Below are 144179 nucleotides of genomic sequence, written 5' to 3' on the forward strand. Positions count from 1 at the left end.
AGCGGAGAGGCGAACCTGGTTCCCCAGATTACAAGTCTACCGCTCTTAACCACTATACCACACTGGCTGGGGTTGATGGGAGTTGTAACCCATTTTCCATTTAAGGGGAGGTTGCTATGGTTCTTCCTGGAGGATTAACACCAGCCAGCACTGCAGGAACAGTTGGCTATGCTCAATCCCCTCTTAGCCAGCAGATAATGGGGAAAGGGTCCCTCTTCCTGAGAGTCCTGCACTTTAGACACACATTTTCTTATTCACTGCCTACTGGACCTGCTGGGTCACATTTTTTTTGCACCATAGATAAATGCTTGCAAGCTTGCAACACCCTGGTTTCAACAGAATTACTTTAATTTACCTCTTCTAATCACCAAAGTAGGTTGCGAGTTTTCTGCCCGCAAAGCAGCCTGGCCTCTTCGTATTTAACAGATGGGTGGTGGTGATATTATTATTATTATTATTATTATTATTATTATTAAAGAAAAAAATAGTTTACACAACAGGATTGTTAAGAACTGAAGCTACAACTCTGCGGAGTCGAGTTAAAGTTCTGTTCTACGACAAGAGCATATTGGGTTGCTGCAACTAACTTTTACTCATAGTGTTCCTGTTGATATTAACGGCCCTAAGATAATTGTGGCTGTTAACTTCAATTAGTCTGCTCTGACAAAAAGTTAAGGGCAACCTTCAGGCTTCAGAGAGAGCACAGAACAAGTTGTTCAGTTCCAGGGAGTTTCCTAAATTTCAAACTTGCTGAGCTCCTCTTGCAGATAAAAAGATTATGCAAGGATCTTTCGAAAACCTTTCTCTTCTTTTTTTAAAGATTGGAGTCTCAAGACCACCATTTGGGGATTTTTCTTTTTAAAACAACAGGGAATATGCCCTCAAGACAGAGAAAAACTAGAACCCTGGCAACAAAAGAGAGCACGAACAAACTGTTCCTGCTTTTGACATTTTACAGGTGTTTAGTAATAAGCATCTGCCCCGCAGGGCACATTACAACCAAGAACTAAACACAGGTTGTGTTCTTAGGAGCAGTGATATTTTTCCAGAAGGTGCCAGAGCTCACCGGGAACTTCTCCTTCATTCTCTTAGAATGGGAATGGTGCCCACCTGAGAGGGTCAGCTCCAGCTAAAGGAAGAGCTGTCCAGAAGTGAACAAAACGTTGCATATCACCTCAGTCTCCCAAGTGGTGCAAGATTCTAGGGCAGTGGTGGCGAACCTTTTTGAGATCGAATGCCCAAACTGCAACCCAAAACCCACTTATTTATCATAGCGTTGTTGAGCGTTTTTTGGGAGGATTGACCAAAGTTGTTGACCTTTTTGAGGAGCAACGCACAAACGAAACACCTGATTGGCGGGCCCGCATCTCAACCAAACACCACTGCGGGCAGAGCACAATCAAGGAAGCGATACCAACTCAAAGCTGCGTCGGAGACTCTATATAATAATAATAATAATAATTTATTATTTATACCCCGCCCATCTGGCTGGGTTTCCCCAGCCACTCTGGGTGGCTTCCAACAGAATATTAAAATACAATAGTCTATTAAACATTAAAACTTTCCTAAGCGGGGCTGCCTTCAGATCTCTTCTAAAAGTCTGGTAGTTGTTTTTCTCTTTGACATCTGGTGGGAGGGCATTCCACAGGGCGGGTGCCACTACCGAGAAGGCCCTCTGCCTGGTTCCCTGTAACTTGGCTTCTCACAGCGAGGGAACCGCCAGAAGGCCCTCAGCACTGGACCTCAGTGTCCGGGCAGAACTCTAGGGGGCGTTTGACCAATGGTGTGTGTGCCAACAGAGAGGGCTCTGAGTGCCCACTCTGACACGCTTGCCATAGCTTCACCACCAGTGTTCTAGAGGTTCCAGGTGCCCAGCTGGAGTCCTTGTTACCTTTTGGAAATGAGGCACAGCAGAGACAGTAGGATCTTTATGACATAAGGTAAAGGTAACAGACCCCGGAAGCTCTCCCCAGCCACTCTGGGCAGCTCCCAACATATTAAAAACATGATAAAAGATCAAACATTAAAAACTTCCCTGAACAGGGCTGCTTTCAGATGTCTTCTAAAAGTCAAATAGTTGTTGTAGTAGTTATGCTTCTCTCTCCCGCCCCCCCCCCCTATCTTGCAGAGGAACTCATCTGACTAGTTCCACCAGCAAAATTCTCCATTAGATTTTAACCCCTACCGCATTGGAAAGGGACTCAGGGTGCTGTAGCTCTGGAGTAGGGAAGGATTTTCAACCCCATTCATAGCTGTCAACCATCCCTTATTTGGCGGGAAACTCCCTTATCCCAGCGCCGTGTCCCACTGCTGTCCCTTACTGATGATGTCCCTTAAATTTCCCGGGTTTCATGCTCGCCCGGCTCAGGAGGGAAGCAGCGGATTGGGGTCCTCCGCCGCGAGAGAGAGTGTCCGCACGAGCTGCCTCATCTCCGTCTCTCCCTTTCCCCCCTCAGGTGAGGAGATGGGTGGCGGCGGGCAGGCAGGCAGCCCCTCTCTTGCGAGACTTGCACGCAGAAGGGCGTTGCTTCAGCGGCCGCTGCCGCGCCGCAACAACCTCATGCTGGGCAGGGCAGCCCCGACTGCTGCTTAGCATCCCCTCCAACCAGTGCAGCATCTTAATGTAGTGATTTCCCCCTCTGCATCCCTTTCATAACTCTATTTTTATAAATCATTTGTCCATCCATAGTTCAAATTTTTACTACAAGTTTTCTGTCAATCCTACCAATGTATGTAACTCTTTACAATAGCTTTTCAAATAAATTATAAACTTTCCCCATTCTTTATTAAAGAGGTCCTCTTCCTGGTTTCTAATTCTGCCTGTAAGCTTTGCCATCTCGACGTCGTTCATCAGTTTTGTCTGCCCCTCTTCTTTGGTCGGAGTTGTAGACCCTTAGGATCATGTAGTCCAGCCCCCTGCAAAACACAGTCAGTCGCAGCAAAAGCAGAATGGCTCCATCAGTGCCGGATTTATGTATAAGTCAAGCAAAATCCCTTATTTTGGCTGCTGATCCCTTATTTTCAGGGCTGCTGATCCCTTATTTTCAATTCTGTATGTTGACAACTATGACCCCGTTCCTTCCTGAGCAACTTTCCGAGGGCGGCATGCCAGCGGCAGTTGGCATCAGAGGCCAAGCCAGATGGAACAGTAAGCCCAGCTTTTTAGCTTTGCGCAGGTGGTTGGTTGCTACACATGTTCAACTTCAAACACCCCTCCCTGTTCTTTGCATAGGTGAGCAGGAGGACAGTGCCAGCCACACCCGCCTGTGGTGTGGGGCAGAGCAAGTGTGTGGCACAGCTTGCACAGCAAACTTTTGGGTAGCGAAAGAGAAGCACAAGCAAATTTTGGAAGACTTCCTGATGATGCACGATTTGGCAGATCCCATTTATTGATTTATTTCATTAAGAATCTAACCGCGAGCTAAAGGAAAAAAATGCATAAAGGCATTTTAAAAGGTAGAGGAAAACAACAAGAACAATATGATCTGTTCAATAACAACAACAACAATAATAATATATTAATTATACCCCACCCATCTGGCTGGTACTGAAGTCTCATTTCGAATATAACTGACCTGCAGAAAGGACTTTATGATATGAAAGTAGAGGCGATGTATGTACTTCCGTAACTCAAGAAAATATTTAATAAAAACAATTGGGAAAAACAACAATATGATCTGTCATTGATGCTTTAGATGAGATTCCTGCATCGCAGAGGGATGGACCAGACTGGGGTCCCTTCCAGCTTTACCATTCTATGTTTCTATGATTCTATATGACACCAAAATATAATTAAGATTACAGAACTATGTAACATATATGTAGATGGATGAACTTATTGTTTCCCTCGAATAGATATTGATGCATGACTCACGATGGTTTCAATAAATACGTTCATTAAATTTGTCCATGCGTAATCTTCCTCCAAAAGCAATCCGTTCATCGGTTGCAAGAATTCCCATGTCATCTATCCATCAATCAAAAGAGATCATCTTTTTGTCCTTCCAATGTATCAGTATCAATCGTTTTGCAGATGTACAGGGTGTGTAGACTGCTTATAAACCACAAAACTCTCTTAAGCGGTCTGTGTCATCCATTCTTGGCTTTGCAAAGTCCTAGGTAGATCTCGTTGCAACAGAAGAATCTCCTCCCTGCTCTGCCTAGGCTGAACAGGACATCTTGAGCTCTCTCGCACACACAAACCCAACCACCCACATTCTTCTTTTAAGAACAAAGTTCGACAAACCCAAGCCCTTGGTTTTTTTTCCAGGTAGCTCAAGCCTTCAGCATTTCCTTGCATTCTGATACAATCACAAAATCCCAATTCTTCAAACCATTCGACCTTTCCCTGGGCAACAAGTTCTGCTCCATACATCACGAGGTCTTCCTTCTTCTGTTACACTGGGGTTAGTTGGCCCACAGTCCATAGACATTGGGCGGCCCTTAGGAATTTGGTGGCTATATATATATATATATATATATATATATGGATTTCTAACCATGTTTCTTCCTCCTCCCCACTTTTTATCTATTTTGGGGTATTTGTGAGTGAGAGAGCGAGGTGCAAATGTGCATTATTATTATTGTCATACCTCGGTTACAGATGCTTCAGGTTGCGTGTTTTGGGTTGCACACTGCGCCAAACCCAAAAGTACCGGAGTGGGTTACTTCCGGGTTTCGGCGCTCGCGCAGGACCACTAAATTGCGCTTTGTTCATGCGCAGAAGCGCCGAATCACACCCTGCGCGTTTGCAGATGCGGCGCTGCAGGTTGCGGACGCTGTGGGTTGTGAACATGCATCCCACACGGATCAAGTTCGCAACCTGAGCGTCCACTATATTATTATTTATTAAATCTGTAGCCCCCCCCCCCGCCAAACCCGCAGGTCTCAGGGCGGCTCACGGGATAAAATCGCAATATACAAATGCCAAATGCACAATCCAAATAAAAACAAGAACCACCCAATTATTCCCCCATCCCCGACACATTTTAAAAGGGCATTGAATGTCAGTCAACCAAAGGCCTGGTTAAAGAGGAACCTCTCCCCCCCCCCCCCCGCCCCGGCGCTTAAAGGTGTATAATGAAGGCGCCAGGCAAGCTTCCTTGCGGAGAGCATCCCACAAATGGTTAGCCACATATAAGTGCATTGCAGGGGGTTGGATGATCCTTGGTGTCCCTTCCAACTCTACAATTCTCTGTTTCTACAATTTTGTTCTGTGAGACCAGCATGCCCACCCACACGAAATGTCTCCCTTCTCCTAGGGTTTCGTTTGGTCTGCTGATTGAGGATGAGGAATAAGGTTGTCTCTGCACTGTGAACTCACATCAGGGCATATTATTATTATCATTATCATTATCATTATCATTATTATAAAAAAATAATAATATGTCAAGGAGATAATTGCACAACTTTTAGAAGGCATCTGAAGTGTTGGGTGTAGTGAAGGGTTAACCTTCTGTGTCTCGAGGCTGAGGGGAGGGGCTTACAAGGGAAGTATGCCAGGACGTGAGGAAAGCAGCTTGGAATGCTGTGAGCTGAGTGAAAAGTGAAAGCAGTGTTTGTTGCGCAGCTGCAAACAGAGGGAGAAGATGCAGCTTGATTCTGATGGAAGTTATTGTTTGTAAATATGCTACTTTTGAGCAAATAAAGAGATATTAGGACAGAAGAAACGTGTGGGACTTGATTACTGCTCTTTCAAACACACGACCACTGTGCAACTTTGCTATCTGCTAATTGCTTTACGACCGCCTGAAAGCCACACTGCGTAAACAGAAGCTACAGAGGCTCGCAGGGGAAGCGTGGCTGGGTGCCGAACAATAAAGCAATAAATCTACCTAACAAAGAGATGTGTGATCTGGAACAAGTGCTTTTCAGATAGTATGAAGGCAGCCCTGTATCAGGAGGTTTTCAATGCCAGCCAGAGTGGTGGGGAATAAATAATAAATAATAATAATAATAATAATAATAATAATAAATGCCACTTGAAAGGCGATAGCTTCCCCTCAAACGAGCCTGAGAATAGCAGTCTGCTCACTTGCAATGAAACACTTCTAAGAGCCTTAGTCTCTGACCCCCTGACCCTTGGAAGAAACACACAGGAGAAACATTTCTGTCAAGTAACAAATAAAACTTTAATACAGAAACCAGGAACTTCTCAACATCTATATGGGGCTCTCATTCTCCAAAAAGGCAGAATGCTAAACTTCTGCTGTCTATTGCAACAGCCTTGGCTGCTATGCTAACTGAAAAATCTGTCTTTCAGACTGAGAAACTCAAAGTTCAACAGCTGTCTCCGTTTTTGTTAGTCCAACATCTTTCATTTAACTGTGATCCGGCTCACGCTTAACGCGGCCCAAGGCCACATTTCAAACAACAACAACACCCCACCATCACCCAAGCGAGGACTGGGGACATGAATGCCACAATACGATGAGGACTAGCCGCTTGGTAAGTACTCGTCAGTATTAAAACCAGGTTGGAAATGGTTATGGTTTGGGTGGCTTCTCCATAGCAATCGTGGGCATGTGCCCGCCCACCCTGCACTGCTCTCTCTTCAAATTTTAGCATCCTAGCACAATCCAACCGGGGGCAGAGAGGCTTAACCCTTCAACTGCCGCGAGTAGAAAGGTCCTCATCCTCTTCCTGACCAACTTGAGGCTGGCACTGGGGACACCACCAGGTAAGTCTTCTCAGTCCATCTGGGGGACCAAAGGCTTCTTTCCTCACCTGGTGCCCTTCAGGGCATCTCTCTTTCTGGTAGATCTGCCAATGTTGCCTCCCTCTCTGCTGCTTGTTGATGAACCACTCCGAGGCGAAGCGAACAGCATGGTCAAGTAGGGACCTGAGTTCCGGGAGTGGCAGGAGGGATCCGAGGGAGAGTGGATGGATCTTCGCTAGGTACAGGGCCTCGTTCTTAATGATATTCCCTGGGATGAAATGTTTAAAACAGGGCATTTAATAACATCAAAACTTGCTAAAATGCATAGGACAAGATCTAGTGAGTGTTGGAAATGTAAAGAAAAGGAAGGTATCTTTTACCATATGTGGTGGACTTGTAAAGAGGTAAAGGTTTTCTGGGAAATGATATATAGTGGTACCTCGGGTTACAGACGCTTCAGGTTACAGACTCTGCTAACCCAGAAATAGTACCTCGGGTTAAGAACAGAAATCGTGCGGTGGCAGCAGCGGGAGGCCTCATTAGCTAAAGTGGTACTTCAGGTTAAGAACAGTTTCAGGTTAAGAACGGACCTCCAGAATGAATTAAGTTCTTAACCCGAGGTACCACTGTATAATGAGTCAAAGAAAATGTTCAAAAATACTTTTGTTAAAAAAACCCAGAAGCCTTTTTACTGGGTATAGTAGGCGAAGAGATACAAAAAAAAAGAAGAAGACAAAATGATAATGATAATGATAATATATTATTTATCTGGCTTGGTTTCCCCAGGCACTCTGGGCAGCTTCCAGCAGAATATTAAAATACAATGATTCATCCAATATTAGAAGCTTCCCTAAACAGGGCTGCCTTCAGATGTCTCCTAAAAGTCTGATAGTTGTTTATTTCTTTGACATCTGATGAGAGGGCGTTCCACAGGGTGGGCGCCACTACCGAGAAGGCCTCTGCCTGGTTCCCTGTAACCTCACTTCTTGCAGGGAGGGGACCGTCAGAAGACCCTTGGAGCTGGACCTCAGTGTCCAGGCTGAATGATGGGGGTGGAGACGCTCCTTCAGGTATACTGAGATGAGGCCGTTTAGGGCTTTAAAGGTCAGCACCAACACTTTGAATTGCGCTCGGAAAAGTACTGGGAGCCAATGGAGGTCTTTCAGGACCGGTGTTATATTGTCTCAGCGGCCACTCCCAGTCACCAGTCTAGCTGCCGCATTCTGGATTAGTTGTAGTTTACAGGTCACCTTCAAAGGTAGCCCCACATAAAGCACATTGCAGTAGTCCAAGCGGGAGATAACTAGAGCATGCACCACCCTGGTGAGACAGTCTGCGGGCAGGTAGGGTCTCAGCCTGTGTATCAGATGGAGCTGGTAGACAGCTGCCCTGGACACAGAATTGACCTGTGCTTCCATGGACAGCTGCGAGTCCAAAATGACTCCCAGGCTGCACACTTGGTCCTTCAGGGGCACAGTTACCCCATTCAGGACCAGGGAGTCTTCCACAACCGCCCGCCTCCTTTTCCCTCAAAACAGTACTTCTGTCTTGTCAGGATTCAACCTCAATCTGTTAGCCGCCATCCATCCTCCACCCGCCTCCAGACACTCACACAGGGCCTTCACCACCGTTCTTAACCTGAAACTGTTCTTAACCTGAGGTACCACTTTAGCTAATGGGGCCTCCCGCTGCTGCCGTGCTGCCACTCTGTGATTTCTGTTCTCATCCTGAAGCAAAGTTCTTAACCCAAGGTACTATTTCTGGGTTAGAGTAGTTTGTAACCTGAAGCATCTGTAGCCTGAAGTGTCTGTAACCCGAGGTACCACTGTACATTTTTTATTGCTTTCCTTTTGTGGATCAGTGGTGTCCTTAGATAATAAAATTCATGTTAAATTGCTGTTTTATGGATTGTTTTTAAAAATCTGGAATGGATTAATCCATTTTGCATTACTTTCTATGGGAAAGCGCGCCTTGGTTTCAGAACGCTTTGGTTTTGGAACGGACTTCCAGAACAGATTACGTTTGAGAACCAAGGTACCACTGTACTGGGAAGAAAACTAAAGAGATACTGTACAACCCGATACATACCAAGCCCTGAGAAATATCTTTGGTCCAGGAGGGTGTGGCACACAGGTATAGCTTTGCACAGGGCCCCCAAAGCGCGTTCCTGATCAAACTCCAAGCTCAGGATATCAGTAGCTGGCTCAGCAGTAGGAGAACAGCAGCTATGGATCCGGCAGTTATAAAAGACGAGAAAGCCCCCTCCATCAAAATGCAGAACCAGCCTGAAAGTCGAACGAAGAATATCTTATTGTCTTAGAATAGGGGTGGGGAAACATTTTGGTCTCTATGATCCAGAGTCTTATTGTGATCTGGCCAAATCTGAGAAGCAGGGACCACCTGTATGTCAATCAAATGGTGTCAAGTGATTGACAGGTGGGTGGCTCCACTCATCTTTCCAAATCCCACGTGCAGCGTCTCCAATCATCAGGCAGACATTGGGCTGTTGGTAGCCTGCTACAGCTTCAAAGTCCTTCTACTGTTTGCAAGGGGATTTTAAGACAATTCCCCCTGCTCTGCTGTCTGCGTCAAAGGAGACCTGTCTGAAACCCCTTTGCAAAAGCACTCTTTGAAGCAGTGTACCCTTCCTTTTAACATTGCTCAGTGATGTTTAGAAAAGGGCTTTGCAAAATTGCAGACTGGTGCATTCCTCCCCTCAACTCCACCCCGCCCAGCCAATGTTTGAAAGAGGCAGGAAGGCTGCTTCAAATAGCCTGCACAGGTTCAAAACAGAGCTCCACAAAAGTGCTCTTTGAAGCAGCTGCACACTTCTCCTTCAAGCGAGCAACAGGAGAGAGGACACGCTGCACAGAATCCTCTGTCCTCTGGCCCACCTGCTTGCTTAAATTAGAAGTCCAAGCCAGACGGGGCGGATTTTGGTAATATGGCACCCTGAGCAAGGAGGAAATTTAGTGCCCCCATCCCTAAATATTTCCTATTAGCACAATAATTCTTTTTGGTAAAGTTACATTTTTGTAGATCTTCTCAGTAGGTACTCATATAAAGGTTGTTGTTGTTGTTCTTGGCCCTCTTAGGTTGATGCCTGGTACAGGGAACCGCCTGCACAACTCTAAATCTGGCCCTGACCCAGCCAATCAGCTGATGGATGGCTGGACGTGTTTTTGCAAAAAGATTAGCCTGTGAGCCGAAGGTTCTGCACCTCTGGTTTAGAAAAAGTGTAAGCTGCTGCCTTGGTCTATTTGCCAGTGCTTGAAATCCATGTCACTGTAGGCTAACACTTGCATTAGGACTTATGACAGTTTTTGCTCACAACTCTGTGCAAACAGGAAGCTACCTGGGCCTATTTTTTTGTGGCATCTGCACAGCGTAAAGGTAAAGGTAAAGGGACCCCTGACATTAGGTCCAGTCATGGCCGATTCTGGGGTTGCGACGCTCATCTCGCTTTATTGGCCAAGGGAGCTGGCATACAGCTTCCGGGTCATGTGGCCAGCATGACTAAGCCGCTTCTGGCGAACCAGAGCAGTGCACGGAAACGCCATTTACCTTCCCGCCAGAGCGGTACCTATTTATCTACTTGCACTTTGACGTGCTTTCGAACTGCTAGGTTGGCAGGAGCAGGGACCGAACAACGGGAGCTCACCCCGTTGCGGGGATTCGACCCGCCGACCTTCTGATCGGCAAGTCCTAGGCTCTGTGGTTTAACCCACAGTGCCACCCACGTCCCTTTACCTCTCATTTACAAAGCCCTAAACACCTTGGGACTTAGGCCCATAGCAGGCTGATGCTTCCAGATGCAGGTTTATCTCATTCTTGCTTAAGACACTTCAATCTTACGCAGCCGTGCAAATCTGGGGATTATAACTCACGGGCAGTTTGGTGCTCCTGTTCACTTCCTTGCGTTTCATGAGAAAAGCTGGCTGCTCAAAATGCGCAACGCCTCCCTTCACAGGGATTCGAACTGCCGACCTTCTGCTCAGCAAGTCCTAGGCTCTGTGCTTTAACCCACAGCACCACCCGCGTCCCTCTGCACAGCGTAGCAATTATCAAATTCGTACCTGGGAACCGGATCTTTCCAGTCCCCTCTTTTATTAGCCTTGTTGGCCCTTGCAAACTCATTGGCACGGACGCTCCCATAGAGCCAAAAGTGGAATCGTAGCCATTTCCAAGGGGGTCCGGCAGTGTCGTCCATAAATGATGGCAAATCAGCTTCATGCTCCTCCTGCAGGGGGCCCCCCGGACCCCCAGAGTCGGCCTTGCTTCCTTCCCAGCTCTGGAGAATGGGACTGCCTCTGTCAAGGCCCATCCCCTGGCTGCTTGACCCGGGTTCGGAAGGTTCTGTAGACGAGCCCTCGTGGCTTGTCGCTGCTTCCTGAACTCCACCAAAAGCCAGGAATAAATTCTTCCCATGGACCTGAAAAAAATTGGGGATATCAGAAGGCATCATTTTCTGTTCTACACTGTATTCATCATACAGATGTACAATTTCCAGAGTTCATAGAATAAAGAAATCATAGAGTTGGAAGGAACCCCAAGAGCCATCTAGAGTTGTGAACAGTGGTACCTCTGGCTGTGAAGGGGATCTGTTCCGGAGACCCGTTCGCAACATGAAAAGAGCGCAACCTGCAGTGGGTTGCGATTCGCTGCTTCTGCACATGTGCATGACGTCATTTTGCACTTCTGCGCATGTGCGAGCGGCGAAACCCAGAAATAAACCTTTCCGGTACTTCCGGGTCGCTGCGGGACGTAACCTGAAAGAATGTAACATGAAGCAAACGTAACATGAGGTATGACTGTACAGCTATGGGTAAAGGTAAAGGACCCCTGGACGGTTAAGTCCAGTCGAAGGCGAGTATGGGGTTGCAGTACTCATCTCGCTTTCAGGCTGAGGGAGCCGGCGTTTGTCCACAGACAGTTTTCCGGATTATGTGGCCAGCATGACTAAACTGCTTCTTGCACAATGGAACACCCTGATGGAAACCAGGGCACACGGAAACGCCGTTTACCTTCTCACTGCAGTGGTACCTATTTATCTACTTGCACTGGCGTGCTTTCAAACTGCTAGGTTGGCAGGAGCAGGGACAGAGCAACGGGAGCTCACTCCGTTGTGGGGATTCGAACCGCCAACCTTCTGATCAGGAAGCCCAAGAGGCTCAGTGGTTTAGACCACAGCACCACCAACTGGCCCCTTCATGGATCACTGCCTTGCCGTGGCGAAGGGGCTTGAATAACTCAGAGAAGCTATGAGCTATGCCGTGCAGGGCCACCCAAGATGGACAGGTCATAGTGGAGAGTTTTGACCAAACGTGATCCACCTGGAGCAGGAACCGGCAAGCCACTCCAGTATCCCTGCCAAGAAAACTCCATGGACAAAGACAGAAGGCATATAAAAGTTATGACGCTGGAAGATGAGCCCCTCAGGTCGGAAGGCGTCCAACATGCTACTGAGGAAGAGCGGAGGACACGTACAAGTAGATCCAGAGCTGATGAAGCGGCTGGGCCAAAGCCGAAAGGACGCTCAGTTGCGGATATGCCTGGAAGCGAAAGGAAAGTCCAATGCTGTAAAGAAAAATATTGCATAGGAACCTGGAATGTAAGAACCATGAACCTTGGTAAGTTGGATGTGGTCAAAAATGAGATGGCAAGAATAAATATTGACATCCTGGGCATCAGTGAACTAAAATGGACGGGAATGGGCGAATTCAGTTCGGATGACCATCATATCTACTACTATGGGCAAGAATCCCGTAAAAGAAATGGAGTGGCACTCATAGTCAACAAAAGAGTGGCAAAAGCTGTACTGGGATGCAATCTCAAAAATGATAGAATGATCTCGATACGAATCCAAGGCAGACCTTTTAACATCACAGTAATCCAAGTTTATGCACCAACCACTGGTGCTGAAGAAACTGAAATTGACCAATTCTATGAAGACTTACAACACCTTATAGAAATGACACCAAAGAAGGATGTTCTTCTCATTATAGGGGATTGGAATGCTAAAGTAGGGAGTCAAGAGATAAAAGGAACAACTGGCAAGTTTGGCCTTGGAGTTCAAAACGAAGCAGGGCAAAGGCTAATAAGAGTTCTGCCAAGAGAACAAGCTGGTCATCACAAACACTCTTTTCCAACAACACAACAGACGACTCTACACATGGACATCACCAGATGGGCATCATCGAAATCAGATTGATTATATTCTCTGCAGCCAAAGATGGAGAAGCTCTATACAGTCAGCAAAAACAAGACCTGGAGCAGACTGTGGCTCAGATCATCAGCTTCTTATAGCAAAATTCAAGCTTAAACTGAAGAAAGTAGGAAAAACCACTGCTCCAGTAAGATACAATCTAAGTCAAATCCCTTATGAATACACAGTGGAAGTGAGGAACAGGTTTAAGGATTTAGATTTGGTGGACAGAGTGCCTGAAGAACTATGGATGGAGGCTCGTAACATTATACAGGAGGCAGCAACTAAAACCATCCCAATGAAAAGGAAATGCAAGAAAGCAAAGTGGCTGTCCAACGAGGCCTTACAAATAATGGGAGAGAGAAGGCAAGCAAAATGCGAGGGAGATAGTAAAAGATACAGGAAATTGAATGCAGATTTTCAAAGAATAGCAAGGCGAGACAAGAAGGCCTTCTTAAACGAGCAATGCAAAGAAATAGAGGAAAACAATAGAATGGGAAAAACCAGAGATCTGTTGAAGAAAATTGGAGATATGAAAGGAACATTTCGTACAAAGATTACCATAATAAAGGACAAAAGTGGAAAGGACCTAACAGAAGCAGAAGACATCAAGAAGAGGTGGCAAGAATACACAGAGGAATTATACCAGAAAGAAATGGATGTCTCGTACACTCCAGGTAGTGTGGTTGCTGACCTTGAGCCAGACATCCTGGAGAGTGAAGTCAAATGGGCCTTAGAAAGCACTGCTAATAACAAGGCCAGTGGAAGTGATGATATTCCAGCTGAACTATTTAAAATTTTAAACGATGATGCTGTCAAGGTGCTACACTCAATATGCCAGCAAATTTGGAAAACTCAGCAGTGGCCAGAGGATTGGAGAAGATCAGTCTACATTCCAATCTCAAAGAAGGGCAGTGCCAAAGAATGCGCCAACTACCGCACAATTGCACTCATTTCACATGCCAGCAAGGTTATGCTTAAAATTCTACAAGGCAGATTTAAGCAGTATCTGGACCGAGAATTCCCAGAAGTGCAAGCTGGATTTCGAAGGGGCAGAGGAACCAGAGACCAAATTGCAAACATGCGCTGGATTATGGAGAAAGCTAGAGAGTTCCAGAAAGACATCTACTTCTGCTTCATTGACTATGCAAAAGCCTTTGACTGTGTCGACCACAGCAAACTATGGCAAGTTCTTAAAGAAATGGGAGTGCCTGATCACCTCATCTGTCTCCTGAGAAATCTCTATGTGGGACAAGAAGCTACAGTTAGAACTGGATATGGAACAACTGATTGGTTCAAAATTGGAAAAGGAGTACGGCAAGGCTGTATATTGTCTCCCTGGTTATTTAACTTATATGCAGAATTCATCATGCGAAAAGCTGGACTGGATGAATCCCAAGCCAGAATTAAGATTGCCGGAAGAAATATCAACAACCTCAAATATGCAGATGACACAACCTTGATGGCAGAAAGCGAGGAGGAATTAAAGAACCTTTTAATGAGGGTGAAAGAGGAGAGCACAAAATATGGTCTGAAGCTCAACATCAAAAAAACGAAGATCATGGCCACTGGGCCCATCACCTCCTGGCAAATAGAAGGGGAAGAAATGGAGGCAGTGAGAGATTTTACTTTTTTGGGCTCCATGATCACTACAGATGGTGACAGCAGTCACGAAATTAAAAGACCCCTGCTCCTTGGGAGAAAGGCGATGGCAAACCTAGACAGCATCTTAAAAAGCAGAGACATCACCTTGCCAACAAAGGTCCGTATAGTTAAAGCTATGGTTTTCCCAGTAGTGATGTATGGAAGTGAGAGCTGGACCATGAAGAAGGCTGATCGCCGAATAATTGATGCTTTTGAATTCTGGTGCTGGAGGAGACTCTTGAGAGTCCCATGGACTGCAAGAAGATCAAACCTCTCCATTCTGAAGGAAATCAGCCCTGAGTGCTCACTGGAAGGACAGATCCTGAAGCTGAGGCTCCAATACTTTGGCCACCTCATGAGAAGAGAAGACTCCCTGGAAAAGACCCTGATGTTGGGAAAGATGGAGGGCACAAGGAGAAGGGGACGACAGAGGACGAGATGGTTGGACAGTGTTCTCGAAGCTACACACATGAGCCTGACCAAACTGCGGGAGGCGGTGGAAGACAGGAGTGCCTGGCATGCTCTGGTCCATGGGGTCACGAAGAGTCGGACATGACTAAACGACTAAACAACAACAACCACCAACTGGAAAACAACAAAGCTGGTGGACCTGATGGGATACTTGCCGAAGTCTTCAGAATGAACTCACATAACAACTTCACAAGCTCATCAGGAAAAATCTGGGAGGCACACAGCAACACCATCGCTCTCTGACTCTCTCTCCCCAACCCGCTGCTTGCTAACTCCGTTCCATAACTCCAAACTGTCATTCCTAAAACACTAGCATTGGCTTCTCAGTTGAGGGAGAAATCGTTTGCAAAGGAGATTGGCATTTGAGCCTTTGTTGTGCTAGCAGATCATTACCAAACAGGCTATCATAGAGCCATAGAATTGTAAGAGCTGGAAGGGACCCCGAGGGTCATCTAGTCCAACCCCCTGCAATGCAGGAATCTTTTGCCCAATGTGGCGTTTGAACCCATGACTCTAACAGTGATGGCCAAAACTGGCCCTCTAGCTGTTTTGGGACTACAATTCCCATCACCCCTGACCATCGGTCCTGTTAGCTAGGGATGATGGGAGTTGTTGTCCCAAAACAGCTGGAGAGGAAAGTTTGGCCATCACTGATAAAGACATGCTCTACCAGCTAAGCTGCCAGTAGCTCCCTACAAGGAAACTGGTCTGTTAATTAGCTGTTAATACATCACTCAAAAGGGGACTCGGGTGGCGCTGTGGGTTAAACCACAGAGCATAGGACTTGCCGATTAGAAGGTCGGCGGTTCGAATCCCTGCGACGGGGTGAGCTCCCGTTGCTCGGTCCCTGCTCCTGCCAACCTAGCAGTTCAAAAGCACGTCAAAGTGCAAGTAGATAAATAGGTACTGCTCCGGCGGGAATGTAAAGGCGTTTCCGTGCGTTGCTCTGGTTCGCCAGAAGCGGCTTAGTCATGCTGGCTATATGACCCGGAAGCTGTACGCCGGCTCCCTCGGCCAGTAAAGCGAGATGAGCACCGCAACCCCAGAGTCGGCTGCGACTGGACCTAATGGTCAGGCGTCCCTTTACCTTTACATCACTCAAAGCATCATCTTGGGCTTGGCCTAATTAAAACTTAATACTGCACATGCTAATTTCAGAGGATTTAGAAACATCCAATACAGATGTCAAAGCAGCTTATCTTTAGTAGCTGTTGACACGTCCAACAGCTTAAAAACACATTGGGTGTGACTACCTAGTTTTAATACTCCAAGCATTAATTAAATTCTAGCACCCACTTGATTCCAGAAATTTAGGTCAAGTCTAGATCCCACCAACTTACAGCAATATTATTCTTTTTTTCCCTTTCTTTTTTTTTTGAAAATAATTTTTATTAAGAATTTCAACATAACAAATTATCAAAACATATCCTCTTCATTATTTCCTCCCTCTTTTTTCCCTCCCCCTCCACAAAAAGCCCTCCGCCTCCCCCCCCCGTGACTTCCCTCAGCTCCACTCTGATTTCTCAACGCATATTATTCTCTGCATATTGTAAAATTTTATAAATCCTTAAATTATCTATCTGTTATGCGAAACTGACATACAAATTGCGAGAGAAAGACAACTGTGACTTCAAAGAAGAATGGGAACTTTTTACAAACTACTTAAAGAGACAACAAAATGAACTGGAATCCTTGGCAGGTTTTGAATAAACATACAGCAGTATTACCGTATTTTTTGTTCTATAGGGCGCACCGGCCCATAGGACGCATCTCGTTTTTTGGGGGGGGAAATGAATAAAAAAAATTATTGCCGCGGCTGCCGCCCCAAGCCTTGTGCACACCTGCAAGAAGCACGGGGCACCCTCCGGAGGGCTCCGCGTGCTTCGGGCGACAAGCTGCCGCCCCAAGCCTCGCGCGCTCGGCGGGACCTCCTGCCGGGCGCGCAAGGCTTGCGGACACTCGCCGGGGCTGCAGGCTGCTGCCTGCAAGCCTTGTGAGCGCGCAGGAATTCCCACCGGGCTTGCAAGGCTTGCGGATAGCTTCCTGAAGCCTGGAGAGCGAGAGGGGTCGGTGCGCACCGATGCCTCTCGCTCTCCAGGCTTCAGCGAAAGCCTGCATTCGCCCCATAGGACGCACACACATTTCCCCTTCATTTTTGGAGGGGAAAAAGTGCATCCTATGGAGCGAAAAATACGGTATTCTGAATGCTGTAAAAATTCAAATGAATTGCAGCAGAGACGAGGGAAAAATACACAAAGTATTTGGGGGAGCCAAATGGGTGCGAGACTCACCTGAGTGTCTTGCAGCATCAGCCCCTTCAGATCATCCGGGTTCATCTGCTTTGTGCTTCCCCCTACTTTGGTCACACCCTGCCCCACAAATGAGGAGCAGTGAAGCTGGAACCTCTTCACAGTCGGGCCCTCGGGCATCGCTGCAGGAGAGGGAGAAATTTGGGGAGGCTGAAAGGGGCCAAGTTAAGCACTCAAACACACAGCTCTCCCCCCCCCCCCCAATTTTTTAATTAATTTTCCAGGTTTATAACAAATATAACATACAAAAAAGAAAAAAGAAAGAAAAGAAAAAGAAAAATGATAAAAAGGACATACAAATAAATGTCAGCATCGCCCTTGAGCCAGTGCCACCAACTGGACTCATCCACTTCAGCCCAACTGGGCTAGGCGAGCTGGGTAGCACTTCCAGAGACCACCTTCTGCACAGGAACAGGTCAAAGTGCTGTGGACTCACAGCTTAGAGCTGTGAGCACTGGATTCACTTCTACAAGAAGACAGTCGTCGCACAGCAGAGTCTAGCAGAGTCTAGCAGAGTATATAAACAACTCTGAGAGCAGCTCTGTAGAATATCTTCTTTATTCTATCTACAACTATACAAACTATATACAGAGCTAAATAGGTCTAAGCATAAATGAATGCTGCACTGCACTGAGTGTCTGCAGCTGCTCTTAGCAGCAACCTTATCTCTACACACGATCTCTAACACTCAGTCTCTCTCCCCCCCCCCCCCCCGACACTGACTGACTTGGTGCTGGAGCAGAATAAGTAGAGAGCAGAACACGCCTCCTCCTCTCTGGAGAATCAGCAGACTCCTCAGGAGATTCTTGGATATGGGAGGGGTGAAATCTCCTCAATAAACCCAATCCTTCTAAAATCCAATTTGCTTTTGATTGTTAATTGACTTCCTCAAATCCCCCCTAACTGAGTTCCATTGTTTCCCCTTGTAGCAGTTTTCCAATCTCTTCTTTCTGACAAAATTTACTTTTTCAAATTACTTTCTTAGCTTCTTTTCATAATTTCTCCCATAATGTTTTACACTTTAATCATATTCTATTCCTAAACCAAACTGATAAATTCAAGTAGCTTCTAGTTGTCTTATATTACAATATTTAATTAAATAGTCTTTAAACTTCTTCCATTGTTCTTGGTGTTCCTCTTCTTTCTGATTGGGGATTCTTCCAGTCAGGTCGGCCAGCTCCAAAAAGTCCAACATCTTCATCTGCCATTCTTCTATTGTTGGTATTTCTTGCGATTTCCAATTTTTGGCTAATAAAATTATTGCTGCAGTGGTGGCATACAAAAACAATCTAATATCCTTTTTGGGCAGTTCCAATCCTATTATTCCCAGTAGAAAGGCTTCTGGTTTCTTAATAAATGTATATTTCAACATTTTTAAAAATTCATTATAAATCTTTCCCCAGAAGTCTTTCACCTTAGGACACGTCCACCACACATGGTAAAAGGTACCTTCTTTATCTTTACATTTCAATTGGAAGGGGACCAAGGGTCATCTAGTCCAACCCCCGCAATGTAGGAATCTCAGCTAAAGCGTCCATGACAGATGGCCATCCAACCACTGCTTTAAAACTTGCAAGGAAGGAGAGTCCACAACCTCCCAAGGGAGACCGTTCCACTTCCCCTCAGAAAGTTCTTCCTGAAGTTTAGTCGGAATATCTCTTCTTGTTACTTGAATCCATTGGTTCGGGTCCTACCCTCCAGAGCAGGAGAAAGGAAACTTGATCCATCCTCCATGTGAAAGCCGTTTAGATCAGGCGTATGCAACCTAAGGCCCAGGGGCCAAATGCGGCCCAATCACCTTCTCAATCCGGCCCACGGAGGGTCTGGGAATCAGCATGTTTTTACATGAGTAGAATGTGTGCTTTTATTTAAAATCATCTCTGGTTTATTTGTGGGGCACAGGAATTTGTTAATTTCCCCCCAAAAAATATAGTCCGGTCCACCACATGGTCTGAGGGCCGGTGGACCGGCCCACGGCTGAAAAAGGTTGCTGACCCCTGGTTTACACATTTGAAGATAGCTATTATATGCAAGTGAGAGCTGGACCATAAAGAAGACTGATTGCCGAAGAATTGATGCTTTTGAATTCTGGTGCTGGAGGAGACTCTTGAGAGTCCCATGGACTGCAAGAAGATCAAACCTATCCATTCTGAAGGAAATCAGCCCTGAGTGCTCACTGGAAGGACAGATCCTGAAACTGAGACTCCAATACTTTGGCCACCTCATGAGAAGAGAAGACTCCCTGGGAAAGACCCTGATGTTGGGAAAGATGGAGGGCACAAGGAGAAGGGGATGACAGAGGATGAGATGGCTGGACAGTGTTCTCGAAGTTACTAACATGAGTTTGACCAAACTGCGGGAGACAGTGGAAGACAGGAGTGCCTGGCGTGCTCTGGTCCATGGGGCCATGAAGAGTCGGACACGACTAAACGACTAAAAAAAACAAAAATCATATCTCCTCTCAGTCTCCTCTTTTCCAGGCTAAATATACCCAGCTCCCTCAACCATTCCTCATAAGTCTTGGCTTCTAGACCCTTGATCATCTTGGTTGCCCTCCTCTGCACACATTCCAGCTTGTCAACACCCTTCTTAAATTGTGGTGCCCAGAACTGGACACAGTATTCCAGGTGTGGTCTGACCAAGGCAGAATAGAGCGGTACGATTACTACACTTCTATGCTTAGTTATAGGCAGTTATGAAAGCTGTATCACATCACACACTCTCCTCAGGACGGAGCAAGGACCCTAGCAAGGTGGTAGATGGTTGCCTCTTCAGAGGCTTAGTGTGGGCAGCTGGTGAGGCAGAAATGGCAACACTGCAGATGTGCTTGGCCTTCTGTCTGCTGCCCAACACATTAAAGTACGTTCTGTAAGGCTGCTCATTCTGGCCTGGGTCCTGCTTTCTAAGCATTTTCAGCTGCAGGAACTGACCCTCTGACAGGTGCAACCTGTTTCACATTTGCAAGAAATCTACCTTTTGGTGCAGCAGTGCCTACACTTTGGAACTCCTTGCTGATTGATAACAGGCAGGTGGCTTCACTGTACTCTGTTCAGCACTTGTTAAAACCATTTTGGTTTCCAGAAGACGACCCAGGCATCTGGAATGTTGATGTGGTGTCTCAATCTGCTTTAAGTTTATCACTTTTTAAAAGTTGATTTTAACCGTTTCATTCCTTTTGCAACTGACACTCTGACAGGTGCAACCTGTTCCACATTTGCAAGAAATCTACCTTTTGGCGCCTACACTTTTGTTGTTGTGTTTTTTAAAAAAACAATTAAGCAGTGAAGCTCGTGCGGCTGACATATTCCTGTATTGCAGGAGGCTGGACTATAAATGATCCTCAATGTCCCTTCTAACACTGCAATTCTATGATCCTATCATCTCCGATTTCGTAATCAAGCTCTGGCATGGATAGTACGTCCGTAAAGCTTCCACGTCCAACACGTGTACGTGTTCACACCCCTCCACGACTGCAGACGTCAGTAAGCAACCCCCACCCCCCGCGAACACAATGCTTTGCTGAAGCAAGCCGTGCACACGGGCACCCCGCGTGTCAGAGTCGCCACCTGCATAAGCGGGAAGCAAATGAACGTGTGAACGCTCCGCGTGCTTAGCCAACCTGGTTTCTCTCTGGCTCTCTCTCTTTTTTTAGGCTTCTGCGCTCTGACCATGGCATTTTTGTGGGGAGGAATCCGGACTCGATACCTTTCCAGGGATGCGAAACTCCTCTCGCACTTTCTCAAAGCAGCTGCTCCGGCAGACCCACTCAGCAGAGCACCGAACTGCGCGTCTCGGAAGCAATCCATGTCAGAGCGCCCTGCCGTCCCGCCCCACCTCTTTTAAACTCTGCTGTTTCCTTGTAGCTGTCTCTGAGCAGATGATTTCTCCCAAAATGCCACTTAGAGGTCAGGACAAGTTCCTTCAGGGTTGTTGTCCTCTTGGTTTTTTTAGAAAAACCACTTTAGCACTTACCTTGCCGACAAAGGTCCGTATCGTTAAAGCTATGGTTTTCCCAGTGGTGATGTATGGAAGTGAGAGCTGGACCATAAAAAAGGCTGATCGCCAAATAATTGATGCTTTTGAATTATGGTGCTGGAGGAGACTCCTGAGAGTCCCATGGACTGCAAGAAGATCAAACCTCTCCATTCTGAAGGAAATCAGCCCTGAGTGCTCCCTGGAAGGACAGATCCTGAAGCTGAGGCTCCAATACTTTGGCCACCTCAGGAGAAGAGAAGACTCCCTGGAAAAGACCCTGATGTTGGGAAAGATGGAGGGCACAAGGAGAAGGGGACGACAGAGGATGAGATGGTGGGACAGTGTTCTCGAAGCTACCAGCATGAGTCTGACCAAACTGCGGGAGGCAGTGGAAGACAGGAGTGCCTGGCGTGCTCTGGTCCATGGGGTCACGAAGAGGTGGACACGACTAAATGACTAAACAACAACACTTTTGCACTTTGGGCTTTGTGCCTCTGAGCACGCACAGAGCGTTCCCCCCGCCCCGCGTGGGAGAAAGGTGCTTTTAAAAATACCCAAGGGATTCTGAGCATGTGCAAATTGCTTTTTTTAAAAAGGAAAAGAACTTTTAAGGGAATGTGATGAGAGAGGGTTTTCTGAACATGTGCAGAGTGCAAAACAACCAAAACTGCCCACCCCTATCGCCTGCCTTCCTCTCCTTTACATCCTCCTGCTCTGGAAGCTTTGCCCAGACCATAAAACTTTGTCCCTTGGAGAGTCTTCGATTCATGTCCCCTCCGGCTCACCTGATCTCCACAAGCTCACCTTCTGCATTCCTGGTTCATTTCTAAAACAGGAATGGGGGAACCTCAGACCTGGTGGCCAAATGTGGCCCCTGTCTCCCTCCTATCTGGCCCTCAGGATGCTCCCCTAGCTATACACCCTTCCCATGCCACAGCCCTCATTGGGCTTGGCCATTCCCTCCTCAAATTCTGTTGTGACCAGCTGGAATGTAGCCTATTGCGCAAAGTCAAGTTGAAGATGTTGCCCCGCCCACTTTTGCATCTAGGCCCCGCCCACCACTGTCCTACGGCCCCTGGTTAGTTTCCAGGAGGGAATTCGGCCCCTGAGCTAATCCCACCACTTTTCATGAATGAGATTGTTTCCTGCTTGGCAGGGGGTTGGACTCAATGGCCCTTGTGGTGTCTTCCAACTCTGTGATTCTATGAGATCGTGCAAAATAGCCAGAATGAATTGTATGATGGGAGTGAACGTGGCATAGTAGTTAAGACCTGGGAGATACAGGTTCAAATCCTCACTCAGCCATGGAAGCTCACTGGGTGATCTTAGGCCATTCGCTGTTGCTCAGCCTAACCTCACTGGGTTGTTAGGAGGATAAAATGGGGGGTGGAAAACCATACAGATGTCAAAGAGAAGAACAACTACCAGACTTTTAGAAGACATCTGAAGGCAGCCCTGTTTAGGGAAGCTTTTAATGTTTGATGCATTACTGTATTTAAATATTTTGTTGGAAGCCGCCCAGAGTGGCTGGGAAAGACCAGCCAGATGGGCGGGGTATAAATAAATTATTATTATTATTATTATTATTATTATTATTATTATTATTACATAGTATGCTACCTTGAGCTCATTGACTGAGAGGTGGGTTGTAAATGCAAGAAATTAAATAAGGGGTGTGTGTGTGTGTGAGAGGGGAGAGACTCCATCAGGCAAGGCCTTCTTCCACCTGCCTTTCTCCACTCTCTGCTTCTCAATATGTATTGTACTGTTTTATGTACTGTGGTTTGCCGTTGTTTTACTGATTATAGTTTAGATATTATTGTAACTGTTGAGTGGATTTCTGTTTAACTTTTGTATGTTGATATTATTTTATACTATTCTAATGATTGTTGGATGTTCCTTTTTTGATGGAGGTTGCCCGTTTTAAAGTTATGTTTTATTATCACATTTTTGTATTGCATTAGATTGTTATAAGATGTACATTTTTTGTTTCTTCAGCTTGTAAACCGCCTTGAGTATTGTAAGATAGAAAGGCGGTATACAAATTAAAAATGATGATGATGATGATATGAATCATGCAAAACAACATAAATGATGTACCTATGCTGAACTTCTGAGTTCAGTTTCTCTTGGTGCAAAACTTGAGTTTTCAACCTGCAAAATGTTTGAAACCATATCAGATCCTGCTTAGCATTGCAAATGTGCTCGCAGTTGCAGTACGTACTATGGAGTTTTGTTGCTTTCTAATGTTGCTTTCTAGTGTGCGTGTGCATGCGCAGAACTCCGGATTTTTGGCATCCTCACCTCATCGCTGCAGCGAAGAGATTTTGAGAAGCGAAAGGACAAAGAAGAAAGACGTTCTCGATTTGGAAATGAATGCCTGTCCATTTATTTCCGTTCATTCTAACAGGTGAAGTCAGTATGCAGATCGGTAGTCATATTGCATCATAATACAGAGAGAGATATTCACACATATATATTATAACTTTAAATAATCTTAAACTTGTTCGGGCTCCTGCCTCGCCATCGACCATTCAAGCAAGCATCTTCTTGGAACAGCACCTTTCCACAGACTCTTATCACGCTAAAAATACATGGGATTGTTTTTATTATTATTATTAAAGAAATAGTATGAACGTCACTTAAGGTTACAAACCAGTTTAAAGGCCCAAAGATGCTGGTCATTTGCCCTAGCCTAACCATCCAGGGCTGCCAACTAGGGCGAACTACGTTCAAAGAAGTTCAACTTGTAGTTCAAAGTAGTTCGACTTGGAGGTGGTCAACCTGTTTCTGGACTCCAGCACTTCCACCTGCAGGTGGGGCTCACATATTCAAATGCTTCAAACTCCCTGCACGTAGAAAACTGGCAAGTCAGGGAGAAACATTCCCCTCCAGCCCTCTCCCTGATAAGCTAGTTTTCTAACTGCAGGGGGTGTCTGTTAACTTATTTATTTACAGCATGGTGGAAGTCTTGCGTAATATGACCTCCCTCCTGCAGCCTGGCATGGGAAAGGCACAGGTTTGAATCCTCTGCAAAGCTCCAGCATGGGTCACCTAGAACACATTGAAATTTGGCTGTCACTTTCTTTTGTAAAACAAAATACATGGAAATTCAACAGGTGTAGCATTTCTTGGCAGAGAGTGATGAAAACAACGGGGAGGGTCATTTCCCCTTTCAACATTTCTCCAGCGTTCTGCAGCCTACCTGGTTACCTGAGCTTCCGGATTTATTTATCTTTAAGAAAAGCCCCATGGGAAAAGTCACAGATTCATAGAATTGTAGAGTTGGAAGGGACCCGAAGGGTCATCTAGACCAACCCCCTGCAATGCCTTACTTATGACATCTAACCCTGGGCATTAATTGAAGCATCGAAAACTGGGGAAGCCAGCTATCAAGTTGCTGGAGATCAGGGTGCCTGCTGATTTTGTTTTTGAGGGAAGTCTTCCCCTTTATCCTTTTTTTTAAAAAAAAAGATCCACATGGATTTGTTTAAAAGTTAATAAAATTTCATGCAACCCCCCCCTCCAAAAAAAGAGCAGTTGCAGAATAGAGAGTACCCGACCTTCTCGTGCAACTGGGAAAGCCAAGTTGAGAATGTCGTGAGGTTTGGGGAAACACAGGTAAACAGCAAAGCTGAAGAGTGCAACACATTCTTTTGCAGAAGGAAAGAAACTGCCCACAAACCCCCCAGTCACCCTGAGAGTAAGGTAAAAAAGGTAAAGGGACCCCTGACCATTAGGTCCAGTCGTGGCCGACTCTGGGGTTGCTGCGCTCATCTCGCTTTATTGGCTGAGGGAGCCAGCGTACAGCTTCCGGGTCATGTGACCAGCATGACAAAGCCGCTTCTGGCGAACCAGAGCAGCGCACAGAAACGCTGTTTCCCTTACCTCTGGAGTGGTACCTATTTATCTACTTGCACTTTGACGTGCTTTCGAACTGCTAGGTTGGCAGGAGCAGGGACCGAGCAACGGGAGCTCATCCAGTCGCAGGGATTCGAACCGCTGACCTTCTGATCGGCAAGTCCTAGGCTCTGTGGTTTAACCCACAGCGCCACCCGCGTCCCAAGAGTAAGGTACGCACAGCAAAAAGCCACGAGAATTTCACCCAAGATTTTCTACCCCTTTCACAATTTCAGAAAGCAATTTCTTTCCCCCTGAAAACTGATGGATGGCACCTCCCTCTGGCGATGGATCAGGTCCCTGCCTGTCTTTTGCCTCCTCTCCAGGAGGAGGAGCCACCCCTCTCCCCAGACCAGCTGTCAGAGCAAGGGCAATTCCTGCACCCCATAATAAGCCCCCGGAAATGGCTGGAGCTGGAACACGGGATATATTTTCAGCGCAGCTGAATTTTAGGGCACACGTTTTGAGTAATGTTCTATATTAAAAAGAAAAGGGAAAAAACTGCCCTGTGGGATGAAATGCACGTGCGAGTTCCGTCTCTGCAGATCTCGGCGTGCTCCACATATGTACAAACGGAGGCTCCCTTAGAGAAACATCTGAATGATGCAAAAGATGATTTTTCAAAATGAAAATGCAGCCAAACCCTGGCACTGTCCCCTGGGTTTTGTAACCAATGCGCTCAACTCGAATTAATGCATGGAAGGATTAAGACCATAGTGTATGCTGTCCTGCAAGGTTTGACAAGGTCACCTCTGCTCACATTCAAAGGGAGGGCTATCAAACTCTTGGTTCTCCCACTTTCCACCACACTTGTATCATGTGAGCCCTTCCGGCAAGGAGACCACGTCGCTTAAGCAAGCCATCTTTGTGTTTCTATACAACTAATTTTGGATCTTTCACCACTTTGGAACTAATCTTAAGTTTGACTGCCCGTGTTTTCTGACTGCTGCATGGAAAAGCACATGAATTTGACCTTTGAAGAGTTTGTAAGTAACCATTTTTTGACTTGCCAAATGTATGGTCTCTTTCTATGCTAAGGGAATTGGGGGACTTTGGAAGCAACTTAGAAGCGGATATTTTAAAGCCTCTGTTTCCATGCTTAACTTTGCTGCATACTTTTGTGATTTTAAATTTCTGCTGGGGCTCTCTCACCAAAGAGTACTTGCCCCAAACCTGGAGCTAGGCATCCAGGGAATGCTCCTTTCAGTTTACTGTATCTATCTTTTATTCTTTTCTTTTAACTGAAAGACAACATACCGACAGGTTTATAAGTCTTAATTCCATTCCAAAAATGACAGCCAATGTTCTGCTGGACATCTGGGTTGAGGTGTAGAGGTTTGAAGGTTGGTCTTCCCATTTTTGTTACAAGGTGCTTGCACATGTAAATAATTTGCAGCCTCCCCAGCTGCTACAGTTCCTGGAATGTTTAGCGGGGAAGAAGTTACACCATGAGTTCTTCCTTGCAAGTGTGACAGCCACAGAGGCTGTCCCGTTAGAGGGAAGGACCAACAGCCCTCAGCAACAGCCCTCACAAATGTCTACCAGCCACACAAACATGGCTGAAAAACTACTGTTTCTTTCAGGGAATAATAATAATAATAATTTATTATTTGTACCCCGCCCATCTGGCTGGGTTTCCCCAGCCACTCTGGGCGGCTTCCATAGAAACCAAAAAACACTAAAATATCATACATTAAAAACTTCCCTGAACAGGGCTGCCTTAAGATGTCTTCTGAATGTCAGGTAGTTGTTTATCGCTTTGACATCTGCTGGAAGGGCGTTCCACAGGGTGGGCACCACTACCGAGAAGGCACCACTAATGAGAAGGGAAGGGGAATGAGCTGCGTGAAACTGGCACGCAGGGTTTGGCAGAGATTTTACAAAAGCTGCAATGTGTTTTAATTAATGTTCATTTGGTGGCAGAAGGAGATCAGGCCTTGGGACTCCCTAGCACCTGAAATATTGGAGAAAATGTAAGTGGGCCCTTTATTAAATGCTTGGACCTTAGGCAAAAAGGATAGGTCTGCCTTCTAAAAACGTTCCTGCAGGAAAGTCCTTTGCCACCATCTTGTTGTTACAGCGCTGGGCACAAACAGATCCAACTTGTGCCTGGCTAACCAAACGCTGCCTTCAGATTGACAGGAGTGCCACTGAGGAAGAACACCCGCCAGGGTTCGGCTGGGCAAGTCGCACAAGGTTTGTGGCCTCAGTTACAACGTCCAAACTGTGGAGCCAGACAAAAGTTCTCTTCGAGGCAGAACTGAAGACTATAACTGGAAAGGTGTTTGTGTCCACCTAGATTAGTTTTGTCTGATGGGCAGCAGCTCTCTAGGGCAGCGTTTGCCAAGGTGGTGCGCTCCAGTGGCTGATGGGAGTTGTAGTCCAAAGACGTTGATCCAGGGACTCTCAAATCTTCTCTATCCCTTGCCATCTGATTCAGTTAACTAGCCATGCTGGGGATTAAATCTGGCTTCTTCTGTATGCAAAATGTGCCCTCTATGACTGAACCACTTTAATCTAAAGACTGAGCTGAACCATCTTCTCCATCAATTGACTATAGTCTGGAGCCTGTAAGATTTGCAAAGTAGGGCCAAATCGAACGAGGTCAAGTGTAAAATGCACCGAAAAGCTTTGAGGATTAAGCTTAATAAAGCCATTCTGTTTGCTTTCAGATAGGCAAGGCTGGGCTTGCTTTTGTTTAAATCGGCTCAAGCGCTTTATAGCTCCTTGATGTTTGCAGGAGTGGGAATGCCAGCCTTAAACAGCAGCTTTGCAGTATTGTTTTTAAACATGCCAGGATTAGCGTAGGTTAAATGATGGTAATCGTCGTGTCCAAACAAAGCTGATCACCGATCAAGCGAGCTGCTGTTTAAGGACTGCGCCACCTGTGACCTACGTTTCACCTCTTTCTTTCAAAAAAGCAAGAGCGTTTTGTGTGAGAATGAAAGAGAATTTAATTTGGGGAGGCCATAGCGCAAGGAGAGAGCATTTGCCTTGCATGCAGAAGGGCCAAGGTTCAATCAAGGTTCAAAGTCTAGTGTCCAGATCAAGGGAAGTCATAGTACCACTCTATTCTGCCTTGGTCAGACCACATCTGGAATACTTCATCCAATTCTGGGCTCCGCAATTTAAGAAGGATGTTGACAAGCTGGAACGTGTGCAGAGGAGAGCGACCAAGATGATCAAGGGTCTGGAAACTATGCCTTATGAGGAACGGTCGAAGGAGCTGGGTATGTTTAGCCTGGAGAAGAGGAGACTGAGATATGAGAGCCACCTTCAAATATTTAAAGAGCTGTCACACGGAAGAGGGAACAAGCTTGTTTTCTCCTGCTCTGGAGGGTAGGACTCAAGCCAATGGCTTCAAGTTAGAAGAAAGGAGATTCCGACTAAACATTCGGAAAAACCTTTCTGGCAGTCAGAGCTGTTTGGGAGTGGAACAGACTCCCACCAGAGGTGGTGGGCTCTCCTTCCTTGGAGATTTTTAAGCAGAGGTCGGATGGCCATCTGTCATGGATGCTTTAGCTGTGATTCCTGCATTGCAGGGGGTTGGACTAGATTAACCTTGGGTCCCTTCCAACTCTTAAGATTCTATGATTCTATGAATCCCCAGCAACTCCAGATAGGGCTGGTCGAGACCCCAGTCTGCAGATCCTGGAGAGCTGCTGCCAGTCCGTGTCAACAGTACTGAGAAAGATGGAGCGGCGGTCTGACTCAGGTCCTGTGTTCCTAAGGGCGATAGGAAATCCCTCTTTCGGATCCATTCCTGGTGGGAACAGCTGCTTTGAAAATAATAATAATAATAAAGATTTATTGATAGCAATGGGTGGGGAGAGGAGGAAGAGGAGGAGGCATAATCAAGATGTCAGAAAAGCAATTAAATTAACACTGGCACAGTGCAGGCAGTTGCAAAACTGCTGGATGCACAAGATTCCTCTTGCGACAGTCACTAGCCGTGGTATCCAGAACCCGACAATTCTGTCCCAGGTCTCGTGTCTTTTTCCAGACCCTGAAGTCTCCCACTTAGTGTTTTTCTGTGGCATTTGCTGTACAATGCATCTCCTTTTCCATCCTGGCTTATTATGGGATTGCAGTCCTACATTCAGGGAAGGAGAAAACCCAAAATAAATCTTAAGTATTCATTCGGCGTTGCAGTCGACGGCGACGGTAACTCAAGAGTCCTGCCCAGCAACAAGTGCTCTTTTGCGTTGTGGGTGGGGACATTTTGACAATCAAACGGGGGACATGAAGGGATAACGCCCCAACTAGTGCCCCGTGAGTCTGCTCACCCCTCGTTTCAAAGAATCGACGGCTTGCAACCGAGTAGGCAAATATCACCACTGAGAGGAGCCAGATTTGTGCATGGGGGCCGCCAGCCGCTGACCGTCCCCCCCCCATCACTCGTAAGTATTGGGGTATTGTTTGGTCCACATGTTCTCTCTTCTCCTCCCGCCTTTGCACAATTCATGTCCATTGCTTTGCTTTTTCAGGATTCGATTCATTAAGCTGGTTGCCTTTCCAGAGACATTGGGCAAGGTGAAAGATCCGTTGGAGGGGATAGATCTGTTGACAGCTCAGACACATAATCTTGCAGGTATCTGACCTTGGGTATTTCAATGAGGATCAGATGTCTGGAAAACACATTCACACAGCCAATGCCTGCCCCAGGAAGATCTTGGAAATGATCATCATTCCTGCATTGCAAGGGGTTGGACTAGATAAAGCTCTGGGGTCTCAACTCTAAAATTCTCTGGTTCTACGGAATGCCAGTGCAAGAGAATCTTCTCTCCTCCTGCCGGGCCAGAGCGGGGAATTTAATAGATAGCAAAAGCCAACAAGGGTGCTGTCAAAGACTGAAAGGCCAGATTTGTCCATGTGTATACATACTTTTAATTGGAGTTTCTGTCAGCTTTTCTGAAGGCAGTTGTCATTCGAGGCTCTGAAGCGACTGAAGACCTCGTTCGTTCCAAGCGTGGAAGTCTTTTTCAAAGCAAGAACCCCAAACAAAACCTTTCGACGGCATGATCTGGAACGGTTGTGTACACTTCAATCGCCTCCGAAGCATATTCGTTCTCCTCAAAGAATTCTGGGCATGGTAGTTTGCCAAAGGTTGCTGGGAATCCAGACTCTGTGAGGGGTGAGCCACAGTACCCAGAATCCTTTGCGAGAAAGAATGCGCCTCGGAGAGGCTTTCAAGGAACGGCGTGCACCCAGCCCTCGGATCGGGATCTACAGCCCTCAGGAAAGTGGTCAGAGAAAGCAAGCAAAAGGAAATGAAGAAAGCACCCCGGTGTTGTCTGATGGTGGAAAGACGCCTTTGTATCCCGAGCCTGAAGCTGCGGCGCAGATACAGTTATGCCGTGATAATGTCTCCGTGGCTTTCACCCAGGACCAGACTGTTCCAGGAGTCTTGCTTGGAGCTGGGCTGCGGAGACTGGCTCATAGATACCGGGTAGCTCTGTGGAGAAAGTTTGAGGCTTGGCATGGGAGAGTGAAGAGCAGGTCCATGTCCAGACATGGCAGCGACTGAGAATGCCTGATTTTGGGGGTGTGTGGAGGTGGAATGGAGAAAGAAAGAGAAAAACAGATTATCAACAGAAGCGCAGGGGAAGGAAGTAATTAACAGCAGCAACTCGCAATTAAACACAATAATATGCTTAATAGAGATGAATTATACCCTAGTGCAAGGGACGCGAGTGGCGCTGTGGTCTAAACCACAGAGCCTAGAGCTTGCCGATCGGAAGGTCGGTGGTTCGAATCCCCACGACGGGGTGAGCTCCCATTGCTTGGTCCCAGCTGCTAACCTAGCAGTTTGAAAGCACGTCAAAGTGCAAGTAGATAAATAGGTACCGCTCTGGCGGGAAGGTAAATGGTGTTTCCGTGCGCTGCTCTGGTTCGCCAGAAGCGGCTTAGTCATGCTGGCCACATGACCCGGAAGCTGTACGCCGGCTCCCTCGGCCAATAAAGCGAGATGAGCACCGCAAACCCAGAGTCGGTCACAACTGGACCTAATGGTCAGGGGTCCCTTTACCTTTACCTACATTCTGCATGTGCAAATGGCTTGAGATACCTATTAGGTCCATAAATTACCACATAGCACATATTCAACACAAAAATTGGCTGCAATTTGTTCTTGACAAAGGACAGCTGGACATATAAAGGGCCCCATTACCTTCAGTAGCTGAGGGCCACATCAAAGCTGAATCTGGCCCTGTGGGTAGCCATCCGCCAGGGACTCTTTTAGGTGCGCTTCCTGCATTGCAGGAATGACCTGCAGGGTCCCCTCTAATTCTACAGTTCTATGATTCTATAATCGCCGCACGAGTTGGGCCCACAATCTTTCCATTTTGCCCCGCTCCTCCTGCGGCGGTTCCTTCCTTCCTCACCTGTGGAATAGGCACCGGGTGCCCGTAATGAGAGGAGATCCCTGGTTCCATTTTGATGGGGTGCATTTTTTCCATGGCAGTTGTGGTTGTTGTCGTGGTGGTGCAGGGGGCAGAGCTGACGGACGAGGGGAGGCTGTCGCTGCTGGCAGACCCTGGGCATGGCAGAAGAGAAGGGAGAAGACAACAATGCGTTAAACTAGGTCTGTCTTGAGACTGTGCCAGATTCTGTTGTGGTCAATTTTTTCATCCGGGGGGGGTGGGGAGCCTTCCATTTTTTTTGCAAAGATAACAAACTGGGCATCTGGTGGCTCTCCCTTGGGCTTTTAGCACTGCTGCTCAAGTCCTCTGGAATCAGCTGAAATTACATAAATTGCAATGTTGTGGTGTTTGTTTATGGATTAATAATGGAAAATCAATTGTGTGGCGCAATGGGTTTTGCTGTTAACCAGAAAGTTGGTGGTTTGAATTTTTTGTTTTACAATTTAGAATACTCATTCGAACAACCTTAAAATATCAATGACTTCCCTTCTTGTCTTTCCATGGTTCATTTTGCATGCCATAGATCCCTGTGTATTTTACATAAACTAAACCATTCAGTATTCCATGATTACATCCATCAAAACTTATTTACACAGTTGAATTTTTCTAAATGCTGCCAACCTTTTTCAAGGGTACACAATTTCCCCACATATTCAATAAACATTTTCCAGTCTTTTCTAAATGTATGTTCTTCTTGTTGACGTTTAGAAGACATCTGAAGGCAGCCCTGTTTAGGGAAGTTTTTAATGACTGATGTTTTAATGTATTTTTAATCTTTTGTTGGAAGTCGCCCAGAGTGGCTTTGTTAATTTCATTGTGCACAGGTTGTACATTGACAATAAAGGTATTCTTCTTCTTCTTCTTCTTCTTCTTATCATCATCATCATCATCAGATGGGTGGGGTAGAAATAATAAACTATTATTATTAGTATATTATTATATGTTGAGTCGGCAAGTTGCGCATATTCCATCAGCTTAAATTGCCATTCTTCTTTAGTTGGGACTAAAATTCTATGGTTCGGTGATCTGTACAAATTGTTTCATTGTTTCTGACTTGGGCTGTGAAGTGGTATATACATTTTGCAAAGCAAGCAACCCTGCAGTCACCTGATGGCGCCTTGGATTTGTTTAAATTCTTCGGTTTCCGCTTCCTGGTCTGGATTCCTTCCTTCCGCATTGCTAAAGGCCTCGGGACCTAAGGAGACACCAGCCTTTTAGAACATGCACAAAACCCCAGGAACATCAACCCCTCCCAATATTACACGGTCCATGGCTAACGGGAGCTGGGCTGCAAAGCCAGGAACTGAGGCAGAACTGTTTCGTAGCAGGTTTTCATCTCACCGCAAGGAAGACAAGCTAAGAACATCTGAATGTAAAAAGTGCTTGCAGGATCCGACCAAGGGCTCATCTAGTCCAGCATCCTTTTCCCACAGGGGCCAACTGGATGCCCATGGGAAACCCACCAGAAGGATTCAGACACAAGAGTCTTTTCTCCTCCTGTGGTTTCCAGGCAACTGGTTCCGAAGCATTGATGCTTCAAACTGTGAATTGCAGACCATGGTCACCGTGTCTAGTAGCCATCAACAGCCCTCTCCTCTGTGAATTTTGTCTAATCCTCTTTCAAAGCCATCCAGCTTGGTGACCATCCTGTGGCAGGGAGTTCCACAGTTAAAACTATGCACTAATTGAATAAGTGTTTTCTTTTCATTTTATGGCCGGACAAAATCAAATAGTTCCACAATGCATGTCACACCACAGAGAAAAGCCAAGCACGGGCAGTAGTTCCATGGTGCCATGTACACTACATATTCCACGTTCCAGAGAGACTGCAAGACGTATGTTCTTCTTTGGTGTGTCACTCTTACCTCGTGGAGGAGGGGTGAGAATAATAAATAAATAAATATTTTTTTATTTGTACCCCGCCCTTCCCGGTTCTGAAAACCGGGCTCAGGGCGGCTAACAACAAATTTAAAGCACTTCATTGATGCAACAAAAAACAGCATAAAAAGCAGTATAAAACGTGAATAACAATAAATTCAGAATTCAAAAATCAATTTAGGGGGAAAATCCATCCAATAAACATTAGATGATCACCAGGGCTAGCTGGCTAAATTAGTCCTATTTGGGCCAGCGAGGAGACAGGGGGGAATTAGCTGTGGGATCCCAGAGCGGGTAATCTTCATAAAAAGGGGAGGGGGAGGGAAGGAAGGGGAATAAAAGATAGGCTAAGTTCAAATTGAAAGCCAGGCGGAATAGCTCTGTCTTACAGCCCCTGCGGAAGGAAGTTAATTCCTCCAGGGCCCTGGTCTCATGGGACAGAGCATTCCACCAGGTTGGAGCCATTACTGAGAAGGCCCTGGCCCTGGTGGAGGATAATCTGACTTCCTTAGGGCCCGGGACCTCTAAACTATGATTATTCATGGACCTTAAGGTCCTCTGCGGGGCATACCAGGAGAGGCGGTCCCGTAAATACAAGGGCCCTAAGTCAAAACAAATGGAAGGACTGAACAAAATAAAATAGTTCCCCAATGCGCAGGAAAAGCCAAGCAGGGAGAGCATTTTCGTACACTACATATCCCATGCTCCAGAGAGACTGCAAAATGAATGCTCTGCTTTGGCACGTTGCTCTTACCCCATGGAGCTTCATGTATAAACCGCAGGCGTTACAGACTGGCTCGCCTTCTGCATTCCGGCGCCACAGCGTGGTCGTAGTGGTATGGCAATTGGCACATGAGAGCCCGATCCGACGGGAAGCAGACTGCGGGAACAAGGGTCGGAAGCAAGAACAAATGGCTGTTAACTCACCAGTGGCCTTGGGCAAACCATTCTTATTTAAGAAAACCTAAAGTCTGCAGAGGTCGGGTTCCTGGCTGTGGTCACCTCTAGATCTCACACAACCCCTGTTCTAAAACAGCTGCATCAGCTACCGGTTTGTTTCTGGGCCCAGTTAAAGGTGCTCACAGTTTGGGTTCAAAGCATGAAATGACTCGGGCCCTAAGCATCTGAGAGACCGGCTCCTTCCCTACAGATCCCCTCAGATATTAAGATCAGCAGAGGGGGCCTCCTTGATCGTTCCTTTTTCCTCAGAAGCTCAGCCGGAGTGGCCTAGGACAGGGCCTTCTCTGCAGCGGCCCCTAAGTTGTGGAATTCCCTCCCCACAGAGGTGCCTCTGGCTTCTTCGCTACACAGCTTTTGCGAATGCTGAAGATGCAACCTGGATAGCTCAGTTGGTTAGAGCATGGTGCGGATAACGCCAAGGTTGCAGGTTTGATCCGCTTACGGGACAGCTGCCTATTCCTGCACTGCAGGGGGTTGGACTGGATGATCCTCAGGGTCCCTTCTACCCTGACCTTGGAGATCTGAGACATGTGTTTTCAGGGCCCACCCTATTCCTGTCCCTGCAACCCCTTACAAAAGGCGTTATTCAGAATGTAAGTTTGCACGACCCACTAACAAGGCAATAAAACAACGCAGTAACCGTCAATTGCATGTTCCTCCAAAATCCAGTGAAAACTAGTTTAATTAATTCAACAAAACTGATGAACTTGATCCAGGGATGTTCAGAGTCTGATAGTCATTTACATCTACAGCAATCGCCTACTGTCTTTTTTACTTTACTTTTTACTGTCTTCAAGTATCTTAGAGCCTCCTAGGTAATCCCACCGCCACTAGGGGGCGCTACTGTCCATGTTGGGAACCTTTGTATTAAATCGGGTCCTCCCTTAATGAGGGCACGTATTGTGGTGAGACCTGGACAACCGACTCCCTGTGTTGTGGGTGAGTACGATTGGTCAGCCACAACACCCGATTGGTAGGTCCCTCGTAGCTGGGTGCAATCTGGCCAATGGGACGCAGTCCACATGGTTCAAGGGACCTATTTATGCCCATGCACGTGACCCAGAGCTTCCTCTTTCGGCACGTGCATCGGAACACCCGCCCACCTCTCCCTACTTTTAGGGCTTTGCGCTTGACCTTGCTATGCCGTCATGTGTCGTCTGTCGTTGGGACAGGGGCACGGCAGGATTTTTCCCCACTTGGCTGATAGGCCGTTGCCATTTGGGTTTCGCCTGCCGCGTAGCAAATTGTCACAACTTGTAAGGTTGTGGGTAGGCTCTGGTTCAGGTGATAGGGATGGGAGAACGCTCTCGCCATCCCTATGTGAAGGGTATTCCATTAAAAGAATCCAGGGACTCGATGGTTTGGTCATCCCCTGAGAGGGGGTTGTGCCCGTGCCTGAGTCCAGGGGGACATTTGGGTGGTGGAGATAGCCCGTTCCCGGCTTTCCGCTTATCCAGGTGTTCACCCTTGGCTGACCTATGCTGGAACCCTGGGTCAGCACTACCTGCCATGGTGCAGGGGGCTAGTTGAACCAGAGCCTATGCAACCAGTCACTTTCTGTAATCAATAAAGTTGTGGCCTAAATTCTGCCAAAAACCAAAATTTGAGTCAAGTGTGAATTTATTTAGGGGGGGGGGGGAGGTTTCTGGTCTGAACATGCAAAAATATAACAAGCAATGATGCAATATCATAAACTAGGGAATGGGAATTTCTAATTGGCCGCCAGAAACTGAGATCGCGCTTCTGGGCTGAGTTCAGAGTCAGCATCCTAGGTTGGCGCAGGCGTTTCCTTACCAGCCTCCTCTGGGGTTTGATCAGCGGTCGGTTAATGCCGTTTATCTTGTGGTAGAGACCGCAAGCGTTGCACAGGTAATGGCCAGTCCCGTCTCTCCGCCACAGCGGGGTGGACATCGCTCCACAGTTGACGCATTCCCGGCCTTCGGAGTAATCGTCATAAAAATCTGCAGAAGCAAGAGGGAAAGGGGGAGAGAAAGAGGAAACAAAAGTTGGTCTCGCAGAATCATAGAGTTGTGGCATTGCAAGGAACCCCCTGCGATGCAGGAATACAGCGAAAGTATCCATGACAGATCCAACCTCTGCTTAAAAACCTTCAAGGAGTTCACCACCTCCTTAGGGAGACCGTTCCACTTTCACACAGCTCTTACTGTCAGAAAGCTTTTTCTGATGTTAAATTGGAATCTCCTTTCTTGTACAGTGGTATCTTGGTTTTCAAACTTAATCCGTTCCGGAAGTCCGTTCCAAAACCAAAGCATTCCAAAACCAAGGCACGCTTTCCCATAGGAGGTAATGCAAAATGCATTAATCCGTTCCTGGCTTTTAAAAACAACCCCTAAAACAGCAATTTAACATGAATTTTACTATCTAATGAGACCATTGATCCATAAAAAATGTACAGAGGGACCTCAGGTTACAGACACTTCAGGCTACAGACTCCGCTAACCCAGAAATAGTACCTTGGGTTAAGAACTTTGCTTCAGGATGAGAACAGAAATCGTGTGGCGGCAGTGGGAGGCCCCATTAGCTAAAGTGGTACCTCAGGTTAAGAACAGTTTCAGGTTAAGAATGGACCTCCAGAACAAATTAAGTTCTTAACCCAAGGTACCACTGTACTGCAGTCACTCAATCAATCAATCAATCAATCAATCCATCAGTCAGTAGCTGAACTGGGTTCCACACAGTCACAAAACCAAAACCAAAAGAGTGACAAAAACGCAAAATAAATAGCAAAAACAGGCAGACCTCAGCATAACACTCAAAACGGAAGTGTAACACTCAAAACAAAGCACATTCGGCTTCTGAAAAAAGTTTGCAAACCAAAACACTTACTTCCAGGTTTGCAGTGTTTGGCTTCCGAGTTGTTTGAGTACCAAGGTGTTTGAGAACCAAGGTAATTGTAATTTGAAGCCATTGGTTTGAGTCCTACCCTCCAGAGATGGAGAAAACAAGCTTGTTCCCTCTTCCATGGGACAGCCCCTGAGATATTTGAAGATGGCTATCCAATCTCCTCTCAGTCTCCTCTTCTCCAGGCTAAACATACCCAACTCCCTCAACTGTTCCTCATAAGGGTTGGTCTGGAAATGCATTTCCAATTCAGGTGATATGCAGAATCTTGGGCAGCATCTTAAAAAGCAGAGACATCACCTTGCCAACAAGGGTCCGTATAGTTAAAGCTATGGTTTTCCCAGTAGTGATGTATGGAAGTGAGAGCTGGACCATAAAGAAGGCTGATCGCTGAAGAATTGATGCTTTTGAATTATGGTGCTGGAGGAGACTCTTGAGAGTCCCATGGACTGCAAGAAGATCAAACCTCCCCATTCTGAAGGAAATCAGCCCTGAGTGCTCACTGGAAGGACAGATCGTGAAGCTGAGGCTCCAAGACTTTGGCCACCTCCTGAGAAGAGAAGACTCCCTGGAAAAGACTCTGATGTTGGGAAAGATGGAGGGCACAAGGAGAAGGGGACGACAGAGTACAAGATGGTGGGACAGTGTTCTCGAAGCTACCAGCATGAGCCTGACCAAACTGCGGGAGGCAGTGGAAGACAGGAGTGCCTGGCGTGCTCTGGTCCAGGGGGTCATGAAGAGTCGGACACGACTGAACGACTAAACAACAACACCCAATCTCCTCTCAGTCTCCTCTTCTCCAGGCTAAACATACCCAACTCCCTCAACTGTTCCTCATAAGGCTTGGTCTGGAAATACATTTCCAATTCAGGTGATATGCAGAATCATAGGCAAATCTGAACCGATTGACTCTCCTGCCCTGAGGCCAATCAAGGTTAAGTGCATATAGCTCCAGGAAGGAAGATTCAAAGGGATTATAGTTCTTGATTTCACTTTTCGATTTAAAAATCTATAAGCCACCTTTCTGGTACCCAAGACAGTGACCAAAATATAGGCACGGAGGGGGACAGGATGGCACAGAATTACGATACATATATATTATAAAATACAACTATAATAAAACTGTATTAATATATTTCAGGAAGGTATTCTAAAAGCTGAGTGCCACACAAGACCTGTTCCTACATTGTATGTAACGGATCTCCTGATAAGATGATAGATGCAGGAGTGCAGGAAGATACAACATAAGGAGATAAATTCCCAAAAAGTGAAAATCCGTTGAGCTTTTTTTGAGCTTTTCTTGGGGGGTGGGGAGGGCAAAATTGTTGCAATTTTTATTTTTTATTTTTTTGCAGAATCTCCCCCCAGAATGAAGTTTCCACCAATTTATTTAGGAAAATCAACACTTCCAATATGGACTGCCACATGCCTAGGTTTTCTCAGGCATTTTAGTCAGTTTCCAAAAATTCCGCCTGAATGCCATTTTCCACAGAGCAAATCCCGGCTACGTACAGGAAACTCTGAATGTATGGCAGCCTTATCTTAGGTATCCTGGTCCCAAAGCTGTACAGTGGTACCTCGGGTTAAGAACTTAATTCGTTCTGGAGGTCCGTTCTTAACCAGAAACTGTTCTTAACCTGAGGTACCACTTTAGCTAATGGGGCCTCCCGCTGTCACCGCACGCTTTCTGCTCTCATCCTGAAGCAAAGTTCTTAACCCGAGGTACTATTTCTGGGTTAGCGGAGTCTGTAACCTGAAGCGTATGTAACCCGAGGTGCCACTGTATAGAATCACCAGCACAAATTAACTTTGCCTGCTTGCTACTGGTGCAGCCACTAGGGGGAAGCATCATCCCAATCTAGGCCAGAAGAATGGACAGGGCAAGTTTCATAGAGAATCATAGAATTGTCAGGTTGGCAGGGAACCCGAGGGTCACCTAGCCAAGTGGTGGCAAACATATGGCACGTGTGCATCCGAAACCTGCAGCCCTAGTGCCCTAGCGGGCAGGCAAGGGATGTCGCCCCTGCCCCCGCCTCCCAGCCAGCTCCACTTCTGAGAGATCCCCGCCTCCACTCCTGCTTGCAGGCAAGGCTCCAAGCCGTTCGAGCTCTAAGCTGTTCGAAAACTGAGGTACCAGCGCGAAAAATAAGTTTGTGAGAGACTGGTGGAGGTTTACTGCTTAAGCAAATGTTTCAGACAGCAGAAGAAAAGTCTCAAGGGTGTTACTCCCAGGTGCAGATGTGTAAAAAGTCCCCAACCCACTTTTTTTGTTGTCTTTCTGCATTTATTAGAATGTTTTCTGCACATAGAAGCTCCTGGTGGTTTTGTGCATATTTTTTAGGACCCAGCTTATTTCTGCAGTTATAAGTTGCTTTGAAAAAGCTTTTAATACTGAAACTGTGAAAAGGGAGACTGCTCTTGTGCGCATGTCCTGCTTTCCGCTGGTATTTGGGTTAGTTAACCCCATGTATTGCAGGAATTGCTAAAACCTCTACTTAAAAGCCTCTGTCTGTTCTATCTATTATAAGCAACCCTGTTTTCCAGTGACAGCCCCAGATTTACAGAAGCCGTCCCGATTTCTGATTTGATCGCAGAATGTCCCGCTTTTCCTTAAAGGTAAAGGGACCCCTGACCATTAGGTCCAGTCATGACCGACTCTGGGGTTGCGGCGCTCATCTCACTTTATTGTCCGAGGGAGCCGGCTTACAGCTTCCAGGTCATGTGGCCAGCAGGACTAAGCCACTTCTGGCGAGCTAGAGCAGCACACGGAAATGCCGTTTACCTTCCCGCCGGAGTGGTACCTATTTATCTACATGCACTTTTACATGCTTTCGAACTGCTAGGTTGGCAGGAGCAGGGACCGAGCAACGGGAGCTCACCCCGTCGTGGGGATTCGAACCGCCGACCTTCTGATCGGCAAGTCCTAGGCTCTGTGGTTTAACCCACAGCACCACCCGTGTCCCGCCACCCGTCTCCCACTTTTCCTTAGGACGTCCCTATTTTCATTGGAGAAATGTAGAGAGGGTAGGGAGTTATGCGACCCCTGAGCCATGGAGATCTTTAGAAGACATCTGAAGGCAGCCCAGTAAAAGGAAGGGGCTTTTTTAAACAAAATGCTTAATGTTTTATTATGTTTTTCTATATGTGGGAAGCTGCCCAGAGTGGCTGGGCTAACCCTGTTAGATGGGTGCAGTGCCATATTTATGTATAAGCTAAACAAGTTTATAGCTTAGGGCCAAAAAATTGAAGAAAAAACACACACCTGGATGTACGTTTCCAAAATATAAGATAAAAAAATACAAATAAAATAAAACCTACATACAGCAAAGTGTTTTGTGCTGTGTAGGCTCCCATGATGTAAATAATGGGCCCCACCTGCTCCCTAAAATATCACTGCTTTGCTCCTTTCTATATATAGGGAGCCTACATTCTGAATGGACTGGTTGCATGGCCACATGTGCAAATGGCTTGAGATACCTTTTAGGTCCATAAATTACCATATGGCATATATTCAACACAAAAAACAGCAGCAATTTGTTGTTGACAAAGGAGAGCTGGACATATAACGGGCCCCATTACCTTCAGTAATCAAACCTAAATCCGGCCCTGGATGGGTGGGGTATAAATAGTACAATAACGATAATGATAAGGATAGAATAGGATGTCCCTATTTTCATCAGAGAAATGTTGGAGGGTATGCTCTTCTTATGTTATTAGGAAAATAATCCTAAGCGATGCCCCTGCCATCTGATATGCTCTGGATTTATATGCGGCCCAGGATTTATAACCATGCGGTAACAGAGGGCTGTTTGTGCTGCAATTCTTAGGCAGAGCACACATAACGTCCAGGCCCAAGCTGATAAGAAACGCATTTCTTCTTTTTTTTGGAAGAAATTCAGCCTCAGTCCTGTGCCAGACAGAAGCTGGAATCACTTGCAAAGCGGGGGTGAAACTTGCTGTGGAGCGGAACGGTTTAAAAAGAACAGCTGCAGGCCTTGGAGGCCGCAACGCATCAAATTCCGCCCTGCTAATTGTGCTGTTGGAATGGACTCGCTCTCCTTTCCAAGATGGTGCAAAGCAAAAGTTGAGGTCCACCAAACCAAACATTCGCCCAGCCCCATGCAAGAGCCAGCCAGTCCCATCTTGCCCAGCATCCTGCTTTCACTTCAACCAGCCAGATGTCTTTGGGAAGAAGGACCTGAGCACAAGAGCACTCTCCTAGGGCTGCCATATGTCCAGACATAAACAGAAGACATATAATATTTGCATGGAGTCACAAACGAACAAGAAACAAATAAATGTTCCCTGAACAGGAATGGTAAGTCACTGCCAAAGATCACTGAAATGGAGGCAGAATGTCTTTCCACACTCAATATCCTACACAGGTGAGATGATGGATGCTCCAAACATCGCAATAGAATGCTCAAAGCACAGCAGCAGACAGTACAGTTCTTCTAGGATAACCAACTGTTTCAATGATAAACCTTCATCAGCAAATTAATAGTCACCAAAGGCACATCAAATGGCCATGGATCAGCTATCACTAAAAAGCACTTTTTAGTGATAGCTGACCCATGGCCATGTACTGTCTGCTGTTCAGAGTGTTCTGTTTTGCAACACGGGGTTTTCTTTGGTGTATATGTCCAGACATAGCTGGGATTTGCCTGTCAAAAATAGCGTCCGGGCATCAATCGCATAAATTGGTAAAACATCCAGGAAAACCTGGGTGTATGGCAACCCATGTCGGAATTGTTCCTTTTTATCCCCCCCCCCCCGCCCAAATAGCTCAAAAACTCAATTTCTTTTTGGAGAACAACTTATATGTCCTGTTTTCCACTTTATGAAATATGGCATTGCTGCTTCCAATTGTTCAGGTAGAACATAGTAAACATAAAGGGGACCCCTGACCATTAGGTCCAGTTGTGGCCGACTCTGGGGTTGCGGCGCTCATCTCGCTTTATTGGCTGAGGTACAGCTTCTGGGTCATGTGGCTAGCATGACTAAGCCGCTTCTGGTGAACCAGAGCAGCGCACGGAAACGCCATTTACCTTCCCGCCAGAGCAGTACCTATTTATCTACTTGCACTTTTACGTGCTTTCGAACAGCTAGGTTGGCAGGAGCAGGGACCAAGCAACGGGAGCTCATTCCGTCGCGGAGATTCGAACTGCCGACCTTCTGATTGGCAAGTCCTAGGCTCTGTGGTTTAACCCACAGCACCACCTGCGTCCCGCCAAGGTAGCATACTATGTAGTAGTAGTAGTAGTAGTAGTAGTAGTAATAATAATAATAATAATAATAATAATAATAATATATTTATACCCCGCCCATTTGGCTGGGCTTCCCCAGCTACTCTGGGCGGCTTCCAACAAAATATTAAAATACAGCAATGCATCAAACATTAAAAGCTTCCCTAAACAGGACTGCCTTCAGATGTCTTCTAAAAGTCTGGTAGTTGTTCTTCTCTTTGACATCTGCATGGTTTCCCACCCCCCATTTTATCCTCATAACAACCGAGTGAGGTTAGGCTGAGCAACAGCGAGTGGCCTAAGATCACCCAGTGAGCTTCCATGGCTGAGTGAGGATTTGAACCTGTATCTCCCAGGTCTTAACTACTACGCCACGTTCGCTCCCATCATACAATTCATTCTGGCTATTTTGCACAAACTCGTGGCTATTTTGCACAAACACCCACTGTTGCCATTGCAATTAGTAGATTGTCTAATCTTTAGGGAGGCTCTTTTGATGCCTTGGCCAGCTTCTTCTCCCTTTTGCAAAGCCTGGCTGGGTAAAACTTGGGTAAAACTTTGGCGGGTCCAGGTAAGCTCTGCCCCACAGAACCCATCACATGACATGGTGCACGCGCACTATTTGAATGGCAATGGCGTTCAAATTTGGGGGCCCCTGCAGGGACCTCGGTCCCTAGGAGTTGACTCCTACGGCAGCAGGTAAGGATTCTTTCCATGACAAAGGACTCAGGTACATGGGTCAATTAGAACGTTAAAAAATGCATTATAAAAATGTGGTGCCAGAGGGCGCCGAAGAGCAGCAGTCCATCGCCAACGATAAACTGCGTTTTTATAGCGTTTTTTCTATAGCGTTTTTCATATCAGCGCAGATCCAGCCACAGTGCCAAACCCCTCACCTGCTTCTTGTAATTTTAAAAGAGGAGGAGCTGCAGAGGCCATTGGACTCAGAAGCCTGGTTCTCTGTGCGAAGAGCAGCAGGCAAAGGCGTCTCAATTTATGGCTTTCGGCTTCTGGCACCAGCTCTAAATCCTGTCATTATGAGGCCTCTTGACACCGATTCTTTCCCGTGGGTGTCCCAACAACTTGGAAAGGAAATGCTTATTCAAGGCAGCAAAGGGTCTGGAGAGCTCCTGCCCAGCAACAGAACAATAGCTGCAGCAGGCAAGCACATTCCATTCAGAAAAGATTTATGTTGCTCTTGGAGCTTTTTAAAAAACAACCTCTTTCTGTCACAGGGAATATTTGCTCTCCCGCCAAACAGGAGAGAGTTAAATTTTGTCTCTGAAAATTTTTACACACATCACTTGGGGAGACAGGCAAACTAATGACTGTGGACTGGAAGAAGCAAAGATCACCAGCGTTGAAGCAATGACTCTTCGACATCAACCTCATTAGACTGGTCATCTTGTTCGGATGCCTGATTATTGTCTTCCAAAGCAACAACTCTACAGTGGTACCTCGGGTTAAGAACTTAATTCATTCCGGAGGTCCGTTCTTAACCTGAAACTGTTCTTATCCTGAAGCACCACTTTAGCTAATGGGGCCTCCTGCTGCTGCTGCGCCACCGGAGCACGATTTCTGTTCTCATCCTGAAGCAAAGTTCTTAACCCGAGGTACTATTTCTGGGTTAGTGGAGTGTGTAACCTGAAGCGTATGTAACCCGAGGTACCACTGTATTCTGAACTGAAAACTGGAAAGCATAATGCTGGTGGTCAGCAAAAGAGGTTTAAAGACTCTCTCATGGCAAATCTTTAAAAATGTAGCATAAACACTGACAACTGGCAAACACTGGCCTGCGAGTGCTCTAACTGGAGAACAGCCTTTACCAAAGGTGTCACAGACGTTGAAGACACTCGAACTCAGGACGAAAGGGAGAAACGTGCTAAGAGGAAGGCACGCTTGGCAAACCTTCACCGTGATCAACTCCCACCCGGAAACCGATGTCCCCATTGTGGAAGGAATGTGTGGATCCAGAATTGGCCACCACAGTCACTTACGGACTCACTGTTAAGACTGTGGAAGACAATCTTAGCTACGAGTGATTGCCAAAGAAGAAACTGTGGAACTCTCTTCCACAGGAGGCAGTGATAGTCACAAACATGGATGGCTTTCAAAGAGGACTTGACTGATCCATTGATGGCTAGTAGCCAGAAGGGCTGTTCAAAGCAGACACCGGAAAGAGCACAGTGGAGGCACCTGCTAAAAAAATATTGCTTAGACAAGCCTACCCAGATGTTTAGAAAGTTGATGCAATCTTCTAACTGTATATTATACCCAAAATCTTTGGAATAAATATGTGAATTATTTGAAAAGCAATTGTAATCAACAGATTACGTTAGTAGGATTACAAGACGTTTTGTAAGGATGAATATATCTAATATTGCAAGGAAGGTTATGAAGAGAGTTATTGGGTAAGATAATTAAAAGTAATAGTGAAATTAAGAAATGTAAATTAAGTGAAAAAGATTGGAAAATTTTCAGATGTGATTGATGGAAGTAAAAAAAAATTGTATCAGATATGAAATTGTGTTAAAAGATTGTGGGAAATGATATGTTAAAAACTAATATATATGTGTGGGTGTGTAGAAAGTTGATGCAGGTTTAACAACAACAACAATAATAATATTTATACCCTGCCCATATCACTGGGTGTCCCTAGCCACTCTGAGCAGCTTACGGCAGATATAAAACAATATAATTTGGTTTTAGCCTTTTTTGTTTTTTAAAAAAGCTTTAAAAAAGTTGTCAAAATTATTGTCGTTAATTTTTCTTACGGATGATTTTTATCGTTTTATCTTTTTTTTATATAAACTGCTTTGAGGTTTTTTTCGTTTGGTTGTTGTTGTTTTTACGATCCAGCAGGGTACAAATGTTATGACATTTGTTAAATAATACAGACTGAATAAATAATAAAATGGAGAAAACGAGAAAAAGAAAAAGAAATAGCAGCACTCTGTGCGGCAACCATTTTTATTTGAGGCCCTAATTGCTATTATTTTCCAATTTCTTCTTAGCCACCCAAGAACCAAAGAGAGAGAGAAAGTACCATATTTTTTGCTCTATAAGACGCACCAGACCACAAGATGCACCTAGTTTTTGGAGGAGGAAAACAAGAAAAAAAATATTCTGAATCTCAGAAGCCAGAACAGCAAGAGGGATCGCTGTGCAATGAAAGCAGCAATCCCTCTTGCTGTTCTGGCTTCTGGGATAGCTGCGCAGCCTGCATTCGCTCCATAAGACGCACACACATTTCCCCTTACTTTTTAGGAGGGAAAAAGTGAGTCTTATAGAGCAAAAAATATGGTAAATTTTGCACAAAAAATGGAATCCACAGTCCAGCCACAAGGGGGGGTTGGTGAGCTGCCTCCCAGGTACCCAGTTCAGGCACTGATGGGTGGAATCTGCCTGTTCCCCCATCAGTTATCTGGACTCCCTTTCATCATCCCAGCTGCTTTCATCTCCATCCTCCTCCCCAATGCCAACGGGCCTTCCTTCATCCTCCCCCTGGCGCTCTGTTTACAGACAGAGGGAAATTTAATATCAACACACCCAGATGGGCAAATCGCCTCGGCAGAGGAGGGATTTGTGCTCTCCTTAAGAGGCTCCGTCTAAACAGATCTCGAGAGGAGCACTTCCACAGAGTCCTCAAAACACCAAAAAGCTGCTCTTCCTTCGACAAATTGCTACGATAAGGGGGTGACTTTGGTGCAGTGGTGCCCAGCCCTGCAAAATCCTGCAAAGATGAATGTCAAGCAAGGGGTGGGGGAAAGGGAGAGGAATGTCAAGGTCTTCCTGAAACGTGGAAAATCCCCAGCTGCAGAGCATCCAATCTGTGCACACCTATTCTCTGGCTGTTTTGGGTAACCTCCTCAACCCCAGTTCCTTAGCTATCAAGCCTGGCATGCAATTAACGAACTCGGTGCTTAAATTATGCTGAATGTGCATTGCAAAGTGTTGGTTTAAATGAAAAGGACTAGCGTATCAAGTAGGGCCACAGTAGCAGTGCCGGATTTACGTATAAGCTAAACAAGCTATAGCTTAGGGCCCCACTCTCTTGGGAGCCCCCCCAAAAAAAATTAAAGGAAAAAAACACCATGGATGTACATTTCCAAAATATAAGATAAAAAACAAATAAAATAAAACCTACATACAGCAACAGTGTTTTGTGTTGTGTAGGCTCCTATTTGTTATGTGCAAATGGCTTTAGATGCTTCTTAGGTCCATAAATTACCATATAGCATATATTCAACACACAAAACAGCGACAATTTGTTGTTGACAAAGGACAGCTGGAGATCTAAAGGCCCCATTACCTTCAGTAGCTGAGGGCCTCATCAAACCTAAATCCGGCCCTGTACATAAGGAAGAAGAGGATGAGAGCTGAATCGAGGCCTTCTACTGCAGCAGAGTTGGAAAGGACCATCGAGTCCAACCCATGCAATACAGGAATACTGCAAATAATATAAAGGTAAAGGTAAAAGGACCCCTGACCATTAGGTCCAGTTGTGGCCGACTCTGGGGTTGCGGCGCTCATCTCGCTTTGCTGGCCGAGGGAGCCGGCGTACGGCTTCCGGGTCATGTGGCCAGCATGACTAAGCCGCTTCTGGCAAACCAGAGCAGCGCACGGAAATGCCCTTTACCTTCCCGCCGGAGTGGTTCCTATTTATCTACTTGCACTTTGACGTGCATTCAAACTGCTAGGTTGGCAGGAGCAGGGACTGAGCAACAAGAGCTCACCCCGTTGTGGGGATTCGAAACGCCGACCTTCTGATCGGCAAGTCCTAGGCTCTGTGGTTTAACCCACAGCGACACCTGCGTCCCTGCAAATAATATAGGAATAATCTAAATAATCCATGACACCCAACTTCTGTTTAAAAACCTCCAATGAAGGGGAATCCGCCACCTTCTGAAGGAGGAGCCCATTCCACTGTCAACGGACTCTTATTGTCAGAAAGTACTTTCTGATGTTTAGTCGGAATCTCCTTCCTTGTGGTTTGAATCCACTGGTTTTAGGTCCTTCCCTCCAGAGCAGCCCCCAATAGCTCGCAGGCAGAGTAGATAATGGTTTCTCCTTGCTTGACATTCCTGGGTAAAAGTCAAAAGTGGGGTGCTCTACCTACAAAATAAGAATGGCTGATAAAGATGATAGACTATGCCGAATTGGCGAAGATGACTGGGAAAATCAGCAACCAAGAGGGCAATAAATTTAATAAAGAATGGGGATTTTTTTTAAGTGACTTGAAAGAACACTGTAGACAATTGAAAACATTGGCAAGATTTTAAAAACACTTGCAGTGAAGCAAGAATTACGATTAAAATTGAGTTTGAAGAAAATGTGGAGAATATGATACAATGCAATTTGAAAAGAATATCTGGGGAAACTGTGGAGGGGTGGAAGGAAGTTCAGGGATTCTGAGAATCCCATTTGTATAATGATTTTGATTTATGTATGATATCAAATGGTAAAAGTGAAAATGAATAAAAGAAAAAGAAAAGCGGGGTTCCGCAGGGCTCTGTCCTGGGCTTGTTGTTGTTCAACATCTTTATAAATAACTTGGATGAAGGAGTTGAGGGGATGCTCATCAAATTTGCAGATGACACCCAACGAGGAAGGGTAGCTAATGCCGCAGAAGGCAAAATCAGCATTCAAAATGACCTTAACAAATTGGAGAAGGTAAAAGGTAAAGGTGAAGGGTAAAGGACGCCTGTATGGTTAAGTCCAGTCAAAGACGACTATGAGGTTGTGACGCTCATATCGCTTTCAGGCCGAGGGAGCCGGCGTTTGCCCACTGACAGCTTTCCAGGTCATGTGCCAGCAGGACTAAACCCCTTCTGGCGCAACAGGACACCGTGACGGAAACCAGAGTGCACTGAAACACCATTTACCTTCCCACCACAGTGGTACCTATTTATCTACTTGCACTGGCGTGCTTTCGAACTGCTAGGTTGGCAGGAGCTGGGACTGAGCAACAGGAGCTCAGCCCGTCGCAGGGATTTGAACCGCTGACTTTCTGATTGGGAAGCCCAAGAGGCTCAGCGGTTTAGACCACAGTGCCTGTGAGGGCAAGCTAACAAAATGGAATTTCAACAGGGACAAAAGCACCCAAGGAGGATGTGATGGGTGGGGCTTGGGGGAGAGTCCTGAGGGCCTGAGAAAAAGGTATGGAGGGCCGGATCCAGCTGAAGTGCCCCATCCCCATTATCTACTCTGCCTGTGAGGGTTTTTTTTTGGGGGGGGGACTGGCTGGTCACCACTGACAACTTAATATTGGTCCTGGTGGCCCTCAGTTAAACCTGAAAACGGAGCCCTACTCTCAGGATGGGCTCAGATGCTCAGCCTCCTTCCGTATGGCTGGGAATGATAATAATAAAAATCCACCTTTCGAATTCTGCAGAATTAAGTGCAAACACCTGCCCTGGAAAACCCTGTGCCCTCCTTTTCTTCCTTCAACACTTTTGTGTTTGGAAACATGTCCAGAAAAAAATACCCCCCACGCCTGATTGATTTGGTCTGCTGGAGAAATGGAGAAGGAGGAGACTGCCTACAGGTTTCCTTTTCAAACTATCCAGGCTGTGAGCTGGTTTTGACATTAAAAAATAAAATAAAGCTCATATGGTTCTGTTTTGTTTTTTTAAAAATGATGGCTTAAGGCACTGTATTGCAGGTATTAGTAAAGCCAGCCTAGACCGACTCAGTGCTCTCCAGATGTTCCGGGCTACCATTTATTGATTATTTGTTTCAAATAGATCATACACAGTCATACCTCGGGTAAGATGCTTCAAGTTGCGCGTTTTCAGGTTGCACACCGCACTGAACCCAGAAGTACCGGAACGGCACTAAATCGCACTTTGCACATGAGTAGAAGCGCTGAATCGTGACCCACGCTTGCGCAGATGCGGTGCTGCAGGTAGCGAACGCTGCGGGTTGTGAACGTGCCTCCCGCACGGATCACGTTGCCAACCAGAGCTTCCACTGTACAGTGGTACCTCAGGTTACATATGCTTCAGGATGCATACGCTTCAGGTTACAGACTCTGCTAACCCAGAAATAGTGCTTCAGGTTAAGAACTTCGCTTCAGGATGAGAACAGAAATCGTGCTCCGGCGGCGCAGCGGCAGCAGGAGGCCCCATTAGCTAAAGTGGTGCTTCAGGTTAAGAACAGTTTCAGGTTAAGAACGGACCTCTGGAACAAATTAAGTACTTAACCTGAGGTAGCACTGTATATTTGATTGTTAGGAGAATGCCCCCCCCCCACTAAACCTCAAAAGCGATTACAAGAAGAATAAAACAATGAACTAAAGAATTCTAGACCCTGAAAGATCACAATAATTAAAATCAAGGATAAGCTAAAAACCAGATTAAAAAACACGTCTACGTAAGGACATAAGAAGGTGGCTGTTGGGTGCGGCCAATGGCACATCTCATCCAGCCTCCTGTTCAAAATACTGGAATAAATCATAGAATAGAATCAAAGAATTGAAGAGTTGGGAGGGACCCCAAGGGTCATCTAGTCCAACCCCCCTGTGACGTAGGAATTTGTAGCTGTCCCATACAGGGATCGAACTTCAAACCTTGGCGTTTACATGCTCCATGCTCTAACCAACTAAGCTATCCATGGTGGAGAAAAAGAAGTAACCACTTTGAGGTTTGTTTGTCTACAATCCAGCGGTATAACCAAATTTATGAAATGAAATGCAAACAAATGATGCAAGCAGTAAAGCTCTGAAATCACAAGAAATCAGTGCCAATGACTTGCAGTCATTCTTCGGGTCCAGAATCAAGAGTTTTGCCATGGCGACCTCAGCCCTGTAATCTTCCACCCATGTAAGGCTGAATCCCACCTGTTCTGTGACTTAATTCTCATCATCGAAGGCTCACAATTCAGCGCTTCATCCTTCAGACGGCAGTACTGCACGCAAAGGCGATGTTCTGCGCACACTGCAACCTGGGCGTTGAAAAAATCCCGAGCCTAGCTTTAGAATCATGAGATTTCCACCCACCCGGCTTTTTTGTTTGAAAGAATGCTTTTAAGTCTCAAAGTCAATAGGTTTCACTTAAGCCGGCCTTATTTAGAGCTTTGTTCGCACAGCCTGGAAAAGAAAATACATGAAAGCTGACAATCGCTCACATAATCATAGGACTTAATGGGCCGGGTTGACCGGGAGGTTGAAGCAGGAGACCAAAGTCTGAAAAAGTTGCATGGCAGCATTTTGAATCAGGAGCCCTTGATCCAAATCAATTGCCTATAGGATTTCTGCAAAGCTCCTACGCCAGATGTCTGCACAGCTACAGGGTGGGGCTGGGATGGGCAGTCTGGAGGTTTGAGCGGTTAAAATTTAACTAAGAGCACTCAGCGAGGAGACAACCCCAGCAAGAAGGAGACTTCCTCATTCTGTCCCAGGACTAGCAGTGAGTGAACATGTAGGACATCAGACCAGAGCTTTCCTTTGATACCAGCCCAGTCTTGAAGAATCTGGAGCCTTTGTACGTTAAAACAAACAGGATTACTTTTGTGTCCAACCTGCCTTTGATGGCCTTATCAGAAATAGTTCACATATTTAGGCCTGTCTGTCACAAGACACCCTGGCCACCAATTGTGCATTTCGGGGGCTCCTACAGAATGTAAGCGCAGGAAGACAACTTGAAGATCTTCCCACAAGTCCACTATACCCCCCATGAACCCCCAAATTTGGGATCCTCTCCAAATCCGTGCCAAAGTTTTGCAGTTAAAACACTGCCACCGCCAAGAAAAACCTCTGCAAAACTTTAGCATGGGTTTGGAGAGGATTCCAAATTTTGCTTCCACAATCTGCAGACACAGTCTGCACAGACCCCATAGCCCTTCGATTCGGGGCACGTCTTAAAAAGAGTTCTGATGAATGTAGAAATAAAATAAATAATGTTTTGCACCGCTAAGATTAGATCAACACTTCCCAGAAGCTTACAACTGAGCGAAAATTCAGCCGTCACCCAATTATGGAAAACATAACTGATCGTATGAGCAGATGTTTTTCTTAAAACAACAACAATAAATTGGTCTGATGCCAAATGCACAGAGTTTTATTTTTAAGAACACAAGAAAGGTAAAGGACCCCTGGGCGGTTAAGTCCAGTCAAAGGCAACTATGGGGTGTGGCGCTCATCTCGCTTTCAGGCCGAGGGAGTCGGCGTTTGTCCACAGACAGCATTCCGAGTCATGTGGCCAGCATGACTAAACCGTTTCTGGTCCAATGGGACACCGTGACAGAAGCCAGAGCACACAGAAATGCCGTTTAACTTCCCACCACATTGGTGCCTATTTATCTACTTGCACTGGTGTGCTTTCGAACTGCTAGGTTGGCAGGAGCTGGGACAGAGCAACGGGAGCTCACTCCGTCACGGGGATTTGAACTGCCGACCTTCCGATCGGCAGGCACATCCCTAGAAAATAAGAAGAGCCTACTGGACCAGTCCAATGGTCCATCTAGTCCAGCATCCTTTTCCCACAAGGGCCAACCAGCCTGTGGGAAACCCACAAGCAGGATTCGAACACAAGAGCCCTTTCTCCTCCTGTGGTTTCCAGGCAACTGGCATTCAGAAGCATTGCTGCCTCCAACTGTGAAGGCAGCATGCTGCCATCATGGCCAGGAGCCAACAATAACAATAACCCTCACCTCCATGATTTTTGTCTAATCCTCTTTCAAAGCCATCCAGGTTGATGGCCATTCCTCCCTCCTGTGGGAGGAAGTTCCACAGTTCAACTATGCGTGAAGAAATACCTCCTTCTATGTCCTGAGTCTTCCAGCCTTCAGAATCCCCACGCCGATCCACGGACAGTCCAGGGGCCGGATCCTGAAGGCAACTGGGCCTGATTTGGCTTGCGGGCCTTAGTTTGCCGACCCCTGCCCTAGAACATCCCCCAGAATCCTTTGCAGAATCCACAAAGGGGTTGCATGGTAGACATGCAGGGGTCCATAGGGAGTTGAATCTACATAGAAGATCGATCCCTGAAAGTAGACTAATTGGGAGCAGCTACAGCTGTGGGACATGGGTGGCGCTCTGGGTTAAACCACAGAGCCTAGGGCTTGCCGATCAGAAGGTCGGCGGTTCGAATCCCCGCGATGGGGTGAGCTCCTGTTGCTCGGTCCCTACTCCTGCCAACCTAGCAGTTCGAAAGAACATCAAAGTGCAAGTAGGTACCGCTCCGGCGGGAAGGTAAAGGGCGTTTCCGTGCCCTGCTCTGGTTCGCCAGAAGTGGCTTAGTCATGCTGGCCACATGACCCAGAAGCTGAACGCCGGCTCCCTCGGCCAATAATGCGAGATGAGAGCCGCAACCCCAGAGTCAGCCTTGACTGGACCTAATGGTCAAGGGTCCCTTTACCTTTACTATACTACTTTATTCCCAGAAGACACAGGGCAGCAGTCCTGCTTCAGAGAAGTATCTCAGGCTCAGCTTCTTCATCTGCAAAATGGGGGGCCATTGTGGGGCAGCTAAAGCTGTTCATCTGCTTCACACCCTATAGACCAGGGGTCGGCAACCTAAGACCCATGGGCCACAAGAGGCCCATGGGGGTCATTTAACCAGCCAATGGATCCCTGCCGCCCGCTCGGTCAGCTCCCGTGCGCCACACTAAATCGGCACAGAGCAGAGCAGGGACCGCCTTCCGCAACGAGGGCCTGCAGCCAATGGGAAGCTATGCACACCTCCGCCACACTGGAAGGAGCACCGGAAATAGCGCTTGTGCATGTGTGCGTGCACACTCCAGCCCACCGCGGTGTCTGTAGAACCGTGAACCGGCCCAAGCCACAAAAACTTTGCCGATCCCTGCTATAGACCATCGCAAAGCGGAAGGATCAGCTAAAAGGATGATCTGGCGCTTTCAATCACGTGGAGTTACTCTTTCAAGACAGCACATATTCTAAGAGCCAGCCCTTTTAAGGATCAAGGCAAAAAGATCACATCCTGTTGACTTCCTGGGACGGGAGGGAAAAAACATTTCCAAGAAAACCATCCCTCCTCCTCTCGCACGGCAGCCCTTGAACTTTGGCCGCAGCATTGCTGGAGTGTTTCCTGTGCAGGAAACATGGAAGGAAGAGCAAAATAAGGGGCGTCGTCTTGCCAGAGAGCCTGGGTGGGGCTTGCTGAAAAAGTGGGTGGGGCTGAGAAACGGAGGCGTTGCGCATTTTGAGCAGCCAGCTTTTCTCACGAAATGCAAGGAAGTGAACAGGAGCTCCAAACTGCCCTTGAGTTATAATCCCCAGATTTGCACGGCAGTGTAAGATTAAAGTGTCTTAAGCAAGAATGAGAGAAACCTGTGTCCGGAAGCATCAGCCTGCTAAGGGCCTAAGTCCCAAGGTGTTTAGGGCTTTGTAAATGAGAGGTAAAGGGACGCGGGTGGCACTGTGGGTTAAACCACAGAGCCTAGGACTTGCCGATCAGAAGGTCGGCAGTTCGAATCCCCACGACGGGGTGAGCTCTGGTTGCTTGGTCCCTGCCAACCTAGCAGTTCGAAAGCACGTCAAAGTGCAAGTAGATAAATAGGAACCGCTCTGGTGGGAAGCTAAACGGCGTTTCTGTGCACTGCTCTGGTTCGCCAGAAGCGGCTTAGTCATGCTGGCCACATGACCTGGAAGCTGTACGCCGGCTCCCTCGGCCAATAAAGCGAGATGAGCGTCGCAACCCCAGAGTCGGCCACGACTGGACCTAATGGTCAGGGGTCCCTTTACCTTTAAATGAGAGGTATTTAAGCATATGTTCAACTGTCCCACTAAGGCATGGGTAGGCAAACTAAGGCCCGGGGGCCGGATTAGGCCCAATAGCCTTCTAAATCTGCCCTGCAGATGGTCCAGGAATCAGTGTGTTTTTACATGAGTAGAATGTGTCCTTTTATTTAAAATGCATTTCTGGGTTATTTGTGGGGGAGAGGAATTCGTTCAGTTCTTTTTTTCAAAATATAGTACAGCCCCCCACAAGGTCTGAGGGACAGTGGACCGGCCACCTGCTGAAAAAGTTTGCCCTGCACTAAGGTCTATGGGATGCTGGACTAGATGGGTCAATCCAGCCTCGCCTCCTTGTGTTAGTCCACAAAAGAAGAAATGAATAAATGCATGATTCATGCAGTGCATCTGGTTCACAACTGGTGCAAGGCTGCACCTATATTAACATTATTAATAACAACAACAGCAACGTGCATTTTTTTTGCAACAGCTGACAAGTATCTGCAGGGGTCTGTTCCAAACTCTGCAAATACACTGACCTCCCCATTAAAATAGCCCGGCCCGGAGTTATCAGAAGGAAATAAAACTTTCGGGCTCAATTGATTGGGCTTTTTATCTAAAATAACAGACATTATAAGATAGGGGGAAAGGTTTTCGATAAGGAAGAGAATCAAAGCAGTCTTGAACCCAGGGCAGGAGAGAGAGAGAGAGAGAGAGAGAGGAGTGCAAGGCAAGTTCAAACTCCTCCACCCAATCGATGAAATCCTCGTGGCTCGGGTCATTTGGTTATGTGTGTTGCCAGGGGGTTGGGGGGTGAGAATCCGAACTGCTGCTAAAGTTGGGTGAACTTTGAAACACCAGCATTTATTCTGCGATTATCATTAACTTGGTAAGCTGGTCCCTATCGATCAAGTCTCAGAATGGAGGTGCCAAAGTTTGAATGAGTTGTTTGGAGGAGAGGTGCCAGAGAGAGGAGAGAAAGCAAGAGGGGAGGAAGGGATGGAGAAAGATGGCAGAGGATGAGAGCGAGGGGGAGGAGAGATGGACCTTCCTAAAGGTAAAGGTAAAGGGACCCCTGACCATTAGGTCCAGTCTTGGCCGACTCTGGGGTTGCGGCACTCTTCTCGCTTTATTGGCTGAGGGAGCCGGCGTACAGCTTCCGGGTCATGTGGCCAGCATGACTGAGCCAATTCTGGCGAACCAGAGCAGCGCATGGAATTGCCGTTTACCTTCCCGCTGGAGTAGTACCTATTTATCTACTTGCACTTTGACGTGCTTTCGAACGGCTAGGTTGGCAGCAGCAGGGACCGAGCAACGGCAGCTCACCCCTGGAACTTCCCAAATGGAACATTCCATGGAGAAAGACGGCCCTGATTGGCTGATGTCACAGAGAAGTGGGGCAGACAGATGGCTGCCATTGGCTGAGCTGCTGATATTGCAGAAGGAAGAAAAACAGGCAAAAGGGAATAGGAAAGGAGGGGGGGGAGATGCAGAAGACTTAAAAGGCAGTAGAGTGGTCCAAAAGATGGCATAGACCATTCTGTAGGTGGGAGATGATGCTGGAGAGCACAGATCCAGGACTCTTTTGAAGAGCAGCAGCAAATGATGCCATAGAGGAAGTGAAAGGAAAATAATCAAGCAGAGGCTGGGTACTTCTTTCCTTTTCTTAAAGGGGGTTCCATCTTCACACTAACGGTTTATAAAGGCTAACCATTCTTTGCAGGATTGTTTGCATTTCTGATAAAAGCTAATGGGTAACATTGCAGCTTAAACTAAGTGGCTCCAGCCTGCTTTCCAAGGTGAACCTATGCAGTCAGAAATAAGCATGACTGTATCAAAGAAAATTAATGCTGGGACTTGGGAGAAATGACAGAGAAGAGGTCAGAAGAATAGTTTGGGTGGAGAGGGAAAACTGGGAAGGAGGAGAGCTGAATGTAGCCAGCAATTGGGGAGGTGAAATGTAGAATTTGTTTGTAGACAAATGTTTGGGGATATAGATCTTCCCCTCTCAATAGCTCCAGGAAACTAGATTTCTATTATACCCATTTGACAGATTAGCAAACTGGGTTCATACAATTTTAGATGGCCTAAAGCTACAGGACCGAGGGCCTTCTGGCGAACTGCGAGAAGTGAGGAACCAGGCAGAGGGCCTTCTCGGTGGTAGCACCCACCCTGTGGAATGCCCTCCCACCAGATGTCAAAGAGAACAACTGCCAGACTTTTAGAAGACATCTGAAGGCAGCCCTGTTTAGGGAAGCTTTTGATGTTTGATGTTTTATCGTGTTTTTAATATTATGTTGGGAGCAGTCCAGAGTGGCTGGGGAAACTCAGCCAGATGGGCGGGGTATAAATATTATTATTATTTTACAATGAGCTTTTGTGTTTGCGTGGGAGTGCCTCTTTTTTCTTCTTTATTTTCTCTCTCCCCTTTTCTTTCATTCTCTTTAGATCTTAGCTTTGTTTGGTTTTTATTGTATTATATGTGTATGTGTGTGTGTGTGTGTGTACACACACACACACACACACACACACCCCTATCTATCTATCTATCTATCTATCTATCTATCTATCTGTAAAGGTACCCCGACCATTAGTCCAGTCGCGGACGACTCTGGAGTTGCGGCGCTCATCTTGCTTTATAGGCCAAGGGAGCCAGCGTTTGTCCGCAGACAGTTTCTGGGTCATGTGGCCAGCATGACTAAGCCGCTTTTGGCAAACCAGAGTGGCGCATGGAAATGCCGTATACCTTCCCACCGGACTCATACCTATTTATCTACTTGCACTTTGACGTGCTTTCGAACTGCTAGGTTGGCAGGAGCAGGGACTGAGCAACGGGAGCTCACCCCATCGCAGGGATTCGAACTGCCGACCTTCTGATAGGCAAGCCCTAGGCTCTGTGGTTTAGGCCACAGATATATATATATGATTTACTTAGTTTTTATTGTATTATATGTTGAAAACCTTTATTAAAACTGAGTTTTAAAAACCTGATGAACTTGATCCAGTGATAACTAGCTTCTCAATGTCCTACAGTGCTAGACAACACTCTATAGCTGTTGCAAACCCAAACCCTGGGTATCCTCAGAAGCTGTTCAGGAATTCCAAAATGAGAAGATTGGTTCTCAAGCTACCCCCCACTCCCTTGCGTTTAAACTGCACTGAACCTGGGACCTTCTTGCGATCAGAGCACTGAGCAGAGATCATTCACCGCCCCACCTCACCTCTTGCAAACACCCGGTAAATTCCAGCGGTTGGCATTCAGCTATGTTTTACTCAGCGTAGACCCACTGAAATTAATGAACATGATGTGGGCTAGATCTATTAATATCAGCATTAATACTTAGTTGCATGCCAGCCCTGGAGTCAATGAGTTTGCACTGCAGGATTTCCAGTGATAAGGCATAATTCTATGAAAGATGCACACACAATTCTTTCTTTTCCTCCGCCTTCTATTTAATCGACCCATCTTTGCTTTGCTGGCATAATCTAAACAGATAACAGGACTTAGCTGTTTTTCAAACGCAGAATGCAAGTTCCTCCATCTCTGCTGTACTCGAACTTCTGCCACTGTTTTAATACATCACTTCCTGCCTCTCATTGTTCCTCCCTTCTCGCTCCCTTGCCATGCTGTTGTGCAGGGGTCAGCAACCCAAGGCCCATGGGCCGGAAGCAGCCCACGGAGGTTGTTTCACCGGCCCCCGAGCCGCCCCTGAACAGAGATGCCCACTCGTACTCTGTGCTAAACTGGCACAGCATGGGGACTCACGTTTGCGGCGCTGAAAACCGCATCTGCGCAGATGCCGAAAATCGCAAGCGCACGCACTCACACACACGCACGATCCAGCCCACAGAGGGATCTGCCCAGGACCGATCCGGCCTAGGCAAGATAAACCTTGCTGACCCCTGCTGTTGTACAACCTGCCTTCTTTTTTGCTCCCTTGCTCCACCCTGACCTCAGCCAAATCCAGGATTGTGACACGACACTACAAAAACCCTCCAATGGAGATTGTGTGACAACAGCCTTACATTTTTATGCATGGGTAAGAAAGGCCGTATTGCAGATAGCAGGCATTTCCATGCAGCTATTAGCAATGTGTATACCGTATAGGCCTCTCTGATGTATCATATATCGTGTATATAACACTGTATTTCAACAGAAGCATAGTGTCCAGATCGAGGGAAGTCATTGTTGTTGTTGTTTAGTCGTTTAGTCGTGTCCAACTCTTCGTGACCCCATGGACCAGAGCATGCCAGGCACTCCTGTCTTCCACTGCCTCCTGCAGTTTGGTCAAACTCGTGTTGGTAGCTTCGAGAACACTGTCCATAGTACCACTCTATTCTGCCTTGGTCAGATCACACTTGGAATACTGTGTTCAATTCTGGGCACTGTAATTTAATAAGGATGTTGACAGGCCAGAACATGTGCAGACAGGGGCGACCAAGATGATCAAGGGTCTGGAAACCAAGCCTTATGAGGAATGGTCGAAGGAGCTGGGTATGTTTAGCCTGGAAAAGAGGAGACTGAGAGGAGATGTGATAACCATCTTCAAATATCTCAAGGGCTGTCACATGGAAGAGGGAACAAGCTTGTTTTCTCCTGCTCTGGAAGGTAGGACTCGAACCAATGGCTTCAAGTTGCAAGAAAGGAGATTCCGAATAAACATTCGGAAAAACTTTCTGACAGTAAGAGGTGTTCGGCAGTGGAACAGTCTCCCACGAGAGGTGGTGGAATCTCCTTCCTTGGAGGTTTTTAAGCAGAGGTTGGATGGCCATCTGTCATGGATGCTTTAGCTGAGATTCCTGCATTGCAGGGGGTTGGAATAGATGACCCTAGGGTCCCTTCCAACTCTTAAGATTTGACGAGTCTGGAGCATTTTCGGTCCACACAGGGATACAGAAGGCAGTGCCTGCAGCATAAGATCCAGTAAGTGAGCCAGTGTTGTATAGTGGTTAGTGTCTCAGACTAGGACCTGGGAGACCAGGGTTGAAGTCTCCATGAATTCACTAGGTGACACTGGGACTGTCACTGCTCTCAGCCTAACCTACCTCACAGGATAAAAAAATTCCTTCCAGTAGCACCTTAGAGACCAACTAAGTTTGTTTTTTGGTATGAGCTTTCGTGTTCATGCACACTTCTTCAGATACACTGAAACAGAAGTCACCAGACCTTTACATATAGTGAGAAGGTGGGGAATGGTATTACTCAGAAGGGTGGTGGGAGATGGGTGATTGGCTGATAGGTGTGGCAAACCAGTTGACTGCAATTGGTCCTATGGGGAAAAGCAAGGGATGAGATGGCCAAAAATAGCTTTACCATGTATAATGAAATAAGAATCCAATGTCTCTATTCAGACCAGGTCTCTCCATGGTTTTAAGTTTGGTAATAAGTTGCAATTCAGCAACTTCTCTTTCCAGTCTATTTCTGAAATTCTTTTGTAATATTACAGCTACTTTGAGATCTTGTATAGGGTTAGGGTTAACAGTTGTCAACAGGTTTACCACACCTGTTGACCCAATCCAGGGTCCTGTTCTCAGAGTAGCCAACCAGATACCCACAAACAGGACCAGAGTGCAAGAGCATCACATACATTACTTCTGATATCACAGGCAATCCTTCAAATCATGGTTCTCCCCCTCACGACAACCCTGCGAGGTAGGTGAGTGGGTAAAGGTCATCCACTGACCCTTCAAGGCTGAGTGAGGCCACCCACGCTTTTGAGACAGGGTCCTGCTTTCAATGCCACAGCTCAGCCACAGAAACTGAGAAGTAGGTGAAAATACAGCTTGAATTGCACCCGAACATGGCAGCTGTCTACCAACTCCATCTGGTATGCAGGCTGAGACCCTACCTGCCAGCGGACTGTCTCACCAGAGCGGTGCATGCTCTGGTTATCTCCCGCTTGGACTACTGCAATGCGCTCTACGTGGGGCTACCTTTGAAGGTGACCTGAAAACTACAACTAATCCAGAATGCGGCAGCAAGACTAGTGACTGGGAGTGGCCGCCGAGTCCGTATAACACCAGTCCTGAAAGACCTACACTGGCTCCCAGCACGTTTCCAAGCACAATTCAAAGTGTTGGTGCTGACCTTTAAAGCCCTAAACAGCCTCGGCCGTGTATACCTGAAGGAGTGTCTCCACCCCCATTGTTCAGCCCGGACACTGAGGTCCAGTGCTGAGGGTCTTCTGGCGGTTTCCTCCCTGTGATAAGTGAGGTTACCGGGAACCAGGCAGAGAGCCTTCTTGGCAGTGGCGCCCACCCTGTGGAACGCCCTCCCATCAGATGTCAAGGAAATAAACAACTATCTGACAATTAGAAGACATCTGAAGGCAGCCCTGTACAGTCATACCTTGGATTGAAGTAGCTTCGGGTTAAGCATTTTTGGGTTGTGCTCTGCAGTGACCCGGAAGTAACGGAGCACATTATTTCCGGGTTTCGCCGCTTGTGCATGCGCAGACGCTCAAAATGACGTCACGCGCATGTGCGGAAGCGGCGAATCATGACCCGTGGACGCAGGTTGCATTCGCTTCAGGATGTGAATGGGGCTCCAGAACGGATCCCGTTCACATCCAGAGGTACCACTGTATAGGGAATTTTTTTTAATGTTTAATGTTTTACCATGTTTTAAATATTCTATTAGAAGCCGCCCAGAGTGGCTGGGGAAACCCAGCCAGATGGGTGGAGTATTAATATTTTAAAAAGAAAAACAGAAAAGTTTTCCCCATCCCCAGTGAGCAACCTGGATGCTTTAGCTGAGATTAAACTAGGTGACCCTTCCAACTCTAAGATTCTAACCTTTAGCTACTCAGGCACAACAACCAGGAAGAACCACCAGCCCCAGATTCCAGCTGCTCCTCCTCTCCTTGAGAATTAAGGCCTGCTGTGTACCCATTAGCAGTTTACATTTAGGATTCCCACCTCCAGGGAAGCTAAACTCAGAAGACTTGGCGCCTGCCTCTTAAATTAGACTGGCACCTTGATCCCAAACATTCACACTGGCTCAGCAAACCTCCAGGTCAGGTTTGGTCATCAACACTTGGAGATTGACTGTCCTTATTAGCAAAACCCCTTTCCATCTCCTGCTGGCTGAAGGCAAAGGGCCATTTAAATGTCAAGAAATGCAGGAGAGAGAGAGAGTAATTACTGCTCCTTGGTTTCAGAGAAGGACTCTGCGTAACGAGCACAGATATCCTGCAAAATGATGAGATCAATCCCGTTTCCCAAGGAACTCTAGGAACTGTTGTGCTCTGTCTCCTAACAATGCTTGGTGCCTTTTAAAAACTACAGTTCCCGGAATTCTTTTTGGGGAAACCGTGACTTGTTAAAAGTGGTGTGTGATACAATGTAAACCAGGGAGTGTAGAACTTGCTTTTTAGCAGAACTCTTTGCCATGCAACAAACCAGATCCTGGTGCAAAAGAGAGCACTTTGAGTGAAAGAACACTGGTTTAACTATTAACCCCTTTTCCCAGGGAGCTCTGGGAATTGTAGTTCTTTGGATCCCTCAAATTGGGAGACTGAGGGAAGGGGACGAGGCGATGCTCCCAGGTGAGAGCTGGGCAAGTTCACGCTTCTGTATGTGGAATAAAGATGTGAAGAGCTTGATATTATTATACTCTTTTCTCTCTCTTTTTTTTCTCTTTCTTTCTTTCTTTCTTTCTTTCCTTTTTTTTCTTTTTCTCTTTCTTTTTCTCTTTTCCACTTTCTTTCCTATCTTTCTTTTTTTAGATTAGTTTGGCTGTTATTGCATACCAAGTGAAAAACTTTCAATTCAAAAACGATTTTAAAAATAGATAAATAAAAAGGAATTGTAGCTCTCTGATAGGAACAGTGGCTCTCTCATGGCACCCTTAACAAACTACATTTCCCATGATCCTCTGAGGGAAGCCATGGCTGTTTAAAGCGATGCGGTGCTGCTTTATAAACTCAGATAGGGTCTCTCGGTTTACAGTCTGAGAGATGGGATTTGGAAGAAGAAAACGAACCATTTTTATAGTTCCATTTCTGCCATATCCATGGAAGGAGCGTAGTGTTTACTGACTTCTGTGAGCATGCTCCCTCCTTCCATGGGCAGAGGTTCATTCATTCATAAAATCGTAGAGTTGGAAGGGACCCTGTGGGTCATCTAGTCCAACCCCCTATGATGCAGGAATCTCCACTAAAACACCCATGTTGTTGTTTAGTCGTGTCCAACTCTTCGTGACCCCATGGACCAGAGCACGCCAGGCACTCCTGTTTTCCACTGCCTCCTGCAGTTTGGTCAAACTCATGCTGGTAGCTTCAAGAACACTGCCCCACCAACTCGTCCTCTGTCGTCCCCTTCTCCTTGTGCCCTCCATCTTTCCCAGCATCAGGGTCTTTTCCAGGGAGTCTTCTCTTCTCATGAGGTGGCCAAAGTATTGGAGCCTCAGCTTCAGGATCTGTCCTTCCAGTGAGCACTCAGGGCTGATTTCCTTAAGAATGGATGCGTTTGATCTTCTTGCAGTCCATGGGACTCTCAAGAGTCTCCTCCAGCACCATAATTCAAAAGTATCAATTCTTCAGCGACCAGCCTTCTTTATGGTCCAGCTTTCACTTCCATACATCACTACTGGGAAAACCATAGCTTTAACTATACGGACCTTTGTTGGCAAGGTGATGTCTCTGCTTTTTAGGATGCTGTCTAGGTTTGTCATTGCTTTTCTCCCAAGAAGCAGGCGTCTTTTAATTTTGTGACTGCTGTCCCCATCTGCAGTGATCATGGAGCCCAAGAAAGTAAAATCTCTCACTGCCTCCATTTCTTCCCCTTCTATTTGCCAGGAGGTGATGGGCCCAGTGGCCATGATCTTCGTTTTTTTGATGTTGAGCTTCAGACCATATTTTGCGCTCTCCTCTTTCACCCTCATTAAAAGGTTCTTTAATTCCTCCTCACTTTCCGCCATCAAGGTTGTGTCATCTGCATATCTGAGGTTGTTGATATTTCTTCCGGCAATCTTAATTCAGGTTTGGGGTTAAAAACCTGCTAGGGACGAGAAAGGTCCATCCCACCTGGTGGAGCTGGAATGGACCCCTTGATAGATGATATCTCCTATGTCAGGCATTGAAAATCCAGCTATGAGGTTCCACCTATTAGCATGCAAGAAATTTTAGGAATATAGGGTTAGATCAAAGGCCTGTGACTCACAGTGTTCAAGCAGATGTCTTGTGCTGCGGTTATTTGACTTTTTAAATCGGAAGTTAGGCAGGGGTGCTGTAGAGATTGCCACAGCAAAAGGCATTCCTCTTGTTCAGTTGCCTTAGGAGGATTTTTTAAAAAGCACACAAGCAGGGTAAATGGAAAAAATGTTTCTCTCCATATGTTCGCTGTCATTTGATTCCCTAAAATCACTCCAGGGTTCTTTTTGCACCTTTCCTTCCTCACAGCTGCTCAATTTCCCCCCTTAATGACCACCGTTAGCTGTTCCTTCCAACTTTTTGGCGTTCCAACACCTTGAGAGTCAGCCTTGGGGCTGAGAATTGCAGCGATGCTTGTAAGCACCTCCAACGGCATGGTTTGTTGTTTTCCTGGAGTAGCAATCATAGAATCACAGAACTGTAGAGTTGCAAAAGGTCGCGAGGGTCATCTAGTCCAACCCCAGGTAATGCAGGAATCTTTTGCTCAATGTGGGATTCGAACCCTTGACTCTTGAGATTAAAAGTCTTGCGTTCTACTGACTGAGCCACTCAGAACACATATGTACACTCTGAACATACAATGCCCATTTGCAGCTGAAATATCCTGGTTGAATAATGATGACGATGATGATAATTTATAATCACACATTTCCACCAGACCAAGACTCAAAGTAACTTACAACACAGATAAAATACAGAAAGCTAAAAACGTATAAAAGAGAATTGGTTCGCAAGTAATTAAAAATACTTTTAAAATCTATTAAAACACACATGATAAAAACAGCGCAGCACTCTTTGTGCCAGTTGGTGACACATTACTCAGTGAAGCCTTCTGGGTCTAGGAGATTAGTTTTGAGTCTTCATTTGGAAGGGAAGTCCTGATGAGCCAGTGTGGTGTAGTAGTTAAGAGCAGTGGACTTGTAATCTGGTGAACCGGGTTTGATTCCCGGCTCCTCCACATGCAGCTGCTGGGTGACCTTGGGCCAGTCACACTTCTCTGAAGTCTCTCAGCCTCACTCACTTCACAGAGTGTTTGTTGTGGGGGAGGAAGGGAAAGGAGAATGTTAGCTGCTTTGAGACTCCTTAGGGTAGTGATAAAGCGGGATATCAAATCCAAACTCTTCTTCTTCTTTTAAAAGAACAGATTCTCCAACACTTGCAGGGGGCAGTATGGTACAGTGGTTAACAACAAGAAAGCATGATGACTTTATTGAATCGTATTGGATGCCTTGATGATGATTATTTTTTGTTGCTGTTTCCTTTATTTATGTGCCACTGTATTTGATATTATCATGATTCCTACATTTGTTGTTTTTAATGCTACTGTGATTTTCATGAGCTGCTTTGAGCTCAAGCAGGATTCAAACATTAAAATCAAATCCAAATAAAATATTTTATTGTATTTTAAATATTTTGTTGGAAGCCGCCCAGAGTGGCTGCGTAAACCCAGCCAGATGGGTGGGTTATAAATAATAAAGTATTATTATTAATTATTATTATTATTAAGAAAGAAAGAAAGCCCAATTTCACTGTTGGGCAGAGCGTGTTGCCCCTGCTCAAGAATGTACAATTGGAGCAATTCCATTGTGCTTATCCCTGCCTCCCCTTCCTCAGTCATCTCCATTTTGTCAATTTTGGATTGTAGGTTCCTTGGGGCAGAGACCTGACTTCCCTCCTATTCTCAGCAAAATGATACGCATGCTGATGCTGTATTGACAACAAGGACCAGCTTAAAAAAAGCAGCTCTAATGCATGGATGTGTGTAATAATGAGCTTTTAAGAAGGGACCCCCCCCCAAGCAAAATCAGGACAAAATAGGAGCAGTGAAATGGATTAGAAGCTATTTGAAATCGTCTCGGACCACCATAGAAATTTGGATTGAAAGGGAGATTCACAAGTGTCCTTGAAAATATAAGACCTTGAAAAGGTTTATGGACTCACATCTTAGGAGCTTTAAAAGCCCAAAACATTATATATATTTTTGCAATCTGCCAAGAGTGGTCTCCTTTCATTCTCACCCCGTTTGGCTTGTGTATTTCAAACATATCTCTGGCAGCGGCATATTAAAAAGTGCTGGCAATTGCAACATGAACAGGACTTCATTGTTGTTATCTGCAGAGCTGAACCCTCGCCTAGAATAAACTTTTTCCAGCCAAGGAAAGCTCAGAGGTTTCCTCGATTGAAAACAACACTCGGGCTGACTCCCTGAGCACCCCCCCCCCCAAAGCACAGAGAAACATGGAGAGCACAAGTAAAGTATAAAAAACAATGAGGGCTAGCTGCTTGTCAAGGATGAGTGTGGGACTGCGTGTGTTGCAGCGAGCTTCACATTTCTTTCAGAGCTACAATGTCACGCTCCCTGCTTGTTTGTTTATTAATTCATTTGCAAAATTTGCTGGTAGCTTTACCTTTAACTCAAAGCAACTTACAACCAAACAGCTCCCTAAATGTGATTATCAAGAATTCACTGGGGTACATCTCTCTTTCCCTTCCCCACAATTAAAAGTGGAGGCATATATTCATAAAACTGCTCTGTGGTTGCTTATAATTCACATGTGAGCTCCGAAGTTCAGTGGACTTTAGGTAGCCACAGAGGTGTACGAGGTAAAGGTAAAGGTAAAGGGACCCCTGACCATTAGGTCCAGTCGTGGCCGACTCTGGGGTTGCGGCGCTCATCTCGCTTTATTGGCCGAGGGAGCCAGCGTACAGCTTCCGGGTCGTGTGGCCAGCATGACTAAGCCGCTTCTGGCGAACCAGAGCAGCACACGGAAACGCCGTTTACCTTCCCGCCAGAGCGGTACCTATTTATCTACTTTGACATGCTTTCGAACTGCTATGTTGGCAGGAGCAGGGACCGAGCAACAGGAGCTCATCCCATCGTGGCGATTCGAACTGCCAAAACCTTCTGATCAGCAAGTCCTAGGCTCTGTGGTTTAGACCACAGCACCACCCACGTTCCTTGCACTAGGGTATAATTCATCTCTATAAAGCATATTATTGTGTATAATTGCGAGTTGCTGCTCTTAATTACTTCCTTCCCCTGCGCTTCCATTGATAATCTGTTTTTCTCTCTCCTTCTCCATTCCACCTCCACGCCCCTCCAAAATCAGGCATTCTCAGTTGCTGCCATGTCTGGACATGGACCTGCTATTCACTCTCCCATGCCAAGCCGGGTCCCACTCCCACAGTGCCACCCGGGTCCTTGTGTATGAGGTACAAGAATGAAATAGTATTTACAGCAGTGCACAGGTGCCTTAACTTGAAATATCTGGACTTATTCTGCCCCCCAGTCCCCCAATATTTTAAGAAGGCTCATTTTTAAAAATGAAACATTGGCTGGTGAGCTGATCGCGGCAGCTGCAGAATTTTGAGGGATACACAACTAGAAGCAAGCAAGAACTAGCTCTCCCTCTACCCCATTAGTCGTGATGAGCATGTCCCACTTATTTCGGTAAAATGGGGAAGGGGAGCCTATGCCTCACCCCCCCCCAGATGTTGTGGGACTCCAACTCCCATCAGCCACAACCAGTTTTACCAATGGGGTCCAGTCAAAAAAGACACAAACCACTGCTTTAAAAAAAACACACACAAAAAATATTCTAGTTTACGCTGAAAGTATCAGGAAGCACGAATTACCGACGAAAGAAGAATGGCAAATGAAATTATTGGACTATGCAGAATTAGACAAATTGACAGGAAGGATTCGAAACTTGCGGGACCAACGATTCTTAGAGGACTGGAGTAAATATTTGAACTATCTGAAAAGCAATTGTAATAAACAGATTACGCTAGTAGGACTGCAAGAAGTTTTGTAAGGAGGATTATGCAAAATATTGCAAGGAATATTAAGAAGAGAATATTAGTTAGGGATAATTAAAATAATTATAAGTAATAATTATAAGTAATAGAGAAATTAAGAAATGCAGATTAAGTGATAAAGAATGGAAAATCTTCAGAGGTAGTTGAGGGAAGTCTAAAAAAATTGTATAAGATAAAAATGTATGTTAAATGACTGTTGGAAAGGATATGTTAAAAAATTAATAAAAATGTGTGTATATATAAAAAAGAAAGTATCAGGAAGCACACTACCCCTAAGCAAACCACATTTTAAAAATGATTTATGTCTTTATTTTAACCGTAACGGCAGCAATTTAATTATCACTGAACATCACATATAGAAACCTTCCCAACACATATCTGAAAATGACTCTTTTCAGTTGAAATCTGCTCTTAGAACAGCAGTCTTCAACCTTTTGTGATCCAGACCTGCATCTAGGGACCCGTTTCTCGATTTTTCATCATATATCTGCAACATGGTAGCGTCACTGTTGCAGCTCACTTGAGATCCGGTCACCGTAATGCAGAAGCCGGTCCACACTGAGGACTAGTGCCTTAGATTCAATTTGAGGTCCGTGTTGGAACACCACGAACAGAAGAAGCAACAATAATGTTGTCAGTGCACCTCTTGAATTTAGGAATTTGCTCTCTGGCCAAAGAGTGTTGACTTCAAATCCTGGCACCTTTCTTTTTTATTTTTTATTTTTAAAAAAATCACCATGGTCTTCCTTATTTTCACATGAACCAAGCTGGACATGAAGGCAGCTGTAGCAAAAGTTGTGGGTTGAATCTGCCACAATCAAGGGAACTGTTTTCAGTTTATGGCCTACTGTCAACCGAATCCTAGAATTCTGCTTGTAGAGAAATGCGATAGGAACCGAAACCAGAGGCTGGTTATTTGAAAAACGTTCAGGGCCAAGGCAAACAACAACAACACGCTGAGTTGAATCAGCACTGCTGGCTTCCATTGGACTTACTGCAGTACAGAAGAGGAGATCCCAAACAAATGACACTCATCTGCCTTTAAGAATTATGTATATCGCAAAGCCCTCTACTAGCATGCTGTGGATATTTAGGACGACCACTTCTAAACCACCTAAATCATGAGCCAGCCTGATGATCTAATGGTCTTCAGTGGGGATGCATACAGTGGTACCTTGTTTCTCAAATGCCTTGGTTCCCAAACGCCAAAAACCTGGAAGTAAGTGTTCCGGTTTTCAAACGTTTTTTGGAAGCCAAACATCTGATGTGGCTGTCGGCTATTGTTTCTGGGGCACCAGCACCAATCAGAAGCTGCACGTTGGTTTTCAAACATTTCAGAAGTCAGACAAATTATTATTATAAATTATTATTACTATTCAGGCAGCCATCTCACCTCACCAAAATGGCCTTGTATGGGGTGTTTTGAAATGGCAGCAAATGGTTAGTTATTTAATCTCCAACTCCTTAAAAGATTCGATCAAAGGTGTCTCCAAAAAAATTTACATATCACTTAGGAAGACAGGCGAACTAATGTCAGTGTACTGAAAGAAGCAAAGATCCCCAGTGCCAAAGCAATGATTCTTCAACATCAACTTCACTGGACTGGTCATGTTGTGCAGATGCCTGATGATCGTCTTCCAAAGCAACTACTCTATTCCGAACTTTAAAATGGAAAGCGTAATGCTGGTGGTCAACAAAAAAGGTTTAAAAACTGTTTCAAGGCAAATCTAAAAAAATGTAGTATAAACACCGACAACTGGGAAACACTGGCCTGCGAGCGCTCCAGTTGGAGAACAGCCTCTACCAAAGGTGTCATGGGCTTTGAAGACACTCGAACTCAGAACACAAGGGAGAAACATGCTAGGAGGAAGGCACACTTGGCAAATCCACACTGTGATCAACTCCCATCCGGAAACCAATGTCCCCACTGTGGAAGGATGTGTGGATCCAGAATTGGCCTCCACAGTCACTTACAGACTCACTTTTAAAACCATGTTTATTGAATACAATCTTCCTTGGCTACAAGGGATCGCCAAAGAAGAAGAAGCAGCTAGACAGACAAACACAGAGATGCAAAGACAGGATCTTTTCCAGTTGGCTTGGATGTGCAATTCTGCCTTCAGAGAGTGGGAGGGAGCAAAATGGTCAAGGTGCATCCAATATGGGTTTTCAAATTCTGATTGACACAGGAATCTGTTTTTACCATTGGCCCATCTAGGCCGGACACTCGTTCTACCTGGAGACACCCAGGGATGGAACCTGAAATTCTCTTCTGGCAACCCTCTACCACCAAGCTACCTTGCCCACAGCTCCCAACAAGTGAGAACCTATAAGAAGTGCAAATTGATAGCAACTGCAGGCTTATAGACTCTTTAAGTTCAAAGCTTAAGTATCTCTGGATCCTCCCTTTTAAAAAGGGAGAAAAACCCAACTCCTGTCTTCCTTAAATCCCTACTAAGGAGAGCAGCCAAATCCAATTGCAAGCAACACCTCCTGCCTACCAGTCAGAGGTTCCTGGAGTTGCTATTTGAATGATGTATAATTACAGAAGGAAGGGAGCCAGGTTTCTAAGGGTCCTATTCTCCTTCTCAGCCGGCCCAAGCAAACATTTGCATGTTCCTTTTACAACTCTGCCAGCTCTTTTTCCAACACAAGCCAATAAATTGTCCTTGTCACATCAACAAAAGGCCATGATTGAACGCAGTGTGTTTGTCTTGCATATTTGGGTGTGCTTGGAAGGGCTGACCTATCAGGCCTTGCAGCAAAGTACAAAGTCACAGGCATTACCTGCGCATTGAAGGCCAGAACCAGGAACAAACAGCTGCATCCCAGCAGAAAATCGACAGGGAGCCTGAAAATTAGGAGGCAGTGATGTCCTAAAGCCAAAATCGCATATAGTCAAAACACATTGGGTGCAACGGTGGGTGGGACTGCCAAAGTCTTTCCTCCGCCCCAGACAACAGCTCCTTTTTATTTTTATAGTTTGCCCAGTGTGTAAAGCTAAATGCACACAAGTTAAATGCATGCAAGTTGCAGGTTGAATGTATACAGTGGAACCTTGATTCTCGAACGGATTAGTTGATGAACTAATCAGCTTCCGGACACCAAAAACCCATAAGTAAGTGTTCCGGTTTGCGAACGTTTTTCAGAAGCCGAACGTCCGACGCGGCTTCCGTTTCAGTGCAGGAAGCTCCTGCAGCCAATTGGAAGCCACACCTTGGTTTTAGAACGTTTCGGGAGTCAAACGGACCTCCGGGACGGATTAAGTTTGAGAACCAAGGTACCACTGTATACACGTGCATCTGTAACAGCAAAACTGGATGACTTTGTCTGCTCCAGGTGCAACATGAGCATGCCTCTCCCGTATCAGTCTCTACAGTCGCAGCAAGTGCTGTAACTCTCCAGTTACTGACTACTGTAATTTGCTCTACGCGGGGCTGCCCTTGAAGCTGTCCCAGAAATTCCAGTGGGTGCAGAATGCTGCAGCGAGGCTCCTCACGGGGTCTTTGCCATGGGAGCTTATTCACCCAGTGCTTTTCCAGCTGCACTGGCTCCCGGAGGAGTACAGAGTCAGATTTAAGGCACTGGTTTTGACCTTTAAAGCCTTTCACGGCCTAGGACCCTCGTACCTATGGGACCGCCCCTCCCAGTATGCCCCACAGAGAGCCTCAAGGTCCATAAATAGCAACACCCTAGTGGTCCCGGGCCCTAAGGAAGTTAGATTGGCTTCAACCAGAGCCAGGGCCTTTTCAACACTGGCTCCGGCCTGGTGGAACGCTCCGCCTCATGAGACCAGGGCCCTGCAGGATCTGATTTCTTTCCGCAAGGCCTATAAGACAGAGTTGTTCCACCTGGCCTTTGGCTTGGAGCCAATTTGATTCCCTCCCCCTCTTTCTTTTTTCCTTTCCTTCTCCTGCGATGAGGCATTTTAATATTTTAATGTTTCAATATTTAATGTTGTATTTTAATCTTGTTTTTAAGTTGCATTCATTCAACTTGTTTTTATTATTGCTTGTTAGCCGCCCTGAGCCTGACCTTGGCTGGGAAGGGCGGGGTACAAATAAAAATTATTATTATTATTATTATTATTATTATTATTAGTTTGACTTCACCCCCAAAGGCACACACCTGCAGTCAGACAGATGCCAACCACATAGGAAGCTATCTTATAGCAAGCCAGTCCATTGGTCCATCGAGTCCAGTAGCATTGAGAGCCAGTGTGGTGTAATAATAATAATAATAATAATAAATTTTATTTATATCCCGCCCTCCCCAGCCGAAGCCGGGCTCAGGGCGGCTAACAACAATAAAACAATACAAAAGTACAGCATAAACAACACTCTAAAATCATTCATTATAAAATTAATTAAGAGAGCCTGACTCAACTACCCCTGCTCCCAAACCACAATGAAAACTATAACAGGTTCTTTTTTAAAAATAATAAAATATTTGTACTATGGCAAGATGGTATATGGGTTAAAGGAAAGAAGTCAGTAATCACAAGGCTTTCTCAATAATGCCTTAAGTTACTTCTATGAAATTCTGCCAAACATTAATGGAACAAACCTTTCCTAAGCACTACTTCTAGGCAAACAATATTGTGCTTTTCTCATTGCTCCATGGGTGAGCCCATGGACTTAAGTCTATTCACTTTTCTACCACCACTTATGTGGTGATGGAGAATTCCCCTCTGCTATTTCTCCGGGTAACTATCTACCCAGCTGATGTTTCATTTTAGAAGGTAATTCATGCAATACTGACACTGTACGCAACATTAACTTCTGTTAACAAACAGGCAACAATAAGCATAGTATTCTAAGCCTTTATGAGAAAAGAAATATGAAAGAAAACAAAAAAAACAACAACAGTGAGAACCCTCAAGGTTATAGCATTTATAGTTCTTTGTAGTGGTTAAAAGCGGTAGTCTCGTAATCTGGGGAACCAGGTTCGCGTCTCCGCTCCGCCACATGCAGCTGCTGGGTGACCTTGGGCCAGTCACACTTCTCTGAAGTCTCTCAGCCCCACTCACCTCACAGAGTGTTTGTTGTGGGGCAGGAAGGGAAAGGAGAATGTTAGCCGCTTTGAGACTCCTTAAAGGGAGTGAAAGGCGGGATATCAAATCCAAACTCTTCTTCTTCTTCTTCTACACTGATTGGCATCAACCTTCAAGCATTTCAGGCAATGCCGTCTATTCCAGTTCTACCTGGAGATGCCAGCAGGATTGAACCTGCATGCATAGCAGATGCTTATTCACTAAACCGTGGCCCTTCCTTATATCAATTGCATTTATATCACACCTCTCCCCTTAGGAGCTCAATGGGACGTACATGTTGCTCCCCCTCCCCATTTTATTTTCACAACAACCCAGCAAAGTGGGTGAGGCGGAAAGTTCATGATAGGTCCATGGTCACCCCAAATATCCAAGTGGATATTTGAACCTTGGTTTTCTGTGTCTTACTCCAACACTCTAAACAGCAGAGATGTCTGAGGGTATCCTGGGAAGTCCAACCCACTCTGAATACAAACAGATTTACATATAAGCTATAAACAAGCTGTAGCTTAGGGCCCCACTCTCTTGGGGGCCCCAAAAAAATTTAAAGGAAAAACAACTGGATGTACATTTCCAAAATATAAGATAAAAAACAAATAAAATAAAACCTACATACAGCAACAGTGTTTTGTGTTGTGTAGGCTCTTATGATGCAAGTAATGGGCTCCTCCTGCTCGCCTGCTCCCTAAAATATCACTGGTTTGCTCCTTTCTATATATAGGGTGCCTACATTCTTCATGGACTAGTCACACGGCAACATGTGCAAATGGCTTGAGATACCTATCAGGTCCATAAATTACCATGTAGCATATATTCAACACCAAAAACAGCGACAATTTGCTGTTGACAAAGGACAGCTGGACATATAAAGGGCCCGATTACCTTCAGTAGCTGAGGGCCTCATCAGACCTAAATCTGGCCCTGACCCCATCAGAACTGGAACAGAACCTAAATCCTATTGAAATGTTTCTGAGCATTTGCTGTGGGATCATAGAATTGTAGTGGAGTTGGAAGAGACCGTGAGGGTCATCTAGTCCAACCCGCTGCAATGCAGGAATCTTTCGCCCAGTGTGGGGTTGAAACCCACGACCTTGAGGTCTCATGCTCTCCCAACTGCCCTAAACACAGCTATTGGCCCAGACACTAAGCAGTCTCGAGTGTTTTCATACGCACCTAAAGAAAACCCCATCAGATCATGCCACAGGCTCAAATTCTCCAGCATCTTGTGTAGGTAACCACATGCCTGCAGAATCCCACAAGCAATAGTGTTCTCCCCACTGGGGATTTCCATCAAATGGCCTCAGGGTCATCGTGCTTCCGACATGGGACTGGGAACATAGCCATTGTGGCCAGCATCCATGGACAGCCTTGTCCTCAAAGATAAAGGACTGACCACACTCAACTACTGCACCAGCCTGTCTATAAATGATTAGGAACATAATAAGAGCCTTCTGGATTCGAACACAAGAGTCCTCTCTCCTCCTGGGGTTTACAGCAACTAGTATTTGGAAGTATCTCTTCGAGGCAGAGCAGAGCAGTCATTAAAACCTCTCCTCCGTGAATGTGCCTAATCCTCTTTTAAAGGCCCCCAAATTGGTGGCCATCCCTGTCTCAAGTGGGAGAGAGTTCCACAGTTGAACTATACCACTGTGCAAAGAAGTGCTTTCTTTTTTTATTATTTTTTCAAAAAATAGAAATTAAAGAACAATACATAACACCATAAGAACACTTTCCAAAATGAAAACTAATAAAAAGAAAAGGAAAGGAAAGGAAAAATAAAAAATATATAAAGACAAAAGACAAAGGAATAGGAAAAATACTTTTCATAACCTGGAAAATTACCAAATTCTTGCTTCAAATACTGCAACATATAAATCTTAGTTAAAATATTATAAATGACTTCCACTGCGTTTACCTCACGTCTCTTAGTTGTCTTACTCGCATTTACATCTGTTCTTGAATCATTTCCCTTCCTTAGATTCTTTCATAATCAATCAAATCTTTATGTTCTCTGTATTCTTCACAAGGTTAGTCTAGACACAACCAAACTTTCGTATTTGAGCTCTGCTTAATCATTTAAACATGTTAATCCATTGTTTCTGAATTAAAATTTTTGACTTATGCCTTATTAAATCCGTCAATTTTGCTAATTCCAGGTACAGTGGTACCTCAGGTTACAGATGCTTCAGGTTACATATGCTTCAGGTTACAGACTCTGCTAACCCAGAAATAGTGCTTCAGGTTAAGAACTTTGCTTCAGGATGAGAACGGAAATCATGCTCCAGCGGCATGGCAGCAGCAGGAGGCCCCATTAGCTAAAATGGTGCTTCAGGTTAAGAACAGTTTCAGGTTAAGAACAGACCTCCAGAATGAATTAAGTACTTAACCCGAGGTACCACTGTACTCACAAAGTTTACTTAACCATTCCCCCTTTGTTAAGAAGTGCTTTCTTTTGCCTATCCAGCTTCATTGTATGGCCTCTGGTCCTAGTGTTATGAGAGAGGGACAAATACCGTACTTTCTTCTGTCCCCTTCCTTCGTGCCATGCATGACTCAGAAACTTCTATCATCGTGCCACTTCTGAATCGCCTTTTCTCCAAACGCAAATGTCCCATTCGGCATCAAGGCTCTCCACCAGATCCCCTCCGTTCTCTGAAATCTTAAATCTGGAGATATGTCTCCTAGTTCCTTGGATGTTTTAAAGCAAAAGTTGGATGGCCATCTGTCATGGATGCTTTAGCTGAGATTCCTACATTGCAGAGGGGGTCCCTTCCAACTTTGCAGTTCTATGATATCATCTGAGAGATGGACCTCCTTCATGGATCACTGGCCACAGTGATCCATGCAACGGTCACATCCACAATCAAGGGAACTGATTGTAATTCGCTCTATGCGGGGCTGCCCTTGAAGCTGACCCAGAAACTCCAGCGGGTGCAGAATGCCACAGCGAGACTCCTTACGGGGTCCTCACCGCGGGATCACATTCATCCAGTGCTTTACCAACTGCACGGGCTCCCAGTGGAGTACAGGGTCAGGTTTAAGGTGCTGGTTTTGACCTTTAAAGCCCTATGCGGCCTAGGACCCTCGTACCGATGGGACCGCCTCTCCTGGTATGCCCCGCGGAGGACCTTAAGGTCCACAAATGACAACATTTTGGAGGTCCCAAGTCACAAGGTGGTTAGACTGGTCTCAACTAGGGCCAGAGCCTTTTCAGTACTGGCCCCGACTTGGTGGAACGCTCTGTCACAAGAGACTATGGCCCTGCGGGACTTGACATCTTTCCGCAGGGCCTGCAAGACAGAGCTGTTCCACCTGGCCTTTGGCTTGGACTCAGTCTGACCCTTATGTTTCCCTCCCCTTATGGTTTTGATCTATGGGCTACTTTTAAAATGAGGCTGCATTTTAAATTGCATTTAAACCTGTAATTTAAATTGTGCCCCCCCCCCCCCCAATTATGTTTTTACTGAAATTTTATTGGTGTTAGCCGACCTGAGCCCGGCTCTGGCTGGGGAGGGTGGGGTATAAATAAAATTTATTATTATTATTATTATTATTATTATTATTATTATTATTATGGCACCCCACTAATTCAGTGTCACCTCCCTACCCCTCACCCAGGGGATTTGGCTAGCACCAACTACAGTGTTGTCCTACCATACAGGGAAGAGATATATTTGCAACATGCCAAGTCTTAAGGTGCTGCAAGTTTGTTGCTTCTGCCTGTTTGAAAACATGATTTCCTATTCACGTTTTAATTTCGTTACATGTACCTCTCACATTTTCCCCAAGCTGCTCAAGGTCTCCCGCTCCCCATTTTACCTTCACAACAACCCTGATAGGTAGGTTAGGACTGGCTTGAGGTCCTCCAGAATAGCGATTGTGGAATCCAACCTTTCTCTCCCAGTTTCAGACACGTCAGAACCGCATCAAAATGCTTAGTCGCCCTAGTTGATTTCACTCCCAATTTCTTCCTTTGCAACTGGATGTTGTGGTGTGTTTGTGTACGGGCTGGATTTCTTGAGCAATCTGGTAACCTTCTTATTGCTAACAAAGTCTCCTGGGATTAGAACCCTACCTGTCAAATAGTTTTAAGTCATTTCAACAAAAGCTCTAAAGTCAAAGGAGAGAGGAAAAAATATGGCATCTTTAGCAGCAGATTAAACATCACCCTATGGCCTCAATGAAATGTTTAGTTGCTTCCATCCTTACAGGGAAAGAAACTCATCACTTTCCCTTTGTGTCCTAAATCAAGCAGGAAGCTTGCTTTTTCCCCAGCCTGGAGCTACCGGATCAGGGCCCCACACACAGACTGCTGGGTCTTTAGCAGCCTTAAGGCAAGGCATGTTCAAGTTCAGTCCCTCTGCATTTAAAAGAACTAACATATGCATATAAAAATACCTTTGAAACCTCATAGCACTCAATCAGATTTCCCCCAAAACCAACACCTGAATAGTATTATTTGTAAGTGGTAAAATGTGAAGATTTTTATGGTTAAAGTAAGCGTGATTTAAAAAAAAAATGGTTAGAAATTATGATATATGTAAAGTACTAAAGATGAGGTAAAATGAAAATCAGATAGAGGGGACTTGGGGAAGCCCACCTAACAATGTTTAGAAAAAATAAGGATAAGACAAGAATTTGTTTGTATTGTTTGTTTTTCCATTTGTGTTGTCTATTTGTGTTATAAAATGAATAATAATTTTGAAAAAAAAACAAAACAAAACCAACAATGGAGGAAAGGCATTCTCTCTGAAATCAGCATCATTCGGATTTTTGTTTTTACTTAGCAATACAGATGGATCCAGAACTTTAAAAAAGAAAGAATTAGCTCTGTTTATATTTTCCTAAAGTGGAATGTACGATGTTCCCAATTCTTTTCCTAGAGTAGCCTTTTAATTACTATTCATGGTTAAGTTAACTGACACTCATGGAAAAGAAAGATATTTTTTTAATGTCCTCATTTTCAGAGATAACATCCTTCAAATAACCAAGTAGTAGAATATTCAGAGTTCACCTAAATGTATGAGCAGGAAACAGCAGTCAGCAGTAAGGATTACGATAGCTAAGAACTGAGGAACGGAGAGTACATTCAATGCTTTGATAAAAGTTTGGTCTATAGTAAAAATGACTAACTTATTATAAAAGTACACACATAAATCAACCCAACAAGTTCATAGAAAGATGGGCATTCATCGTAATGCTTTGGAACAAGTTTAGCAGCAAAGCACAACTTTATGCAGCCTTCCATTTCAAAGAATCAAAGAATCTCAGAGTTGGGAGGGATCCATGAGGGTCATCTAGTCCAACCCCAGCAATGCAGGAATAAGAAGTTGTCCCTTATGCGGATCAAGCCTGCAACCTTGGTGTTATCAGCACCACACTCTAACCAACACAAACTCCGTTATCGTTTGTGAACAGATGCTTTCATTTGCTTCCTTGCACCTTATTTGTTCGCATCTACAATTTTGCAGTTAAGCATAAAAATATTATTTCAAAACGCCCTCTTCTCCAGATAATTTTTTCAGTTCGTTAATTGGTTAGATGCCGGTCAGTTCAAAATCAGCATACCCGGAACCTGCTTAGCAATGTCGCTTTTTTCTTTCCTTCTAGAAAGACCCTAGAAAGAATCTGAGAATCCTTCGGAAAGACAATCTCTCAAAGGACCTGTTGATGGCATTTTACCATTGTACTCTTGAGAGTGTATTAACTTATGGTCTCTGTGTGTGGTTTGGGAGCTGCGCGGTCAGGGGAAAAACAATGCTGTCCAGGGTTGTAAAGACTGCGGAGAGAATAATTGGGTGCACTCTTCCCACCTTGGATCAAATCTATGCTTCCAGGTGCCATAAGACATAGCGCAGGATAGTGCGCACCCCGGAAATGATCTCTTTCAGCTTCTGCCTTCTGGAAGAAGGTACAGGGTTATAAAGACTAGGACTAGCCACCTGAGAAAGAGTTTCTACCCAAATGCGATTTTGGTTTTAAACGCAGTGTAAGGTAGTCTTTATGTGGGTATATTGTATTCAATTATGGGGTATCAGAGTTTTTAGGGGCTAACCAGGCTGGGATAGCTGGGATAGCAGGCTTGCGGGTTTCTGAATATCTGCTGTAGATTTTTTCAATTTTGTTCTTCTCTATGGGACAATGACAATAAAGATTATTGCATCGTATTGTAAAGGTAACAGAGAGAGCGGATCTTACCTAGGTTGGGGTGTCTAGTCCCTCCTGGGGTCCCCCGGTTCTGGAGGTTATGGAGCATGGGGTTGTCGAAGGGTGAGGAAGTCCAAGTGGCCCCCAGCTCCGGGGTCATGTAGCTGGCTGGGTAGGGGCTGGAGTAAGATCCACTGAAACTGCGGGCGTATTGTTCCCTGCTGTTGGCCGTGATGCTGAGGGGGTTGCTGTACGTGGCCCCCTCTCTGGAGGTGGTGGTCGGGATGGGGGAGCCGGCGGCGAAGGAGAACCTGGGCGAGACGGACGGGTGCGTCGAGCCGGGGTTATACGAGGCGCTCTCGGCTCCGGGCTGAGTCCAGATGGAGTGGCCAGAGGGGCTGCCTTGCTGCGATGAGGCAGACCCCTGGAGATAAGGAAGGCTGGGAATCATGGTGCCGACTCTCGTGGTCGGGATGTAGACAGGAGATGTGGCAGCCGCACCGTGCATGAAGCCACTCGCCCCTTCGTAGGCCTGAGGGCAATGGTTGGTAGCCATGGCTAAGCTCTGGTACATCTCTGGAGGAGCAGGCGAGATCCAAGTGGGTTAGAGGGAGAGAGAGTCTACCTCCAAAATCAAGACAGGAGGCGTTCCCAATCAGGTCCAGGATAAGAGGATAGGGTGGGGAAGCAGTTTTCCGGGTCCTAACAGGTCCTAACCTTCAAGGTGGTTTCAGGCATCAGGGCCAGCAGTGGCTTCCGTGGTCTGGCATCCTTCTCTCCCTACTGGGCCTGGTTCACACCTATAAAGGAAGGGGAAACAGAATGAGACATGCAGGTAAAGTGTGGGTAGGGGGGCAGAGAAAGAGGGAGAGAAAAGGTGGTTCAAAAAGGCTCCCCTCCCCACTTAAGGCCGGTATAATAAACTTAGGGGAGAGACAGTTAGAGGGCACCATCAACACCGCCAAACCTTTGTCCCTGGGGGTATAAAGGTAAAGGGACCCCTGACCATAAGGTCCAGTCGTGACCGACTCTGGGGTTGCAGCGCTCATCTCGCTTTAATGGCCGAAGGAGCTGGCGTACAGCTTCCGGGTCATGTGGCCAGCATGACTATGCCGCTTCTGGCGAACCAGAGCAGCGCACGGAAATGCCGTTTACCTTCCTGCCGGAGCGGTACCTATTTATCTACTTGCACTTTGACGTGCTTTCGAACTGCTAGGTTGGCAGGAGCAGGGACCGAGCAATGGGAGCTCACCCCATCGCGGGGATTTGAACAGCCAACCTTCTGATCTGCAAGTCCTAGGTTCTGTGGTTTAACCCACAGTGCCACCCCGTCCCACTTAAGGCAGGTATAATAAACTTAGGGAAGGTGAGAGACGGCCAGAGGGCAGCACCAGCACAGCCAAACCTTTGTCCCTGGGGCTATAGATTCTGCTAATGGGACCAAGTCTGGCTGTTTGATCTGAAATCACATCACAGCAGCAGGCTGTCCTTTTGGGAAAGGGAGTGAAAATAATGAAGGATTGAAACTGGAGCCTAGAGTTAGGTAGGTTAGAAATGGCTTGAGGTCCTCCAGAATAAGAATAAGGTTGTGGAATCCAACCTTTGTCTTTGGTGGGGTGGCAAGAAAACGGAAAAAGTTCCTTTGGGGGGAGGCAGGCAGCGGAAAGCGGGTGAGCAAAGGTATAAGACGGTTTGCACATAGAAAGATGGGAGTCAGATAGGTCCCGGTGTGCTGTGACATAGGTGTATACTTTTCCTGGAAGGATAAAATTGTAGAGTTGAGAGGGTACCCCGAGTGTCTTCTAGCCCAACCCTTCGAGGGAGGAATCGCCACTCTGTGAACCAGAGCTCTGTCTGAGGCTCACGTCAACACAGAAATGGGACGTCTGGAAACTGTGCGCATGCTCAGGGATGAAAATGCCACAGGCCACAATTCCTCCCAGGTTCATGACTTCTGTGCGTGCTCAGAGGGCGAGGAATGTTCATTACAGAGCTATTCCTTGCAGCCTTGAACAACACCCCCCTCCCCGCTTGTTGAAATGCACATTTGTCCACACATCAAAAGGCAACTGTAATGAGTCATGATTTCCTCCTGTGCAGTTAAGATCTGCCAGTTCTGCCCAACCACACTTAGAGATGCAAGCAGTAGGACCCATGTGGGATGTGCATACTACAAGGAGGGGTATAATTGTGCGCAAGAGCAATGCAACACATGCATGGAACACATGTGTGACCCCCATCTACAATGCATGTACATCTACATGTTCAAAACAGCAGCAGGAAACGCAGGACAGGCTAACTAACATGAATTGCTCGTCCTTCTGTTGACGCAGGAGAATATGAAGGTCTTGTTTTCCTGTTGTTCATAACCTTCATGTCCTACTATTTCTCCAAGCCTCCTGCATTTCATCCTCACCCTGCGAGGTGGATTAAACGGAGAGGGTGCAATCGTCACCCTTCGTGGCTGTGGGGTATTTGAACCCAGAGTCTCCCCAGCCTAAGTGTAATCACAGCTCTTACCACTGTGCCACAATGTCTCTCCAGGGCCTTTGGAAGCCTGCCCCGCAACACAAAAATCAGTCCCCTTCAGCAGTCTTGCATTTTGCACGCTGGCACCAAGGGAGCAAGGGATGCGGGTGGCGCTGTGGGTTAAACCACAGAGCCTAGGGCTTGCCGATCAGAAGGTCGGCGGTTCGAATCTCTGCGATGGGGTGAGCTCCCGTTGCTCGGTCCCTGCTCCTGCCCACCTAGCAGTTCGAAAGCACATCAAGTGCAAGTAGATAAATAGGTACTGCTCCGGCAGGAAGGTAAACGGCGTTTCCGTGCGCTGCTCTGGTTCACCAGAAGATGCTTAGTCCTGCTGGCCACAAGACCCAGAAGCTGTACGCCGGCTCCCTCGGCCAATAAAGCGAGATGAGCGCCGCAACCCCAGAGTTGGCCACGACTGGACCTAATGGTCAGGGGTCCCTTTACCTTTACCAAGGGAGCGAGGCCACCTCTACTCCCTTCTCAAATGGTCTCCTCAACACATAATGCCTGAAACAGAGAGGACTAGAATCTTCTAAAGGGCAGAGGCTGATGGGGTCACTGAAAAGGATTGCATGGACAACCCATTAGGAGACACAGGAACTAGCAACCTACTTTGAACACAAACACAATCTGCTTTCCAAGCTAGGGCTGACTCTTGCGCAAGGCGATGGGCCGGCAACCTTTGGGCATGTGCAAAGTGTCGTCCCCTGATTGCTGAACAATCACTGCCTGGCTCTCCTGCTCCCCGCCCCCACCATCTAAACACGTGGACTTTGATAGCCCTGACTCCCAAGGACTGCAAGACCCAGTCCCTGAAACCTCTCTGAAAAGCCTCTTTCCCAAAGAGATAGGCCAGCGTTCATGTCTAAAATCGAGATCTTCTCAAAAATACACTGAATTCGATTTGAATTTAGAGACCGGTTCCTTCGCCGCCCTCCCCACTCTCTCTCTCGTGCCAATCGGCTCCAAAGGAAATGAAACGTAAACGGAGTTTAGGGGATTTTTTATTTTTATGGATAAGGGTGGCTTCTCTTTTAAATCGGATCATACGCGTCTCAGCTCCCCCCCCCCCCCAAAAATATGTTCCCAGCATGCCCGCTGTTTTTGCGCCATGGTGAAGCGAACAAACCCTCTTTTCCCAGATTTTCCAGGTTAATACGAATTAACACCCCCCCTTCCCACTCCTCATTCCCCGTAGGTGAAACCGAATTCAAGCGTCGCGAAGATTCTTCCCCAGTTATCCCCTGCTGCTCAATAACTGCAGAAATAAACTTAAGTGGGGAAATCTCCCCCCCCCCTTTTTAAAAGTAACTTGAAATTAACACAAGTCTGTCTGTTCGAAACGCCCGCAGCATTTGTTCAAAGTTTTAGCCGTTTCTGTTCCAGATTTATCAAGCAGATAATTAGAAATCGGCTGCCAGCGTTCCTTTTTTAAAAAAACACACAAAACCCCACAATTTTTCCTTTAATAAAATAAATAATATCCTTACATTGATTCACTCGTGAATCGGATTGATCTAATATATTTTAGCAATCTCCTCCAGAAAATGTATGTAGAACTAAACTCTTCAAAATAATGAATATTTTCTGACGACGCAGGAGCAAATCTAAATTGCAACGTGCACAAATATAAAAATCTGTGGACGGCGATCGTGCAATTTACGCACAAAATAATGCGGTTTAAGGAATAATCTTCAGCGTTGCATTGCAGCCTTGAGAAGAGTACAGTTATGATCACACAAAATAGCATGACGAGCAGGAAACACGGACACGCTCCAGCCAACTTTGAACACTTCAAAACTGAAAGCAGGAGGTCGACTTAAAACTTCCTAGCAAACGAATGCGTGTCCCACTACATTTCTCCCAGCGGGGTTTAAAAAAGGTGCTTTTGCAATTCTGAAATTCAATTAACTCCAACCCAGATGTAAATAAAGAAACCCCCAGTTTATATGTAGATGCAAATAGCTGGCAGAAGAAAAAGTGAGTTGGGTTGAAAACTTTGCAAAATTTAAAGGTGTACGTATGGGGGGAAAGAATCCAACTAAGATAAACATACTAGAAATATTTGGAATGGTTTGGTTTTTTAAAATCTATCCTTACAGGGGTTTTTCCTCCCCATCGTTTCCATCTCCCTCTTTTAAGAACGGAATGTTTTTATTATTACATTTTACGAAGGAGATTTTAACGTGGGGAATAAGCGGAGGTTTATTCACTCACTTGGCCCCCCTGCTTTACTTGGAAATACTGCAAGAGCGATTTACTCAGAACGGAACCCTCTTTTTACGCGGAAATCATAGTAAAAATAAGAATACTGAATCAGATCCTCTGAGTGGCTCCGTCCCGCCCTCAAAAGGGGTTTTTAACTTCCGCGCTTAAAATCAGATATTTGTTGCTCCCTGCTTTTAAAAAGCGATCACAAAAAGACAGAGGCTGTTTAGGAAATAATAATTAACTATTATTATTTTTTTACAGAGCAGTGCCTTAGTGAGGAAGAAAGAAATAATAGCTCTGCATTTGAAACCGCACACTTATTTTTTTGAAAAATGTTTCTTATTGCCGCCGTTCCCCCCCCCCCAAAAAAAACCCCCCTGTTTGAGAAGCGAGAGGGGGAGAAAATCACCTTTTGAACAAGAGCTGCCCTTTAAAAATGAGAATCCTCCCCGTTCAATGAGAATATAGATCAGCAAACCTGGGGTTTACAAAGTAGCCAATGATGATCTAAGGACGCTTGGATATTTTATTGCAAACAGTTTAGAAGTTTTATTACTCTCGAGCGGCATATAGGTTTTGTTACACAAGTCTTTTAAATAAATAAGTAAGTAAGTAAGTAAGTAAGTAAGTAAATAAATAAATAAATATATTAGCAAGTAGCTAAAAAAGAAGGCAAATAAGGAAGACTTTCAAAACAGCAAGGAGACCTGGGAGAATATTAGAAGAATAGCAATAATAATTCCTATTACGCACAGTTCAGCCCCATCGATTTCTACACAACATCTATCAATCCAGCTGAGATCGGAGTTTAAAAGTTTTCACGTTTGACTGAATCAATCCTGCATCAAACCACTGCTAACCTTAAGAGGGGGATAACTAGAGGTATAGGAGATTTGCGCAAAAAAAGATAAAATCCTGCCGAAACTAGCGCGATGGGATTATTTATAAAAATTGGGTAGGATTTTTCACTTTTCTAAAAAGGGACCCTCGTTGCGTTTCCAGTCGCTGATTTCTCCTTCTCTCTTTTTTTAAGCGAAAATAATGTCTGCTTTGTGCGAAGCAAGGGAATCATATAAAAATAAAGCGAACGGAGATATAGGGAGCTGGCGAGGAGAAGAAGAAGGAGCGAGAGAGAACGAGAAGGGGCGAAATGAAACTGGAAAGGAGGAAGAACGAGAACGTGGAAGCTGGGGGTCGTGGAATCCTCGCAGCGCGATCCTAAGCTCGTTTTACTCGCCTCGTTGGGTTCAGCGATCCTCAATCCCGGGGAATCCTGCATGGAGAAGGTTACTGTTTCAGCTGGGAAAGGAAAGGCCGGGTTGGCTGCGGAGAGGGAGAGACTGGAGAAAAAATATATCGGAACCTATCCAAAGGAACAGTGGATCCTGCGCAAAGGGGGAACGACATGTGCTGCCCTAAGAATCCAGCGCCAGACGAAGCGAAAGACGACCAGATTTTCTCGATCCGCGTACCCATCAAATATATCCAAAGAGCAGCCTTTCCCTCAAAGAATTCTGGGCACCGTAGTTTCCTCCTCGCAGGGTGACAATTGCCAGCAGCCCATCCTAAACTACAGAGCCCAGAATTCTTTGAGGGTGAGGAATGTTCTTTGGGCGTCCTTTCACTGCGATTCCTGCGTGGCAGAAGGTAGACTAGATGGCACTTGGAGATCCCTCTGCACTCTGCAGGTTTACGGTTCTATAAAGGTCCAGTACGCGCGCAATATATATATATATCTGGGAAGAGTTGGCGAGGAGAGAAGCGGTGGCGGCGGCGAGCAAGGGGAAAAAATAAAGAAAAATGGTCTGCAAGAGAGAGAGATAGGGATCCAACCGACCTGCTTTCTTCCGTCTCCGTTTGCCTGCTCCGAGTCGGGCTCTCTTCCCCGCGAAGCCGGTTCCACTCCGGAGCAACGCCGGGGCGCAGCCTGCCGCGCTCCGGGGGCCCAGGCAGCCTTGATCACGCCGGTCACCGAGCTGAGAAAGCCCGCAAGTGGCCCCCGGGAGGCTCCTGGCCCGTCTCTGCAGGCTGGCTGCCTCGGGCGGCCGCAGGAGCAACACGCCTCACTCCTGCCGGAGGAGATAGAGAGAGAGAGAGGCGCCTCCGGCCCAGCCCCCTCGGCCAGGACCTCAAGCAGGGCTCCTGCTGACGCTTCCCACCTCTTCCCTCCTCCTCCTCCTCCAGTCCTCCCCCTCCTCTTTCCCCACTTTCTTGCCTCCTGGCCTCGCCGCACCATAGGAACACACAGGGAGTTGCTTTCCCATGACTCAGACCATTGGTCCAGCCAACTCAGTAGCGTCTGCACGGGCCGGCAGCAGCAGGGTTTCAGGCAAGGAGGAGGCACCATGCTAGGGTCGCAGCAACGGAACAGCCGGCACATTTGCAAAGCTCAGCAGGGTCTGCTCAGGTTTCACATTGGATGGGGGCACGTCGGGTTGAGAGGGGGTTGGGCTAGATGACCGTTGGGGTCCCTTCCAACTCTTAAGATTCTGAGATTCCCAGCCCTGCTTGGGAATGCCATTGGGAACTGAACCTGGGACCTTCTGCTTCTCCACTTTTCCAAAAAGATGCGTTTTCGACGTGGGAGTGTATCTGCTGCACAACTGAGCCAATCTTCATTCCTTTGGGGGCAGGGGAGGGAAACTGTGTGTATGTGTAGATAGATAGATAGATAGATAGGCATTAGGGGCAATATTATTAGGTAATACAGTATAGCACCCTGAACAAGGACAAAATTCCTCTCCCCCCCCCCAAATATTACTTATTTTCACAAGAATTCATTTTGGTACAGTTGCTTTTTTAATGGATATTCTCATTAGGTCCCTGAATATTATTGTGGCTGGCACCTGTCTGTCTTGGCAGAGACCACTATGGGAGAGGCATGCTTTGTTGCAGACAGAGGTGTCCCATAGTGGTTTCTTCCCTCTAATAATAATAATAATAATAATAATAAATTTTATTTATACCCCGCCCTCCCCAGCCAAGACCGAGCTGAGGGTGGCTAACACCCAATATAAAAACAAATTGATTGAAATACAACTTAAAAACAAGATTAAAATACAACATTAAAATACAGCCTCATTTCAATGGGAACTCAAATCAAAAACTTTTTTGGGGATGAAAACGTCAAGTCTTCACCAAGGCTAACTCTACACTCTTCCCAGTGCTCATTCCTCTGCTGGTCACTGCTATGGATGAGCAGCCTTACTGGTTGTCTCCAGGCTTTGTGGCATTCCCACACAGCCGGGCCAGCAAGTCCTTGGGGATCCCCAAATTTTCCTTTTTTTAAAAAAATAATATTTATTAAAGTTTCAAAGGAAAAAAAAAATCACATTAGTAAAAAAAAAATTAACAATGAAAAGGAAAAATACAAAGTAGAAAAAAAGAAAAAACAGTTAAAAACAATTTCATATTTTCCTCACTTCTTTTACGTTTACTTGTTTCCCGGACCTCCTCATACCTCCCTCCTTTGTATTCCAATTAAATTTGTTAATCCAACAATTCCTTTCCCTCCTTTTTAATCCTAATCTTTAATCTTGATATATTATAACTTTAAATTTTTACATATTAAAAACCAATTTTTCCATATTCTTTTGTACCTGTACAGCTAGAAACCACTTAACTTCAATCCAACATCATTCTAACATTCATTAATTTTGCAATATTTCTGTAAATAGTCTTTAAATTTCTTCCAATCTTCTTCCGCCGACTCTTCTCCCTGGTCACGGATTCTGCCAGTCATTTCCGCCAATTCCATGTAGTCCATCATTTTCATCTGCCATTCCTCCAGTGTGGGTAGATCTTGTGTCTTCCAATGCTTTGCAATGAGTATTCTTGCTGCTGTTGTAGCATACATAAAGAAAGTTCTGTCCTTTTTTAACACCGATTGGCCGACTATGCCCAGGAGAAAGGCCTCTGGTTTCTTCAAGAAGGTATATTTAAATACCCTTTTTAGTTCATTATATATCATCTCCCAGAAAGCCTTAATCTTTGGGCACGTCCACCAAAGGTGAAAAAATGTACCTTCAGTTTCTTTACATTTCCAACATTTATTATCAGGCAAATGGTAGATTTTTGCAAGCTTGACTGGGGTTATGTACCACCTGTATATCATTTTCATAATATTTTCTCTTAAGGCATTACATGCCGTGAATTTCATACCTGTGGTCCACAACTGTTCCCAGTCAGCAAACATAATATTATGTCCAACATCTTGTGCCCATTTAATCATAGCAGATTTCACCGTTTCATCCTGAGTATTCCATTTCAACAGCAAGTTATACATCTTTGACAAAATTTTAGTTTTGGGTTCTAACAATTCTGTTTCTAATTTTGATTTTTCCACCTGGAAGCCGATTTTCTTGTCCAAATTGTATGCCTCCATTATCTGATAATAATGAAGCCAGTCTCGCACTTTGTTTTTTAGTTTTTCAAAACTCTGCAATTTCAATCTATCTCCATCTTGTTCCAAAATTTCCCAATATTTCGGCCATTTGACCTCCATATTGAGCTTTTTCAAGGCTTGGGGGATCCCCAAATTTTCCATTCTGTGGAGATGACCCAGCCAGGATAGATATTGCTGAGACAGGAGTGGGAACATGCTGTGAGTGTGGGCCTCAAAAGGATATTGTGGCATTGGGAAAGATCCAGAAAAGGGCAACTGAAATGATCAAGAGGTGGAACTTTCTTTAAGAGATCACCCAAAGTCCTTGAGCTTTCCTTAGGAGATCAGCCAGAGTTGTTAAGCTGAGCTTTTGGGAGGAACATCTCCAAAACTTTCCTAGCTAGCTCCCCCCCCCCCCCCCGATTCAGTGAGTTATTTATTTATTTATTGCATTTATATCCTCCAAGCAGCTTGAGGTGGTGTACATGGTTATCCCCGTTTTATTCCCACAACAACCCTGTGAGACAGTTTAGGACGATAAGCAGTGATATCCAGTGAGCTTCATGGCTGAGTGGAGATTTTTTTTTTTCTTTTTATTAAAGATTTTCTTGTTTTACAGAAGTAAGTGCAATGCCTCATATTTTTTCCATGTAACATTTTTACAAATCGGTTTCATTTGTTGAGACATTAGGGGGAGAAGAAAAAGAAAAAGAAAAAAAAGGGGAGTGGAGGGAGGGAAGATGGGTGGGGTCGGGTGGCGATCTTTCTATTATGCTTAATGTATGTAGGCTTTGGTGTCAGCGTTGCTTGTGCTGTTCGCTTGTGTTCCTTTGGTGGTGAGAGAGGTTGGGGTTGGCCTAGGGTGTGGTTGTTTGTTTGTGATTGGCTGTGGTGATCTTTGTTTTTGTGTGTGAGTGGGGTGGGTGGGTGTTTTGGATCAGGTTAGCCATATTGATTTCTATGCTGTTGGTGGGTTATTGTCATTGTCTTGTTGGGCTGTGTATGTGATAAAGGGGAGCCATACCGGGGTAAAGGCGTCTTCTTCTGTTTGTCCTCATGTCAGTTTCAGTTTAGTAGGGCTGTTTCCCATACTATTTGGTACCATTGGTCCATGCTTACTCCTGACAGGTCTCTCCAGTGTCTGGTTATGGTGTTTCTGGCTGCTGAAAGTACCGTAGGTGGGTTATGAGTTCTTTCTAGCTTTTTGAGGGAAGGACAGCGCCTGTGAGGGCCTGGGACTCGGGCTTGGACTTGAAACCAGAGGAGACTCAGTCTACACCGGATCCTCTGCCTCAGGCATCATCTGAACCAAGTCTGGGGCCTGATCCTGAAGAGCCCCAGTCTGCACAGGTTCCCCTGCAACAAACACCAGCTGGGTCATCACTTACAGCTGCTCCACTACCAGTTGGGTCAGGGGAGGCTGCGGTGGCCCCTGGGTCTAGTAACCCACTGATGTCTCCCGAGCTGCAGAGACTGAGGTCTGAGAGAAGGAGAGACCTGAGTACTCGCAGGAGGAGTGCTCGCCTTTGGGCGAAACAGGGAGGTGAGTGGCCGGGAGATCAGGACTGGCCGCTACCCCGACAAAGATAAAAGGCTGTCGGACCCTGCCCCAGGTTGCGGGGGCAACATTGCTGTATGCTAGATCCTGCCTGAGATCCTGTCCCTGTCCTTGCCTGGTTTCCTGCCTCGTGTCCTGCCTTGGCCCTGTTGGACTAACTCCTAGCGGAACCTCCAGATTCTGGACTGATCCTGGACTGCGTTTCATGGGTTACCCCCGGGCCAAGCACAGCGCCTGTGCCATCTTGCAGCCCCCCCCCCGCCCCGTGCCACCCTGCGAACCCCGGTCTGCCCCTCCCACCTTGTCCCTGCCTTTCTATGCTACTGAACTCATGAAAACTGGATGCTGGAAAATTCAGGACAGATAAAAGGAAGTCTTTCTCTTCATACAGTGCCTAGTTAAACTATGGAACTCACTTCTACAGGAGGCAGTGCTGGTCACCAAGCTAGATGGCTTTTATAGGCGCTGTGGGTTAAACCACAGAGCCTAGGGCTTGCCGATCAGAAGGTCGGCGGTTAGAATCCCCGCGACGGGGTGAGCTCCCGTTGCTCAGTCCCAGCTCCTGCCAACCTAGCAGTTCGAAAGCACGTCAAAGTGCAAGTACATAAATAGGTACCGCTCCAGCGGGAAGGTAAACGGCGTTTCTGTGCGCTGCTCTGGTTCGCCAGAAGTGGCTTAGTCATGCTGGCCACATGACCCGGAAGCTGTACATCAGCTCCCTCGGCCAATAAAGCGAGATGAGCGCTACAACCCAGAGTCGTCCGTGACTGGACCTAATGGTCAGGGGTCCCTTTACCTTTACCTTTTAGGCAAATTCATGGGGGAGAGGGCTAGGAATGGCTACTAGCATAGAAGCCAACTCCTAGGGGCTGAGGTCCCTCTACCCCCACCCCCCTGGTAAAATATTTGAGGGTGCTGGGGTCCCCCAAAAGTTGATGGTCATCATTGCTGTTTAAATGCTGTGTCTTGTGATTGATTATGCAGGGCAGGGTTATTAAATACATAAAATTTATAAAGCCTGATTTGCAAACCTGGATCAGACCTTATTTCATCCGGACTGAAATCCAGAGCCTAATCCACAAAAAATATGGAAAGTTTTCAGTGAGGAAGTGAAAGGAAAGAAAGAAAGCAACTAACAAAGAAAGCTTGAAATTGTGATCCAATATGATAAATGGGTGCGAAGGTAATACAGTTATTCCAACAAATGCAAAATTATGAACAAGTCATTATACTATTTATAAATGGATTCCAAACGTTGTTGTATTTATCCATGCACATTCTGCGTCCACTTGCATGTTGCAATAGCTGTCATGTCTTCTAGCCATTGATGGAAGGGGGCCATGGTATTCTCGTAAAATCATGGAAGGGACCACCAAGGTCATCTAGTCCAACCCCCTGCAATGCAGGAATTTTTTTGCCCAGAGTGGGGCTCAAACCAACAATCCTGAGATCAAAAGCCTCATGCTCTACTGACTGAGCTATAAGTTTCCAATGAATCAATATCTGGGTTTTTTAAGGGCGGAGGAAGTCCATCTACGTGGACACAAGTCTTCAGAAATCCCATTAACTTGCACTGAGGAACCAAAATAGCCATCAGGACCAATCAGACTGCTGCATTCTGGACCCTATTGTTCTAGGACCAATTAGACTGCTGCATTCTGGATCCTATTCAACATAACAGAGGTTTAGCCCTGCTAACTTGCTGACAGGAGTTTGGCATTTTGGCGTCTAAAGCAGCATAGAAATTATTTTTTTTAAAAAAAATGGAGACAGAATGTATTAAGATAGCAACTTTTCATTTATTTATTTATTAAAAACCCAGTATATGAAAACCAGCAGTAAGGAAATGATAAATCATGGTTGCCCAGAATCAAGGACTGCTTTTTCCTGTTATCAGTCTTGAAGGCTGCAGAATAATGGATGATATCCCTCCCTCCCCCCCCTTTTTTTAATGCAGCAATATTGCTCTCTTATTACCCTATTAACCTTTAGACCCTTCTGTCTGCCTGACGTATAATCACATGCACAGGTCCAACCAAGGACGACAGAGAACAGCCTCGGGGCACGTGATACCAATCCCTTGCTGAAGCAAAGTGGGGGGCTGAGGGGTCATGGCCTGGATAAGAGACTGCTGAGGAGTGGAGCCCCATACCCCGACTCCAAATGACTCTGAACTTTGTCTGCAGGGATAGCAAAGATTGGTAGAGTTGGAAGAGTGCTGGAGGAAACTCTTGAGAGTCCCATGGACTGCAAGAAGATCAAACCTATCCATTCTGAAGGAAATCAGCCTTGAGTGCTCACTTGAAGGACAGATCGTGAAGCTGAGGCTCCAGTACTTTGGCCACCTCATGAGAAGAGAAGACTCCCTGGAAACGACCCTGATGTTGGGAAAGATGGAGGGCACAAGGAGAAGGGGACGACAGAGGATGAGATGGTTGGACAGTGTTCTCAAAGCTACCAGCATGAGTTTGACTAAACTGCAGGAGGCAGTGGAAGACAGGAGTGCCTGGCGTGCTCTGGTCCATGGGGTCACGAAGAGTCGGACATGACTAAATGACTAAACAACAACAACATGGGTGTTTTAGTGGAGATTCCTGCATCGCAGGCGGTTGGACTAGATGACCCCCAGGGTCCCAGTTTCAGGTTAAGAATGGACCTCCAGAACGAATTAAGTTCTTAACCAGAGGTACCACTGTAATGAGTTTGTTAGAGCGCTGCAGCTCAAAAAATACAAAGGAGACTGCTCTGAAGAAAGAAGTGGCCTTTGTGTGATTCATGGGTCTGATTTGTCAATCCATGTCAGACCTGATTTGGACTGGACCCAATCTGGCCTGCGCCAGAACTGAATCCAGATCACAGTCTGGAAAATGCAAATCCTTGACATTCTTTGGGTAGCCCAAACGGCCAAAATGTTCTGTGAACCGCCCTGAGATCTTTGGAAGAAGAGTGGTGTATACAGACAAACAAATGAATACAATAAATTTGGGTCTATAGGATGGTGAATTTTGCAGATGTGCTAGTCCCTACATAAGGGATTAATCCTGTGGTTATTGCTTTTTGACAGCTAGATCAAGGAATTTTCATGGTAATGACTTTAAACTTAAAAATGTTTCAAAATGGCCATAAAGTGTTGTTTCTGGGGTCCCCCCCCATATGGGGCATGGTATTAAGTGTGCCACACTGCAGGCAAGTAGCTATAGGGTTTTTTGTTTTAGTGGCTATCCCCTTTTAATTTTTAAAATTAAAAAGCCACAACTTTTTGTTGTTGTTTCACCTAGGTGGATGGAATCTGGAGATGACAAGACCTCAAGAGTGTATTAACCCTGCCAAACTGAAAACAGGTAGCTCAAGAGAGTGTGTGTGTTAGACACTCTTAAAGGTTTCTCTTTTTCAAGTGCAAATAAAGACAGTTGTGGAAAACAGTTGTAAATAAACCTAACCTAAAAAGAAGAGCCTTTTTTTGAAGGGGGGCAAGAGGACTATTAAGACAACAAACTTAAAACAAGAGTGGGACTAGGATTGATTGGGAAACGGTGGAAACAAAAAGATATATACTGTGAAGGAGACAAAAGACAAGCTAAACAAATGCCATCAAACTCTTGCAACAAGACAGAACTTACAAAAGAGTTCTGCATTTTAAGATTTCCCCATTTCTGCAACCCCCATGCCCTGTGAATGGAGAGGGTTGGGTCTCTTGATAGCTCTCTAGGCTAGCCCTACAGCTCTCATTAAGCAAAGTCCCTCTCCTCTCCTCTCCTCTCCTCCCCCCCCCCTTCTTACCCTGGCATTCTCCTTATATAGTGTTGTAATTGCAACAGTTTGGAGACAGTCTGCCTGGGGTTTTTTAGAGATCATATTTATCTACGATGGGCACAAATCATTACACTCAATAGTGATCTGCAGTTGCCTTGGCCTGACTTGGACAAGGGCCCAAACTGGCCCAATTTGGTTTGGGATTGGGCTGAATCAGGTGCTCAGCCCTTATAAATGGTGTGTGTGTAGAATGGATGGGCAGAAGCAGCAACTCTTGAGGAAGGAGGGAAGGTCATTCTCTCTCTCTCCCCCTCTGTCTCCAATTTATGTACAGTCCTTTATCAAAAGATCCCAGGGAGGTATACATCATAAGCCCATGCAATGGGCTGGAGAAAGTAAACAGGATGGAAATGGTTCCTGAACAACCTTTAAAAATCAGAATGGTTTGGGGGAATGGCCATAGCTCAGTGGTACAGCTTCTGCTTTGCAAGCAAAAGGTCCCAGGATCAATCCCCAGTGTCTCCAGATAGGACTGGGGAAAACTTCTTGCCTGAAACCCTGAAGAGCTGCTGCAAACCAGTGTAGACAAAACTGCTATTGATGGGTCAATGATCTGACCCATTATGTGCAATAATTTCTAGTTTGTTTTTTATACAATATGTGCAGTTTGTGCATAATGCCCGAGGAGCCTGTCTGTTGCCGCATCAGGTCTAGAACTGTCTGTTCAGGAGCGCCTGAGACCTAGGGGCAGGCCCTGGTGATGTCATGGGGTGGGTCTCCAGTGATTTCATGGGGGCAGCCCCTGGTGATGTCATTAAGCAAATCACACGAACCATTAGCCACAGGGAGGGTGGAGATCAGACTCCCCAAAGGGTCTATGTAAAAATTTGCAGCCTGAAGCTTGCAATCTGCATGCAATTTTTTTTTTAATTTTTTGTTAAGGTGCTCTCACCCAGATTCAAATCCTCCCCCTGCCACCTGGAGTGCAGCAGGCAAGCCCAGACTCCAGGTCAACCCTGAAGGTCTAGCAACCCTAATCAGGTCCTTCTCAAACAATTCAGATTATCTCCTCTGGGAGGTACCCAAGTCACTTTGTTGGGGGTGGGTGCCTAGATCCTGGTTCTGATCTACCCATTGACTAAGTCAAAATAATATATAATCCCATCATCATGGCAGAGGCCATTCCTAGACCAAATGACGCCCTAGGATCCTAGCAACTTCAGTATCTCACCTCTCCCCCCTCTGTTCAGCAGCTGATGAATGTCAGCTTATTTTGCAACCGACACACAATTCTCACGCAGGATTGCTTACAAGTCTGTGGAATGGGCTCCAGAGCTGCAACAGTTTCTTCTAAGTAATAATAATAATAATAATAATTTATTACTTATACCCCGCCCATCTGGCTTGGTTTCGGCTTCCAACAAAACACTAAAATACAGTAACCTATTAAACATTAAAAGCTTCCCTAAACAGGGCTGCCTTTAGATGTCTTCTAAAAGTTTGGTAGTTATTTTTCTCTTTGACATCTGGTGGGAGGGCGTTCCACAGGACGGGTGCCACTACCGAGAAGGCCCTCTGTCTGGTTTCCTGTAACTAATAATCCTGTAATAATAATCCTTTTAAAAATAGAATAAGAATGTTAATGCAATGCTGGCTTTGCATCTCCATCTTTACAAGTGAATATGCACTGTTTGCTTCAGCTGTTGAGCGGAAGTTTCAGTAAATCATCTGTGATGGGAAAACCCTAAACTCCTGAGCCCAGCGTAGAATTAGCCTGCCCATAATTCTGGCCCCGATCTTGCCTCATTCTGTACTGTTTTATCATTTATGCATTTCAACAAATCTTCTCAGTAGCTAAAATATAAGGGCCTTTTCTGTGGCGGCCCCTAGGTTGTGGAGCACCCTCCCCACAGAGGTTCGCCTGGCCCCTTCATTGTACAGATGCCAGCGAATGCTGAAGATGCACCCTTTTACCCTGACTTTGGACACTTGAGATTAAAAGTAAAGGTAAAGGTACCCCCGCCCGTACGGGCCAGTCTTGACAGACTCTAGGGTTGTGCGCTCATCTCGCTTAAGAGGCCGGGAGCCAGCGCTGTCCGCAGACACTTCCGGGTCACGTGGCCAGCGTGACGAAGCTGCTCTGGCGAACCGGCACCAGCGCAGCACACGGAAACGCCGTTTACCTTCCCGCTATAAAGCGGTACCTATTTATCTACTTGCACTTAAGGGTGCTTTCGACCTGCTAGGTGGGCAGGAGCTGGGACCGAACGGCGGGAGCTCACCCCGCTGCGGGGATTCGAACCGCCGACCATGCGATCGGCAAGTCCTAGGCGCTGAGGTTTTACCCACAGCGCCACCCGCGTCCCTACACTTGAGATTAAAATCATAGAAATAAGGTAGGACCTAAAAAACATGGATGCATTGACCAAAAAACAGTCAAAAACAGGTATTTAACACTATTCAAAATGTGATTAAAATCAACAGTAGCCAAAAAGAACTAAAACACATCTGACTTCTACATGCCTGGAGAGGCCTGCCTAAACAAAAGCTTTTAATGCTTTACTTATTGAAATTAATGGTTCCCTTCCACACTGCCTGGATAGCTCAGTTGGTCACAGTGAGGTGCTGATAATGCCAAGGTTGCAGGTTTGATCCCGGAATGGGACAGCTGCATATTTCTGCATTGGAGGGGGTTGGACTAAATAATCCTCAGGGTCCCTTCCAACTCTACAATTCTATGAGTTAATGCTTTCCTTCATTTTTGGTGTACTACAGTACACATAACAAAGGAACAAGAGTTGCATCAAAATGTTATATACTTAGAAGACCATGTTCCACCCAAACAAATCAACTGAAAGCAAATCGCTCAGCTACAGAAAAGATTTATGTAGAAGTAAATTATTTAAGACTGGGGTCTTGAAGCTCATCAATACTGAAATCAAATGCAAACTGCGATCTAGCATGGGCTGCAGATATGATGCCTTCTTTTAGTTTATCTCTGATTTATTTCCTAACCTGAAACTAAACTGACCTGCTGTTTAGCTTATTATGAGATTGTAAACTGGTCTTATGCTTCTCCACCCCCCCCCCAAAACACCCCTGTTTACAATTGTATTTAAATGGATTGTTTGAATTGTATTAACATCCTGGGACCCTCAAGTCAATGAAATCCAATAAGGCTGTGGTTCTCAACACCCCCTTACTACAGATTACTTGACAGCTGCTGAGATTTTTGTAGAACCACCTAATGACTTTCCCTTGCCCGTTGTAGCAATTGTAATGCGCTATGCTGGGTGCTGTATGATTTTAAATTGCATTTTTATTCCTTCCCTTGTCTCCTATAATGCATTTTATTGTATTGCAGTTTGAATCCCATAGAATAAAATTCAAATGGGAAGTGTCCTTCAGAGACATGCCCTGGACCACTTCCAAGTTCATGGACCACAGTTTGGTAACTCCTGCTATAAAGTTCAGGGCTCTAGGCTGGGCTACAGCACCCTCCTTAACTTCGGGTAAGTTGCCACCGCTTGGTCTCAGTTTGCCCTTTCTGTGAAATGGGAACAATTGCATTCTTCATAGGCGAAAGAATCACTGTGGTTCTAAAGCACATTCATATCAGAGCTGTGACATTAATCATGGAGCTGCAGAATGCATTATCTATGACTTAATGGTGTCTGATTTGGCTCCAGCGCCAACATTTTGCTTTGCAATTTGAAGGGAGAGAATTAAATGTTGGGGGTTTTTTTAATGGTGGTTTCTGCTCTTCCAGGAGGCAGTAATTTTTTTCTTCTTCAAGGAGAATATCGAGGCTTGCAGAATACAGTGTTCAACGCAGCGTCTGGAAAAATTGCACGCGGTGATTACGGTGGTCGGCTTCTGTTGCGTACGAAGTTTAGCGCGGGTGTGTTAAAAAAAAGGGGGGGGGAAGCTACAATCTTTTCGTGATAAACAGGCAGAGAGTAGAGAGTCGGCTGTGAAATTGAGACAGACTCTTTTACAACAGCCAAGAAGAAGTGGGGGGAAACTCTGCGCTCGTCTCGATGTCTAGCTGTAGGTTGAAGGAGGCAGAGATGAAGGCGTAAAATTACGCATATATATACTCTATATTTTTCAGAGCGCGGTGTCGAAAGAGCGGCTGAATCTGTTTGAAACGTTGCAATGAGCAAAGCTTTTCTGACGCTCCAGGAAAATGGGTGAATTTCCTATAAACTGTAAGAGTAGTCTTTCATTTTCTTCGAAGGGAATCCTCCGTCCTCGCGGAACGTGGCTGTAAGAATATAAAACATATACACACATTCCGAAATAACAGGATGGTATTTTTGCTCTTAAGAAACCAAATGGCCTGATCCATCCATCCTATATGCGTTTACTCGGAAGTTAACTTCATTCCACTGAGGATTTCTCGGTAGGGTTGTGCCCGGTTTGCCTGCCGTCGGATTACTCCGAAGTAAGTCCAGTTGATTTCTATGGGGGATTCCCATGTTTACCCGGGAGTAGGATGCGTTGAAATCAATGGAACTCCCGAGTAAGGATTTATACGGTGTGACTGTAGTTTCTTATGGAATATTCAATAAGAAGAGGGTTGTTGTTTTTTAAAAAAAGAAAGAAATGGAAGAACGCCAAATACATTGAATATGCCTTAATTCTATACATTTTAATAAGATAAAAACAAACTAGTCTTAATATATTTGCTGAATATAAAGATACGTGGGAAAAATAGATTTTTAAATGCATTCGTTAAACAAACAAACAAACAAATACACAGCCGTAGATATTTCATAAGGAAACCTCTATTATTATTATTATTATTGTTATTATTATTATTTATATACCGCCCTATACCCTGAGGTCTCAGGGCGGTTCACAGAACAAAATCAAAATATAAAACCAGAAAATATATAATCAAAATAAAATCAATAACCAAATAACTCCCGTAAATGCAGATTTACCCCCGTAAATTTCGTGAATGCAATGGAAAAGAATGACTTTTTCGGCTTTTAGCCCTGCTGCTTAAAATTTATTCCAAAATTTCCTCGTTATTAATTTGGTTTTTAAGGGAAAATGTCCCATTTCTGCAGCATGACACACGCACGAAAGACGGAACATTGTAAAATCTGTATCGCTGGCGGTTTTGCCGCCTTTTTCAGAAGAAGGCTTCTCTTGACACCGAGAAAAATGAATTTGGCCTTCGCCCAGTCTTGTGTAAAGAAGGGGGGGGGGAATCTTACGGAAAAGCTGAGGGAAAGATATACACCACGTATAGGAAGAGATCGAGTTGATTTCTGCTGGGAAAGAAAAGAATCGAAGAAAGTTAAGTAGAGATAAGAAAAAGTGCCAATAAACTGAGAAAGGACAAATTATGAAAAAGAAAGAAACGTTTAGTTGGAAGCAAATTCAATTGTTTTTATTGTATTTATTTTATCGTATTTATTTACATATTTATTATTATTATTATTCCGCCTGTTATCTAAAAAAGGTCTGCAAGCGATTTACATTTAAAAACATAATCATAAATGCATCATACAAGAACAGAAAACAAGGAAAGTCATATAAAACGTTAACATTTTTATAAGTAAATTAAATGTGTTACATGGGACTTGCTGTCAAGTAAGATTGCATCCAGAGAAACTGCCAAGGGGGCAGTCTCATGCCTTCTGATTCCCAGCGCAAGCCGTGGGGCTTACTCCCGAGTAAACGTGGCCAAGATGGTGGTGCATGTTCTATTTATTTCAGGCGGGGGGGGGAGGGGAAATATAAGCACCTGCTTAAACCTCTCCCGCCAAGATCAGTGGGACGCTAAGCTTAGTAGAGAAATGGCTTTGCAAAATCTGTATGTTTATTTACAGGCGCGTTGATGGTGGTTCCTCTACATTAAAAAAAATTAATCATAGTAAAAGGGGCGATATGTAAGTCATAACATACGCTCATTGAAATCAATGGAGTTGTGTAACTTTAGTCCATTGGTTTCAAAGGGTCTACTCGGAGCATTACTGATATCACCATATGGCAATTAAAAAAGAATGTCCAGTCTGATGAATTTCCCAACTTCTTTTTGATTATTTTCGCCAACACTTTAGCAAATCTGATCCTTTGCTATCAGAGAACCAATAGGTCCGGGGGCGGGGTGGAATTGAAACTGCCCCAGTGAGGTTCGGGGGCTCCCTTTCTAAGACTTTCGCACCATCCGCTCCGGTTAGGCGAGCCATACAAAGCATTAAGCGCACAGGGTCGCATCCATTACAAACCCCGAGAAGGGCTGCGATCCTAAACCCCATTTAGCTGGGAGCAAGCCCCATGGGATCCAGTAGGACTTACTTTCGGCGTTAGGGCCGGGCCGCAAGTTCCCTGGACAACTCGGTAGGATGGCCGCCCCCAATCAGTCAGTATTCATAGGATCGCAGCTTTCGACAATCCGGTTATTTTGGTTTTTCAGCTGCCTGGGGCCGCGGGTGGGTGTTACAGAACAAAGCAACGTTTAGAGGGCGGCCGGTTTTCCAAGGCCGCTCGATCGGGTGGGGAGGAATTAAATGCGCACCTACTCAGAAACAGGGGGAGGCGCATATCCCCCAAGGGCGCACGCAGAATTTCTCTTGCGCGATCGCCAAGCAAAGCGTTTAGGATCGCGGCCTTAGGCGCCGCCCAGTCGCCTACAAACACAGCACCTATTTGACTGTTAATCCGGATGGGGCCCGTCTGCTTTATATTGGGATACTGAGGGTTAGGATCCCATTTTCAGCCATTTGCACATAGTTTTAGCTGGCAGATATTTTCTGGTTATGGGATGACAATTAAATACAACTTTCATTTTTAGAAAGAAAGAAAGAAAGAGTTCAAATCCTCTCCAGGTTTACTTGGGAGTAAATCCAACTGAAGTTAGTGGGCGATTATCGCTGAGAAAACGTGTATAGGATCTTTCTGAGACTTAAGCGCAGTCCTATGCTTTGAAAATTAAGCCCCATTGAATTCCAGGAGAGGTGGGTGTAGAATTGCAGCTTTCGCTTTCTAAGAAAAAGGCACAGGATTTGAGGGAGTGTTCGGGTTTAATCCGCTGCACACTTTCTTGGGAGGAAAGGGGGCCGGATCCTACTACAGTACTTCCTACGGAGTAAGCACCATTGAGCACAATGGGTTTTACTTTGGAATAAACTGTGCAGAGACTGGTTGAGCTTAGTGGGGTTTACTTCTTGGCAAAGAGACACAGGATCAGTTGGGATCCCTTTGTTTGATCTTTCCAAAATCAAATATTTAGCATCAGGCTGTAAAAATGTTTATCTGCCCTAATGCATTTGAAGAAACAGACAAACAGATCATCTGGAGCCGCTGCGGGATTTGCTACTTCGTATAATTCACGTTTATCATGTGAATTAGTGAGTCTGGGGTATATCCAAATAAAAGAGAGACTCTTCATTTCTTGAAAGTGAATCTCTGCTGATGTCAACCATTTCAAGTGTTCGGCATCAATAACTATTGCTCTCCACTAATGCAATCCTAAACATATTTACTAAGAAGTACGGTAAGTGATGACTGAATTCAGTGGAGACTTAACTAAGTGTGATGGCAGCCCACATTTTATTTGTTATTTACATTTATTAATATTATTTTTATATCTTGTAAAGGATACTTTGTAAAGGGTTAGGGTTAGGGTTTACAAAGTATCTGAAGACGCAACAAAGCGAACTGGACTCCTTGGCAGGTTTTGAATAAACATTCACAAACTTTTTATTGAGAATAATCAGCTAAATAGTTTGAGGATCTATACAACTTTGTAACATGCAGAAAACAGCATTCTTAGAGAAACCAAAGACTGGAACTGAGGGAAGTCGGGGGGTGGGGTGGGGGTGGGAAGGAAAATTGGGGGAAAAAACAAGGATGATATGTTTTTGGATAATATGTCTTGTTATAATTTTGAATAATAATAATAATAATAATAATAATAATAATAATAATAATAAATATTATTTTTATATCCCACCTTCCCTGCAAGGAGTTCCGTTGGCACATTTGACTCCTCACAACGACCTTGTGAGGTAGGGACTGTCCCAAGGTTACACAGGGGCTTCATGGCCCAGTGGAGATTTGAACCCTCGTCTCCCAGGTGGTAGTCCGACTCTCTAGCCACTAGACCTCATGTTGACTCTCATTTTCAGGAAGAAACATCCAAGCAGAACTCCACGGACATAGTTGCTCTCTCTTTCCCCCGTCCCCAAATACTCATTTTTTTATTTGTTTGTTTGTTGACACTATGCGCTCTACCTTTCAACAGAGGTTCTCTAATTTGTTCCCAAGACAAATATGCTAAAATCCTGAGTAAATCCTAAGCAAATTTACCCTTGATTTCAGGGGAGAATTCCTTGCAGCCTGTACTACGGGTCTGCAAGCACGTCTACTCAGAGCGAAGCCCTATTCAGTTCAATGGGACTGGAGATGCTTTAATTTTAAACCTCAGCTTACCTAATACATACATTGTGCAATTAGTGGGGCATTTTTTTTAATGCCAGATCAATCGCCACTCTGTCGAGCCCCCAGCAACTTGCTCCGAACTCTTTCGTTCTTTTGCAGCTTTCCTCCCAGTTAAATAGCCCAGCCACGTTCACACGAGAAACCGAATTAAATCCGAAGCACACAACAACGGAGTAGCAGCAATGCCGTACGACACTAGGTGTTTTCCCTTCTCCTCCTCGCCATGTCCCCCTTAAATCTTCTCTCGGGGTTCTCTCAAAGGACAGTTTTGGGGGAGGGAATAGGTGCACCCAGGGAGGAGGGAGAGGAGAGCGCGCAAAGTTCCCTGGCACGCGCAAAAATCCTTGCTCTGACGGAACGAGGCAGCTGGAAGTGCTGCCACCTTATTACTGTATTCTTTTCTTTTCAAACACATTTGTATTTTTATGCATAAATTTTATTCTCGTGCGTAAATTACGCTCTTACATCTCTGCTTGGCTACAATCTGCATTCGAATTTTCATTTTCGTTTTCCTATGGAGAATCTCAAAGCAATTTCAAAACACGACGAACAGGCAGATGCAAAATTACTGCAGCTATAGGAACAGTTTTAAAACACTGGCATATTAACACACACACACACACACACACACACACACACACACACAATTTAAGCTCTGGCCAGCTATGAGTCTATGATTCTATGATTCTATGAATATCAAAACACGAGAGAGGACTCTGCGGTCGGGATTGGCTACAGCTCCCGAAACCACTTTTCTTTCAAGAGTGACCCGGATAAAGTCAATGGAGCCACTTCAGAGCGCCTGATCTGAGACTCTGACGCACCCCTTGCTTCCTCTGCCTTGATTCTGAGCTCAGGAGCCCAACTGGGTCGCCCAATGAAGTGGGAAGCTGGCAGATTCGTGGCAGGTGATATAAAGTACTCCTTCATCCATCAGAGTTAAGCTATGACGGTCACTGAGGGAGATGGAGTGATTGTCACCAGATTGGACCAAATACATTCAATTCAATTCAATTGCAAATCTCTCTGTGATCTTTGGATGAAGGGCGTATAGAAAAGCAATGCAATGCAATAAAATAAAGAAATTCATGGCGGAGAGGATTATCAGTGGTTACGCCTTGCTTTACTGTCTGAATGCTAGGAATCACCAGCAGGAAGATTTGCTCTTACGCTCACGTAGCCAGGATTTATGGGTGTTTGGTTTTTTGGGGGGGAAACCTCGTTTACTTAAATATTTTTATTGATTTATTTGATTTCTGGGAGGGGGCAGCTGCCCCTCTGCTCCCCCCAGCCACCCCCACGCCCAGGTCCTGTACAGTGGTACCTCGAGTTAAGAACTTAATTCGTACTGGAGGTCTGTTCTTAACCTGAAACTGTTCTTAACCTGAAGCACCACTTTACCTAATGGGGTCTCCTGCTGTCGCTGCGCCACCGCTGCACGATTTCTGTTCTCATCCTGAAGCAAAGTTCTTAACCCGAGGTAATATTTCTGGGTTAGCGGAGTCTGTAACCTGAAGCGTCTGTAACCCGAGGTACCACTGTATTTGGGCTTCCCATTAAAGGCACTAGATGGACCACGGGCCTGATCCCGTATTGCCCCATTTTAATACAATTACTCCCATCCTGCATGTTTAAAGCTGCGCCTGAGCCACCACTGACGCTACAACCCACTGTATCGTTGCCTGGCCTGGTTTTATGGGACAATCTCCCCTCCACCCCCTGCATAGCTGTCAACGTTTCCCTTTTTTTAAAAGGGAAATTCTTTATTCCGAATAGGATTCCTCGCAAGAAAAGGAAAAAGTTGACAGCTATGACCCCCTGCCCTATTCGCGCCTCTCAGCTCCCTCCCAAAACGCAATGATTTCCCTCGTTGTCTTTCTGCGCGCTCCCCAATCGCTTCCCGCTCCGTCCTCTTCCGCCCCGTGTAAACGGCGCCTGCTCCGGTTTCCCCTCCTGCGCCGGAGCCAGGCCGCCCTCCCGGGGGGATATTAATGAGGTGTCTGCTGATAGGAAGCGCGCCGGGGTCGCCGGCCTGTCTCTGCCGCTCGGGCGCAGACTCCCAGGCGCTGGCTGGGGGCAGAAGCCAGGCGGTCCCGATCCCCTCGCTTCTCTCCGGACTACGGGGAGAGGAGGCGGCGGAAGGGAAGAAGCGCTCCTGCCCAGGGGAGAAGAAAGCGGCCTGCTCTGGGCACGGCTTCATTCCGGACATGTGCCACCATGCGATAAGTGTGACTCAGAGCATGTGCAGAGCACATTCCCGCTAAGCAGGACGCCGCAGGAGAAAGGAAGGCGAGACTTCTGGGGCAACAGATCCTAAGCATGCTTACTCGAAAGGAAGTCGTTTAAAGACGGCCTGTCGTCCCTGCCCCCCCCCTCTCTGTATGTGTGTGTGAATATCTGCTTGACCGCCTGTTCCCCACTGCCTAGTGCTTGTGTTTCTGAATGTGTGAATCTCTCTCTTATACCTCTCTTTGGCGATCACTTGTAGCGGAGTCAGATTGTCTTCTATAAACACAATTTTGCCAATGCGTCCGTAAGTGACTGTGGAGGCCAATTCTAGATCCACACATCCTTCCACAGTGGGGACATTGGTTTCTGGGCCAGAGTTGATCACAGTGTGGATTTGCCAAACATGCCTTCCTCTTAGCACATTTCTCCCTTTCCTCCAGAGTTCCAGAGTTCGAGCGTCTTCAAAGCCCATGACACCTTTGGTAAAGGCTGTTCTCCAACTGGAGTGCTCGCAGGCCAGTGTTTCCCAGTTGTCGGTGTTTATACTACATTTTTTAAAATTTGCCTTGAGACAGTCTATAAACCTCTTTTGTTGACCACCAGCATTACGCTTTCCATTTTTAAGTTCTGAATAGAGTAGTTGCTTTGGACGACAATAATCAGGCATCCGCATAACATGACCAGCCCAACAAAGTTGATATTGAAGAATCATTGCTTTGACACTGGTGATCTTTGCTTCTTCCAGTATACTAGCATTAGTTTGCCTGTCTTCCCAAGGGATTTGTAAAAATTTTCGGAGACACCGTTGATGGAAGCATATCCTGCCCTCTTATGAATGCATGCCTCTTATGAGCCTATAGCATAGAATCATAGAACTGTAGATTTGGAAGCTACCCCCCCCCCCGTTCATCTAGTCCAGCCCCCCACAATACAGGAATCTTAGCTAGCCTATATAAGGAGATCCATATGGTCCAACCAGAGGTCTATGGAAACCCCACATGCAGGACTCAAGCACAAGAGCACCCACTCTTCATGGGCGTAGCCAGGATTTGTGTTGGGGGGGGGGGCCAAGGCACCCACCAGAAATCCTCCTCAGTCTAGCTAGCAGATTGTGAATGAAACATCTTAACAACAGTTCTTTCAAATTGCTTAGAGAAATCTGTCAAAATCGCTCTACAATTTCTACTTAAGTATTTTAATTGATTTACTAGATTTAATGGCTAAGTAGACACCTAGTAGGGACACGGGTGGCACCGTGGGTTAAACCACAGAGCCTAGGACTTGCCAGTCAGAAGGTCGGTGGTTCGAATCTCCATGATGGGGTGAGCTCCCGTTGCTCGGTCCCTGCTCCTGCCAACCTAGCAGTTCGAAAGCACGTCAAAGTGCAAGTAGATAAATAGGTACCGCTCCAGTGGGAAGGTAAACGGCGTTTCCGTGCGCTGCTCTGGTTCTCCAGAAGCGGCTTAGTCATGCTGGCCACATGACCCGGAAGCTGTATGCTGGCTCCCTCGACCAGTAAAGCGAGATGAGCGCTGCAACCTCAGAGTCGGTCACAACTGGACCTAATGGTCAGGGGTCCCTTTACCTTTACCTTAGACACCTAGTAGGCACCATGAATTTGTCCACCAGTGCAGGATTTACATATAAGTTAAACAAGCTATAGCTTAGGGCTCCACTCTCTTGGGGCCCCCCAAAAAATTTAAATGAAAAAAAGGTGGAGGTACATTTCCAAAATATAAGACAAAAAACAAATAAAATAAAACCTACATACAGCAACAGTGTTTTGTGTTGTGTAGGCTCCTATGATGTAAATCATGGGCCCCACCTGCTAGCCTGCTCCCTAAAATATCACTGGTTCAGTGGTGAAGCTGCATGCTCTGCTACTGGGGGCTGAGAGCAGATGGGGCCATGGGTGGTGCCCCTGGGGGTGTGGTGCGCATCCTGGGGCATGGTACACTGCCCGTGAAGGCGTGGCACGCATTCTGGGGGTGTGGCATGTGCGGGGGGGGGGTGTGCACGGTGTGTGTCTGGGGGGGGGGGGCTGCTGCGATGCTACCCTACCAGAATAGTGGTGTCGTGGGCGATCTGCTTCCATTCCTCTGCCAGTGCACTGGTTTGCTCCTTTCTATATATAGGTTGCCTACATTCTGCATGGACTGATTGGATGGCCACATGTGCAAATGGCTTTAGATACCTATTAGGTCCATAAAAGACCATATAGCGTATATTCAACACCAAAAAACAGCGACAATTTGTTGTTGACAAAGGACAGCTGGACATATAAAGGGCCCCATTACCAAAGTAGCTTAGGGCCTCATCAAACCTAAATCTGGCCCTGACCCCATCAGAACTACCTTCAGTAGATTAGGGCCTCATCAAAGCTGAGTCCGGCCCTGGTCCAACCCCCAGGTTGGTGATCATCGCTGCCACTTGTGGGAGAGAGTTCCACAGTTCATATTATGCGATGTGGGAACGAGGTTGTTCCAAATGTCATTGCACCATAGATATGTGTAAAGGCATTATGATATTGGCAGCTTTATTTTCAATTATTTTCCTAATGAAGATGTGTAAGCTAAGTGCTGTTGGCACGCCCTGCATGTTTATGTTGGCCCCACCCAGTTTGGTCCAGCTCACCACTGGCATGTGGCCCCTGATGGCTGACTAAGCCTCAAATGTGGCGCCAGGGTGGGTTGAGCTGTGCACGTGCCTACTTTATTGCCTAAGTGTGTATTGCATGTTGCTCTGGAAGAAGGCTCCAGTTTTGGATTTTACGCGCAGGATTGGCTTCAAGGCTCAACCCTGGCATCGGTCAGGCGATAGCGAAAGCAAGAGCACCACTGGGCATCTGCAAAGTTGCTTTCCCTGCCTGGCAGTGTGGCTGTCCAGCAATTCCAGACAGGGAATCTTTCACAGCCCTACCCGGAGATGCTTGAGTCTTTCAGCTTGAAGGGATATATATAAACACACGCAAGGAAACAAACAAGCAAATACACACTTAAACCTTTCCTTTATTTCCTCTCCCTCTTCCGCAATCGCCCACAATGGGTTCTGTGTGCCCAACGAACAGTCCGTCCTAGGTAAAGAAGACATTGTGACTGGGGTCTCCCCTTCGCAACCTCCCCCAGATGAGCTCAGCTTTCCAGGAATTTGGAATATGCTACAGACTGAGATTCCTAAGTGGTTATTGGACCCACCAGGGCTCCGAGCTGCTCTCTGCACAAGGTCTCTTGTTGCCGGGCTGCTGTTTTGGGGTGTGTAGCAGGACCCTTGCAAGGACTGAGCAACCCTTACCGCTTTTTTAATCCAATGCACAGATTTTGTTGTTGTTTAGTTGTTTAGTCGTGTCCGACTCTTCGTGACCCCATGGACCAGAGCGCACCAGGCACTCCTGTCTTCCACTGCCTCCCGCAGTTTGGTCAAACTCATGCTGGTAGCTTCGAGAACACTGTCCAACCATCTCGTCCTCTGTTGTCCCCTTCTCCTTGTGCCCTCCATTTTTCCCAACATCAGGGTCTTTTCCAGGGAGTCTTCTCTTCTCATGAGGTGGCCAAAGTATTGGAGCCTCAGCTTCACGATCTGTCCTTCCAGCGAGCATTCAGGGCTGATTTCCTTAAGAATGGAGAGCTTTGATCTTCTTGCAGTCCATGGGACTCTCAAGAGTCTCCTCCAGCACCATAATTCAAAAGCATCAATTCTTCAGCGATCGGCCTTCTTTATGGTCCAGCTCTCACTTCCATACATCACTACTGGGAAAACCATAGCTTCCTAATCCCATCACATGCTGGCAAGTTGCCCACGAAACAGAAGGCAGAGGGTTGGTGGTAAAGACAGGAACAGGCTTAATTTGCAGTCATGCCCCTCCTTCCACCACAACCATCATCATTAATTGCATTTACACCCCACCTTTTTCTCAAAGGAGGTCGAAGTGGCATACATGGTTCTCCCTCATTAGGTTCCCACAAGGTAGGTAAGGCTGAAAGGCGGTGATTGGCCCAATATCACCTAGCGAGCTTTGCGTGGTTGAGTGGGGATTTGAACCTAGTTTCCCTGGTCCTAGTCTGACACTCTTAAGCCAGGGGTCAGCAAGGTTTACCTCGCCTGGGCCAGTTCACCCCAGCGGAGATCCCTCTGTGAGCTGGATCATGCGCGGGCCTGCGATTTCCGGTTTCTGTGTCTGCGCAAACATGATTTCCGGCGCCGTGGAAGCGAGTCCCCGTGCTGTGCTGGTTTAGTGCAGTGCGCAGGGACTCACTGAGCAGGTGGTTCGGTTCGGGGGTGGCTCATGGGCCGGTTAAACAACCCCCGTGGGCCGCTTGTGGCCCATGGGCCTTAGGTTGACGACCCCTGCTCTAAGCAAGGCAGCACACACTGGCTCTCAAATGCAAATTCTGGGCTTGCCTACACTTCTGCTTGTTCCATTCCTAAAAAGTATGGGCCTGAGAGGTTTTCTGTGTGTTTGGTGCTTTCTAGATACACTTTTTGTTTTGTTTCTCCTGCCGTTTTCCCTAGGAAAACGCACTGCTTACCACTGATTTGGAACACACCTCCATCCATGGGAAAAAAACGATTGACATTTCTATCCCAAGGGAAAGAGGTGGGCACACACTGCTCTCCTCACAACAGCCCTGTGAGGTAGGTTGGCCTGAGAAGAGGGTGACTGCCCTAAGGTCGCCCTCAGTGAACTTCATGTCTGAGCAGAGATTCGAACCCGGATCCTCCAGGTTTAGAGAGTCTGACACTCTAAACCATGGCCACACCATCCTGGTCATGAAACAAACTCATCTCCTTTCTGACACATTCCACCCCACAGCATGCCCCAGTTAGTGGCAATGTCTGGGTTAGACACCAGAGCATTAAGTAGATGTCTAACCCACACCTCCCTCTCCCCCCCCACCCCTGCTTCTCATGGATCTCCAAGGAGACCTTGAGATGTCTGGCCTTGGTAGAAGAAAGTCTGCAAGGGCCTTCAAACCAAATTTGTCTTACTCTCCACCACCACAGTTCAGCCACCGTCTCTTTGTCTAGACTCTAGACAGAACGATTTGCGCATTCTACAGTACAAGACCGGGGGGGGGAGGGGCTGAATTTTTCCTCCCTCTCTGGTTGATTAAATGCAAATCCTTCCAAACCCATGCAGAGGATGGAGACCACCCTACGGGACTGGGACCCTTTGGCTTGTTCAGATAGTCCAAACAAAAGATAAACAATTGATTGCAACAAGCAACCCCACTCCGACACCAATGTCAATAGCACTGAGAGATATCTCTTGAGTTGGTTAGTGACTGGTGCCCTCCTTGAAGTGGTCCCCCTCCCCCTGGTTAAAGGAGAGTAAGAAAGGCCACAGGCATCTAATTGATTGTTAAAGTTGTTATACAGATTAGATAACAGGAATCCAGCCAAGAGAGCTTATCAGGGGCTTCATGATAATGGCAGAAGCCCTGGAAGCAGTTTGATGAGATCTAGGGAGATGAGATCTAGGTAACTGAGCCAGGAGATAATGGTTGGAAGAATAATGCATTGTGAGGGTCCAAGCCCAATTCCTAGAGAGGCGATCAGAGAAGCTCATCAGCTCTGCCAGGAAACCCTGGTCTTCTACACTGACGGAGTGCAGGGTGGGGACCAAAGGTGGACAGACTATCCCAGAAGGAGCACAATGTGTCCCCTGCCAGAGGTTCTTCTTCTTCTTTGACGACCACTCATAGCTGAGTAAGATGGTCTTCCATGAACACGGTCTTAACACTGAGTCCATAAGTGACTGTGGAGGCCAATTCTGGATCCACTCATCCTTCCACAGTGGGGACATTGGTTTCCGAGCGGGAGTTGATCATGGCGAGGGTTTGCCAAGTGTGCCTTCCTCTTAGCACGTTTCTCCCTTTCGTCCTGAGTTTGAGCATCTTCAAAGCCCATGACACCTTTGGTAAAGGCTGTTCTCCAGTTGGAGCGCTCGCAGGCCAGTGTTTCCCAGTTGTTGGTGTTTATACTACATTTTTAAAGATTTGCCTTGAGAAAGTCTTTAAGCCTCTTTTGTTGACCACCAACATTATGCTTTCTGTTTTAAAGTTCGGAATAGAGTAGTTTACAACACCTACGACTTATGCTGGTGCTCCAGCCCCACACTCAGAGTCAGGGCTGACCCTACCATTGGGCAAGTTGATGCAGCAGATTTGTGAGGTGCATGGAGTTGTTTAGGAATTGTTTAGCTGGGTGATTTTCATGTTCTTACTCCCCAGGGAGGGGAGAAACACTTGTGAAATGTTCTACTGGAGAACACCAGAAGACCCTGGCTGCTGTAATAAACAAAAATCTTCCCGTATTCCCTTATGGGGGACACAAGAGCCCTTATAAAGTCCTTTGTAGGTTCTCCATTGGTCAGAGAAAATAACAGAGGCCAACCAGAGAATATTGAGAAGCAAAGCAGCTACTAAGACTGATATTTATTGAACAGTTGCAACAGGGTGCTCCCCTCACACGCAGGAAAGGAGGAGGACCCAGAACAAAGGTGTGCCTGCCCTTATATAGACATTTTAAATTGCCTTCCCTGGAGCTCAAGACCACCCCTCCATACATCATGCATACGTCACAGAAGGGATGCAACCCAAGCTCACCCCCCACAAACATCATACCTACATCACAGAAAAGGTGGTCTACAACATAAATTTGAATATTGTTGCTTTTCCTGTCTGCCAGGTTATCTGATAATGTCTTATCTGATTGCATTTCCTGGTAGTCTGCCCATTCCTTTGAGATGATTACCCACTTCCTGAGACAATGGGAAGGTTCCCTCACCCACTCCCTCCTTGCAGAGAAAACATTTGTTCAGCTTGGGAGTCAAAATGGTTTCAGGGCGGTCTTCCTGTGCTACTCTAGACATGTGGTCTACAAATCTATGTATGCGCTTGGTTGGTACATTTATGAACATTATATATATATATATATATATATACAGTGGTGCCCCGCAAGACGAATGCCTCGCAAGATGAAAAACTCGCTAGACGAAAGAGTTTTCCGTTTTTTGAGTCGTTCCGCAAGACGAATTTCCCTATGGGCTTGCTTCGCAAGACGAACCGTCTTGCGAGTTCTTGCGAGTTTGTTTCCTTTTTCTTAAAGCCGCTAAGCCGTTAATAGCCGCTAAGCCGCTAATAGCCGTGCTTCGCAAGACGAAAAAACCGCAAGACGAAGAGACTCGCGGAACGGATTAATTTCGTCTTGCGAGGCACCACTGGGTATATGTACGTATGTATGTATGACCTTAAATTTTTTGTTTCATTGCTGAATCAGGCCAAAGGCACATTTAATCCAGCACTCTGTTCTCATGTGGTCCAACCAGGTGCCTCTGGGAAGTTCTCAAGAAGGACTTGAGTTCAACAGCTTTCTGACCACTGCCTTGCAACTGGTATTCAGAGGTTAATTGCCTTGGATAGTGGAGGCATGGGTGTAGCCAAGGGGAGGCAAGGAAAAGGTTGCTGATCCCTGAAGTAGATGGTCTTTATATATATATATATATATATATATATATATATATATATATATATATTGCCATACAATTCTTGCAGCCCCAGTCATAGCTGCTTCTCTCTGTCTCTCTCTTTTTCTTCCCTAAGGTGGGAGAAGTTGAAAGTGAAAATGGCCAGACCTTGTCTGCAATTAAACCAGGAGACTCTGAAAAAAAAAAGAAAAAGGGGAAAAGTAAATTGAGTCCACCAGAAAGCCCGTTTATTAGATTCTTTTAATTTTTATGTTCATTCTCATAATCCACCGCGTCAACGTGTGGCAGATAAGGAGAATCATTTGTCTTGTAAATGATACCCTGCCCAACCCTCATCCCTTCTCATGCGTCTGAAGCAGCAATCATTGATAAATGGAATCAGAGGAGCCACATCGCTTAGTGGAAGTCCTGAGGAAAAGCGGGGCATTCTGGGATCAAATCAGAAACTGGGACGGCTTTTGTAAATCTGGGACTGTCCCTGGAAAATAGGGACAATTGCAGGGTCTGTGTAGAACATTCAAAGTTCGATCCTTGGGGTCTCTAGCTAAGGACTTCTAAGTACGTTTCCGAGCACAATTCAAAGTGTTGGTGCTGACCTTTAAAGCCCTAAACGGCCTCAGTCCAGTATACATGAAGGGGCCTCTCCACCCCCAATGTTCAGCCTGGACACTGAAGTCCAGCTCCGAGGGCCTTCTGACGGTTCCCTCCCTGCGAGAAGCAAGGAGGAACCAGGCAGAGGGCCTTCTCAGTAGTGGCACCCACCCTGCAGAACGCTCTCTCATCAGATGTCACGGAAATAAACAACTATCTGACTTTTAGAAGACACCTGAAGGCAGCCCTGTTTAGGGAAGTTTTCAATCTTTCTGTGCTGGGCCTGGGGGTAACCTGTGAAACATGGTACAGGACTGGTGCAGAATCCAAAGGTTCTGCTAGGAGTCAGTCCGACAGGGCCAAGGCAGGAAACCAGACAAGGACAGGGGCAGGATCTCAGGCAGGATCTGGCATACAGCAATGTTGCTCCCGCAACCTGGGGCGGGGTCCGACAGCCTTTTATCTTTGTTGGGGTAATGGCTGGTCCTGTTCCCCCAGCGACTCACCTCCCTGTTTCGCCCAAAGGTGAGCACTCCTCCTGCGAGTCTCTCCTTCTCTCAGACCTTAGTCTCTGCAGCTCGGGAGACGTTGGTGGGTTACTAGACCCAGGGGCCACCTCAGCCTCCCTTGACCCAACCGGTAGTGGAGCAGCTGTAAGTGAGGGCCCAGCTGGAGGCAACAAGGTCATCCCCGCATCTGGAGTCAGGGCAGGCTCAGGCCCCTGACTCGACCCAGCTGGTGTTTGTTGCAGGGGAACCTGCGCAGACTGGGGCTCTTCAGGATCAGGTCCCAGACTTAGTTCAGATGATGCCTTAGGCAAAGGATCCGGTGCGGACTGAGATTCCTCCGGCTTCGAGTCTGAGCCCGAGTCCCAGGCCATCACACTTTGATGTTTTATCGTGTTTTTAATATTCTGTTGGGAGCTGCCCAGAGTGGCTGGGGAAACCCAGCCAGATGGGAGGGGTATAAATAAATGATGGTGATGATGATGATTTAAAGATCAGCCTCTGGCTTCCTGCATGAACTGAGAATGTCTGCCAGAGCGGTGCAACAACCAAACCCTCCTCCCAGCAAAGTCCAGGGAGTGTAGTTCTGCATGTGGGAATAGGGGTCTCCTGACAAAACTTCAGCCAACTACAGCTCCTAGGATTTCTGAGATGAAGCCAAGGCTTCAAGTTACAAGAAAGGAGATTCTGACTCAACACCAGGAAGAACCTGATGTTCGACAGTGGGAAGGTCTCCCTCAGGGGGATTGTGGACTCTTGGAGGTTCTCAAGCAGAGGTTGGATGGCCATCTGTCATGGATGCTTGAGCTGAGATTCCTGCATTGCTTGGGGGTTGGACTAGCTGACCCCTGGGCTCCCGTCCAACTCTACAGTTTCATGATTCTGTGAAGCCATGGCTGTTTAAAATGGTATAATGGTGCAGTGTGGTGTAGTAGTTAGAGTAGTGGACAAGGAGCTAGGACAATAGGGTTCACATTCCCACCTGGTCATGAAGCTAACTTGGTTGACCCTACAGGGCTGAATGAATGAATTTTATTATTTCGGTCGCAGACCAGTTCCAGCCCACATGATAATAATAATAATAATAATAATAATAATTTATTTCTTTATACCCCGCCCTCCCCAGCCAAGACCAGGCTCAGGGCAGCTATGAACCGATATAAAAACAAATTGATAGAAATACAACTTAAAAACAAGATTAAAATACAACATTAAAACATTAAAATGCAGCCTCATTTCAATGGAAACTCAAATCAAAAACTTTTTTGGGGATGAAAACATCAGGTCTTCACCAAGGCTAACTATCCAGACTGGATCCATATCCATACTATACATACAATATCAAGGAAGTCATAAAACACGATAGGGATACATTTGAATTTGCAATTAGGTATACCAGGGATAATACAGATATAGCAACAGTTAAAAATACATGTAAATTAAAACTCAGCCACTAACATATAACCTAAAATTATCATTTAAAACCTTAATCATTATGATAGCACAGCTCGTTCCCTAAGTTTTATGGCAATCGCACAGAATTTGGCTACCCTTAACATGATCTCAGGATCCTTGTCCTCTACCAGGGATTTTAGATATTGAAGTCTGGATTCATTTGCAGATTTTTGCATAGCAGGGGTAATAAATACCGAGGGTATATCCCCGTAGAAACAAGGCATGAGAGACAGTTTCTACCTCCATCAAGCCGCAGGGGCAGACTCATTCAGCGTATGGTTTGCCCTCAAATCTGCCCTGCAATAAGGCAGATGGCAGCACAGGGTTGTTCTGTGGATTAAATGAGGAGGGGCAGAACCATGTAGGCCACTTTGAGCTCCTTGGAGAAAAAGCTAGGATAGGCAATAAATAAATAAATTTATTTGGCGTGCTAAAGCAGCCCTCTGGATGGCAGCCACAGCTGAGAACCTTTAGCTAAAGAATTTGCACTGTTTCCTCAAACTGTCCTGGGGAGTTTTGCAGGAGAGGAGAATAATGGAGGGCAAAACATGGAAGTGGCTTTAAAAAAAAAGAAAAGAAAAAAGCTCTGGATCAGATTTACTTAAGAAGTGTGTTGTTTGCATTTGGGGGAAACAGACATGTTGTACAATGAAAAGGCAGAGAGAAACATTAATCCCAAGCAAACAGTGACGCCCAGTGTAAAGACAAAGGCACCATTGCCTCTCTTGGCATAGTTACGAAGAACCTGAGAGTGGCAGGAGGCCTTCTGCTCAACAAATAAGAACGGTGAACACAGGTCTTGAATCAGAACTGTACTTCCTTTAGCTCAGTGTTGCCTACACTGACTGAGAGAAGGGTGGGGACCAAAGGTGGACAGGCTACCCCAGAAGGAGCACAATGTGTCCCCTGTCAGAGGTACTTCTTCTTCTTTGGCGATCACTCGTAGACGAGTAAGATGGTCTTCCATGAACACGGTCTTAACAGTGAATCTGTAAGTGACTGTGGAGGCCAATTCTGGATCCACATGTCCTTCCACATTGGGGCCATTGGTTCCCAGGCGGGAGTTGATCACGGTGTGGATTTGCCAAGCATGCCTTCCTCTTAGCACGTTTCTCCCTTTCGTCCTGAGTTTGAGTGTCTTCAAAGCCCATGACACCTTTGGTAAAGGCTGTTCTCTAACTGGAGCGCTCGCAGGCCAGTGTTTCCCAGTTGTCGGTGTTTATACTACATTTTTTAAAAATTTGCCTTGAGAGGGTCTTTAAGCCCCTTTTGTTGATCACCAGCATTATGCTTTCCATTTTTAAGTTTGGAATAGAGTAGTTGCTTTGGAAGATGATAATCAGGCATCCAAACAACATGACTGGTCCAACGAAGTTGATGCTGAAGAATCATTGCTTCGACACTGGTGATCTTTGCCTCTTCCAGTACACTGGCATTAGTTCACCTGGCTTCCCAAGTGATGTGTAAAAATTTTCAGAGACACCACTGATGGAATCTTTTGAGGAGTTGGAGATGGCGTTTATAAGTGGTCCATGTTTCACAAGCATGCAGTAAGGTTGATAGCACAATAGCTTTGTAAAGAACCATTTTGGTCTGTGTGTGAATGTTTTGGTCCTCAAGCACTCTGTGCTTCAATCGGGAGAAAGCTGCACTCGCAGAGCTCATGCTGGATAGTTCCAGATGTACTATCTCTCCCCTAACACCCCATACACCCTAAGAGGAGAGGTAGGGTATAAATCAGGCTTCCTCAACCTCGGCCCTCCTGATGTTTTTGGCCTGCAACTCCCATGATTCCTAGCTAGCAGGACCAGTGGTCAGGGATGATGGGAATTGTAGTCTCAAAAAATCTGGAGGGCTGAGGTTGAGGAAGCCTGGTATAAATAAATAAATAAATGTTGTTGTTTAGTCATTTAGTCGTGTCTGACTCTTCGTGACCCCATGGACCAGAGCACGCCAGGCACTCCTGTCTTCCACTGCCTCCCGCAGTTTGGTCAAATTCATGCTGGTAGCTTTGAGAACACTATCCAACCATCTCGTCCTCTGTCATCCCCTTCTCCTTGTGCCCTCCATCTTTCCCAACATCAGGGTCTTTTCCAGGGAGTCTTCTCTTCTCATGAGGTGGCCAAAGTATTGGAGCCTCAGCTTCAGGATCTGTCCTTCCAGTGTGCACTCAGGGCTGATTTCCTTCAGAATGGATAGGTTTGATCTTCTTGCAGTCCATGCGACTCTCAAGAGTCTCCTCCAGCACCAGAATTCAAAAGCCTCAATTCTCGGCGATCAGCCTTCTTTATGGTCCAGCTCTCACTTCCATACATCACTACTGGGAAAACCATAGTTTTTACTATACGGACCTTTGTTGGCAAGGTGATGTCTCTACTTTTTAAGACCCTGTCTAGGTTTGTCATTGCTTTTCTCCAAAGAAAATCCCCTTTTCTCCCAAGAAAATCCCCTTCATGGATCACTGCCCTGCCGTGGCGAAAGGGCTTGAATAACTCAGAGAAGCTATGAACTATGCCGAGCAGGGCACCCAAGATGAACAGGTCATAGTGGAGAGTTTTGACCAAACGTGATCCACGTGGAGGAGGAACCGGCAAGCCACTCCAGTATCCCTGCCAAGAAAACTCCATGGACAAAGACAACAGGCATATAAAATAAATACAAAGCCTAAGACGAGGGCTGAGGAGGAAAAGCTAACAGCCAGGGCCAACCCATGGACCACTTGTCAGGAAGAAGGTAAGGCAGGCCAAGGAGTTGGCTGAGGACAGACTGAGCTTGGTGGGACTTTATTCTATTTGCCCTGAGCTAAATAATGGTGTTACACAAGAGTTTTGGGAAGGACTGCAGCTCAAAGGCGCAGTATTTGCCTTACATGCAGAAGGTCCAGGTTCAAAACCTGGGCATCTCCAGGTAGGGCTGCTCTCTGAAACACTGGAGAGATGCTGCCAGTCCGTGTTGGCAGTACTGAGCTAGATGGACCAATGTTTTGACTCAGTACTATAAGGCATCTCCCTACATTCCTGCTTTCACCTGGGAAAATCCAGGGAGCGTGGAAATTCCCTTGTTTGGCTCCCAAGCTTTTTTTTTTCCTGCTGGATGGACAAACCGTGTACAGGGGGCAAAGCTTTTCATCCCCAGCTGGGGTGAAGCTGAAGTTCAACAGAGCCAGTGAAATGATCCCGAGATAACGGCCCCGTATATCTAAGCAGGTAACACCCAATTACAGCCGCAACTCTGTTGACTTACACTTTCCCTTATCGGAAAGCATCGGGGTATTCGTGTAAATGGCAAAAAGCATTTTGACGGATGCTTGCCAACTCGCTCGAACCCAAGAGGCCAGGAGGTGCAGCTCCACACAATGTGTGCCTTCCTTATCAGGAAGCCTCGACTGGAGCTATGAAATTAAAACTATAAAAGGCAGGGCCTTATCAGCAATTCCTAATTCCCACAGCGTTCATTAGGGGGCTGTTTGGGTCCAGGAATTGGCCTCTTGGGATCGCTCTTTTGGGTTAAGTTTGGAAGGCCAGAGGTAGGAGAGGGGAGCGTTATCGTGTGTTGCCCTGACAATTAAGCAGTCTCTTTCTTAAGACGCCTGTTTAGACTAAGTCCAGAGGAGGATTAAAAGGCACTTTCCTCCCTGGAATAAAAGACATGGGTTGATGGGATGGCGGACTTTACTTATATGCTGCTTTGCAATAATAATAATAATAATAATAATAATAATAATAATAATATATTTTTATTTATACCCTGCCCTTTCTGGTTCAGAAAACAGGGCTCAGGGCAGCTAACAACAAATTTAAAACACTTAATTGATGCAACTAAAACAGCATAAAATACAATATAAAATGTGAATAACAATAAATTCAGAATTCAAAAATCAATTTAGGGGGAAAATCCATCCAATAAACATTAGATGATCACCAGGGCTAGCTGGCTAAATTAGTCCTATTTGGGCCAGCGAGGAGGCCAGGGGAGAATTAGCTGTGGGATCCCAGAGCAGGTAATCTTCATAAAATGGGGAGGGGAAAGGAAGGAAGGGGAATAAAAGATCAGGCTAAGTTCAAATTGAAAGCCAGGCAGAATAGCTCTGTCTTACAGGCCCTGCGGAAGGAGGTTAAATCCTGAAGGGCCCTAGTCTCATGGGACAGAGCATTCCACCAGGTCGGAGCAATCACTGAGAAGGCCCTGGCACTGGTGGAGGATAATCTGACTTCCTTAGGGCCCGGGACCTCTAAACTATGGTTATTCATGGACCTTAAGGTCCTCTGCGGGGCAGACCAGGAGAGGCGGCCAGCGCTTTTTTTCTCGGGGTATGCAGGGGCACGCATACGCCTAAACATTTTGTGAATCTAAGTTTGGCCTCATTGAGGGGCAGTATTTCAATATGAATAGGAAAATGAGATTACCCCTAAACATTTTTTTAGAAAAAAGCACTGATGATCATGATAATTAATTTATATCCCACCCATCTGGCTGGGTTTCCCCAGCCACTAGGGCCGCTCCCAACAGAATATTAAAAATAGAATCAAACATCAAAAACTTCCCTAAAGAGGGCTGCCTTCAGATGTCTTCCAATGCGGCTTACAGCAAGCGTTAAAAAAACATCAAAATACAAACATACGAAATGCGGAGCATGCCAGTATATTAAAAAAAAACCACCCAAACTCAAGAATTTAACAAATGCGGAATAAGTTCAATATTGCAAAAACAAACAAACAAACAAACAAACAAACAAACACCACGAAAGAAAACCCATCACTCTAGGTTTGAGTACAAAGCAAAACAAGAGTTAACTGACAATCAACTTTCAGGTACTGGTCTCCTTCCACTTCAAGCCTGGCAAAGAGGCAGTTCAGAGGGGAGAGGTCCTCTTACCAGGTTTGGTGGCATATGCTGGCTCCCATATCCTTACTGCAGAGGAGGCTGGTAGCAGCAAAAAAGAAAAAAAAAGACAAAGTAGATCTAGGAGTAGATCTAGGAAAGATGATCAGCCTCAGCCCAGTATACCTGAAGGAGCATCTCCATCCCTATCGTTCAGCCCGGACACTGAGGTCCAGCTCCGAGGGCCTTCTAGCGGTTCCCTCCCTGCAAGAAGTGAGGCTACAGGGAACCAGGCAGAGGGCCTTCTTGGTAGTGGCACCCGCCCTGTGGAATGCCCTCCCATCAGATGTCAAGGAAATAAACAACTATCTGACTTTTAGAAGACATCTGAAGGCAGCCCTGTTTAGGGAAGTTTTTAATGTTTGATGTTTTATTGTGTTTTTAATATTTTGTTATCATGCGAAAGGCTGGGCTGGATGAATCCCAAGCCACCTCATAAGAAGAGAAGACTCCCTGGAAAAGACCCTGATGTTGGGAAAGATGGAGGGCACAAGGAGAAGGGGACGACAGAGGACGAGATGGTTGGACAGTGTTCTTGAAGCTACGAATATAAGTTTGACGAAGCTTCGGGAGGCAGCAGAAGACAGGAGTGCCTGGCGTGCTCTGGTCCATGCGGTCACAAAGAGTCGGGCACGACTAAACAACTAAACAACAACAGCAATATTTTGTTGGGAGCCGCCCAGAGTGGCTGGGGAAACCCAGCCAGATGGGCGGGGTATAAATGATAAATTACTATTACTATCTTTGCCCAACTCAGGTTTTGAATAACACAGAGTTATTCGGGCCTGTGGCCCGATGAGCCATTGACAGGCTCTAAAGAGAGCAGATGCACAGAGACAACAGGTTAAAACGTTCAAAATGTTGGCATTATGATGAATCTGAGGGGGCACAGAAGAGACAACAAAGAGTTAACTCACCTGTGTTTTTTTTTTGTGTTTTTTTTTGGTGGGTGCCGTCATTTTGCAGGTGAACAAATATGGTTTGGTGCAGATGTGGCATATCAACATCTCTTAGCAACAGGGAAAGCAAGAATCGACCAGGTTTATCTTGTGACCTTTTGATCCAGACAAAAAGAGAGAGAAAGGAATCCAACTACTGGAATGTAGAATTCGTGAACCACCCACCCCTGCTGCAGACCCCCTTGCTATCTATAAGCTTATTATAAGGCGAAGACAATTTATTTATCACGTATAAAGCTCACCTTCCCTCCGCAAAATAGCTTGAGATTTCCATCGCACCACCTCATTCTTTTTTTGAAATCATTTTTTTATTTGGTTTTACAAATACAAAGTTATAGAAATCCAAATATATATCCATATACAGAGATTCCTCCGAATCTTGCGACTCCCCCACTCCATGGGGTTCCTGCCAAGAGACAGAGCAACCTGCTCCGGTACCTGGAGCGGCGCTCATCCCAGGGGGTGTGGCATGCCACCCGCCGCGGGCGAGTCCCAGAGGTGTGGCATGCGTCCCCCCCCTTGGAATGGCATCCGGGGTGTGCCACACCCACCCACCCACCCGCCAGCACCTCAGAATGCCCCTGTTTCTGCCTGCCTCACCCCCAGCAGGGTCTTCTCTGAGTGTACTTGAGCTACCGGTAGTCTCAATCTTTCAACCTAACCTGGCTTGTTGTGAGGTCAAGAATGAGGTGGTGCGGAAAACAGATTTGAAATTTACAGCATGTTGTACACTGCAAGAAAATTATATGAGAATGATGTACCAGTGGTCTTTGACTCCTAGTGAGTTGGCAAAAAATGTATAGGACAAATACAAATATCTGCTGGAAATGTAAAGAAAAAGAATGTACCTTTTATCACATGTGGTGGACTTGTAGAGTAATAAAAGCTTTCTGGGAGATGATATGCAATGAAATGAAAAAATAAATGTTTAAAATCTTTGTTAAAAACCCAGAAGCGTTTTTTATTAGGAATTAGAGGTACCGGCATTCCAAAGGAGGAGAAAGTATTTTTTATGTATGGAACAACAGCTGCCCGGATGTTACTAGCCCAGAGATGGAAAGAAGACAAGGTTCCTGTCAGAGAGGAATGGCAAACCAAACTGATGGACTATGCCAAAATGGCAAGACTGACTGGAAAACTCAGAAACCAAGAGGATAAAAAAGAGTAGTTGCTTTGGAAGACGATAATCGGGCATCCGCACCACATGACCAGTCCAACAAAGTTGATGTTGAAGAATCATTGCTTCAACACTGGTGATCTTTGCTTCTTCCAGTATACCGGCCTTAGTTTGCTTGTCTTCCCAAGTGATGTGTAGAATTTTTTGGAGACACTGTTGATGGAATATTTTGAGGAGTTGGAGATGGCATGTTTAAGTGTTCCATGTTTCACAAGCATACAGTAAGGTTGGTAGTACAATAGCTTTGTAAACAAGCATTTTGGTTACCCTGCAAATGTCCCGGTCCTCAAACACACTGCATTTCAATTGGGAGGAAGCTGCACTCGCAGAGCTCAGGCGATGCTGGATTTCAGCATCAATGTTGGCCCTTGTGGAAAGATAAGAATCTCTCAGGTATCCTGGTCCCAGCACCTTGAACTTAGCAAATTGGCAGCAATCACATTAGCTGTTCTCAACTTTTAAAGGGGAGAGAGAGATAGAGAGAGAAATTTATCAACTTTTTTCATTGGCTATTTCAGCGTGCTTGAAAGTGGAGATATAGGGAATACCCAAATCTTTTTCTTGACTGGCTGCAAAGCGTGGGTGCTGTCATTGAAAATGAAGCATCCTGGCTGCCTTCCAAGGTTTGTTATATTTTGGATTAAAAGAAAGGAAATTATAGGATTCTCCAAAGATAAATTCTCAGGCTTTCGGTGGAAAAAAAGACCCCAAAGGTCATTGGAAAGCTGTGCTTCCAAACACCCCACTTTGACACTCGCAGTCCTGTTTATTCTGCTGTGGCTTTGACATTTTGGGCTACACTGGTACCTCTGGTTACGTACTTAATTCGTTCCGGAGGTCCATTCTTAACCTGAAACTGTTCTTAACCTGAAGCACTTTAGCTAATGGGGCCTCCTGCTGCTGCTGCGCCGCCAGAGCAAGATTTCTGTTCTCATCCTGAAGCAAAGTTCTTAACCCGAGGTAATACTTCTGGGTTAGTGGAGTCTGTAACCTGAAGCCCATGTAACCTGAAGCGAATGTAACCCGAGGTACCACTGTATTTGCTATTAAATAAATATTGCCCATGCAAGCAGTTTTAAAGCCCGCCTTTGTCAAAAGAAAGAAAGAAAGAAAGAAAGAAAGAAAGAAAGAAAGAAAGAAAGAGAAAGGGAACGAGTGAACACACAGAGAGAGACTGGACAGTGAGAAGCACAGGAAGAGAAATAAAACTACAACAATGGTAGTCTGTATTAGACAAATGAAGAACAGTCCCCACATTATTGCAGCCTTGGGGCATTGCAAGGTCTGATGTGGGCATCTAGTTTTCACAGCCAAAGAGGAAAGTGGTGCATCCAGTCATACAAAACTGTGCCAGAGTATTGGCCCGGAATTGAACCCTGAGCTACATGTCTTCCCAAGCTAGTCAGAATGCTTAGCAAAGTACAGTGGTACCTCAGAAGTTGAACGGAATCTGTTCCGGAAGTCCGTTCGACTTCCAAAACATTCAGAAACCAAGGCGCAGCTTCTGATTGGCTGCAGGAAGCTCCTGCAGCCAATTGGAAGCCGTGTAAGCCGCATCGGACATTCAGGTTCCAAAAACGTTCACAAACCAGAACACTCACTTCTGGGTTTATGGCGTTCAGGAGCCAAAACGTTCGACTCGCAAGGCGTTCGGGATCCAAAGTGTGACTATACAGGCTGCAGAGATGCCCAGTACCCAACTCTTTGGTCCTGGAGGCGCTGCTATGGCGCTCCTTGGATATCGGCTTTTCCAAAGGGCTCGCTTGCTCCTGGCAGCCCTCCAGGTATGCCTGGGAGTCTTGCTTTCTCTCTTGCAGGACTCCCACATTTGACATTTTGAAGCAGTGCACATGACCAGGCAATGAAAGAAAGCAAAGCCCAGGACGGTCATGGCAAGTTTCCGAGCATGCAAGCTGTCAGCTCGCAAGTGTGAATTCCTAGAAACCCAACTGTGCTTGTTCTCCAGAAGAAAACACTCTCAGATGCAGGACTGGGTGTCCTTGCTTGCAGGCTTGCTTCCGTGCTGAACAATTAAGCCCTTCTTACTCAACTTCTTCTTGAACAGGACATCCCTATTTTCATTGGAGAAATGCAATTGTTACACCGCCCTCTGCATTTATTCTGTCAATATCTCCACCATGACAAGTCCAATTTGATCAAACCAGTCTTTGTTCACAGGCCTGGCCAATCCTGTCTAGCACCCTCTTTATGTATCTAAAGAGGCATAGAAAAAGAGCTAGCAATGTTTCCAGAATGACAGGTACGCCTTGCCCTGCTCATGTGGCTGGAGGCCACTGTCACCAGGAGAACAATACAGCAGGGTTTAGATTTTGACCCGTCTCCTCTGGACCGGGGAACATACAGAGACATGACCTTCATTGGTGTATATCAGGCATAGGCAAACTCGGCCCTCCAGATGTTTTGGGATAATAATAATAATAATAGTAATAATAATAATAATAATAATAATAATAATAATAATAATAATTTATACCCCACCCTCCCCAGCCAAGACCGGGCTCAGGGTGGCTGACACCAGGTATAAAAACAATTGACTGAAATACCACTTAAAAACAAGATTAAAAAACAACATTAAAACATTAAAATGCAGCCTCATTTCAGTAGGAACTCAAATCTTTTGAGGATGAAAACGTCAGGTTTTCACCAAAGCCAACTATCCAGACTGGTCCTACGTGGGCCACAAAAAAGCCAGGGAAGTCCCCAAATAGGAGTTCCATCACAGAAGGAAAAAGGAAAGAAGGGGAGGGGATCAAGTTGATTCCAAGCCAAAGGCCAGGCAGAACAACTCTGTCTTACAGGCCCTGCAGAAAGAAATCAGATCCTGCAGGGCCCTGGTCTCATGAGGCAGAGCATTCCACCAGGCCGGAGCCAGTGTTGAAAAGGCCCTGGTTCTGGTTGAGGCTAATCTGACTTCATTAGGGCCCGGGACCACTAGGGTGTTACTTAAGGTCCTCCGTGGGGCATACCGGGAGAGGTGGTCCTGTAGGTACGAGGGTCCTAGGCTGTGAAGGGCTTTAAAGGTCAAAACCTGCGCTCTAAATCTGACCCTGTACTCCACCGGAGCCAGTGCAGCTGGAAAAGCACTGGGTGAATATGCTCCCATGGCAGGGACCCCGTGAGGAGCCTCGCTGTGGCATTCTGCACCCGCTGGAGTTTCTGGGACAGCTTCAAGGGCAGCCCCACGTAGAGCGAATTACAGTAGTCAAGCCTGGAGGTGACCGACGCATAGATCACTGTGGCCATCCCTAACAGGAGCAGTGGTCAGGGATGATGGGGGTTGTTGTCCCAAAACATCTGGAGGGCTGAGTTTGCCTATGCCTGGTGTATACACTCAGCCAGGATCAAGCTTCTTCTCGCCTTGCAAAGGATCATGGGCAACGAGTCGAGAGGTGCAAAATGGCACCCACCACATGACTTGTCCCTGGCAACCTTCTGCGACAGCAAAACCGCAAACTGGTTGAACTGAAGCAAAGCCTGGGCACCTTTGTTTGCCCCTCTGGACAGACGGGAGTCCGCCTACGACCTGGGCTATTGTATTCCTTCCTTTTCCTAAACAGAGCGGGGGGGGGGAGAGGGAGGAGAAACCCCCTACCCCACCTCGACAGAGCCTGATTTTCTCACCCAGGGCAGCAGTGGAGAGCTTGCCAGTTAATATCCTGCCATCTCTGATTGCGCTTTGAGAGGTGTGATGTTTGATAAGCTCCATTTAACTTGGCTGTACTACATTGTTTAAATAATTCAAATAGAGATTGGTGCTCCAAGAGGATTTCTGCTCTATTGACCTTGCTGGTTGCATGTTACCAGGATAAGAGGGAGCCCCTCCTCCCCACTAGTTTGACAGCTTCTCCCACCAGTGGGTTAAGGGGAAAAAATTAGTTCCAGCTTCATGCTGCCCCCATCCCGGCACCCCATTTTTTTTTTAGCTAATTGAAAAAGCAACCAGCTGTTAACTCTTTCAGAGTAACACCTTTCCAGCAACATTGCTGAAAATAAAAATAAACGCAGAAGGTATGTGTGAACTCCCTAACAAGCAACGTTTGGTTTATGTGTTCAGATAGATGCCTTCCATTTTATTTTAGCCAAAATTAATCCAGGTGCTTGGCGCAAATTCTGCCATGCAAAGATCTGGTTTTAGCACTGGCCCATTTGCAAATTACGGGCTGTTGGAGGTCTGAAATCAACCTCTCTTTTCGGAGAAAGGCTGGTATGTAGCCCTATCTGAGAAGCTGACCCAGCAGCATAGGGTTTGGCAGAGAATAGTCCACCTTGCCAACAAAGGTCCGTATAGTTAAAGCTATGGTTTTCCCAGTAGTGATGTATGGAAGTGAGAGCTGGACTATAAAGAAGGCTGATTACTGAAGAATTGATGCTTTTGAATTCTGGTGCTGGAGGAGACTCTTGAGAGTCCCATGGACTGCAAGAAGATCAAACCTATCCATTCTGAAAGAAATCAGCCCTGAGTGCTCACTAGAAGGACAGATCCTGAAGCTGAGACTCCAATACTTTGGCCACCTCATGAGAAGAGAAGACTCCCTGGAAAAGACCCTGATGCTGGGAAAGATGGAGGGCACAAGGAGAAGGGGACGACAGAGGATGAGATGGTGGGACAGTGTTCTCGAAGCTACCAGCATGAGTTTGACCAAACTGCAGGAGGCAGTGGAAAACAGGAGTGCCTGGCGTGCTCTGGTCCATGGGGTCACGAAGAGTCGGACACAACTAAATGACTAAACAACAACAGTCTGAGATGAGAACTTTACTCACATCTTCAGTGTACATTTAAAGACCATTGCTTCCCCTCAGAGAATGCTGGGACCTGTAGTTTATTGTTCACAGAGCTACAATTTCTAGAGAGTTGGCAGGGGAGGGGGAAAGTGATTCTTCTTCTTCTTCAGCAATCCCTTGTAGCCGAGTACGAGTCTTGCATGAACAAGGTCTTAACAGTGAATCTGTAAGTGACTGTGGAGGCCAATTCTGAATCCACACGTCCTTCCACAGTGGGGACATAGGTTTTCAGGTGGGAGTTGATCATGGTGAGGGTTTGCCAACTGTGCCTTCCTCTTAGTACGTTTCTCCATTTCCTCCTGAGTTTTTATGCTTCTTTAAAGTCCATGGTGCCTTTGGCAGAGGCTGTTCTCCAATTGGAGCACTCGCAGGCCAGTGTTTCTCAATTATCCATACTTATACTACTTTTTTAAAAGATTTGCCTTGAGAGAGTCTTTAAAACTCTTTTGTTGACCACCAGCATTACCATTTCCAGTTGGAAATAGAGTAGTTGCTTTGGAAGACGATCATCAGGCATCCAAACAACATGACCAGTCCAACGAAGTTGATGTTGAAGAATCATTGCTTCAACACTGGTGATCTTTGCTTCTTCCAGTACTCTGGCATTGGTTCACCTGTCTTCCCAAGTAATGAGTAATAGTTTGCCCCTCACAGAGCTACAATTCCTAGAGCATGGGTAGGCAAACTAAGGCCCGGGGGCCAGATCCGGCCCAATCGCCTTCTAAATCTGGCCCACGGATGCTCTGGGAATCAGCATGTTTTTACATGAGTAGAATGTGACCTTTTATTTAAAATGCACCTCTGGGTTATCTGTGGGGCATAGGAATTCGTTCATTCCCCCCCCCCCCCAATATAGTCCGACCCCCCACAAGATCTGAGGGACAGTGGACCGTCCCCCTGTGTCAGGTGTGCATGCAGGAGCCAGGTCTTGTGACCAATAGGACTCTACAGGACTGGGGCCTTCCTAAGTTTGTTCTGAAGAGGCAAGGAGTGGCCACACAGGTGAGGCTGATTGGTAACTCACAGCACCTGGTGGCGAGAGCCGGGAAGGGATATAAGGTCAGCATTTTCCCTTCAGCTCTTTGCCACAGCAACATGTTCCCTGCCTTGCTGCTTTTGACTCCTTGACTCCTTGCTCGGACTCTTGGCTTTCTGACTCCTGGCTTCTGGACTCCCATTCCTACTCCCACCCTGCCATCTTGCCCCTGGTCCTGATGTCCCCAGCCGGGACTTCGATCACCCGTGAACCGGACTGTGACACCCTGCTGAAAAAGTTTGCTGCCACAGGGCAGGGAATATATGGAAAGGAGAGTCCTGCTGGATCAGGCCAGTAGCCTAGGTAGCTCACCATCCTGTTCTCACAGTGGCCAATCAGGCACCGACGTGAAACTGGCAAGCAGAACTGGAGGTGGCACATAGTTTTGATGGCTGTTAACCGTGGATAGGCTTATTCTCCACGATTTTGTAGAAGTCCCTTTTAAAGCCATCCATGTTGGTGGCTATCCAACTGCTCTTGGACTCAGCCAACTTAACCAACGTTACTTAAGCTGTTTATGCATGCTATTACAGCAGCCAGGATCCTTTGTGTGCAGCAGTGGAAAGAAGAAGTGCCAGCGAAAGGAGAATGGATTTTAAAGTTCACGGACTATGCAGAGATGGCGAAGTGGACAGCAAAAATAAGGGATCTGAAAGATGAGAACTCTGTCGCAGAGTGGAGGTTCTTTTCAGACTATTTGAGGGGGGGAAATGAGTGAATTGAATGAATTCACGAGCAAGATTTGAATAATGGGCAAGGGAAGGAGAAAATAATAATAATAATTAATAATAAATTTATTATTTATACCCCTCCCACTCTGGGCGGCTTCCAACAGAACACTAAAATACAATAACCTATTAAACATTAAAAGCTTCCCTAAACAGGGCTGCCTTCAGATGTCTTCTAAAAGTTTGGTAGTTGTTGTTCTCTTTGACATCTAGTGGGAGGGCGTTCCACAGGGCGGGCGCCACTACCGAGAAGGCCCTCTACCTGGTTCCCTGTAACTTGGCTTCTCATAGCGAGGGAACCACCAGAAGGCCCTCAGCACTGGACCTCAGTATCTGGGCAGAACGATGGAGGTGGAGATTATATAAATGATTGTAATATGAGTTATAATGCAATAGAAAATAAAAGGCAGTTACGACAGCAGATGAAGGAAAGAACAGGAACATCATTTATGCTAGGATGGGAAGTCAGAAATGTAAGAAATTGTTATATTGAAAGTGAATTGAATAATGCCAAACTTTGTGTAAAAGACTAATTAAAAAATTATTAAATTTCTCTCACAACGCTAGAACTCATGGGCATCAAATGGAGCCGAACGGTAGAAGGATCAGCACAAATTAAACAAAAGACGTCTTCACGCAGCACATACACAGCAACGACTACCAACTTGGATGGCTTCAAAAGAGGATGAGATAAAGCAGAGAGCGCTATCAGAGGACACTAACCACAATGGCTCCACGGTTGGAGACAGCATTGCCAGTTGCTGGAAACCACAAGAGTTTTCTTGGGCTCATGTTCTGTTTTCCCAAAATGGGCAGCTGGTTGGCCACTGTGAGAAGAGAGATGCTAGACTAGATGGTTCCCCATCCTTGTTCTCCACTTGATTCCAGTCCTTCACTGGACCATTGACCCAAAGAATCATAGAATCGTAGAGTTGGAAGGGACCATGAGGATTATCCAGTCCAACTCTCTGCAAGGCAGGAATTGTTTGCCCAACATGGGACTTGAAACCACAACACTGAGACGAAGAATATCATGCTCCTCCTCCTCCTGCTCTTAAGAACCTGAGAAAGTGGGTAACATCCTGAAGAGTTCTGGTCACATGTGGGGACTAGCCAGCCCACAGTTCTTTGGAGAAGCCATTTTCCCTCCAAGATGAAGGTCCTGTGCCACGTTCCTCAGCGCGATACCCGCACGGCTCACCTCGCTTGCCCCACAAAAGGGTTAAGGGGTGGTGGCCCGGTTTGGTTAACAAGACGGGGCAGCGTTAACCTGCCCATTTGCATTCCTGGGTCTTTCGGTTTTCCCTCTGCGATAAGGAGAGGGCAAAGTCCTCTCGCGGTGGCCTGAGAGGACAAACAGGGTTCCCTGCAGAACAATTATTAATATGAGGCCTTTGGGCCTTGTGGACCGTCGCCCGGCAACCCGGCAGTCTTTCACACGCTAATCGATAGCGCCTCGGCCTGCCTGGGTAAGGGAAAGGCTTCCGAGTCTGCCTGGCGGGCATGATCCGTGCTCCTGCGCCGCAAGAGCGATGCCTCTCAAATATTGACACTAGCAAAACATGAGTCACAATATAACCAGTGGCGTAAGCAGAGAGGGAAAGAAAAATCTCTCTATCCTGTAGGCTGTCCACGCACTCCTTGAGCAAGACTTGCCTTCCAGTTTGTTCCTTTCACAGGACAGGTGTGAATAAATATACATACCATATTGGCCTGAATGTAAGCCGTGCTCCCCCTCACCCCCCAAAAATTCTGACTGTGAAAAGTTGAAGGTAAAGTGCGATCTTACAAAAATCGGCTTTTACGATATCGCTGCTGAAACAGACACATGATGAAATGGATCAAAAAAGTGTTTTATTGCTGATTTGTGAGCTTGAGACTGTTGTGCAATTAATTCTAATGTCATTCATCACTTTCCCTGTATTTTACAGTGCAGTATTGATTTTTTATTTGCATTTACGGTGCTACGATGTTTAACCCACTTGCGGGTCTTCTCTAATACATGTAGGGTTTTCTTCTACATTTGCCATTTACAGGCGTGAGTGCCTGCGGAATTTTAAGGGAGCAGCTTATATTTGGGTACAGTGGTACCTTGGTTTAAGAACAGCTTAGTTTATGAACTACTTGAGAGCCAGTGTGGTGTAGTGGTTAAGAGCGGTAGTCTTGTAATCTGGGGAACCGGGTTCGCGTCTCCGCTCCTCCACATGCAGCTGCTGGGCGACCTTGGGCCAGTCACACTTCTTTGAAGTCTCTCAGCCCCACTCACCTCACAGAGTGTTTGTTGTGGGGGAGGAAGGGAAAGGAGAATGTTAGCCGCTTTGAGACTCCTGAAGGGGAGTGAAAGGCGGGATATCAAATCCAAACTCTTCTTCTTCTTCTTCTACTTGGATTAAGAACGCTGCAAACTCGGAAGTAGGTGTTTTGGTTTGTGAACTTTGCCTTGAAAGCAGAACATGTTCCGCTTCTTGTCGAGTGTGTTCCATTTGTAAATTGAGTCCCCTGCTGCTATGGGAAAGCATGCCTTGGTTTAAGAATGCTTTGGTTTAAGAACGGACTTCCAGAATGGATTAAGTTCATAAACCAAGGTACCACTGTATTGTCTTTTTCTCTCTCTGCCCCCCCCCCCCCAATTTTAAATCTGTGGCATATTTGCGGGTGCAGCTTATATTCGGGCCAACACGGTAATTAAAAGTAACCACTTCTGCGCACATGCAGAGTACTTTCCTCATAAACCTCTTAATTATTACTTCGATATTACATTTGTAGTCCACCTTTCTTCCAAGGAGTTCGAAGTCCCATACCTGGTTCTCCCCAGTTCCCAATTTTATCCTCACAACTTCCCATGTAGGTTAGGTTAGGTTAGGCTAAGAAACAGTGAGGGGTCCTAGGTCGCTCAATGAGCTTCATGGCCAAGTGGACATTTGGCTTCTGACACCCCCATCACACTCCATTATGACACCCCAATTCACCTCTCAAGCTTTCACGTTGAACCAACACCAGAGTGGCATGATCTCTGACTCTACATGCCCTTGTAATAAACAAAAATCTGCCCTTATTCCCTTATGGGGGACACAAGAGCCCTTATAGAGTCCTTTGTAGGTTCTCCATCGGTAGGAGAAAATAACAGAGGCAGAAGAAGGAGGGAGACCCAGAACAAAGGTGTGCCTGCTCTTATATAGACATTTTAAATTGCCTTTCCTGGAACTCAAGACCACCCCTCCATACATCATACATTCATCACAGAAAGGGGTGTAACCCAAGACCACTCCCCACAAACATCATACCTACATCACAGAAAAGGTGGTCTACAACAGAAATTTGAATGTTGTTGTTTTTCCTGTCTGCCAGGTTATCTGATAATGCCTTATCTGATTGCCTTTCCTGGTAGCCTGCCCATTCCTTTGAGATGGTGATTACCCACTTTGAGACAATGGGAAGGCACACCCTCCCTCCTTGCAGAGAAAACATTTGGTCAGTTTGGGAGTCAAAATGGTTTCAGGGCGGCCTTCCTGTGCTACTCCAGACATGTGGTCCCCATATCTATGTATGCTCTTGGTTGGTACATTTATGAACATTTATTATATATATATATAAGACCTTAAATTTTTTATTTCACTCTGAAACCACTGCTGCCAGTCACTGTTGTTGACATTACTGGGCTAGATGGACCAGTGGTTTGGCGATAGACGGTGACCTGGAGAAGGGCCATAGCTCAAAAGCAGAGTACCTGCTTTGCTTGCAGAAGGCCACAGGTCCAATCCTTAGCATCTCCAGGTTGGGCTAGCAATGCTCCCTGCCTGAAGCACTGATGCTGACCATCACAGTAGGCAATTCTGAGCCAGGACCAACCATTTGACCTGGTTTATTCCGTGCGCTGCTCTGGTTCGCCAGAAGCGGCTTAGTCATGCTGGCCACATGACCCGGAAGTTGTACGCCGGCTCCCTCGGCCAATAAAGCAAGATGAGTGCCGCAACCCCAGAGTCTGTCACAACTGGACCTAATGGTCAGGGGTCCCTTTACCTTTAAGGTATGCTTCAGGGACGTGGGTGGCTCTGTGGGTTAAACCACAGAGCCTAGGACTTGCCGATCAGAAGGTCGGCGGTTCAAATCCCTGTGACAGGGTGAGCTCCCGTTGCTCGATCCCTGCTCTGGCCAACCTAGCAGTTCGAAAGCACGTCAAAAGTGCAAGTAGATAAATAGGTACCACTCAGGCGGGAAGGTAAACAGTGTTTCCGTGCGCTGCTCTGGTTTGCCAGAAGCGGCTTAGTCCTGCTGGCCACATGACCTGGAAGCTGTACGCCAGCTCCCTCGGCCAATAAAGCGAGATGAGCACGCAACCCCAGAGCCGGTCATGACTTGACCTAATGGTCAGGGGTCTCTTTACCTTTTTACCTTAATTAAGGTACGCTTCCTATGTTCCACTGGGAGCATTGCAGCGCATGGATGTCTTGCACACGCTAGCAAACTACGGCACACTTGTGAACGAAGGCTTTGGTTCACGATCCTTCGCTCGCCTCTTAATAAAGCAGATTCACGGAAGCTCCTGCATGTTTAACCCAAAAATGTAGAAGTCATTTCCCCTCCTCCTTTGCAAAAAGAGCGAGAAAGCGGTTTGCCAAAGATCAACAAACAGGCTGTGATGCTCCCAAGCAAACTGGCAATTTCAAACCCGAGCCTTAAATTCGGCTTTGACCTCGGAGGCCAGGAATCCTGGCCCAGATGATCGGCCTTGTGGGGGTGGGGTGGTTAGGATTTTTTTTTTTAAAAAAGCTGCTGACTCTAGCCTGCACCCCCACCACTGTTGAATAAAGCAGAACTAGAGAAGCCACTTCCAAGACAGGGCATTACATCAGCCCTGGGAGCTGATAAGAGGAAAGCACAATGGAGTGTTAGACTAATAGAAAAACATTGCTGGATAAGAGAAGGATAAGGCGGGCTCCTGATAGCCTGGGATGATGTAAAATGGCATTGTCTCTCCTGCTGTCAGCTGAGCGGCTGAGCGATGGGGGAGATGGATGCCTGAAGGGACAAGGAATGGGATGATCAAAATGTGTTTGTGTGATGAGTGCCTCCGATGCTCATGTTGGAGATGGAGACATTGATGGACGGTCTGATTTCACTTGGCAGATCCACGGGAACGATGCCTCCAGGATCCTAGATGAGCCATATTTACAGGACGACGGAGTGCATTTTCGTTTCCAGTGCAGCACGACCGCTTTCTTGCACGGGGGTTAAATTCGGGGAACGGTGCATTTAGGCAAAAACGTGCATATCTGAACCGCACCCTTGCAATTGCATCCCCCATGCAATCATCACTCCCTTTCTGGAGCCCTGAGCTGAGCAGGCCTTGTTTCCCCAGAGAAAGGCAGAAAAAGCTCCCGCTAAATATCGCGAGTTAGGGGTACAGACAACAAATGATATATGTGAGTCAAGTATAAAATCAACAGATATAGCCTCTACGGATCTAAGACTAAGACTTATTCAACAGAAAATAATATTCAGAGTCCACTGGACTCCAGCAAAACTATACCAGAAGAAAATAACAAGTGCAGACAACCGATGGAGATGTGGGAGTAAAAATGCATATGATGCTTAAATGCCCGATGATAAGATCATTTTGGTGCGAGGTGAGAATATTTATAGCAAGAGTACTAAAAAGAAATTGTTATTTAGGGGAATTGAATTTAATTCTAAATTATATTCCGGAAACGTGGGAGATTACAAGGGGTCAAAAAAAATTGGATGTACTGTGCTGTATTAGAAGCAAAAAAACTTGTTTTGATGAATTGGAAGAGCCGCAAAAAGATTCCATTGAGCACATGGATTGATAATATGGACAGATTAGCTATATATGAACGAATTGCATGTTGCCGCAAATTAAGAATGTATAAATATGAAGAAATCTGGAAGGAATATTTAAGCGATAAGGCAGATAGTGGTGGGAAGTAGGGGGAGGAGGGAGAGGTGGGAAAATATTGTTTAAAAGGTGTAGTCATAGGTATATATCAGTGTATTCAAATCTGAATTGTGTTGTTATGGTTTTTGTTGTGTGTGTCTTTTGCTTGTTTGTATTGAATTTTTTTTTTTTTTTTAAAAAAGCTCCCATTAAATATCGGGAGAGCATCCCAGAGCCCGGTAGCAAGGTGGAGAGCTTTAACGTTGATTCCATTCCGGGAAAACCCCGTGCAAAAAGAGCTTTTAAGCTCTCCACCTTCCGTGCATCTAATTTGTGTGATTTCAACCAGGCGGCCTTCATAGAATCATAGAACTGTTGAGCTGGAGGGGACCCCAAGGGTCATCTAGTCCAACCCCCTGCAATGCAGGCATCTCAGCTAAAGCATCCATGACAGATGGCCACCCAACCTCTGCTTGAAAGCCTCCAAGGAAGGAGAGTCCACCATCTCCTGAGGGAGTCTGTTCCACGGTCAAACAGCTCTTACGGTCAGAAAGCTTTTCCTGATGTTTAGTTCAACTGCATAAAGCTGGCATCACACATGTGAAACACACGTAAGCTAATAATAATAATAATAATAATAATAAAACATTTTTATTTATACCCCGCCCTTCCCAGTTCAGAAAACCGGGCTCAGGGCGGCTAACAACAAATTTAAAACACTTAATTGATGCAACAAAAAACAGCATAAAATACAGTATAAAACGTGAGTAACAATAAATTCAGAATTCAAAAATCAATTTAGGGGGAAAATCCATCCAATAAACATTAGATGATCACCATGGCTAGCTGGCTGAATTAGTCCTATTTGGGCCAGCGAGGAGACCAGGGGAGAATTAGCTGTGGGATCCCAGAGCAGGTAATCTTCATAAAATGGGGAGGGGAAGGGAAGGAAGGCAAATAAAAGTTCAGTGTTAAGTTCAAACTGAAAGCCAGGTGGAATAGCTCTGTCTTACAGCCCCTGCGGAAGGAAGTTAAATCCTGCAGGGCCCTGGTCTCATGGGACAGAGCATTCAACCAGGTTGGAGCCATTACTGAGAAGGCCCTGGCTCTGGTGGAGGATAATCTGACTTCCTTAGGGCCCGGGACCTCTAAACCATGATTATTCATGGACCTTAAGGTCCTCTGCGGGGCATACCAGGAGAGGTGGTCCTGTAAATACGAGGGCCCTAAGCCACAAAGGGCTTTCAAGGTCAAAACCAGCACCTTAAACTCCACCAGGAGCCAGTGCAAGCTGTGATCACAACGTATTTCTAAGATGCTTTTCAAGGCAATAGCCTTCCCAAGGCGTTTCCGTGTGCTGCTCTGGTTCGCCAGAAGCAGCTCAGTCATGCTGGCAACATGACCCGGAAGCTGTACACCGGCTCCCTTGGCCAATAAAGCGAGATGAGCGCCGCAACCCCAGAGTCGGCCACGACTGGACCTAATGGTCAGGGGTCCCTTTACCTTTAAGTTTCTAGCATTTGTAGAACTCAAGATACGAGACAAAAATGTACAGGTACTATTCTCATTTTGCTGTGAGAGATTACCCTGCTTCCGGCTGCATCTTCAGTGCTGAATATATCCTCCTCCATGTGGTAATTGATGCCTGCTTTTAACACTTTTAGCTTTTTAATGGTTTTATTGTATGGTTTTTATTTTTTATTGCTGCAAACCGCTTTGATATTTTTTATGACATTTTTTTTTTTTTTATAAACCAACCAACCAACCAAAATGTCTGCAAGGAAAAAACAGGCTGGAGGGGCTCTGAGCTTGAGAAGAGTGTGGATTGGACTACTATTTCGGACTGCAGGTTGTTGTTAGTGATGGGTGCGCTATGATGCCAGATTTTCTTTTCCCCCCTTTGCCCACAAAGCATCTCTCTAGTCTGCTGGCGCTCCTGTTTGTCTCTGGTTTTGCCTCTCTCATCGTTTCCATCCTTATCTGCCCTCTTCCGAGCTGGTCCAGGAAGGAGTCTTCATTCTCTCTCTTTCTGTCAAAGTCTCCCTATCCTCCTTCCTTTTCCATCAAGGAAACAATAGCCCAACAAGCATTTAACAAATCGGACATTTCCCTTTCCCGTTTTCCCCCCCCCACCTCTCGTTTTTCTGCAAGTGTGCGTTTCTCTGAAGCAAACTCTGCTCTCGCTGCCTCCTTGTTTGCAAATTATATCACAAGAAAGGTGAGCAGCTGGCCCTGAATTTGGGGCTCGCTGGGATTGATAATCCTGCAGGATGCAGTGTGAGTCATTTGAACTTGGGGAAGATTATCCAAATGTCCTTTGATTATTTTTGCTCATGATGATATTGGTTATACTGCATGGGATCCCGCTTCCAATACAGTGGTATTTCGGGTTACAGATGCTTCAGGTTACAGATGCTTCAGGTTACAGACTCTGCTAACCCGGAAGTAGTACCTCGGGTTAAGAACTTTGCTTCAGGATGAGAACAGAAATTGTGTGGTGCGGCGGCAGCAGCAGCAGCAGGAGGTCCCATTAGCTAAAGTGGTGCTTCAGGTTAAGAAAAGTTTCAGGTTAAGAACGGACCTCCAGAATGAATTAAGTTCTTAACCAGTACTGTTTGCCCCTGCAAACGTTTCAGGGCGAACAGACTTCTTCCTTTCCCATCAGTGCATGTCCTGCTGAAATCCTGTAACTTTTTATATCACACCACCTTCGTTGTGTTACAGAACGAAAGTCAGAACTCAGGAATCAGCCTGGCCTGGCCAACAGAGGTCCAAACAACATGGCAGGTGTCTAACAAACTGAAAGTGGACATTAGATTGTGCCTGGAAGCCACCCATTTTTTGAGGCTGTACGATATGCGGTATGCACAGACAAATTATTCAGCAGAAAACTGATGTGGAATAAGCTAAAAACCAGATGAAAACACACATCCACATTCTACATGCCTGGATAGCCTTGCCTAACTAGAAAAGAGTACAGTTATGGCATCTGCCTGATATCAATGGGAAGGAAGTTCCAAAGTTCAGGTGCTGCGACACTAAAATATCAGTTTCTTACAAATGTGGAATGTATCTTACATTGTCCCTCAACAGTTCCACACATCTTTATACATCTTCCACTTCTTCACTCATCCATCCCACACTTTTCATTCATTTCTCTGTCACTTTCCTAACTGCAAATGGTTCTGTTTTGTTTTCTTAAAGGTGGATTTGCTCTAAAACAGCGTTTCCCAAACTTGGGTCTCCAGCTGCTTTGGGACTACAACTTCCATCCTCCCTAAGCTAGCAGGACCAGTGGTCAGGGACGATGGGAATTGTAGTCCAAAAACAGCTGGAGACCCAAGGAAACAATGCTCTAGAAGAACAGTTGAGAACACATCAATTGCAAAAACTAAATTACTGGTATGACTTTGAATCACTTCTGCAGAAATAGTGGCTGCACGACTGTCCTAAGACATAGATGGCTGGCCTCTGCACAGCAGGGACCATGGCCACTTTCTGCTTACCTGGGATCCTGATTGCCAATAACATCTTTCTTGTCTTTCAAATGGTGTGGATGATACCTAGCTCTACCTCTCTTTTAAATCAGAACCAGGGAAGGTGGTGAAGGTCCTGTGTGAGTGTCTGGAGGCGGTTGGAAGATGGATTGTGGCTAACAGATTGAGGATGAATCTTGACAAGACAGAAGTACTGTTTTTTAGGGATGGGGTGGGCTGGTGTGGAGGACTATCTGGTCCTGAATGGGATAACTGTGCCCCTGAAGGACCAGGTGCACAGCCTGGAAGTCATTTTGGACTCATAGCTGTCCATGGAAGGGCAGGTCAGGGCAGCTGTCTACCAGCTCCATCTGGTACAGGCTGAGACCCTACCTGCCCACAGGCTATCTCACCAGAGTGGTACATGCTCTAAGTAATTCCTGCTTGGACTACTGCAATACGCTCTATGTGGGCTACCTTTGAAGGTGAACCTGGAAAGCTTTGACGATGACCCGGAAACTGAAACTAATCCAGAATATGGCAGCTAGACTGGTGATTGGGAGCGGCCACCGAGACCATATAACACCAGTCCTGAAAGACCTACATTGGCTCCCATTACATTTCTGAGCACAATTCAAAGTGTTGGTGTTGACCTTTAAAGCCCTAAACAGCCTCGGCCCAGTATACCTCAAGGAGCGTCTCCAACCCCATTGTTCAGCCCGGACCCTGAGGTCCAGCTCCGAGGGCCTTCTGGCGGTTCCCTCCCTGCAAGATGTGAGGTTGCAGGGAACCAGGCAGAGGACCTTCTCGGTGGTGGCGCCTGCCCTGCGGAACGCCCTCCCACCAGATGTCAAAGAGAAAAACAACTACCAGACTTTTAGAAGACATCTGAAGGCAGCCCTGTTTAGGGAAGCGTTTAATGTTTAATCAACTATTGTATTTTAATATTCTGTTGGAAGCCGCCCAGAGTGGCTGGGAAAACCCTGCCAGATGGGTGGGGTATGTATGTATGTATGTATGTATGTATGTATGTAAAGGTAAAGGGACCCCTGACCATTAGGTTCAGTCATGGATGACTCTGGGGTTGCGGCGCTCTTTATTGGCCGAGGGAGCCGGCGTTCAGCTTCTGGGTCATGTGGCCAGCATGACTAAGCCGCTTCTGGTGAACCAGAGCAGCGCACGGAAATGTCGTTTACCTTTCCGCCGGAGTGGTACCTATTTATCTACTTGAACTTTGACATGCTTTCAAACTGCTAGGTTGACAGGAGCAGGGACTGAGTAACGGGAGCTCACCCTGTTGCGGGGATTCGAACCGCCAACCTTCTGATCGGCAAGTCCTAGGCTCTGTGGTTTAACCCACAGCGCCACCCGCGTCCCTATGTATGTATGTATCTATCTATGAATAAATAAATAAATAAATAAATAAAATGCCTCACATTCTCTCTCTCGGCTGGCTGTACCTCAAGGGCTGACTGCTCAGGGATGCCAGGAGCCCTCCATTTTCAGACAGCTGCATAGAAGATGGTTTCACGTCCTTGGAAGTGCAGCCTTAAAAGAGAGACAAAGAGGAAAGTTTAGTCTGAATTCCATCCGCTGTGAAAGCCTCCCCCAAAAGTTAAAGCTATGAAAGCAGCCTTGGGAGAAAGTGTGGGCTGAGAAGGGCTGTATGAACTGAGAGGTGGGGGTGAAAAAGAAAGAAAGATGTGAAATCAACATGTTCCAGCAGATAAGCCATCAGGGTCAAGGCAGCTGGCAGGGAAGCTGTGCCAGGAAGACATGAAACCTTCACTTTTGCCTCTTTCATCTTCAGCAAAACCCCTCGCATTTTCTAGACACTGTGGAAGTGCAAAGGGGAAACCAAAGAATAACAAAAATGTAGAGCTGGGACAGACCCCAGTCCAATCCTCTGCAATGCAGGAATCTTCAGTAAAGCATCCATGACAGAGCACCATCTAACCTCTGCTTTAAGACCTCCAACTAAGGAGAGTTCACCACCATCAAAGAATTAGTGATTTCCAATGTTTAGCTGGAATCTCTTTTCTTTTCTTATCTTTTTTCTTTTGCGGTTTCATCCTTTATTATTTTATTCACATAATACACATTCTTTACAACAAACAACCCCAAAATAAACAGACAACTCCAAAATAAAATCATATGTAACAAAACAATAAGTCTTTTCATTTACACTGATCTCCTCTCTGATACCTTTACTTGATATTTCTTGCTGTTTTCTGCTTTCCTTACAGAATCTTTATGAAAATTTAAATCTCTTAAATCCTATACCAATCTTTAACAGTTTCAATTAATCCCTTCACCTCCCTCCCCACGGCCCAGTACTTCCCTCCACCTGCGTGTGATCTTCTTTACCTAATATTATTTTTGTTATCGTTGTGTTATTCACTTTATTTGTTATTCCATCCTTAATATATAATAATAATAATAATAATAATAATAATAATAATAATAACACTTTATTATTTATACCACGCCCATCTGGCTGAGTTTCCCCAGCCACTTTGGGCAGCTCCCAATCAAGTATTAAAAACAATACAGCATTAAATATTAAAAACTTCCCTGAACAGGGCTGCCTTCAGATGTCTTTTAAAGATAGGATAGCTACTTATTTCCTTCACATCTGAAGGGAGGGTGTTCCACAGGGTGGGCACCACTACCGAGAAGGCCCTCTGTCTGGTTCCCTGTAACCTTACTTCTTGCAATGAGGGAACTGCCAGAAGGCCCTTGGAGCTGGATCTCAGTGTCCGGGCTGAACGATGGGTGTGGAGACGCTCCTTCAGGTATACAGGACTGAGGCTGTTTAGGGCTTGAAAGGTCAGCACCAACACTTTGAATTGTGCTCAGAAACGTACTGGGAGCCAATGCAGATCTCTCAGAAACGGTGTTATGCGGTCCCGGTGGCTACTCCCAGTCAGCAGTCTAGCTGCCGCATTCTGGATTAATTGCTATTTCCGGGTCAATTTCAAAGGTAGCCCCACATAGAGTGCGGAGTTATTATCCTATCTCCTTGTGCCTTTTATACTTTTGCATATTAATTTTTAAGCTCCAGCACCGACTTTTTCCATGTATTCCTGGAATTGCTTTTCTGGTCATTTGAATCCATGGGTTTGGGTCACAGCCTGTGGAGCAGCCAAAAACAAGCTTGCTCCATGTCTCATGCGATGGTCCTTCAGATATTTGAAGTCTCTGCTGCATCTCAATCCAAAGGAAACACGCCTGGAAGCCCTGGAAGTTTGTACCCCATGGAGGTTGGGTTGGCGCTCAACAATATGTAGCAGAGTGAATTGGGAATACTCTCTTGATTGGTGGGGTCACTGTGAGTCATAGAATCTTAGAGTTGGAAGGGACCCCAAGAGTAATCTAGTCCAACCCCCGGCAATGCAGGAATTTCAGGGTAACCCATGAAACATGGTCCAAGACCAGTCCAGAATCCAAAGGTTCCACTGGGAGTCAGTCCAACAGGGCCAAGGCAGGAAACCAGGCAAGGACAGGTGCAGGATCTGGCATACAACAATGTTGCTCCCACAACCTGGGGCAGGGTCCGACAGCCTTTTATCTCTGTCGGGGTAGCGGCCAGTCCTGATCCCCTGGTGACTCACCTCCCTGTTCCACCCAAAGGCAAGCACTCCTCCTGCAAGTACTCAGGTCTCTCCTTCTCTCAGACCTCAGTCTCTGCAGCTCGGGAGACGTTGGTGGGTTACTAGACCCAGGGGCCGCCTCAGCCTCCCCTGACCCAACCGGTAGTGGAGCAGCTGTAAGTGATGGCCCAGCTGAAGGCAACGAGGTCATCCCCGCATCTGGAGCCAGGGCAGGCTCAGGCCCCTGACTCGGCCCAGCTGGTGCTTGTTGCAGGGGAACCTGTGCAGACTGGGACTCTTCAGTTTCCCTCCCCTTATGGTTTTGATCTATGGGCTACTTTTAAAATGAGGCTGCATTTTAACTTGTATTTTAAATTGTCCCCCCCCCCATTATGTTTTTACTGTAATTTTACTGGTGTTAGCCGCCCTGAGCCTGGCTCTGGCCAGGGAGGGCTGGGTATAAATAATTTTTTAAAAAATTATTATTATTATTTATTCTCTCTCTCTCTCTCTCTCTCTCTCTCTCTCTCTCTCTCTCTCACACACACACACACACACACACACACAACACCAGAACTCTGGACACCCAACAAAACTGGGTGTGGGAAGATTTAGGAGAGTACTTCTTCACTCAGCACGTAGTTAAGCTACGGAAATTTGTATGGCCAGCAGATGGCTTTTAAAAAGGATGAGACAAATTCATGGAAGAGAAGAGGCCAGGAATGGTTACTAGCCAGGATAGCTCTGCTCTGCCTCCTCAGTCGAAGGCAGCGATGCTTCTGAAGACCAGTTGCTGGAAACCACAGGAAGGGAGAGATGCTCTTGTGTTCAAATCCTGTTGCGGGCTTCCCACAGGCATCCGCTTGGCCGCTGTGAGGACAGGACGCTGGACTCGATGAGCCATTGGCCTGTAGGGCTGTCTCCCCTCCTCTTGCCGTTTGCAAGCAAGTACAATATCTACCTTCCCTGCAATCTCGGCCTTCACCCATTATTTTGGCTCATCGCAACCGCCGGGCGTTTGATGCGTGAGCGAACGGGGCCTCATCCATCACAGACCTTGGAGGAGTTCAGAGGGGCCCTGCGGTTGCCGACGAGAAACATTCCTCCCCAAGAACTGCTCTCGACTGGGAAGGGGAGAAGGAGCTAGAGATAAGGGGCCTGCTAATTTGTCTTTTTTAATTGGCTCGGAATACTTGAATGAGAGTTGTTTTGTTATCCTTGGCTGGGTCTTGGCCGCTGTCCAGCGTCCAGGGCTCAGCCAGAGGCTTCTGAAAGAGCGAGCCTCTGATAAGTACTCTATTATGATTGAGTCCATTTCATGTCATATGGAATGGGAGCAGAGAGGAGACGGCTGGGTTTTCTTTTCCTTTCTCTTTTTTTAAATAAAAAAACCAATAATTCTACTTTGGGCAAAAAGTTAGGTTTGCCACCGTCAGTCAGGATAAAGATCACTCAACTCGCTTTGGGTTGTACAGTGGTACCTCGGGTTAAGTACTTAATTCGTTCTGGAGGTCTGTTCTTAACCTGAAACTTTTCTTAACCTGAAGTACCACTTTAGCTAATGGGGCCTCCCACTGCTGCTGCACGTTTTCTGTTCTCACCCTGAAGCAAAGTTCTTAACCCAAGGTACTATTTCTGGGTTAGCGGAGTCTGTAACCTGAAGCGTCTGTAACCTGAAGCGTATGTAACCCGAGGTGCCACTGTGCTGGTAAAGATGTCAAGTTTTAATTTTTAAAGTAATTCCGGCATCACAGCACTGCCCCTCCATGAAACAGAACAAAATTCAGATGTTAGTTGCAATGCACACCATACATTTAAAGGGCTGTAAAGGTAAAGGGACTGGACCATTAGGTCCAGTCGTGGCCGACTCTGGGGTTGCGGCACTCATCTTGCTTTATTAGCCGAGGGAGCCGGCGTACAGCTTCCGGGTCATGTGGCCAGCATGACTAAGGCACTTCTGGCGAACCAGAGCAGCGCACGGAAATGCCGGTTACCTTCCTGCCGGAGCGGTACCTATTTATCTACTTCCACTTTGACGTGCTTTTGAACTGCTAGCTTGGCAGGAGCAGGGACCGAGCAACGGGAGCTCACCCCGTTGCGGGGATTCGAACCGCCGACCTTCTGATCGGCAAGCCCTAGGCTCTGTGGTTTAACCCACAGTGTTAAAGCCTCTGCTTCGCATGCTGGGTTCAATGCAGGTGAGAACCTAAGAAGAACCTGCTTCATCAAGCCATTGCAGACCTTCCACGGTTTCCCATTTTTCAGGGACAGCCCCAGATTTACAGAAGTTGTCCCGGTTTCTGATTTCATCTCAGAATGTCCTGCTTCTTCTTAGGACGTTCCTATTTTCATCGGAAAAATGTTGGGAGGGTATGGCAATAGCCCATCTAGTCCAACATCCCTTTCTCACCAGTTGTCCGTGGGAAACCTGCAAGCAGGATTTGAGCAGAAGTGCCCCCTCCCCTCCTGCGGTTTCCAGCAGCTGGAATTCAGAAACATGGCTGCTTCCAGTTGTGGAGGCAGAATGTAGCCAACTTGGCTAGTAGCCCTCGACAGCCCTCCTCCTCCATGAATTTGGCTTATCCTCTTGGCAATGACAAACCTAGACAGCATCTTAAAAAGCAGAGACATCACCTTGCCAACAAAGGCCCGTATAGTCAAAGCTATGGTTTTCCTAGTAGTGATGTATGGAAGTGAGAGCTGGACCATAAAGAAGGCTGATTGCCGAAGAATTGATGCTTTTGAATTATGGTGCTGGAGGAGACCCTTGAGAGTCCCATGGACTGCAAGAAGATCAAAGCTCTCCATTCTGAAGGAAATCAGCCCTGAGTGCTCACTGGAAGGACAGATCCTGAAGCTGAGGCTCCAATACTTCGGCCACCTCATGAGAACAGAAGACTCCCTGGAAAAGACCCTGATGCTGGGAAAGATGGAGGGCACAAGGAGAAGGGGACGACAGAGGACGAGATGGTTGGACAGTGTTCTCGAAGCTACAAACATGAGTTTGACCCAACTGTGGGAGGCAGTGGAAGACAGGAGTTCCTGGCGTGCTCTGGTCCATGGAGTCACAAAGAGTTGGACACGACTAAACGACTAAACAACAACAACAAAATCTATATCTATCTATCTATCATCTATCTATCATCTATCTATCATCTATCATCTATCTATCTATCTATCTATCATCTATCTATCTATCTATCTATCATCTATCTATCTATCATCTATCATCTATCATCTATCATCTATCATCTATCATCTATCATCTATCATCTATCTATATCTATCTATCTATCTATCTATCTCTCTATCTATCTATCTATCATCTATCTATCTATCTATCTATCTATCTATCTATCTATATCTATCATCTATCTATCTATCATCTATTGACAGCCGTTGTCACTTTCTGCTAAGAACTGATGTTTTTGAGCCACCTGATGCAACCTCCAGACTTTCCACCCTAAACCCCGAAGGAACTTTGACCCCGTCTTATCTTAGAAATGTGAAACTTATGGACAGTGCTCTCTTTTCCTAAAAAAATTGTTTATGGGTACTCTCCTTTTGACTCAATAAAATCACCATTTTATAGTTCAAATTGGGAAAAATAAAAATACAGCAAATAGACAAAAGTAAAAAGATTCACACAATGTTTTGGGGTTTGCATACCCCTGTGTCTCCCCCCAGATAAAAAGCACTGCTTATGGAAATCATTTCCAAGCTAACCACCCCAAGAAACCAGCCCAGCCTGGCAAGACTTCTCTCTTGCTGAGAAGTCTTCTCTCTTACTTACAGCAGATAATCAGGGCCTGCCACCCCTCAGGTATTAATAAAGGAGGTTTCCCCTTCGCTTTGTCCCAGCCAAAGTGGTTAGAGGGTATTGCTCACTAATGCGGCTCCTGTCATTACACTGCAATATTGTTTATATCCCAGAGATGTGGATAAGGAGTTTTGTCACTTCTGGCACCACTGTAGCTCCCGAGAGATTACAGAGAACTGTGGCTGACACAGCCCAAGTCTGCTTTGATTGACACCGCGGGGAGGCATGGTTATTGTCAAGGAAGGATTGGGTGGG

At 46.0% G+C, this 144179-nt stretch overlaps 2 protein-coding genes and 1 long non-coding RNA gene across 4 annotated transcripts; 1 reads left to right on the forward strand and 2 right to left on the reverse strand.

Moving 5' to 3' along the window:
* Positions 1-6106: 6106 nt before the first annotated feature.
* On the reverse strand, positions 6107-21070 carry NEIL2 (nei like DNA glycosylase 2). 2 transcript variants are annotated; one of them, XM_081001142.1, is made up of 5 exons: positions 20993-21070; positions 17270-17409; positions 10735-11090; positions 8747-8943; positions 6107-6926 (listed from the first exon to the last, which is right to left on the reverse strand). In XM_081001142.1, the coding sequence occupies exons 2-5, from the start codon at positions 17405-17407 to the stop codon at positions 6607-6609; spliced, it is 1011 nt and encodes a 336-aa protein (XP_080857268.1). In that variant the 5' UTR covers positions 17408-17409; positions 20993-21070; the 3' UTR covers positions 6107-6606. The 2 variants fall into 2 exon arrangements, with proteins under 2 accessions (XP_080857268.1, XP_080857267.1); XM_081001141.1 differs by having other exon boundaries at positions 20907-21054.
* A 5679-nt stretch (positions 21071-26749) lies between these two features.
* GATA4 (GATA binding protein 4) lies at positions 26750-85220 on the reverse strand. The gene is made up of 7 exons (XM_081001105.1): positions 84971-85220; positions 78445-79193; positions 36217-36383; positions 34217-34342; positions 32692-32779; positions 31546-31697; positions 26750-30695 (listed from the first exon to the last, which is right to left on the reverse strand). Exons 2-7 carry the CDS (start codon positions 78965-78967, stop codon positions 30513-30515), a joined length of 1239 nt encoding a protein of 412 aa, XP_080857231.1. The 5' UTR covers positions 78968-79193; positions 84971-85220; the 3' UTR covers positions 26750-30512.
* Positions 85221-96823: 11603 nt separating this feature from the next.
* Positions 96824-98212, forward strand: LOC308474745. Its single transcript, XR_013984918.1, has 2 exons — positions 96824-97275; positions 97885-98212. It is a non-coding gene; the product is annotated as an uncharacterized lncRNA (long non-coding RNA).
* The last annotated feature ends 45967 nt before the right edge of the window (positions 98213-144179 follow it).

The sequence above is a fragment of the Podarcis pityusensis genome (assembly GCF_964106645.2).
Source record: "Podarcis pityusensis genome assembly, chromosome: 3".
Lineage (NCBI taxonomy): Eukaryota > Metazoa > Chordata > Lepidosauria > Squamata > Lacertidae > Podarcis > Podarcis pityusensis.

Excerpts from the sequence above, each read along its gene's own strand:
- GATA4 (XM_081001105.1), bottom strand. The coding sequence starts at position 78,967 with ATGTACCAGAGCTTAGCCATGGCTACCAACCATTGCCCTCAGGCCTAC. Across the intron at positions 36,384-78,444 it reads GACTAGACACCCCAACCTAG|ATTTTTATGACGATTACTCC; the intron begins GTAAGATCCGCT and ends TTGCTTCTGCAG. Across the intron at positions 34,343-36,216 it reads TCAAACCCCAGAGGAGGCTG|TCTGCTTCCCGTCGGATCGG; the intron begins GTAAGGAAACGC and ends TTGTTCCCGCAG.
- NEIL2 (XM_081001141.1), bottom strand. The coding sequence starts at position 20,958 with ATGGTCAGAGCGCAGAAGCCTAAAAAAAGAGAGAGAGCCAGAGAGAAA. Across the intron at positions 17,410-20,906 it reads GAGAGCCAGAGAGAAACCAG|CGATGCCCGAGGGCCCGACT; the intron begins GTTGGCTAAGCA and ends CCTCTCCTGCAG. Across the intron at positions 8,944-10,734 it reads TGGAAAGATCCGGTTCCCAG|GCTGGTTCTGCATTTTGATG; the intron begins GTACGAATTTGA and ends TTCGACTTTCAG.